Below are 142,483 nucleotides of genomic sequence, written 5' to 3' on the forward strand. Positions count from 1 at the left end.
TGCGAGTGCTGGTGAGGTGCCTGGGTCCATTTGGAGAGCTGCTGGGACACTGCACGAAGTCGCTGTGGCCCGTGTGCGTGCTGTTGATGAGCCTCTGGGACACCATGCGAGGTAAGTGGGCCCAGTGCGTGCGCTTTGGAGGTACCAGGGACCATTTGGAGAACCACTGGGACCACGTGCAGGGTCACTGGGCCCAATGCGCGTGATGGGGAGGTGCCAGGATCCATTTGGTAAGCTGCTGGGACCTGCGCGGGGTCGCTGGGACCCGTGCGCACGCTGGGGCGGGGCCAGAGTCCATTTAGCGTGCCGTAGGGACCCTACGTGAGGTCGCTGGGCCCCATGCGTGTGCTGGTGAGGTGCCAGGGACCATGTGCCGAGCTACTGGGTCCCCGCGCGTGCTGGGGAGGGGCAAGGGAGCATTTGCGAGCCGCTTGGACCCCATGCGGGGTTGCAGGGCCCCGTAATTGTGCAGGGGCGGTGCCAGGTACGATTTGGCGAGCCATTGGGAACCCTTGCGACGTTGCTGGCGCCCGTGCCCACTCTTGAGATGTACCAGGGACCATTTGCGAGCTACTGCGACCATGCTCGTGGTTCCTGGGCCCTGTGCGCGCACTGGGTAGGAGCCAGTGACTTTTTGCGAGATGCTGGGACCCCGCGCAAAGTCGCTGGGGCCCGTGCGTGCACTGGAGATGTGCCAGGGACCATTTGCGAGGTGCTGGGACCCCGCGCGCGGTTGCTGGGCCCTGTGCGCGCGCTGGGGAGGAGCCAGGCACCATTTGACGAGCCACTGTGACCCCGTGTTGGGTCTCTGAGCCCCATGCGTGCGCTGGGGAAGAGCCAGGCACCATTTGACGAGCCACTTGGACCCCACGTGGGATCGCTGGGACCAGTGCGTGCACTGGGAGGTTACCAGCGACCATTTGGCGAGCCGCTGGGACCCTGCTCGAAATCGCTGGGGCCCTTGAGCGTGCTGGGGATGTGCCAGGGACCATTTGGCGAGCCGCTGGAACAACGCGCTTTTTCGCTTGGCCGCGTGCGTGCACTGGGGAGTGGCCAGGGACCATTTGGTGAGCCGCTGGAAGCCCGCGCGGGGTCGCGGGGTCGCTGGGCCATGTGCGTGTGCTGGTGAGTCGCCAGGGTCCATTTGGTGAGCCGCTCCGAACAGACGCGGGGTCTCTGGGGCCGGTGTGTGCGGTGGGAGGTGCCAGGGATCATTTGGCGAACCGCAGGGACCCCTGCTCGGGGACATTGGGCCCCGTGCGCTCGCTGGGGAAGAGCCAGCCACCATTTGACGAGCCACTTGGACCCCACGCGGGATCGCTGGGACCAGTGCTGCACTGGGCAGGTACCAGGGACCATTTGGCGAGCCGCTGGGACACTGCACGAAGTCGCTGTGGCCTGTGCGCGTGCTGGATATGTGCCAGCGACCATTTGGTGAGCCTCTGGGACACCACGCGAGGTCACTGGGCCCAGTGCGTGCGCTTGGAAGGTACCAGGGACCATTTGGAGAACCGCTGGGACCACGTGCGGGGTCGCTGGGCCCAATGCGCGTGATGGGGAAGGTGCCAGGATCCATTTGGCATGCCGCTGGGACCTGCGCGGGGTCGCTGGGACCCGTGCGTGCGCTGGGGCGGGGCCAGGGACCATTTAGCGTGCCGTAGGGACCCCACGTGGGGTCGCTGGGCCCCGTGCGCTCGCTGGGGAAGTGACATGGACCATTTGGCGAGCAACTGGGACCCCGTGCGGGGTCGCTGGGTCCCATGCCCGCAATGGGGATGTGCCAGGGACAATTTGGCGAGCCGCTGGGACCCTGCTCGAAGTCGCTGGGGCCAGTCTGTGCACTGGGGATTTCCCAGGGTCCATTATGCGAGACTCTGGGTCACTGCGTGAGGTCGCTGGGCCTCATGCTCGCGCCTGAAATGTGTCAGGTACCATTTGGCGAGCCGCTGGGAAACATCACGAAGTCGCTGGGGCCCGTGCCTGCACTAGGGGTGTGCCAGAGACAATTTACGAGTCTCTGGGACAATGTGCGAGGTCACTGGGCCCAGTGCGTGTGCTTGGGAGATACCAGGGACCATTTGGTGAGCCGCTGGGACCCTGCTCGAAGTCGCTGGGGTCTTGCGCGTGCTGGGGATGTGCCCGGGATCATTTGGCGAGCCTCTGCGACCCTGTGCGAGGTCGCTGGGGCATGTGTGACCTGGGGAGGGGGCAAGTACCATTTAGCGAGCCGCTGGGACCCCGCTCGGGGTTGATGTGGCCTGTGCGCATGTTGGTTAGGGGCCATGGACCATTTGTGATCAGCTGGGACCCCGCGCGTGGTTGCTGGGCCCTGTGCATGCTCTGGGTAAGAGCCAGGGACCATTCTGGGATCCGCTGTGACCCGCACGAGGTCGCTGGTGCCTGTGCGAGTGCTGGTGAGGTGCCTGGGACCATTTGGAGAGTAGCCGGGACCCCGCGCGGGGTCGCTAGGCCCAATGAGCTCACTGGTGAGGTGCCAGGGACCATTCGGCGAGCCTCTGGGACCTCGCGCGAGGTCTCTGTGCCCATTGTGCGCGCATGGGAGGAGCCAGGTACCATTTGGCAAGCTGCTGGGACCCTGCACGAAGTCGCTGTGCCCCGTGCGCATGCTGTGGACGTGCCAGGGACTTTTTCGCTTGGCCACGTGCGTGCGCTGGGGAGTGGCCAGGGAAAATTTGGTGAGTCGCTGGGACCCCGCGCGAAGTTGCTGGGGCTCTTGCGTGCACTGGGGATGTGCTAGTGACTATTTGCGAGGTGCTGGGACCCCGCGCGCGGTTGCTGGGCCCTGTGCGCGCGCTGGGGAGGAGCCAGGCACCATTTGACGAGCCACTGTGACACCGTGTTGGGTCTCTGAGCCCCATGCGTGCACTGGGGAGGAGCCAGGCACCATTTGATGAGCCATTTGGACCCCACGAGGGATCGCTGGGACCAGTGCATGCACCGGGCAGGTGCCAGGGATCATTTGGCAAGCCGGTGGGACCCCTGCTCGGTGTCACTGGGCCCCGTGCGCCCGCTGGGGAGGTGACATGGACCATTCGGCAAGCCACTGGGACCCCTCGCAAAGTTGCTGGGGCCCGTGCCCGCGCTGGGGAGGGTCAAGGGACTATTTAGCGAGCCGCTGGGACCCCGCTCGGGGTTGAAGTGGCCAGTGAGTGTGCTGCTAAGGTGCCACGGACCAGCGCAGGCAAGTGGACCAGCGATCCCACGCGGGATTCCAACGGCTCAACAAATGGTCCCAGCGCTCGCACGCGGCCAAGCGAAAAACCGCGGGGTTCCAGCGGCTCGCCAAATGGTCCCTGGCACGTCCACAGCACGCACACGGGCCACAGCGACTTCGTGCAGGGTCCCAGCAGCTCGCCAAATGGTACCTGGCTCCTCCCCTGCGCGCACACTGGGCACAGCGACACCGCGCGGGGTCCCAGAGGCTCGCCGAATGGTCCCTGGCCTTTCCCCAATGCGCGTATTGGGCCCAGCGACCCCGCACGTGGTCCCACCTGCTCTCCAAATTGTCCCAGGAACCTCACCAGCACTCGCACAGGCACCAGCGACCTTGTGCGGGATCCCAGCGGCTCCCCAAATGGTCCCTGGCTCTTACCCAGAGCATGCACAGGGCCCAGCAACCACGCGCGGGGTCCCAGCGGATGACAAATGGTCCCTGGCCCCTCCCCAACGTGCGCACTGGGCCCAGCGACTCCGCGCGGGGTCCCAGCAGCTCGCCAAATGGTCCCTGGCACCTTACCAGCGCACGCACAGGCCACATCAACCCCGAGCGGGGTCCCAGCGGCTTGCTAAATAGGACCTTGACCGTCCCCAGCGCGGGCACGGGCCCCAGCAACTTAGCGAGGGGTCCCAGCGGCTTGCCAAATGGTCCCTGGTATCTCCTAAGCACACGCACTGGGCCCAGTGACCTGGCACATTGTCCCAGAGACTCGTAAATGGTCCCTGGCACATCCCTAGTGCAGGCACGGACCCCAGCGACTTCGTGATGTTTCCCAGCGGCTCACCAAATGGTACCTGACACCTCTCAGGCGCGAGCATGAGGCCCAGCGACCTCACGCAGTGTCCAAGAGTCTCGCATAATGGTCCCTGGGAAATCCCCAGTGCACGGACTGGCCCCAGCGACTTCGAGCGGGGTCCCAGCGGCTCGTGAAATAGTACCTGCCTCCTCCCCAGAAACACGTGCCCCAGCGACCTCGCACAGGGTCCCAGAGGCTCCCCAAATTGTCCATGGTACCTGCCCAGCGCACACACTCGGCCCAGCGACCACGCGCGGTATCCCAGAGGCTCGTTAAATGGTCCCTGGCACCTCCCCAGCGCGTGCACGGGCCCCAGCGATCACGTGCAGGTTCCCAGCGTCTCGACAAATGGTCCCTGGCACATGCCCAGCGAGCACACAGGCACCAGCGACCTCGTGCGGGGTCCCAGCAGCTCCCCAAATGGTCCCTGGCTCTTACCCAGCGCACGCACAGGGCCCAGCAACTACGCGCGGGGTCCCAGCGGTGTGGAGTAGTGGTTAGGGCTCTGGACTCTTGACCGGAGGGTCGTGGGTTCAATCCCTGATAGGGGACACTGCTGCTGTACCCTTGAGCAAGGTACTTTACCTAGATTGCTCCAGTAAAAACCCAACTGTATAAATGGGTAATTGTATGTAAAAATAATGTGATATCTTGTAACCATGTAAGTCGCCCTGGATAAGGGCGTCTGCTAAGAAATAAATAATAATACTAATAATTATAAATGGTCCCTGGCCCCTCCCCAACACGCGCACTGGGCCCAGCGACTCCGCGCGGGGTCCCAGCAGCTCGCCAAATGGTCCCTGGCACATTATCAGTGCGCGCACTGGCCACATCAACCCTGAGCGGGGTCTCAGCGGCTCGCTAAATAGTCCCTTGACCCTCCCCAGTGCGGGCACGGGCCCCAGCAACTTTGCGATGTGTCCCAGCGTCTCGCCAAATGGTACCTGGCTCATCCCCAGCGCGGGCATGGGACCCAGCGACCCCGCACGGGGTCCCAGTGGCTCGCCGAATGGTCCATGGCACCTCTCCAGCGCGCGCATAGGGCCCAGCGACCCCGAGTGGGGACCCAGCAGCTCGCCAAATGGTCCCTGGTACCTCCCAAGCGCACGCACTGGTCCCAGCGACCTCACACAGTGTCCAAGAGGCTTGCTAAATGGTCCCTGGCACATACCCAGCAAACGCACAGGGCCCAGCGATCCCGCGCGGGGTCCCAGCGGCTCGCCAAATGTTCCCTGGCACCTCTCCAGCGCACGCATAGTGCCCAGCGACCCCGAGCGGGAACCCAGCGGCTCGTCAAATGGTCCTTGGTACCTCCCAAGCGCACGCAATGGCACCAGCGATTTCGCGCAGTGTTCAAGAGGCTCGCACATGGTCCCTGTCCTATCCCGAGCGCAGGCACGGACCCCAGCAACTTCGCAAGGGTTCCCAGCGGCTATCCAAATGGTACCTGACACATCTCAGGCGTGCGCATGAGGCCCAGCGACCCCACGCGTTGTCCCAGCAGCTCGCCAAATCGTCCCTAGCACCTCAACAGCGACTTCGAGCAGAATCCCAGCTGCTCGCCAAATGGTCCCTGATACCTGCCCAGTGCACGCACTGGTCCAAGCGATCCCGCGTGGGGTCCAAGTGGCTCGTCAAATGGTGCCTGGCTCTTCCCCAGCGCACGCATGGGGCTCAGAGACCCAACACGGGGTCACAGTGGCTCGTCAAATGGTGCCTGGCTCCTCCCCAGCGCGCGCACAGGGCCCAGCAACCGCGTGCGGGGTCCCAGCATCTCGCAAATAGTCACTAGCACATCCCCAGTGCACGCAAGAGGCCCAGCAACTTTGCGCGGGGTTCCAGCGGCTCGCCAAATGGTCCCTGGAACCTCCCAAACGCACTCACTGGGCCCATGTGACCTTGCGTGTTGTCCCAGAGGCTTGCCAAATGATCCCTGCCACATCCCCAGCACTCGCACAGGCTCCAGCGACTTCGAGCGGGTTCCCAGCAGCTCGCCAAATGGTCACTGGTACCTGCCCAGCGCACGCATTGGTCCCAGCGATCCCCTACGGGGTCCAAGTGGCTCGTCAAATGGTGCCTGGCTCCTCCCCAAGTAGTGCACAGGGCCCAACAACTGCTCGCGGGGTCCCAGCACCTCGCAAATAGTCCCTGGCACATCTCCAGTGCACGCACGGGCCCCAGCGACTTTACGCGGGGTCCCAGCATCTCGCAAAAAGTCACTGGCACATCCCCAGTGTGTGCACGAGCCCCAGCAACTTCGTGCTGGGTCCCAGCAGCTTTCCAAATGAACCCTGCCCACTCCCCACTGCACGCATAAGGCCTGGCGACCCCGCGACCCCGCGACCCCGTGCGGGGTCCCAGAGGTTCGCCAAATGGTCCCTGGCCACTCCCCAGCGCAGGCACGTGACCCAGCGATCCCACACGGGGTCCCAGCGGTTCTCCAAATGGTCCCTGGTACCTCCCAAGCGCACGCACTGGGCCCACTTACCTCGCATGGTGTCCCAGAGGCTCATCAACAGCACGTGCACGGGCCACAGCGACTTCGTGCAGTGTCCCAGCAGCTCGCCAAATGGTACCTGGCTCCTCCCCAGCGCTCACACTGGGCACAACGACCCCGCACATGGTCACAGCTGCTCTCCAAATGGATCCAGGCACCTCACCAGCACTCGCACAGGCACCAGCGACCTCGTGCGGGGTCACAGCAGATCCCAGAATGGTCCCTGGCTCTTACCCAGACCATGCACAGGGCCCAGCAACTGCGCGCGGGGTCCCAGCACCTCGCAAATGGTGCCTGCCTCCTCCCCAGCGCATGCACAGGGCCCAGCAACTGCGCCCGGGGTCCCAGCACCTCGCAAATGGTCCCTGGCACATCTCCAGTGCACGCACGGGCCCCAGCAACTTTTCGCGGGGTCCCAGCATCTCGCAAATAGTCACTAGCACATCCCCAGTGCGCGCCAGAGCCCCAGCAACTTCGCGCGGTGTCCCAGCAGCTTTCCAAATGAACCCTGGCCACTCCCCAGCTCACGCACAGGGCCCAGAGACCCCGCGACCCCACGCAGGATTCCAGCGGCTCACCAAATGGTCCCTGGCCACTCCCCAGCACACGCACGCGGCCAAGCGAAAAAGCGCGGGGTTCCAGCGGCTCGCCAAATGGTACCTGGCACGTCCCCAGCACGCGCATGGGCCACTGCGACTTCGTGCAGGGTCCCAGCAGCTCCCCAATGGTACCTGGCTCTTCCCCTGCGTGCACACTGGGCACAGCGACCCCGCGCGGGGTCCCAGAGGCTCGCCGAATGGTCCCTGGCCCCTCCCCAACGCGCGCATTGGGCCCAGCGACCCTGCACGTGGTCCCAGCGGTTCTCCAAATGGTCCCTGGTACCTCCCAAACGCACGCACTGGGCCCAGTGACCTTGCATGGGGTCCCAGAGGCTCGCTGAATGGTCCCTGGCACCTCCCCAGTGAGCTCATTGGGCCTAGCGACCCCGCACGGGGTCCCAGCTGCTCTCCAAATGGTCCCAGGAACTTCACCAGCACTCGCACAGGCACCAGCGACCTCGTGCGGGATCCCAGCGGCTCCCCAAATGGTCCCTGGCTCTTACCCAGAGCATGCACAGGGCCCAGCAACCACGCGCGGGGTCCCAGCGGATGACAAATGGTCCCTGGCCCCTCCCCAACGTGCGCACTGGGCCCAGCGACTCCGTGCGGGGTCCCAGCAGCTCGCCAAATGGTCCTTGGCACCTTACCAGCGCGCGCACATGCCACATCAACCCCGAGCGGGGTCCCAGCGGCTTGCTAAATAGGACCTTGACCGTCCCCAGCGCGGGCACGGGCCCCAGCAACTTAGCGAGGGGTCCCAGCGGCTTGCCAAATGGTCCCTGGTATCTCCGAAGCACACGCACTGGGCCCAGTGACCTCGCACATTGTCCCAGAGACTCGTAAATGGTCCCTGGCACATCCCTAGTGCAGGCACGGGCCCCAGCGACTTCGTGATGTTTCCCAGCGGCTCACCAAATGGTACGAGACACATCTCAGGCGCGAGCATGATGCCCAGCGACCTCACGCAGTGTCCAAGAGGCTCGCTAAATGGTCCCTGGCACATACCCAGCAAACGCACAGGGCCCAACGATCCCGCGCGGGGTCCCAGCGGCTTGCCAAATGGTCCCTGGCACCTCTCCAGTGCACGCATAGTGGCCAGCGACCCCGAGCGGGGACCCAGCGGCTCGTCAAAAGGTCCCTGGTACCTCCCAAGCGCACGCACTGGCCCCAGCGATCTCGCGCAGTGTTCAAGAGGCTAGCACATGGTCCCTGTCCTATCCCCAGCGCAGGCACGGGCACCAGCAACTTCGCGAGGATTCCCAGCGGCTAGCCAAATGGTACCTGACACCTCTCAGGCGTGCGCATGAGGCCCAGCGACCCCACTCGGTGTCCCAGCAGCTCGCCAAATCGTCCCTAGCACCTCAACAGCGACTTCGAGCAAGATCCCAGCGGCTCGCCAAATGGTCCCTGATACCTGCCCAGTGCACGCACTGGTCCCAGCAATCCCGCGCGGGGTCCAAGTGGCTCGTCAAATGGTGCCTGGCTCCTCCCCAGCGCACGCATGGGGCTCAGAGACCCAACACGGGGTCACAGTGGCTCGTCAAATGGTGCCTGGCTCCTCCCCAGTGCGAGCACAGGGCCCAGCAACCGCGTGCGGGGTCCCAGCATCTCGCAAATAGTCACTAGCACATCCCCAGTGCACGCAAGAGCCCCAGCAACTTCGCAAGGTTTCCCAGCGGCTGGCCAAATGGTACCTAGCACCGCCCTTGTGCAAGTACAGGGCCCTGCGACCCCGCATGGGGTCCAAACGGCTCGCAAATGGTCCCTTGCCCCTCCCCAGCGCGCGCACGGGTCCCAGGGGCTTGCCAAATGGATCCTGGCACCTCCCCATCACGCGCATTGGGCCTAGCGACCCCGCACATAGTCCTAGCGGTTCTCCAAATGGTCCCTGGTACCTCCCAAGAGCACGCACTGGGCCCAGTGACCTCGCGTGGTGTCCCAGAGGCTTCCCAAATGGTGCCTGGCTCCTCCCCAGCGCACGCATGGGGCTCAGAGACCCAACACGGGGTCACAGTTGCTCGTCAAATGGTGCCTGGCTTCTCCCCAGCGTGCGCACAGGGCCCAGCAACCGCGCGCGGGGTCCCAGCATCTCGCAAATGGTCCCTGGCACATCTCCAGCACACGCACGGGCCACAGCGACTTCGTGCAGGGTCCCAGCAGCTCGCCAAATGGTTCCTGGCTCCTCCGCTACACGCACACTGGGCAAAGCGACCCCGCGCGGGGTCCCAGAGGCTCGCCGAATGGTCCCTGGCACCTCCCCTGTGAGCTCATTGGGCCCAGTGACCTCGCGTGGTGTCCCAGAGGCTTGCCAAATGATCCCTGCCACATCCACAGCACTCGCACAGGCTCCAGCGACTTCAAGCGGGTTCCCAGCAGCTCGCCAAATTGTCCCTGGATACCTGCCCAGCGCACGCATTGGTCCCAGCGATCCCGCACGGGGTCCAAGTGGCTCGTCAAATGGTGCCTGGCTACTCCCCAACTCGCGCACAGGACCCAACAACTGCGCGCGGGGTCCCAGCACCTCACAAATGGTCCCTGGCACATCTCCAGTGCACGCACGGGCCCCAGCGACTTTGCGCAGGGTCCCAGCATCTCGCAAATAGTCACTGGCACATCCCCAATGTGTGCACGAGCCCCAGCAACTTCGCAGGGGTCCCAGCAGCTTCCCAAATGAACCCTGTCCACTCCCCACTGCACGCACAAGGCCCAGCGACCCCGCGCGGGGTCACAGAGGCTCTCCAAATGGTCCCTGGCACATCCCCAGCACGCTCAAGGGCCCCAGCGACTTCGAGAAGGGTCCCAGCGGCTCGCCAAATGGTCCCTGGCTCCTACCCATCGCACGCACAGGGCCCAGCAACCACGAGCATGGTCCCAGCAGCTCGCAAATGGTCCCTGGTACATCTCAAGAGTGGGTACGGGTGCCAACAACCTTCGCAAGGGTTCCCAATGGCTCGCCAAATGTTCCCTGGCACATCCCCAGCATGCGCAAGGGCCGCAGCGACTTCGAGCAGGGTCCAAGCGGCTCGCTAAATGGTCCCTTGTACCTACCCAGTGCACGCACTGGTCCCAGCGATCCCGCGTGGGGTCCAAGTGGCTCGTCAAATGGTGGCTGGCTCTTCCCCAGCGAGCGCACGGGGCCCAGAGACCCCGCGCGGGGTTCCAGCGGCTCGCCAAATGGTCCCTGGCTCCTACCCAGCGCGCACACAGGGCCCAGGAACCACGAGCATGGTCCCAGCAGTTCGCAAATGGTCCCTGGTACATCTCAAGAGTGGGCACGGGCGCCAGCAACTTCACAAGGGTTCCCAGCGGCTCGCCAAATGGTACCTGGCACCGCCCCTGCACAAGTACGGGGCCCTGCGACCCCGCATGGGGTCCAAGCGGCTCTCAAATGCTCCCTTGCTCCTCCCCAGCGCGCGCGCGGGGTCCCAGTAGCTCGGCACATGGTCCCTGGCACCTCACCAGCACACGCATGGGGCCCAGCAACCTCACGTAGGGTCCCTACGGCACGCTAAATGGTCCCTGGCCCCGCCCCAGCGTGCGCACGGGTCCCAGCGACCCCGCGCAGGTCCCAGCGGCTTGCCAAATGGATCCTGGCACCTCCCCATCACGCGCATTGGGCCCAGTGACCCTGCACGTGGTCCCAGCGGTTCTCCAAATGGTCCCTGGTACCTCCCAAGTGCACGCACTGGGCCCACTGACCTCGCGTGGTGTCCAAGAGGCTCACCAAATGGTCCCTGGCACATCCACAGCACGCTCACGGGCCACAGCGACTTCGTGCAGTGTCCCAGCAGGTCGCCAAATGGTACCTGGCTCCTCCCCAGCACTCACACAGGCACCAGCGACCTCGTGCGGGGTCACAGCGGATCCCAGAATGGTCCCTGGCTCTTACCCAGAGCATGCACAGGGCCCATCAACCACGCGCGGGGTCCCAGCGGATCACAAATGGTCCCTGGCCCCTCCCCAACGTGCGCACAGGCCACATCAACCCCGAGCGGGGTCCCAGCAGCTCGCAAAATGGTACCTGCCCCCTCCACAGATCACACGTGCCCCAGCGACCTCACACAGGGTCCCAGAGGCTCGCCAAATGATCCTGGGCACATCCCCAGCATGCGCAAGACCCCAGCGACTTTGATCAGGGTCCCAGCGGCTCGCCAAATGGTCCCTGGTACCTGCCCGGTGCACGCACTGGTCCCAGCGATCCCGCGTGGGGTCACAGTGGCTCGTCAAATGGTGCCTGGCTCCTCCCCAGCGCGCGCACAGGGCCCAGCAACCGCGCGCGGGGTCCCAGCACCTCGCAAATGGTCCCTAGCACATCTCCAGTGCACGCACGGGCCCCAGCAACTTTGCGCGGGGTCCCAGCATCTCGCAAATAGTCACTAGCACATTCCCAGTGCGCGCAAGAGCCCCAGCAACTTCGCGCGGGGTCCCAGCAGCTTTCCAAATGAACCCTGGCCACTCCCCAGTGCACGCACAGGGCCCAGCCACCCCACGACCCCACGCGGGGTTCCAGCGGCTCACCAAATGGTCCCTGGCCACTCCCCAGCGCATGAACGCGGCCAAGCAAAAAAGCGCGGGGTTCCAGCGGCTCGCCAAATGGTCCTTGGCACGTCCACAGCATGCGCACGGGCCCCAGTGACTTTGTGATGTTTCCCAGCGGCTCGCCAAATGGTACCTGGCTCATCCCCAGCGAGGGCATGGGACCCAGCGACCCCGCACGGGGTCCCAGTGGATCGCCGAATGGTCCCTGGCTCCTACCCAGCACGCGCACAGGGCCCAGCAACCACGAGCATGGTCCCAGCAGCTCGCAAATGGTCCCTGGCACATCTCAAGAGTGGGCCCGGGCGCCAGCAACTTCGCAAGGATTCCCAGTGGCTCGCCAAATGGTACCTGGCACCGCCCCTGCACAAGTACGGGGACCTGCGACCCCGCATGGGGTCCAAGCGGCTCGCAAATGCTCCCTTGCCCCTCCCCAGCGCGCGCATGGGACCCAGCGACCCCGCACGGGGTCCCAGTGGCTCGCCGAATGGTCCATGTCACCTCCCCAGCGAGCGCACGGGGCCCAGCGACACTGCGCGAGGTTCCAGCGGCTCTCCAAATGGTCCTTGGCACCTCCCCAGCGCGCGCATGGGCCCCAGTTACCAGGCGTATAGTCCCAGGGCTCCCCAAAAGGTCCCTAGCACATCACGAGCACACGCACGACGCCCAGAGACCCAACGCAGTGTCCCAGTGGTTTGCCAAATGGTCCCTGGCCACTCCCCAGCGCACGCACACGGCCCAGCGATCCCGCGCGAGGTCCCAGCGGCTCGCCAAATGGTCCCTGGCTCCTACCCAGCGCGCGCACAGGGCCCAGCAACCACAAGCATGGTCCCAGTTGCGCGTGATCCCTGCTAACTTAGCACGCAGAGTGGGCCCAGCGACCCCGCGCGGGGACCCAGCGGCTCGCCATATCATCCATGGCCCCTTCCCAGCGAGCGCACGGGCCCCAGAGACCACTCGCAGGATCCCAGCGGCTCGCCAAATGATCCCTGGCAACTCCCCAGCGCTCGCACGGCCCCACAGACCCCACGCAGGGTCCGAGCGGCTCGCCAAATGGTCCCTGGCACCTCCGCAGCAAGCGCAGGGGCCGCAGCACCTCCGCGCGGGATCCCAACTGCTCGCCAAATGGTCCCTGGCACATCCCGAGCATGCGCACGGGTCCCAGCGAGTCGCCAAACGATCGCTGCAACCTCCCCAGCACGCGCAGTGGGCCCAGCAACCCCGCACGGCTCGCAAATGGTCCTTAGCACCTCCGCAGCAAGCGCAGGGGCAGCAGCATCTTTGTGCCGGATCCCAACAGCTCACCAAATGGTCCCTGGCCCCTCCCCCAGCGCACGCATGGGTCCCAGTGACCCCGCGCGGGTTCCGGGTGGCCCGCCAAAAGGTCCCTGGTGCCTCTACAGCACGCGCACGGGCCCCATCGACCACGCGCTTGATCCGAACGGCACAACAAACGGTCTCTGGCACCTACGCAGCACGTGCACGGGGCCCAGCGACTTCGCCCGGGGTCCCAGCAGCTCGCCAAATGGTCCCTGGCCCCTCCCCTAACGCACACATGGGCCCAGTGACCTTGCGCGGGGTCTGGGCGGCCCCCCAAATGGTCCCTGGCACCTCCGCAGCACATGCACGGGCCGCGGCGACTTCACCCGGAGTCCCGGCACCTCCCCAGCACAAGCACGGGCCCCAGCGACCCCCTGTCGGGACCGAGCGGCTCACAAATGGTCCCTGGGACATCCCCAGTGTGCGCATGGGCCCCAGCAACTTCGCACGGAGTCCCAGCGGCTCGCAAAATGGTCCCTGGCAACGCCCCAGTATGCGCACGGGCCCCCATCGACCACAAGCTCGATCCGAGCGGCACACCAAACGGGCTCTGGCACCTATGCAGCACGTGCACGGGGCCCAGCGACTTCTCCCGTGGTCCCAACGGCTCGCCAAATGGTCCCTGGCCCCTCCCCAGCATGCGAACAGGGCACCGCGACCCCGCGGGGGTTCTCAGCGGCTCTGCAAACGGTCCCTGGCACCTCCCCAGCACGCACACTGGGCCCAGCGACCCAGCGCGGGGACCTAGCGGCTCGCATATGGTCCCTGGGACATGCCCAGCGTGCGCATTGGCCCCAGCTACTTCCCACGGGGTCCCAGCGGCTCACCATATGGTCCATGGCCCCTCCCCAGTGAGCGCACGGGCCCCAGAGACCCTGAGCGGGGTCCGAGCGGCTCGCCAAATGGTCCCTGGCATCTCCGCAGCATGCTTACAGGCCAGAGCTAATCGTGGGGGGTCCCAGCGGCTCGCCAAATTATCCCTGGCACCTCCCCAGCGCGCGCAGGGGCCCCTGCTCCCCCGCGCGCGGGGTCCCAACATCACGCCCAATGGTCCCTGCTACCTCCGCAGCACGCACAGTGGGCCCAGTGACCACGCGCGGGGACCCAGCGGCTCGCATATGGTCCCTATTACGTACCTGGCACATCCCTAGTGCAGGCACGGGCCACAGCGACTTCGTGATGTTTCCCAGCGGCTCGCCAAAAGGTACCTGACACCTCTCAGGCGCGAGCATGAGGCCCAACGACCTCACGCAGTGACTCAGAGTCTCGCATAATGGTCCCTGGGAAATCCCCAGTGCACGGACTGGCGCCAAATGGTACCTGACACCTCTCAGGCGCGAGCATAAGGCCCAGCGACCTCATGCAGTGACCCAGAGTCTCGCCAAATTGTCCCTGGCACATCCCCAGCAAGCGCAAGGGCCCCAGCGACTTCGAGCAGGGTCCCAGCGGCTCGCCAAATGGTCGCTGGTACCTGCCCATTGCACGCACTGGTCCCAGCGATCCCACGTGGGGTCCAAGTGGCTCGTCAAATGGTGCCTGGCTCTTCCCCAGCGCACGCATGGGGCTCAGAGACCCAACACGGGGTCACAGTGGCTCATCAAATGGTCCGTGGCTCCTCCCCATCGCGCGCACAGGGCCCAGCAACCGCGCGCAGGGTCCCAGCACCTCGCAAATGGTCCCTGGCACATCTCCAGTGCACGCACGGGCCCCAGCGACTTTGCGTGGGGTTCCAGCGGCTCACCAAATGGTCCCTGGCCACTACCCAGCGTACGTACGCGGCCAAGCAAAAAAGCGCGATGTTCCAGCTGCTCGCCATATGGTCCCTGGCACGTCCCCAGCATGCGCACAGGCCACAGCGACTTCGTGCAGGGTCCCAGCAGCTCGCCAAATGGTACCTGGCTCCTCCCCTGCACATGCTCGGGGCCCAACAACCCTGCACGGGGTCCCAGCGGCTCACAAAACGGTCACTTGCACCTCCCCAGCATGCGCACGGGCCCCAGCAACCTCTGGCAGGGTCGAGGCGGCTCGCCAAACGGTCCCTGGGGCCTCCGCAGCACGCGCACGGGCAGCAGTGACTTCGCGTGCGGTCCCAGCGGCACCTCAAATGGTCCCTGGCACTTCCCCAGCACGCACGTTCACCAGCGACACTGCACGGGGTCCCAGTGGCTCACAAAACGGTCACTGGCACCTCCCCAGCATGCGCACGGGCCACAGCGACCCAGTGCGGGGTTCCTGCTGATCGTCAAATGGTCCCTGGCACATCCCCAGCGGAAGCACAGGCCACAGAGACCCTGCGCGGGATCTGAACGGCTCGCCAAATGGTCCCTGGCACCTCCGCAGCAAGCGCAGGGGCCGCAGCACCTCCGCGCGGGATCCCAACTGCTCGCCAAATGGTCCCTGGCACATCCTGAGCATGCGCACGGGTCCCAGCGAGTCGCCAAACGATCGCTGCAACCTCCCCAGCACGCGCAGTGGGCCCAGCAACCCCGCACGGCTCGCAAATGGTCCCTGGCACCTCCGCAGCAAGCGCAGGGGCAGCAGCATCCCTGCGCCGGATCCCAACAGCTCACCAAATGGTCCCTGGCCCCTCCCCCAGCGCACGCATGGGTCCCAGTGACCCCGCGCTGGTTCCGGGTGGCCCGCCAAAAGGTCCCTGGTGCCTCCGCACCACGCACACGGGCCCCAGCGATCCAGTGCGGGGTACCTGCGGATCCCTAAATGATCCCTGGCACATGCCCAGCGGAAGCACAGGCCACAGAGACCCTACGCGGGATCCGAGCGGCTCGCCAAATGGTCCCTGGCACCTCCCCAGCAAGCGCAGGGGCCGTAGCACCCCCGCGCTGGATCCCAACGGCTCGCCAAACTGTCCCTGGCACATCTCCAACATGCGCACGGGGCCCAGCGACCCCGCACAGGGACACAGCGGCTCACATATGGTCCCTGGGACATCCCAAGCACGCGCATGGGCCACAGCAACTTCGCACGGGGTCCCAGCAGCTCGCCATATGGTCCATGGCCCCTCCCCAGCATGCGCACGGGCCACACGGACCCCGCGCAGGGTCCGAGTGGCTCACTGAATGGTCCCTGGCACCTCCCCACCACACGTACGGGGCCCAGCGACCCAGCGCGGGGTCCAAGCGGCTCGCCAAATGTTCCCTGGCCCCTCCCCAGCACGTGCACGGGCCCCAGAGACCCTCCGTGGAGTCCGAGCGGCTCGCAAAATGGTCCCTGGCCCCTACCCCAGCGCACGTATGGGCCCTAGTGACCCTGCGTGGGTTCTGGGCGGCCCACCAAACTGTCCCTGGCACCTCCCAGGCATGTGCACGGGGCCCAGCAACCCCGCGTCAGGTCCCAGCAGCTTGCCAAACAGTCCCTGGCACCTCCCCAGCGCGCATGTTCACCAGCGACACTGCACAGGGTCCCAGTGGCTCACAAAACGGTCACTGGCACCTCCCCAGCATGCGCACGGGCCCCAGCGACCCAGTGCGGGGTACCTGCTGATCGTCAAATGGTCCCTGGCACGTCCCCAGCATGCGCACAGGCCACAGCGACTTCGTGCAGGGTCCCAGCAGCTCGCCAAATGGTACCTGGCTCCTCCCCTGCACGCACACTGGGCACAGCAACCCTGCGCGGGGTCCCAGAGGCTCGCCGAATGGTCCCTGGCACCTCCCCAGTGAGCTCATTGGGCGTAGCGACCCCGCGCGGGGTCCCAGCTGTTCTCCAAATGGTCCCAGGAACCTCACCAGCACTCGCACAGGCACCAGTGACCTTGTGCGGGGTCCCAGCGGCTCCCCAAATGGTCCCTGGCTCCTACCCAGAGCATGCACAGTGCCCAGCAACTATGCGCGGGGTCCCAGCGGATCACAAATGGTCCCTGGCCCCTCCCCTATGCACGCACTGGGCCCAGCGACTCCGCGCGGGTTCCGGGCAGCTCGCCAAATGGTCCCTGGCACCTTACCAGCACGCGCACAGGCCACATCAACCCCGAGCGGGGTCTAAGCGGCTCGCTAAATAGTCCCTTGACCGTCCCCAGCGCAGGCACGGGCCCCAGCAACTTTGCGAGGGGTCCCAGCGTCTCGACAAATGGTCCCCAGCACCTCCCCAGCAGGCGCATGGATCCCAGCGACCCTGAGTGGGTACCCAGCGTCTCGCCAAATGGTCCCTGGTATCTCCCAAGCACACGCACTGGGCCCAGTGACCTCGCACATTGTCCCAGAGACTCGTAAATGGTCCCTGGCACATCCCTAGTGCAGGCACGGGCCACAGCGACTTTGTGATGTTTCCCAGCGACTCGCCAAATGGTACCTGAAACATCTCAGGCGCGAGCATGAGGCCCAGCGACCTCACGCAGTGACCCAGAGTCTCGCATAATGGTACCTGGGAAATCCCCAGTGCACGGACTGGCCCCAGAGACTTCGAGCGGGGTCCCAGCGGCTCGTGAAATAGTACCTGCCCCCTCCCCAGATCACACGTGCCCCAGAGACCTCGCACAGGGTCCCAGAGGCTCGCCAAATTGTCCCTGGCACATTCCCAGCACGCGCAGGGGCCCCAGCGACTTCAAGCAGGGTCCCAGCGGCTTGCCAAATGGTCCCTGGTACCTGCCCAGTGCACGCAGTGGTCCCAGTGATCCCACGTAGGGTCCAAGTGGCTCGTCAAATGGTCCCTGGCTCCTAACCATCGCGCGCACAGGGCCCAGCAACCACGAGCATGGTCCCAGCAGCTCGCAAATGGTCCCTGGTACCTGCCCAGTGCACGCACTGGTCCCAGCGATCCCGCGTGGGGTCCAAGTGGCTCATCAAATGGTGGCTGGCTCTTCCCCAGCGAGCGCACGGGGCCCAGAGACCCCGCGTCTGGTTGGAGCGGCTCACCAAATGGACCCTGGCCACTCCCCAGCAAACGCACAGGGCCCAGCGACCCCGCGACCCCGCGCAGGGTTTCAGCGGCTCGCCAAATGGTCCCTGGCACCTCTGCAGCACACGCATGGGGCCCAGAAACCCAACGCGGGGTCCCAGTGGCTCGCCAAATGGTCCCTGGCCACTCCCCAGCGCACACACGCGGCCCAGCGACACTGCGCGAGGTTCCAGCAGCTCTCCAAATGGTCCTTGGCACCTCCCCAGTGCGCGCATTGCACCCCAGTTACTAGGGGACATTCCAGGGACCATTTGTGAGCCGCTAGACCCCACTTGAAGTCGCTGGGGCCCGTGCGTGCGCTGGTGATGTGCCAGGGAGCATTTGCAAGCCTGTAGGTCCCCGCTTGAAGTTGTTGGGGCTCGTGCGCTTGCTGGGGATGTGCCTAGGATCATTTGGCGAGCTGGTGGGACCCCGCGCGAAGTCAATGGGGCCCATGCACGCGCTGGGGATGTGCCAGGGTCCATTTGGCGTGCCTCTGAGACCTCGCGAGTGGTCACTGGGCCCCGTGCGCACGCTGGGGAGATATCAAGGACCTTTTGGCAAGCCACTTGGACTGCACACGGGGTCGCTTGGGCCCGTGCACATGCTGGGTATGTGCCAGGGACCATTTGGCGTTCCTCTGGGACCACTACCAAAGTCGCTGGGGTTCGTGCACGTGCTGAGGAGGTTCCAGGGAACATTTGGTGTGACGCTGGGTCCTCGCGAGTGGTCACTGGGCCCCGTGTGCATGCTGGGGAGGTATCAAGGACCTTTTGGTAAGCCACTTGGACTGCACACGGGGTCGCTGGGGCCCATGCGCGTGCTGGTGAGGTGCCAGGTACCATTTGGCGAGCCGCTGGGACACCACGTGATGTCGCTGGGTTCCCTGTGCATGCTGGTGAGGTGCCAGGGACAGTTTGGCAAGCCGCTTGGAGGACGCGCAAAGTCACTGGGGTTCGTGCGCGTGCTGGGGAGGTGCCAGGGACCATTTGGTGTGACGCTGGGGCCCGGCACAGGGACGCTGGGGCGCGTGTGCACGCTGGTGAGGTGCCAGGGACCATTTGGCAAGCCGCTGGGACTCCACACGGGGTCGCTGGGCGGTGTGCGCACGCTGGGGATGTGCCAGGGACGATTTGCGAGCCGCTAGGACTTCGCTTGAAGTCGCTGGGGCCCGTGCGTCCGCTGGTGATGTGCCAGGGACCATTTGCGAGCCGCTAGGACCCCTCTTGAAGTTGTTGGGGCTCGTGTGCTTGCTGGGGGAGTTGCCAGGGACCATTTGTGAGCCACTAGGACCCCGCTTGAAGTTGTTGGGGCCCGTGCACGTGCTGAGGAGGTGCCAGGGAACATTTGGTGTGATGCTGGGACCCGGCATGGGGTCGCTGGGGCGCATGCGCACGCTGGTGAGGTACCAGGGACCATTTGGCAAGCTGCTGGGACTCCACGCGGGGTCTCTGGGGCCCGTGAGCACGCTGGTGATGTGCCAGGGACCATTTGGCGAGCCACTCGGACCACGCCTGGGGTCTCTGGGGCCTGTGCGCGTGCTGGGGAGGGGCCACGGACCATTTGGGAAGCCGCTGTTACCTCGCGGGAAGTCGCTGGGGCGCGTGCGCACGCTGGTGAGGTGCCAGGGACCATTTGGCGAGCCACTCGGACCACGTCTGGGGTCTCTGGGGCCTGTGTGCATGCTGGGGATGTGCCAGGGATCATTTGGCGAGCCGCTGGGATCCCGCGCGAAGTCGCCTGTCCCCATGCGTGCACTGGTGAGGTGCCAGGGACCATTTGGCGAGCCGCTGGGACCCCGTGTGAAGTCGCTGGGGCCCATGCGCGCTAGGGATGTGCCAGGGAACATTTGGCGAGCTCTCTGGGACCCCACGCGAAGTCGCTGGGGCCTGTGCATGTGCTGGGGAGGTGCCAGGGACATAAGAACATAAGAACATAAGAACATAAGAAAGTTTACAAATGAGAGGAGGCCATTCAGCCCATCTTGCTCGTTTGATTGTTAGTAGCTTATTGATCCCAGAATCTCATCAAGCAGCTTCTTGAAGGATCCCAGGGTGTCAGCTTCAATAACATTACTGGGAAGTTGGTTCCAGACCCTCAAAATTCTCTGTGTAAAAATGTGTCTCCTATTTTCTGTTCTGAATGCCCCTTTATCCAATCTCCATTTATGACCCCTGGTACTTTTTTCTTTTTTCAAGTCAAAGAAGTCCCCCGGGTTGACATTATCTATACCTTTTAGGATTTTGAATGTGGGACCGTTTGGCGAGGCGCACAAATCCCGCGCAGAGTCTCTGAAGCCAGTGCGTGCGCTGGGGAGGGGCCACAGACCATTTGGCGAGCCGCTGGGACCCCGTGTGAAGTTTCTGGGGTCCGTGCGTGTGCTGGTGAGGAGCTAAGGACAGTTTGGCATGCAGCTGGGCCCCGCGCAGGGTCGCTGGTCCCAGTGCGCGTGCTGGGGAGGTGCCAGGGACCATTTGACGAGCAGCTGGGACGCCGTGCGGGGTAGCTGTGTCCCGTGCGCATGCTGGGGAGGCGCCATGGACGGTTTGGCGAGCCTTTGGGACCCCGTGTGGGGTAGCTGGTGCACGTGCACGCACTTGGGAGTTACCAGGGACCATTTGGCGAGCAGCTTGGACACCGCGTGGGGTCGCGGGGTTGCTGGGCCCCGTGCGTTTGATGGGGAGGTGCCATGGACCATTTGGCGTGCAGCTGGTACCCCGCGTGGGGTAGCAGGTGTTCGTGCGCGTGCTGGGGAGGTGCCAGGGATGATTTGGCGAGCAGCTGGGACGCCGCACGTGGTCGCTGGGTCCCGTGCGCGTGCTTAGGACCCCATGCAAAGCCACTGGGGCCCCTGCACGCAGTGGGGATGTGCCAGGGATTATTTGCGAGCCGCTGGCCTCCGTGGGCGCGCTAGGGAGGGGCCAGGGACAATCTGGCAAGCCGCTGGGACCTCGCACGGGATCTCTGTGCCCCATGCGCGCTCTGGGGAGGTGCCAGGGACCATTTGAGAGTCGCTGGGACCCCGCACGTGGGGTCGTTGGGCCCCTTGCGCACACTGGGGAGGAGCCAGGTACCATTTGGCGAGCCGCTGGGACCCCGCACAAAGTAGCTGGTGCACGTGCGCGCGATGGGGATGTGCCAGGGTCCATTTGGTGAGCCTCTGGGACCCTGCGCGTGGTTGCTGGGCAGTGTGCGCGTGCTGGGTAGGCGCCAGGGACCATTTGGCGACCTGCTGGAACACCGCTCGAAGTCGCTGGTACCCGTTCGCGCGCTGGGGAGTGGCCAGGGACCATTTGGTGATCCGCTGGGTCCCCGCGCGGGGTCGTTGGGCCCTGTGAGCACTCTGGGGAGTGGCCAGGTAACATTTGGCGTGCCGCTCGGACCGCGTGCAAAGTCACTAGGCTCCGTACGCGTGCTAGGGAGGGGCCTGGGACCATTTGGCAAGCCTCTGGGACACCGCACGAAGTCGGTGAGGCCCGTGCACGCGCTGAGGATGTGCCAGGGACCATTTGCGAGCCGCTGGGATGCCGCGTGAACTCGCTGGGGTCCGTGTGCGAGCTGGGGATGTGCCAGGGACCATTTGCGAGCTAATGGGACCCCACGCGTGGTTGCTGGGCCCTGTGCGCGCGCTGGGAACTAGCCAGGGACCATTTGGCGAGCCTCTGGGACACTGCGAGGTCGCTGGGCATGTGCACATGCTGGGGAGGTGCCAGGGACCATTTGGTGAGTCGCTTGAACCCAGTACGGGGTCACTGCGTCCCGTGCGTGCACTGGGGAGGGGCCAGGGACCATTTGGCGAGCCGCTGGGACACCGTGCGGGGTCGTTGGGCCCTGTGCGCATGCTAGGGATGTGCCAGGGACCATTTGCGAGCTGCTGGGACCCTGCTCGAAGTCCCTGGGGCACGTGTGAGCGCGGGGGATGTGCCGGGGACCATTTGCGATCCGTTGGGACCCCGCACATGGTTGCTGGGCCCAGTGCGCGCGCTGAGTAGAAGCCAGGTACCATTTGGCGAGCCGCTGGGACCCCGGCTGAAGTCGCTGGAGCCCATGCGCGCACTGCGGAGATGCCAGGGACCATTTGGCAATCCGCTGGGACCCCGCGCGGGGTCACTGGGCCCCATGCGCACACTGGGGAGGTGCCAGGGACATTTCACAAGCCGCTGGGACCACGTGTTGGACTGCTGGGCCCAGTGCGTGGGCTAGGGAGGGGCCAGGGACCATTTGCGAGATGCTGGGACCCTGCGCGTGGTTGCTGGGCCCTGTGCACGCGCTGGGTAGGAGCCAGGGAACCTTTGGCAATCCGCTGTGTCCCCGCACGGGGTCGATGGGACCTGTGTGCACGCTGGTGAGGTGCCAGGGACCATTTGACCAGCTGCTTGGACCCTGTGCGGGGTCGCTGTATAGGAAAGACAGGCAGGACAGAAGAGGCGGAGGGGTAGCGCTATACATAAGAAATAGTCCTGAAGCCCAAGTGTAAAATCAGGACAAAAAAACAATGCAGAATCAATATGGGTCAGTATAATGGACACGAATTCAAAGGGCATAATAATAGGAACATGCAGTAGACTGCCAAATTCAGACGCTGAGCAAAATAATCTGTTGTACAATGACATTCGAAATGCGTGTAGCAAAGGAGAAGCCATACTAATGGGGGATATATAAAATGGGAAAACCCGATGGGGCGGCACGACGGACAAAATTGAAATGGTGGAAATGACAAATGACTGCTTCCTAACGCAATTTGTCAAGGCACCGACTAGAGGGGAGGCATGCCTTGATTTAGTCTTTCAAATAATGAAGACAGAAATGTCTTTCTCTAGACAATGTGGGGAAGCTATAAAAAAGGCCAACAAGATGCTCGGATATATTGTGAGTAGTGTTGAATTTAAATCAAGGGAAGTAATGTTAAAACTTTACAATGCATTAGTATTACCTCACCTAGAATATTGTGTTCAGTTCTGGTCACCTCGTTACAAAAAGGATATTGCACTCTAGAAAGAGTGCAAAGAAGAGAAACCAGAATTATCCCGGGTTTAAAAGGTATGTCGTATGCATACAGGCTAAACGAATTGAATCTATTCAGTCTTGAACAAAGAAGACTACACGGCGATCTGATTCAAACATTCAAAATCCTAAAAGGTATAGACAATGTCGAGCCAGGGGACTTCTTTGACCTGAAAAAAGAAACAAGGACCAGGGGTCATAAATGGAGATTAGATAAAGGGGCATTCAGAACAGAAAATAGGAGGCACTTTTTTACACAGAGAATTGTGAGGGTCTGGAACCAACTCCCCAGTAATGTTGTTGAGGCTGACACCCTGGGATCCTTCAAGAAGCTGCTTGATGAGATTCTGGGATCAATAAGCTACTAACAACCAAACGAGCAAGATGGGCTGAATGGCCTCCTCTCGTTTGTAAACTTTCTTATGTTCTTATGTTCTTATGTTCTTATGTGTATGTGCTCTTATTGTATTACTTGTATTGTGACGCTTGAAATGCTTTTGCTTACGATTGTAAGTCACCCTGGATAAGGGCGTCTGCTAAGAAATAAATAATAATAATAATAATAATAATAATAATAATAATGTGCACCAGTGACCCCACGCTGGGTCCCAATGGCTCGCCAAACTATCCCTGGCACCGCCAAAGCGCATGCACAGGCCCCAGCGACCTCGCGCAGGGTCCCCGCGGCTCGCTAAATGGTTCCTGGCATCTCTCCAGCGCGCGCACTGGGCCCAGCGACCACGCAGGTTCCAAGCGGTTCGTCAAATAATCCCTGGCAAATCCCCATCGCGCAAACAGGCCACAGCGACTCTGCGTGTCATCCCAGCGGCTCGCCAAAATGTCCCTGGCACCTCCCCAGTGACCACACGCGGGGTACAAGCGACTAGGCAAATCGTCCCTGGCACCTCTCCATCACGCGCACAGGGCCCAGCCACCCCCGCGGGGTCCCAGCGGCGCGCCAATTGGTCCCTGGCACCTCACCAGCGAGCACAGGGCCCCAGCGACCTCGCACAGGGTCCCAGCGGCTCGCAAAAACGGTCCCTGGCAGCTCCTCAGTGCGCGCACGGACACTAGCGACCCCACGCGGGGTCCAAGCAGCTTGTCAAATGTTCCCTGGCACCTCCCCAGCGAGCGCACGGGGCCCAGCGACCAAGTGCGGGGTTCGGGCGAGTCTCCAAATGGCACCTGGCACCTCCCAGGCGTGGTCCGAACGGCTCGCCAAATGGTCCCTGGCACCTCACCAGCGTGCGCAAGCCCCCAGCGACCCCGTGCCGGGTCCCAGCGTCACACCAAATAATCCCTGGCACCTCCCCAGCACGCGCACGAACCCCCGCGACTACGCGCGTCCTCCAAGCAGCTTGCCAAACTGTCCCTGGCACCTATCCAGCACGCGCACAGGGCCCAGCAACCACACGTGGGGTCCTAGCAGCTCGCAAATGGTTCCTGGCACATCCCCAGCACTCACACGGGCCCCAGCGACTATGCGCCGGGTCCCAGCGGCTTCCCAAATGGTCCCTAGCCACCCCCCCAACGCGCGCGCGGGCCCAAGCGACTTTCCAAGTAGTCCCAGTGGCTCGCCAAAAGGTCCCTTGCACCTCCGCAGCGTGTGTACGGGGCCCAGCGACCGCGCACAAGGTCCAAGTGTCACACCAAATGGTCCCTGGCACCTACCCAGGGTGCGCACAAACCCCAGAGACTTCGCCCGTGGTCCAAGCGGCTTGCCAAACTGTCCCTGGCACCTCAGCAGCACGCGCAAGCGCCCCAGCGACATCGCCTGGTGCCCCAGCGGCTCGCTAAATGATCCCTGGCACCTCCCCAGCATGCACACGGGCCTCAGAGACCCCGAGCGGGGTCCCAACGGCTTCCCAAATGGTCCATGGCACATCCCCAGCGCGCGCATGGTCCCCAGTGACTTCGCGCGGGGTATAAGCGGCTCGCCAAATAGTACCTGGCTCCTCCCCAGTTCACGCACGGGGCCCAGTGACCTCGCGCAAGGTCCCAGCGGCTCGTCGAATGGTCCCTGGCTACTCACCAACACGCGCAAGGGCCCCAGCGACCCCGCGTGGGTTCTGAGCGGCTTACCAAATGGTCCCTGGCACCTCCCCCGGCACGTACACGGGCCCCAGCGACTTCGCATTGGGTCACAGCGGCTCGCTAAACAGTCCCTGGCACACCCCAGCGCGCGTATGGACACAAACTATCCCACGCGTCGTCCCAGCGGCTCGCCAATCCGTCCCTGACACATCCCCAGCATGCTCATGGGACCCAGAGACACTGCACAGGGTCCCAGCTGCTCGCCAAACTGTCCCTGGCACCTCCCCAGCGCACGCTCTTGGACAAGTGACAGCACAGTGGTACGAGCGGCTCACCAAATACTACCTAGCACCTCCCCAGCACGCGCACGTGCACCAGAGACCCCGCGTGGGGTCAGAGCGGATAGCCAAATTGTCACTAGCCCCTCCCCAGCTCACGCACAGGCCCCAGCGGCTCTGCTCGGGGTCCCAGCAGCATGCCAAATGGTCCCTGGCACCTCCCCAGCACAAGCACAGGGCCCAAAGACCGCACGCAAGGTCCCAGCAGCTCGCCAAATGGTCCCTGGCAACTGGCCAGCGCGAGCACGGGTCCCTGAGACCCCGCGCGGGGTCCCAGCGGCTCGCCAAATGGTCCATGGCACCTCCCCAGTGCGCACACATTCCCCAGAGACCCCGTGTGGGGTCCCAGCCGCTCGCCGAAATGTCCCTGGCACCTCCCCAGCGCGTGCATGGGTCCCAGCAACTTTGCCCAGGGTCCATGGACTCGCCAAATGGTCTCTGGCCCCTCCCAAGCGGGCGCAGGGGGCCAAGCGACCCCAGGCGGGGTCCCAGTGGCTCGCCAAGTTGTCCCTGGCACCTCCCCAGCACGTGCACGGCCCCAGCGACCCCGTGTAGGGGCCAAGCGGCTTGCCAAATGGTCCCTGGCACTTCCACAGCGTGCTCAAGGGGCCCAGCGACCCCGCGCGAAGTCCCAGCGGCTCACCAAACGGTCCCTGGCACCTCCCCAGTGCGTGCATTGACACTAGTGACCCCACACGGGGTCTCATTGGCTCTCCAATCCGTCCCTGGTGCCTCCCCAGTACGTGCATTCACACTAGCGACCCCACACGGGGTCCCATCGGCTCGCCAAACTGTCTCTGGCACCTCCGCAACACGCACACTGGTCACTGCGACACAATGCGGTGACCAAGAGGCTCGCCAAATGGTCCCTAGCACATCCACAGCGTGCTCAAGGTGCCCAGCGACAACGCGCGGGATCCCGGTGCCTTGCGAAATGGTCCCTAGCACCTCAACAGCACACACACGTGTACCAGCGACCCCACGCGGGGTTCCAAAGCTCGCTAAACCATCCCTGGCACTTCACCGACACGCGTACGGGCCCCAGCGACCCCGCGCAGTCCCCCAGCGGCATGCCAAGCGGTCCCTGGCACCTCCCCAGCAAGTGCACGGGCACCAGCGACTTCGCGCGGGGTCCCAGTGGATCGCCAAATGGTCCCTGGCACCACCCCAGCACGCGCACGGGCCCCAGCGACATCGTGTTGGGTCCCAGCCGCTCGGCAAACAGTCCCTGGCACCTCCCCAGCACGCGCACTGGGCCAAGCGACCCCGTTAGGGGTCCCAGCAGGATGCCAAACGGTCCCTGGCACATCCCCAGAACACGCACGGGGCACAGCGACCCCACTCGGGCTCCCAGCGGCTCAACAAATGGTCCCTGGCCCCTCCCCAGTGCTCAAACAAGCCCCAGCGACCCCACGTGGTATCCCAGCGGCTCGCCAAAATGTCCCTTGCACCTCCCCAGTGCGTGCACAGGGCCCAGTGACCCCGCGTGGAGTCCCAGCAGCTCGCCAAAAGGTCCCTGGCACCTCCGCAGCGTGCGTACGGGGCCCAGTGACTTCGCGCGTGGTCTGATTGGCTGGCCAGATGGTCCCTGGCACCTCCAGGCGACCAGGCATGGAGTACCAGCGGCCTGCCTAAAGGTCCCTGACACCTCCCAAGCGATCGCACAGGCCTCAATGAATTCACATGGGGTCCTAGCAACTCGCAAATGGTCCCTGGCACATCCCCAGCACGCGCACGGACCCCAGCGACCAGGCGTGGAGTCCCAGCGGCCTGCAAAACTGTCACTGGCACTTCACCAGCACACGCAGGGGCCCCAGCAACATTCCGTGGTGTCCCAGCAGCTCGTAAATGGTCCCTGGCACATCCCCAGCGCGCGCACGGATCTCAGCGACCAGGTGTTGTGTCCCAGCGGATCGCCAAATGGTCCCTGGCACGGCACCAACACGGGCATGCGCCCCAGCGAACCCGCGTGGAGTCCCAGCTGCTCGCCAAATGGTCCCTGGCACCTCCCCAGTGAGCGCAGGGGCTCCAGCGACATCGCGCGGGGTCCCAGCGGCTCGCAAATGGTCCCTGGCACATCCCCAGTGTGTGCACGAGCCACAGAGACCGCGCTCGGGGTCCCAGCGGCTTGCAAATGGTACCTGGCACCTCACCAGCACACACACAGTCCCCAGCGACTTCAAGTGGTGTCCTAGAGGCTCGCAAATGGTCCCTAGCACATCCCCAGCACTCACAAGGGCCCCAGCGTCTTTCCGCGGTGTCCCAGCAGCTTCCCAAATGGTCTCTGGCTCCTACACAGCACACGCACAGAGCCCAGCAACGATGCGCGGGGTCCTAGTAGGTCGCAAATGGTCCCTGGCACCTCCCCAGCATGCGCACGGGTCCCAGCGACATTCCGTGGTGTCTTCCAGCGGCTCGCCAAATGGTCCTTGGCACCTCCCAAGCGCACGAACGGGACCCAGCGACCCACGCGGGGTCCCAGAGGCTCACCAAATGGTCCCTTGCACCTCCCCAGCGCGTGCACAGGGCCCAGCGATCCCACGTGGAGTCCCAGCGGCTCGCCAAAAGGTTCCTGGCACCTCCGCAGCGTGCGTACGGGACCCAGTGACTCCACGCATGGTCCGATTGGCTGGCCAGATGGTCCCTGGCACCTCCCCAGCACGTGCATGGACCCCAGAAACTTCAAGCGGGGTCCTAGGAGCTCGCAAGTGGTCCCAGGCACATCCCCAGTGGACGCATGGGCCACAGCGACTTCGTGCGGGGTCCCAGCGGCTCTCAAACGGTGCCTAACACATCCCCAGCGCCCGCACGGGCCCCAGCGACCAGGCGTGGAGTCCCAGTGGCTCGCCAAAAGGTCCCTGGAACATCCCCAGCGCCCGCACAGGCCCCAGTGTCTTCACGCGGGGTCCAAGCAGCTCGTAAATGGTCCCTGGCACATCCCCAGCGCACGCACGGATCTCAGATACCAGGTGTTGAGTCCCAGCCGCTCGCCAAAAGGTCACTGGCACCTCCCCAGCGTGCGCATGGGGCCCAGCGACCAAGCGCGGTGTTCGAGCGTCACACCAAATGGTCCCTGGCACCTCCCCAGCACACGCACGAACCCCAGCGCGTGCTCCAAGCGGATTCCCAAATTGTACCTGGCACCTCACCAGCGTGCGCACGGGGCCCAGCAACCCCGAGCGAGGTCCCAGCATCACACCAAATGGTCCCTGGAACCTCCCCAGCTCGCGCATGAACCCCAGCGACGTCGCGCGTGGTCCAAGCGGCTTGCCAAACTATCCCTAGCACCTCTCCAGCAAACGCAGGGGCCCCAGCGACAGCGCGTGGTGTCCCAGTGGCTCACCAAATGGTCCCTGGCACCTCCCCTGTGAGCGCAGGGGCTCCAGCGACCTCGCGCTGGGACCCAGACGCTCGCCAAAGGGTCCCTGGCACATCCCAAGTGCGCGCACAGGCACCAGCGACATCGCGCGGGGTCCCAACGGCTTGCAAATGGTACCTGGCACATCCCTAGCGCGCACGGTCCCCGGCGACTTCGCGCAGGGTCCCACCGGCTCGCCAAATGATCCCTGGCACCTCCCCAGCACACACACGGGCCCCAGAGACCACGCGCATGGTCCCATTGGCTGGCCAGATGGTCCCTGGCACCTCCAGGCGACCAGGCGTGGAGTCCCAGCGGCCTGCCTAAAGGTCCCTGACACAGCACCAGCGTGCGCACAGGGCCTAGCGACCTCGCACGTGGTCCAGGCGGCTTGCCAAACTGTCCCTGGCACCTCCCCAGCATGCAAAGAGGCCCCAGGGACATCCTGTGGTGTCCCAGCGGCTCGCCAAATGGTCCCTGGCCCCTCCCCAGCAAGGCAGGGGATCCAGCGACCAAACACGTGGTCCAGGCGGCTTGCCAAACTGTCCCTGGCACCTTACCAGCACGCGCAGGGGCGCCAGCGACATCGCGTGGTATCCCAGCGGCTCGCCAAATGGTCTCTGACACCTCCCCAGCGAGCGCAGGTGCTCCAGCGACCTAGCGCAAGGTCCCAGAGGCTCGTTGAATAGTCCCTAGCACCTCACCAGCACATGCACGGTCCCCAGCGACCCCGTGCGGGGTCCCAGCGGCTCACCAAATGGTCCTTGGCTCCTACCCAGCAAGTGCACAGAGCACAGCAACCACGCGCGGGGTCCTAGCAGCTCGTAAATGGTCCCTGGCACCTCCCCAGCAAGTGCACGGGCCCCAGCGACTTCAAGTGGTGTCCTAGCGGTTCGCAAATGGTCCCTGGCACATCCCCAGCACTCACAAGGGCCCCAGCGACTTTCCGCGGGGTCCCAGCGGCTTCCCAAATGGTCCCTGGCTCCTACACAGCACGCGCACAGAGCCCAGCAACCACGCGCGGGGTCCTAGTAGCTCGCAAATGGTCCCTGGCACCTCCCCAGCACGCGCACGGGTCCCAGCGACTTCGTGTGGGGTTCCAGCGTCTCGTCAAATGGTCCCTGGCTCCTCCCAAGCGATCGCACAGGCCCCAGTGACTTCGATCGGGGTCCCAGCGGCTTGCCAAATGGTCCCTGGTTCCCCAGCACACGCACGAACCCCAGCGCGTGCTCCAACCGGCTTCCTAAATTGTACCTTGCACCTCCCCAGCGCGTGCACAGGGCCCAGCGATCCCACGTGGAGTCCCAGCGGCTCGCCAAAAGGTTCCTGGCACCTCCGCAGCGTGCGTACGGGACCCAGTGACTCCACGCATGGTCCGATTGGCTGGCCAGATGGTCCCTGGCACCTCCCCAGCACGTGCATGGACCCCAGAAACTTCAAGCGGGGTCCTAGGAGCTCGCAAGTGGTCCCAGGCACATCCCCAGTGGACGCATGGGCCACAGTGTCTTCACGCGGGGTCCAAGCAGCTCGTAAATGGTCCCTGGCACATCCCCAGCGCACGCACGGATCTCAGATACCAGGTGTTGAGTCCCAGCCGCTCGCCAAAAGGTCACTGGCACCTCCCCAGCGTGCGCATGGGGCCCAGCGACCAAGCGCGGTGTTCGAGCGTCACACCAAATGGTCCCTGGCACCTCCCCAGCACACGCACGAACCCCAGCGCGTGCTCCAAGCGGATTCCCAAATTGTACCTGGCACCTCACCAGCGTGCGCACGGGGCCCAGCAACCCCGAGCGAGGTCCCAGCATCACACCAAATGGTCCCTGGAACCTCCCCAGCTCGCGCATGAACCCCAGCGACGTCGCGCGTGGTCCAAGCGGCTTGCCAAACTATCCCTAGCACCTCTCCAGCAAACGCAGGGGCCCCAGCGACAGCGCGTGGTGTCCCAGTGGCTCGCCAAATGGTCCCTGGCACCTCCCCTGTGAGCGCAGGGGCTCCAGCGACCTCGCGCTGGGACCCAGACGCTCGCCAAAGGGTCCCTGGCACATCCCAAGTGCGCGCACAGGCACAAGCGACATCGCGCGGGGTCCCAACGGCTTGCAAATGGTACCTGGCACATCCCTAGCGCGCACGGTCCCCGGCGACTTCGCGCAGGGTCCCACCGGCTCGCCAAATGATCCCTGGCACCTCCCCAGCACACACACGGGCCCCAGAGACCACGCGCATGGTCCCATTGGCTGGCCAGATGGTCCCTGGCACCTCCAGGCGACCAGGCGTGGAGTCCCAGCGGCCTGCCTAAAGGTCCCTGACACAGCACCAGCGTGCGCACAGGGCCTAGCGACCCCGCACGTGGTCCAGGCGGCTTGCCAAACTGTCCCTGGCACCTCCCCAGCATGCAAAGAGGCCCCAGGGACATCCTGTGGTGTCCCAGCGGCTCGCCAAATGGTCCCTGGCCCCTCCCCAGCAAGGCAGGGGATCAAGCGACCAAACACGTGGTCCAGGCGGCTTGCCAAACTGTCCCTGGCACCTTACCAGCACGCGCAGGGGCGCCAGCGACATCGCGTGGTATCCCAGCGGCTCGCCAAATGGTCTCTGACACCTCCCCAGCGAGCGCAGGTGCTCCAGCGACCTAGCGCAAGGTCCCAGAGGCTCGTTGAATAGTCCCAGCATCACACCAAATGGTACCTGGCACCTCACCAGCACACGCACAGTCCCCAGCGACTTCAGGTGGTGTCCTAGAGGCTCGCAAATGGTCCCTAGCACATTCCCAGCACTCACAAGGGCCCCAGCGACATTCCGCGGGGTCCCAGCGGCTTCCCAAATGGTCCCTGGCTCCTACACAGCACGCGCACAGAGCCCAGCAACCATGTGCGGGGTCCTATTAGGTCGCAAATGGTCCCTGGCACCTCCCCAGCACGCGCACGGGCCCCAGTGACGTCGCGCCGGTTCCCAGCCTCTCGTCGAATACTCCCTGGCATCTCACCAGCACGCGCACAGGACCCAGCGACCCCATGCGAGGTCCCAGTGGATCGCCAAATGGTCCCTGGCAACTCCCCAGCACGCACACGGGCCCCAGCGACATCGTGTTGGGTTCCAGCGGCTCGCCAAACTGTCCCTGGCACCTGCCAAGAGCGCGAACGGGCCACAGTGACTTCGATCGGGGTCCCAGCGGCTTGCCAAATGGTCCCTGGCCCTTCCCAAGCGCGCGAACGGGAACCAGCGACCCCACGTGGGGTCCCAGAGGCTCACCAAATGGTCCCTTGCACCTCCCCAGCGCGTGCACAGGGACCAGCGACCCCACGTGGAGTCCCAGCGGCTCGCCAAATGGTACCTGGCATCTCCGCAGCGTGCGTACGGGGCCCAGTGACTTCGCGCGTGGTCCGATTGGCTGGCCAGATGGTCCCTGGCACCTCCAGGCGACCAGGCATGGAGTACCAGCGGCCTGTCTGAAGGTCCCTGACACATCACCATCGTGCGCACGGGGCCTAGCGACCCTGCGCGTGGTCCAGGCGGCTTGCCAAACTGTCCCTGGCACCCCCCCAGCAAGGCAGGGGCTCCAGCGACCTTGCGCGTCGTCCAGGCGAATTGCCAAACTGTCCCTGGCACCTCACCAGCACGCGCAGGGGCCCCAGCGACATCGCGTGGTATCCCAGCGGCTCGGCAAATGGTCCTTGGCACCTCCCCAGCGAGCGTAGGTGATCAAGCAACCTCGCGCAACGTCCCAGAGGATCGTGGAATAGTCCCTGCCACCTCACCAGCACCCGCACGGGCCCCAGTGACTTCACGCGGAGTCCCAGCAGCTCGTAAATGGTCCCTGGCACATCCCCAGAGCGCGCACGGATCTCAGCGACCAGGTGTTGAGTCCCAGCGGATCGCCAAATGGTCCCTGGCACGGCACCAACACGGGCATGCGCCCCAGCGAACCCGCGAGGAGTCCCAGTGGCTCGCCAAAAGGTCGTTGGCACCTCCCCAGCGTGCGCACGAGCCACAGAGACCGCGCGCGGGGTCCCAGCGGCTTGCAAATGGTACCTGGCACCTCACCAGCACACGCACAGTCCCCAGCGACTTCAAGTGGTGTCCTAGAGGCTCGCAAATGGTCCCTAGCACATCCCCAGCACTCACAAGGGCCCCAGCGACTTTTCGCGGGGTCCAAGCGGATTCCCAAATGGTCCCTGGCTCCTACACAGCACGCGCACAGAGCCCAGCAAACATGCACGGGGTCCTAGTAGGTCGCAAATGGTCCCTGGCACCTCCCCAGCACGCGCACGGGCCCCAGCAACATCGTGTTGGGTTCCAGCGGCTCACCAAACTGTCCCTGGCACCTCCCAAGCGCGCGAACGGGCCCCAGTGACTTCGATAGGGGTCCCAGCGGCTTGCCAAATGGTCCCTGGCCCCTCCCAAGCGCGCGAACGGGAACCAGCGACCCCACGTGGGGTCCCAGAGGCTCACCAAATGGTCCCTTGCACCTCCCCAGCGCGTGCACAGGGCCCAGCGACCCCACGTGGAGTCCCAGCGGCTCGCCAAAAGGTCCATGGCACCTCCGCAGCGTGCGTACGGGGCCCAGTGACTCCGCGCGTGGTCCGATTGGCTGGCCAGATGGTCCCTGGCACCTCCAGGCGACCAGGCGTGGAGTACCAGTGGCCTGCCTAAAGGTCCCTGACACCTCACCATCGTGCGCACGGGGCCTAGCGACCCTGCGCGTGGTCCAGGCGGCTTGCCAAACTATCCCTGGCACCTCCCCAGCAAGGCAGGGGCTCCAGCGACCTTGCGCGTCGTCCAGGCGAATTGCCAAACTGTCCCTGGTACCTCACCAGAACATGCAGGGGCCCCAGCGACATCGTGTGGTATGCCAGCGGCACGCCAAATGGTCCCTGGCACCTCCCCAGCATGTGCACGGGCTCCAGCGACTTCAAGCGGTGTCCTAGCGGCTTGCAAATGGTCCCTGGCACATCCCAAGCGCTCACAAGGGCCCCAGCGACTTTCCGTGGGGTTCCAGCGGCTTCCCAAATGGTCCCTGGCCCATCCCAAGTGTGAGCACGGCGCTCAGCGACTTCGCCCGGGGTCCCAGAGGCTCGCCAAATGTTCCCTGGCACCTCCCCAGCAAGCGCACTGGTCCCAGAGACTTCAAGCGGGGTCCTAGCGGCTTGCAAATGGTCCCTGGCACATCCCCAGCAATCACACGGGCCCCAGCGACTTTCCGCAGGGTCCCAGCCACTTCCCAAATGGTCCCTGGCCCCTCCCAAGCATGCACACGGAGCCCAGCGACTTCGCAGGGGTTCCCAGCGGCTCGCCAAACAGTCCCTGGCACATTCACAGCACGCGCACGGGCCACAGAGACTTCGATCGGCTTGCCAAATGTTCCCTGGCCCCTCCCCAGCGCGTGAACAGGGCCCAGCGACTCCACGTGGGGTCCTAGAGGCTCACCAAATGGTCCCTGGCACCTCCGCAGCGTGCGTACGGGGCCCAGTGACTCCGCGCGTGGTCTGATTGGCTGGCCAGATGGTCCCTGGCACCTCCCCAGCACGCGCACGGGCCCCAGAGACTTCAAGTGGGGTCCTAGCGGCTCTCAAATGGTCCCAGGCACATCCCCAGCGGACGCATGGGCCACAGCGACTTCGCGCGGAGTCCCAGCGGCTCGCAAATGGTGCCTATCACGTCCCCAGCGCCCACACGGGCCCCGGCAACCAGGCGTGGAGTCCCAGCGGCCTTCCTAAATGTCCCTGACACCTCACCAGTGTGCGCACGGGGCCTGGTGAACCCACGCGTGCTCCAGGTGGCTTGCCAAACTGTCCCTGGCACTTCACCAGCACACGCAGGGGCCCCAGCAACATCCCGTGGAGTCCCAGTGGCTCGCCAAATGGTCCCTGGCACCTCCCCAGCAAGACAGAGGCTCCAGCGACCACACACATGGTCCAGACAGCTTGACAAACTATCCCTGGCTCCTCACCAGCACGCGCAGGGGCCCCAGCGACATGCGTGGTATCCCAGCGGCTCGCCAAATGGTCCCTGGCACCTCCCCAGCACGCGCACGGGTCCCAGCGACTTCGTGTTGGGTTCCAGCGGCTCGCCAAACTGTCCCTGGCACTCCCAAGCGCGCGAACGGGAACCAGCGACCCCACGTGGTGTCCCAGAGGCTCACCAAATGGTCCCTTGCACCTCCCCAGCGCGTGCACAGGGCCCAGCGACCCCGCGTGGAGTCCCAGCGGCTCGCCAAAAGGTCCTGGCACCTCCGCAGCGTGCGTACGGGGCCCAGTGACTCCACGCGTGGTTCGATTGGCAGGCCAGATGGTCCCTGGCACCTCCCCAGCACGCGCATGGGCCACAGCGACTTCGTGCAGGGTCCCAGCAGCTCGCAAACGGTGCCTAACACATCCCCAGCGCCCGCACGGGCCCCAGCGACCAGGCGTGGAGTCCCAGCGGCTCGCCAAAAGGTCCCTGGAACATCCCCAGCGCCCGCACAGGCCCCAGTGTCTTCACGCGGGGTCCAAGCAGCTCGTAAATGGTCCCTGGCACATCCCCAGCGCGCGCACGGATCTCAGCGACCAGGTGTTGAGTCCCAGCCGCTCGCCAAAAGGTCACTGGCACCTCCCCAGCGTGCGCATGGGGCCCAGCGACCAAGCGCGGTGTTCGAGCGTCACATCAAATGGTCCCTCACCTCCCCAGCACACGCACGAACCCCAGCGTGTGCTCCAAGCGGCTTCCCAAATTGTACCTGGCACCTCACCAGCGTGCGCACGGGGCCCAGCAACACCGCGCGAGGTCCCAGCATCACACCAAATGGTCCCTGGAACCTCCCCAGCGCGCGCATGAACCCCAGCGACGTCGCGCGTGACCCAAGCGGCTTGCCAAACTATCCCTAGCACCTCTCCAGCACACGCAGGGGCCCCAGCGACAGCGCGTGGTGTCCCAGCGGTTCGCCAAATGGTCCCTGGCACCTCCCCAGTGAGCGCAGGGGATCCAGCGACCTCGCACTGGGACCCAGACGCTCGCCAAATGGTCCCTGGCACATCCCAAGTGCGCGCACAGGCACTAGCGACATCGCGTGGGGTCCCAGCGGCTCGCAAATGGTCCCTGGCACATCCCCAGTGTGTGCACGAGCCACAGAGACCGCGCGCGGGGTCCCAACGGCTTGCAAATGGTACCTGACACATCCCTAGCACGCACGGTCCCCAGCGACTTCGCGCAGGGTCCCACCGGCTCGCCAAATGATCCCTGGCACCTCCACAGCACACACACGGGCCCCAGAGACCCCGCGCATGGTCGCATTGGCTGGCCAGATGGTCCCTGGCACCTCCAGGTGACCAGGCGTGGAGTCCCAGCGGCCTGCCTAAAGCTCCCTGACACCGCACCAGCGTGCGCACAGGGCCTAGCGACCCCGCGCGTGGTCCAGGCGGCTTGCCAAACTGTCCCTGGCACTTCACCAGCATGCACAGGGGCCCCAGGGTCATCCTGTGGTGTCCCAGCGGCTCGCCAAATGGTCCCTGGCCCCTCCCCAGCAAGGCAGGGGATCCAGCGACCAAACACGTGGTCCAGGCGGCTTGCCAAACTGTCCCTGGCACCTTACCAGCACGCGCGGGGTCCCAGCGGCTCGCAAATGGTCCCTGGCACATCCCCAGTGTGTGCACAAGCCACAGAGACCGCGCGCGGGGTCCCAACGGCTTGCAAATGGTACCTGACACATCCCTAGCACGCACGGTCCCCAGCGACTTCGCGCATGGTCGCATTGGCTGGCCAGATGGTCCCTGGCACCTCTAGGTGACCAGGCGTGGAGTCCCAGCGGCCTGCCTAAAGCTCCCTGACACCGCACCAGCGTGCGCACAGGGCCTAGCGACCCCGCGCGTGGTCCAGGCGGCTTGCCAAACTGTCCCTGGCACTTCACCAGCATGCACAGGGGCCCCAGGGTCATCCTGTGGTGTCCCAGCGGCTCGCCAAATGGTCCCTGGCCCCTCCCCAGCAAGGCAGGGGATCCAGCGACCAAACACGTGGTCCAGGCGGCTTGCCAAACTGTCCCTGGCACCTTACCAGCACGCTCAGGGGCACCAGCGACATCGCGTGGTATCCTAGCGGCTCGCCAAATGGTCTCTGAAACCTCCCCAGCGAGCGCAGGTGCTCCAGCGACCTCGCGCAAGGTCCCAGAGGCTCGTTGAATAGTCCCTGGCACCTCACCAGCACACTAACAGTCCCCAGCGACCCCATGCGGGGTCCCAGCGGCTCGCCAAATGGTCCCTGGCTCCTACCCAGCAAGTGCACAGAGCACCTCAGCCACGCGCGGGGTCCTAGCAGCTCGTAAATGGTCCCTGGCACCTCCCCAGCACGTGCACGGGCCCCAGCGACTTCAAGTGGTGTCCTAGCGGTTTGCAAATGGGCCCTGGCACATCCCCAGCACTCACAAGGGCCCCAGCGACTGTCCGCGGGGTCCCAGCAGCTTCCCAAATGGTCCCTGGCTCCTACACAGCACACGCACACAGCCCAGCAACCACGCACGGGGTCCTTGTAGCTCGCAAATGGTCCCTGGCACCACCCCAGCACGCGCACGGGTCCCAGCGACTTTGTGTGGGGTTCCAGCGTCTCGCCAAATGGTCCCTTGCACCTCCCAAGCGATCGCACAGGCCCCAGTGACGTCCCTGGCATATCTCCAGCGCGCGCATGGGCCCCTGCGACTTCGCGTGGGGTCCCAGAGCCTCGCCAAATGGTCCCTGGCACATCCTCAGAGTGCGTATGGTGCCCAGCGACCCCACGCGGGGTCCGATTGGCTTGCTAAACTGTCCCTGGCACCTCCCAAGCGATCGCACAGGCCCCTGTGACCTCGTGCCGGGTCCCAGCCGCTCGCCACATGGTCCCTGACTCCTTCCCAGCAAGCGCACAGAGCCCAGCAACCAGGCGCAGGGTCCCAGCGGATCACAAATGGTGCCTGGCACATCCCCAGCACTCGCACGGGCCCCAGTGAATTCACACGGGGTCACAGCAACTCGCAAATTGTCCCTGGCACATCCCCAGCGCGCGCACGGAACCCAGCGACCAGGCGTGGAGTCCCAGCGGCCTGCCTAAAGGTCCCTGACCCCTCACCAGCGTGCGCACGGGGCATAGCGACCCCGCGCGTGGTCCAGGCGGCTTGCCAAACTGTCCCTGGCACCTCCCCAGCATGCACAGGGGCCCCAGGGACATCCTGTGGTGTCCCAGCAGCTCGCCAAATGGTCCCTGGCACCTCCCCAGCAAGGCAGGGGCTCCAGCGACCTCGCGCGTGGTTCCAGCGGCTCATTGAATAGTCTCTGTCACCTCACCAGCATGCGCAAGGGCCCTAGCGACCCCGTGCGGGGTCCCAGCGGCTCGCCAAATGGTCCCTGGCTCCTACGCAGCACGCGCACAGAGCCCAGCAGCCACGTGTGGGATCCTAGCAGCTCGCAAATGGTCCCTGGCACCTCCCCAGCACGCGCACGGGCTCCAGCGACTTCGCGTGGGGTTCCAGCGGCCCGCCAAATGGTTCCTGCCCAGCGATCGCACAAGCCCCAATGACCTCGCGCACGGTCCCAGATGTTCGCCAAATGATCTGTGGCACATCCCCAGCACGCATAGGGGCCCCAGAGACAGCGCGGTGTGTCCCAACAGCTCGCAAATGGTCCCTGGCACACATGCGCGGGGTAAAAGCGGCTTGCCAAATGGTCTCTGGCACATCCCCAGCGCACGCACGGGGCTCAGCGACCCCACGAGGGGTCCCAGCGGCTCGCCAAACTGTCCCTGGCACTTCCCCAGCGCACGCATGGGGCCCAGCGACCCCGCGTGGGGTCAAAGCAGCTCGCCGAATGTTCCCTGTCACCTCCCCAGCACGCGCACGGGCCCCAGCGACTTTGTGTGGGGTTCCAGCGGCTCGCCAAGGTCCCTCGCACCTCCCCAGCACACGAATGGAGCCCAGCCACCCCGAGCAGGGTCACGACGGCTCATCAAATGGTCCCTGGCACATCACAAGCATGCGCACGGGCCCCAGCGACCAGGCACGGGATGCCAGCGGCTCGTCACACGGGCCCCAGAGACCCCGTACGGGGCAAGAGCGGTTTGCGAAATGGTCCCTGGAACCTACCAAGCACACGCTCAGGCCCCAGCGACTTCGCGTGGGGTTCCAGCGGCCCGCTAAATGGTCCCTGGAACATCCCCAGCAGGCACACGGGCACCAGCGACATCGCGTGTGGTCCCAACTGCTCGCAAATGGTCCCTGACACCTCCACAGCTCACGCACGAGCCCCAGCGACCTCACGCAGGGTCCCAGAGGCTCACCAAATGGTCCCTGGAACATCCCCAGCAGGCACACGGGCCCCAGCGACATCGCGTGTGGTCCCAACTGCTCGCAATTGGTCCCTGACACCTCCACAGCTCGCGCACGGTGCCCAGGGACCTAGCGCAGGGTGCCAGCAGCTCGCCAAATGATCCCTGGCACCTCCCCAGCGCTTGCACGGGGCCCAGAGACCCCCCGCGGGGACGGAGCGGCTCGCAAAATGGTCCCTGGCACCACCCCAGCACACGCACTGGACCCAGCGACTTCGTGTGGAGTTCCAGCGGCTCACCAAACGGTCCCTGTTCATCTCCCCAGCGATCACACAAGCCCCAGCGACCTCGGGCAGGGTCCCAGCGGCTCGCCAAATGGTCCCTGGCACCTCCCCAGCACGTGCACGGGCCCAGCGACTTTGCATTGGGCCCAGGCGGCTCGCCAAATGTTCCCTGGCACCTCCCCAACACGCGCACAGGCCCCAGCGATTTCGTGCGGGATCCCAGCGGCTTCCCAAATGGTTCCTGACACCTCCCCAGCGATCGCACGAGCCCCAATGACCTCTTGCAGGGTCCCAGAGGCTCGCCAAATGGTCCCTGCTCCCTCCCCAGCGCAAGCACTGGGCCCCAGCGACATCGCGCGGGGTCCTAACTGCTCACAAATTGTCCCTGGCACGTCCACAGTGCACACACGGGCCCCAGCAACTTTGCGCTGGGTCCCAGTGGCTCGCAAATGATCCCTGACACATCCCCAGCGTGTTTACCGACCCCCGTGAATTTGCGCAGGGTCCCGGCATCTTCCCAAATGGTCCCTGGCCCTTCCCCAGCGCGCGCCCTGGTCCCAGGGACTTCACGCGGGGTCCCAGCTGCTCGCCAAATGATCCCTTGCAACTCCCCAGCGAGTGCACGGGGCCCAGCGACCCCGCGCGGGGTCCCAGCGGCTCATCAAATGGTCCCTGGCACCTCACCAGCATGCTCACGGGGCCCCAGCGACCAGGCGCGGGATGCCAGCGGCTCGTCACACGGGCCCCAGAGACCCCGTACGGGGCAAGAGCGGTTTGCGAAATGGTCCCTGGAACCTACCAAGCACACGCTCAGGCCCCAGCGACTTCGCATGGGGTTCCAGCGGCCCGCTAAATGGTCCCTGGAACATCCCCAGCAGGCACACGGGCACCAGCGACATCGCGTGTGGTCCCAACTGCTCGCAAATGGTCCCTGACACCTCCACAGCTCGCGCACAAGCCCCAGCGACCTCACGCAGGGTCCCAGAGGCTCGCCAAATGGTCCCTGGAACATCCCCAGCAGGCACACGGGCCCCAGCGACATCGCGTGTGGTCCCAACTGCTCGCAAATGGTCCCTGACACCTCCACAGCTCGCGCACGGTGCCCAGGGACCCAGCGCAGGGTGCCAGCAGCTCGCCAAAAGAACCCTGGCACCTCCCCAGCACGTGCACGGGCCCCAGCGACCCAGCGCAGGGTGCCAGCGTCTCGCCAAATGATCCCTGGCACCTCCCCAGCGCGTGCACGGGGCCCAGAGACCCCCCGCGGGGACAGAGCGGCTCGCAAAATGGTCCCTGGCACCACCCCAGCACACGCACGGGACCCAGCGACTTCGTGTGGAGTTCCAGCGGCTCACCAAACGGTCCCTGACATCTCCCCAGCGATCACACAAGCCCCAGCGACCTCGGGCAGGGTCCCAGAGGCTCGCCAAATGGTCCCTGGTCCCCCCCCAGCGCAAGCACGGGTTCCCAGTGACAACTCACGGGGGCCCCAACGGCTCGCAAATGGTCCGTGACACATGCCCAGCGCAGGCACGGACCCCCGTGACTTCGCGTGGGGTCAAAGTGGCTTGCCAAATGGTCCCTGGCAACACCCCAGCGCGTGCACGGGCCCCAGCGACTTCGCATGGGGTTCCCGCGGCCCACCAAACGGTCCCAGACACCCCCCAGCGATCGCACGAGCCGCAGCAACCTCACGCAAAGTCCCAGAGGTTCACCAAATGATCCCTGGCACATCCCCAGCATGCACACAGTCCCCAGCGACATCGCGCGGTGTCCCAACAGATCGCAAATGGTCCCTGGCACATCCACAGCGCACGCACGGGCCCCAGCGACATCGCGCAGGGTCAAAGCGGCTTGCCAAATGGTCCCTGCCATCACCCCAGCGCGCGCACGGGGCCCAGCGACTCGTCAAATGGTCCCTGGCACCTCTCCAGCACGCACATGGGCCCCAGCGACTTCATGTGGGGTTTCCAGCGGCTCGCCAAACTGTCCCTTGCACTTCCCCGTTCGCCGTTCAAAACTGCATTTTAACATTTATATGCGCAAAATGATACCAAAAATGAATGGCCTGCGCAATCCTGAACACAGCTGCGCATGCGCAGCAACTCGGCTAAAACTACACAGCTGCGCATGCACAGAAACTCGGCTAAAACTACCTAGCTGTGCATGCGTATGCGTTCGCCATTCAAAACTGCATTTTACCTTTCATATGCGCAAAACGTCACCAAATATGAAAGGTCTGCGCAGTCTTGAACGCAGCTGCGCATGCGCAGCACCTCGGTTAAGACTACGCAGCTGCGTATGCGCAGCACCTCTGCTAAAACTACGCAGCTGCGCATGCATATGCGTTCGCCGTTCAAAACTGCATTTTAACATTTATATGCGCAAAACAACACCAAAAATGAATGGCCTGCGTAATCCTGAACGCAGCTGCGCATGAGCAACAATTCGGCTAAAACTACGCAGCTGTGCATGCGTATGCGTTCGCCGTTCAAAACTGCATTTTACCATTCATATGCGCAAAACGTCACCAAATATAAAAGGGCTGCGCAGTCCTGAACGCAGCTGCGCACGCACTGGGGAGGTGCCAGGGACAATTGGGCGAGCCGCTAGGACCACGCACAGGGTCGCTGGGGCCACGTGCACGCGCTGGGTATGGGCCAGGGACCATCTGGTGAGCCGCTGGGACTCCGAGTGGGGTCACTGGGACGCGTGCGCGTGCTGGGGAGGGGCCAGTGACCATTTGGCTAGCCGCTCTGACCCCGCACGGGGCCTCTGGGGCACATGGACATGCTGGGGAGGTGCCAGGGAGTATTTGGCGAGCCACTGGGACGCCGTGCGATGTCGCTGTGCCCAGTTTGTTCGTTGGGGAGGTGCCAGGGACCATCTGGCGAGCCACTGGGTCCCCGCGCAAGGTCGCTGGGTCCAGGGCGCTCGCTGGGTAGGTGCCAGGGACCGTTTTTTTGTGCCGCTGGGACCCCGAGTGTGGTTGCTATGCCCCGTGCGCGTGCTGGTGAGGTCCGTTTGGCGAGCCGCTGGGATCCACCGCGAAGTCGCTGTGGCCCGTGCGCGCTGGGGAGGTGCGAGGAACCATTTGGCAAGCCTCTGGGATCCCGTGGAGGGTCGCTGGGGCCCGTGCGCCCTGGGGAGGCGCCAGGGACCGTTTGGCGAGCCACTGGGACCCCAAGCTGGGTCGCTGGGCCCTGTGCACCCGCTGGGGAGGTTCCAGGGACCATTTGGCGAGCCGCAGAGACCCCGGGCTGGGTCGCTGGGACCCGTGCGCGTGCTGTGAAGATGCCAGTGACTGTTTGGCGTGCCTCTGGGACCCCACCCGCAGTCACTGGGCCCCGTGCGTGTGCTAGAGATGGGCCAGGGACAATTTGGTGAGCCCCTGGGACCCCGAATGAAGTCGTTGTTGCCCGTCTGCGTGCTGGGGAGGTGACAGGGACCATTTGGCGAGCTGCTGGGACCCCGCGCAGTGACGCTGGGCCCGGTGTGCGTGCTGGGGAGGTGCCAGGGTCCGTTTGGAATGCTACTGGGACCCCGTGCGGGGACGCTGGGCTCTGTGTGCGTGCTGGGGCAGGGCCAGGGACCATTTGGTGAGCCACTCAGACCCCTTGCGGAGTAGCTGGGCCCTGTGCGCGTGCCGGGTAGGGGCCTGGGACCGTTTGGCATGTCGCTGGTACCGCACGCGGGGTCACTAGGCCCTGTGCTCATGCTGGGGAGGTGCCAGGGACCATTTGGCGATCAACTGGGACCACGTGCGGGGTCGCTGAGCCCAGTGCGTGTGTTGGGGAGGTGCCAGGGACCATTTGGCGAACCATTGGGATCCTGTGCGATGTCGCTGGGTCCCGTTCGCGTGCTGGGGAGGTGCCAGGGACCGTTTGGAGTGCGGCTGGAACCCCGCGCGGGGTCGCTGGGCCCCATGCGTGTGCTGGGGAGGTGCCAGGGACCATTTCCCAAGCCTCTGGACCCCACGTGGGGTCGCTGGGCCCAGTGTGTGCGCTGGGGAGGTACTAGGGATGATTTGGCGAGCCGCTGAGACCCAGCGCAAAGTCGCTGCCCAGAGCGCGCGCTGAGGAGATGCCAGGGGAGCCGCTGGGACTCCACGTCTGGTAGCTGGGGCCTGTGTGCAAGCTGCAGGGGGTACCAGGGACCATTTGGGGGCTGTTGGGACCCTGCGTGGGTTCGCTGGGCCCTGTGCGCGCCCTGGGGAGGTGCCAGGGACCATTTCGCGTGCCGCTGGGACCCCATGCAAAGTGACTGTGCCTTTTGCGCGCTCTGGGAAGGGGCCAGGGAGTATTTGCCGAGCCACTGGGACCCCGCTTAAAGTCGCTGGGGCCCGTGCGCGCGCTGAAGAAGTGCCAGGGACCATTTGGCGAGCCTCTGTGACCCTGCGCGAGGTCACTGGTGTCCGTGCGATCGCTGGGGAGGTGCCAGGAACTGTTTTGCAAGCCGCTGGGACTCCGTGTGGGGTTACTGGGCCCAGTGCGTGCTCTGGGGAGGTACCAGGGACCATTTGGCGAGTCTCTGGGACACCGCACGGGGTCGCTGGAATCCGTGCGCGCTGGGGAGGGGCCAGGTATCATTTCGCGAGCCGCTAGGACCCCGTGCGAAGTCACTGGGGCCCGTGCGCGCTAGGGATGTGCCATTGAACATTTGGCGAGCTCGCTGGGACCGTTTGGCGAGCCGTTAGGACCCAGTGTGGTGTAGCTGGGGCCCTTGCACGTGCTTGGGAGGTGCCAGGGAATGCTTGGCCAGCCTCAGGGATCCCCAAATGGGGTCGTTGGGGCCAGTGAGCGTGCTGTGGAGGTGCCAGGGACCATTTCGCGAGTCGCTGGGACCCCGCACAAAGTCACTGGGCCTTTTGCGCGCACTGGGAAGGTGCCAGGGACCATTTGCCGAGACGCTTGGACCCCGCGCAAAGTCGCTGGGCCCCTTGCTCGCACTGGGGAGGTGCCAGGGACCATTTGACGAGTAGGTGGGACCCCGCACTGGGTCGATCTGCCCCGTTCGCGCGCTGGGGAGATGCCAAGGACCATTTGGCGAGCCGCTTGGACCCCGTGTGCGGTCGCTCCGCCCAGTGCGCGCTCTGGGGAGGTGCCTGGGACATTTTGGTGAGCCGCTGGGACCCCACACGAAGTCGTTGAGGCACATGCGTGTGCTGGAGAGGTGCCTTTGATATTTTGGCGAGCTGCTGGGACACCAAGCGGGGTCGCTGGGGCATGTGTGCGCATTGTGGAGGTGCCAAGGTACATTTGGCGAGCTGATTGGACATTGCGTGAGGTCGCTGGTGCCCCTGCGCTTGCTTGGGAGGTGCCAGGGACCATTTGGAGAGCCGCTGGGACCCCACGAGAAGTCGCTGGGGTCCATGCTCACGCTGGGGAGGTGCCAGGGACCATTTGGCGAGTCGATGGGACCCCGTGCAGGGATGCTGGGCCCCGTGCGAGTGCTGGGGAGATGCCAGGGACCGTTTGGTTAGCCGCTGGGACCCTGCTCGAGGTCTCTGGTGCCCCTGCACTCTCTGGGAATGTGCCAGGGACCGTTTCGTGAGCCGCTGGGAACCCGCAAGAAGTCGCTGGGGCCCGTGCTCGCGCTGGGGAGGTGCCAGGGACCCTTTCGCGAATCAATGGGACCCCGAGCGGGGACGCTGGGCCCCGTGCGCACGCTGGGGAGATGCCAAGGACCGTTTGGCAAGTCGCTGGGACCCTGCATGCGGTCGCTTCGTCCAGTGCGCTCTCTGCGGAGGTGCCAGGGACATTTTGGTGAGGCGCTGGGACCCCACGTGAAGTCGTTGAGGCACGTGCTCGTGCTGGGGAGGTGCCTTTGACATTTTGGAGAGCCGCTGGGACCGCGCAAGAAGTCACTGGGGCCCGTGCTCGTGCTGTGGAGGTGCCAGGAATATTTTGACGAGCCAGGGACCATTTGGTGAGCTGTTGGGATCCCACGTGGGGTAGCTGTGGCCCGTGCGCATGCTGGGGAGGCGCCACGGACGGTTTGGGGAGCCTTTGGGACCCCGCGTGGGGTAGCTGGTGCACGTGCGCGCGCTTGGGAGTTACCAGGGACGGTTTGGCGAGCAGCTTGGACACGGCGTGGGGTCACGGGGTTGCTGGGTCCCGTGCGCATGCTGGGGAGGTGGTAGAGACCGTTTGGTGAGCCGCTGGAACCGCGCGCAGGGTCGCTGGGTCCCGTGCGTGTGCTGGGTAGGCGTCAGGGACCGTTTGGCGTGCCGCTGGGAACCCACGCGGGGTCGCTAGGCCCCGTGCGCGTGCTGGGGATGTACCAGGGAACATTTGGTGAGCCACTGGGACCCAACACGAAGTCGCTGGGTCCCGTGCGTGTGCTGGGGAGGTGCCAGGGACCATTTGGCGAACGATTGGGACCCCGCATGGGGTAGCTGTGGTCCATGCTCGTACTGGGGAGGTCCCAGCGACCATTTAGTGAGCCACTGTGGCCCCAGTGCGGGTACGCTGGGCCCAGTGTGCGTGCTGGGGAGGTGGTAGGGACCATTTGGCGAGCCGCTGGGACCCCGCACAAGGTCGTTGGGCCCCGTGTGCGCACTGGGGAGATGTCAGGGACCATTTCCTGAGCCGCTGGACCCCACGTGGGGTCGCTGGGCCCAGTGTGTGCGCTGGGGAGGTACTAGGGATGATTTGGCGAGCCGCTGAGACCCAGTGCGAAGTCGTTGCCCAGAGCGCGCGCTGAGGAGATGCCAGGGACCTTTTGGGGAGCCGCTGGGACTCCACGTCTGGTAGCTGGGGCCTGTGTGCAAGCTGCAGAGGGTACCAGGGACCATTTGGGGGGCTGTTGGGACCCCGCGTGGGTTCGCTGGGCCCTGTGCGTGCCCTGGGGAGGTGCCAGGGACCATTTCACGAGCCGCTGGGACCCCACGCAAAGTCACTGGGCCTTTTGCGCCCACACCGCCCAGCGACCCCGTGTGGAGTCCCAGCGGCTTGCCAAATGGTCCCTGGCACCTCACCAGCGTGCGCACGCGCCCCAGCGTCCCTGTGCCGGGTCCCAGCGTCACACCAAATGGTCCCTGGCACCTCCCCAGCACGCGCACGAACCCCAGCGACTTTGCGCGTCCTCCAAGTGGCTTGCCAAACTGTCCCTGGCACCTCACCAGAATGCACAGGGAACCCAGCGACATCACGTGGTGTCCCAGCGGTTCGCTAAATGGTACCTGGCACCTCACCAGCACGCGCATGGGCCCCAGCTATTCCGTGTGCAGTCCAAGTGGCTTACCAAAAGGTCCTTGATACCTCCCCAGCGTGCACACGGGGCCCAGTGACCACTCGCGAGGACCCAGCGTCACACCAAATGTTCCCTGGAACCTCCCCAGCACGTGCACGAACCCCAGCAACTTCGGTAGTGGTCCCAGAGGAACACCAAATGGTCCCTGGCACATACCCAGCATGTGCACGGGCCCAAGCGACCCCGTGTGCAGTCCAAGTGGCTTGCCAAAAGGTCCTTGATATCTCCCCAGCATGCGCACGGGGCCCAGTGACCACTCGCGAGGTCCCAGAGGCACGCCAAATAGTTCCTGGCACATCCCCAGCATGGGCACGGGCCCCAACAACTTCAAGCGGGGTCCTAGCGGCTCACAAATGGACCCTGGCACATCCCCAGCGCGTGCATGGGCCCCATTGACTTCGCGCGGGGTCCCACCAGCTCGCCAAATGATCCTTGGCACATCCCCAGCAAGCGCACGAGCCCCAACAACTTCAAAGCGGGGACCTAGAGGCTTGCAAATGGTCCCTGGCACATCACCAGCGCATGCATGGGCCCCAGCGACTTCAAGCGGGGTCCTAGCGGCTCGCAAATGGTCCCTGGCACATCCCCAGCGCGCGCACGGGCACCAACGACATTGCACGGGTCGCAGCAGCTCGCAAATGGTCCCTGGCACATCCACAGCGCACGCACGGGCACCAGCGACCCCACGTGGGTTCCCAGCGGCTCACCAAATGGTCCCTGGAACGTCCCCAGTGCGTGCACAGCACCCAGCGACCCCGCGTGGAGTCCCAGTTGCTTGCCAAATGGTCCCGGGCACCTCACCAGCGTGCGAACGCACCCCAGCGACCCCGCCCGAGGTCCCAGCCTCACACCAAATGATCCCTGGCACCTCCCCAGCACGCACACAGGGCTCAGAGACCCCGTGCAGTGTCCCTGGGGATCGCCAAATGGTCCCTGGTACCTCCCCAGCGCGCGCCCAGTCCCTAGCGACCCCGCGCATCCCTGACTCCTACCCAGCACGCACACAGAGCCCAGCAACCACAGGCGGGGTCATAGCAGCTCGCAAATGGTCCCTGGCACCTCCCCAGCACGTGCACGGGCCCCTGTGACTTTGCACGGGGTCCCAGCGGCTTCCCATATGGTCCCAGGCCCCTCCCAAGCGCGCAAAAGGGGCCCAGCGACTTTGCCCGGGGTCCCAGCGGCTCGCCAAATGTTCCCTGGCACCTCCCCGCACGCGCACGGGTCCCAGTGACTTCGCGTGGAGTCCCAGTGGCTCGCCAAAAGGTCCCTGGCAACTCCACAGCATGCGTACGCGGCCCAGCGACCAAGCGCGTGGTCCAAGCTTCACACCAAATGGTCCCAGGGCGTGCACAAACCCCAGCAACTTCGCCCGTGGTCCAAGCGGCTTGCCAAACTGTCCCTGGCACCTCAGCAGCACGCGCAAGCGCCCCAGCGACATCGCCTGGTGCCCCAGGGACATCGCCTGGTGCCCCAGCGGCTCGCCAAATGGTCACTGGCACCTCCCCAGGGCGCACACGTCTCACAGCTGCCCCGCGCGTGGTCCCAGCGGCATCCCAAATGGTCCATGGCACTTCCCCAGCGCACGCACAGGGCCCAGCAACCACGCGTGGGGTCCCAGCGGATCACAAATGGTCCCTGTCACATCCCCAGCGCGCGCACGGACCCCAGTGAAATCACGCAGGGACCCTGGGGCTCACCAAATGGTCCCTGGTACCTCACCAGCACGCGCACTGGCCTCAGCGACCCCGTGTGGGGTCCCAGTGGCTCGACAAATTATCCCTGGCGCCTGACCAGCGTGCACTCGGGCTCCAGCGACCCCACACGGGGTCCCATCTGCTCTCCAAATGGTCCCTGGCAGCAACCCAGCACGCGCACAAGCCTTAGTGAGCCTGCGCTGGGCCCCAGCGGATCGCCAAACGGTCCCTGGCACCTCCCCAGCACGCGCTCTGGGCCCAGCGACCCCACTCGAGATCCCAGCGGCATACCAAACAGTCCCACACGGGGACTCCCAGGGACACACGGGGTTCCAAAGCTCGCTAAACCGTCCCTGGCACTTCACAGACACGTGTACGGGCACCAGCGACTTCGTGCGGGGTCCCAGCGGCTCGCCAAATGGTCCCTGGTCCCTCCCCAGCATGTGCACGGGGCACAGTGACAACATGCGGGGTCCCAGCCGCTCGGCAAACAGTCCCTGGCACCTCCCCAGCACGCGCACTGGGCCAAGCGACCCTGCTAGGGGTCCCATCAGGACGCCAAACGGTCCCTGGCACATCCCCAGAACGCGCATGGGGCGCAGCAACCCCAATCGGGGTCCCAGCGGCTCAACAAATGGTCCCTGGCCCCTCCCCAGCGCACGCACAGGGCCCAGCGACCCCGCGCGGGGCCCAGCGACCCCGCGCGGGGTCCCAGCGGCTCGCCAAAATGTCCCAGGCACCTCCCCAGCACGCGCACTGGGCCCAGTGACCACATGTGGGGTACGAGTGGCTCACCAAATACTCCCTGGCACCTCACCAGCGTGCGCATGTGCCCCAGAGAACCCGCACGGGGTCAGAGCAGCTAGCCAAATGGTCACTGGCCCCTCCACAGCGCGCACAGGGCCAGCTACCCGAGCGGGGTCCCAGCGGCTCGGTAAACGGTCCCTGGCACCTCCCAATCATACGCACAGGCATCAGGAAGCCTGTGCGGGGCCCCAGCGGCTCGTCAAACCGTCCCTTGTGCCTCCCCAGCGCGCGCACATGCACCAGAGACCCAGCGTGGGGTCAGAGCAGCTCGCCAACTGATCCCTGGCACAACCCCAGCGCGAGCACAAGCCCCAGCGACACCACGTGGGATCCCAGCAGCTCGCCAAATGGTCCCTGGCACCTAGCCAGCGTGAGCACGGGCCCCTGAGACCCCGCGCGGGTTCCCAGCGGCTCGCCAAACGGTCCCTGGTGCCTCCACAGCACGCGAACGGGCCGCAGCGTCTTTGCCGGGGTCCCAACGTCTCGCCAAGTGGTCCCTGGCACCTCCCCAGCGCGCACATTCCCCAGCGACCCCGTGTGGGGTCCCAGCGGCTCGCCAAACGGTCCCTGGCGCCTCCGCAGCACGCGAAAGAGCTGCAGCGACTACGCCTGGGGTCCCAGTGGCTCGCCAAAATGTCCCTGGCACCTCCCCTGCGCGCGCATGGGACCAGTGGCTTTGCCTGGGGTCCAAGCGGCTCGCCAAACGGTCTCTGGCCCCTCCCAAGCGGGCGCAGGGGGCCAAGCGACCCAAGGCGGGTTCCCAGTGGCTCACCAAGTTGTCCCTGGCACCTCCCCAGCACGTGCATGGGCCCCAGTGACCCCGTGCAGGGGCCAGGCGGCTCACCAAATGGTCCCTGGCACTTCCACAGCGTGCTCAAGGGGCCCAGCGACCCCGTGCAGGGGACAAGCGGCTCACCAAACGGTCCCTGGCACCTCCCCAGTGCGTGCACTGACACTAGCGACCCCACATGGGCTCCCAGCGGCTCTCCAATCCGTCCCTGGCGCCTCCCCAGCACGCACGGGCCCCAGCGACCCTGCGCGGGGTCCCAGCAGCTCGCCAAACTGTCTCTGGCACCTCCCCAACACGCACACTGGTCCCTGTGACCCAATGCGGTTACCAAGAGGCTCGCCAAATGGTCCCTAGCGTGCTCAAGGGGCCCAGCGACCCCGTGCGTGGTCCCAGCGCCTCGCAAAATGGTTCCTGGCACCTCAACAGCGCGCACACGTGTACCAGCGACCCCACACGGTGTGCCAAAGCTCGCTAAACTGTCTCTGGCACTTCACCGACACGTGTACGGGCCCCAGCGACCTCGCGCAGGGCCCCAGCGGTACGCCAAACGGTCCCTGGCACTTCCACAGCAAGCGCACAGTCACCAGCGACTTCGCGCGGGGTCCCAGTGGCACGCCAAACGGTACCTGGCACCTCCCTAGCGCGAGCACGGGCCCCAGCGACCCCGCACGGGGTCCCAGCAGCTCGCCAAATGGTCCATGGCACCTCCCCAGCACGTGCACTGGGCCCAGTGACTCCGCACCGGGTACAAGCGACACTCCAAACTGTCCCTGGCACCTCCCCAGCAGCGTACGAGCACCAGCAACCATGCACTGGGTCCCAGCGGCTAGCCAAATGGTCCCTGGCACCTCACCAGCACACGCACGGGCCGCAGCGACACCGCGCGGGGTCCCAGCGGGTAGCAAAACGAACCCTGGTACCTCCCCAGCACAGGCACTGGGACCAGCTAACCAGCGCGGGGTCCCAGTGGCACGCCAAACGGTACCTGGCACCTCCCTAGCGCGAGCACGGGCCCCATTGACCCCGCACGGGGTCCCAGGAGCTCGCCAAATGGTCCCTGGCACCTTCCCAGTGCGCACACAGGACCCAGAGACCCCGCGTGGGGTCCCAGCGGCTCACCAAAGTGTCCCTGGCACCTCCCCAGCACGCGCATGGGTCCCAGCGACTTCGCCCGGGATCCCAGTGGCTTGCCAAATGATCCTTGGCACCTCCCCAGCACGCGCACGGGCCCCAGCGACCTCATGCGGGGTCCCAGTGTCTCGCACAAATGGTCCCTGGCACCTCCACAGCACGGGCACTGGGCCCAGCTAACGCACGCGGGGTCCCAGCGGCACGCCAAATGGTCCCTGTCACCTCCCCAGCACGTGCACAGGCCCCAGCGACCCCACGTGGGATCCCAGCTGCTCGCCAAATGGTCCCTGGCACCCCACAAGCTCAAGCATGGGTCCCAGCGACTTCGCCCAGGGTCCCAGCGGCTCGCCAAATGGTCCCTGGCCCCTACCCAGCGAGCGAAGGGGGCCCATCGACCCCGTGCGGGGTCCCTGGGGTTCGCCAAATGGTCCCTGGAACCTCCCAAGCGCACGCACAAACGCCAGCGACTCCGCGTGGGGTAACAGCGGCTCGCCTAAATGTCCTTGGCACCTCCCCAGCATGCGCACTGGGCCCAGCGACCACACGCGGGGTTCGAACGGCTCGCCAAATAGTCCCTGGCACATCCGCAGCGCGCACGGGCCCCAGCAACTTCGCACAGGGTCCCAGCAGCTCGCCATATGGTCAATGGCCACTGCCCAGCGTGCGCACGGGGCCCAGCGACCGCAGGCGGGGTCCAGCGGTTCGCCTAATGGTAACTGGCACCTCCCCAGCGCAAGAAAGAGCCCCAGAAACTTGCGCGGGGTCCGAGCGGCTAGACAAATGGTCCCTGGCACCTCCAAAGCACATGCACTGGGCCCAGCTAACCCGCGTGGGGTCCCAGCGGCACGCCAAATGGTCCCTGGCACCGCCCCAGCAAGCGCACGGGCACCAGCGACTTCGCGCAGAGTCCGAGCGTCTCGCCAAATGGTCCTTGGCACCTCCCCAGCACGAGCACGGGCCCCAGAGACCCCGTGTGGCGTCCCATCTGCTCGACAAATGGTCCCTGGCACCTCCCCAGCACGCGCTCTGGGCCCAGCGACCCCACTCGAGATCCCAGCGGCATACCAAACAGTCCCTGGCATCTCCCCAGCTAGCGCACTGGGCCCAGCGACCCCGCGCGGGGTCCCAGCAGCTCGCAAATGGTCTCTGGCACATCCCCAGCGTGAGCCCGTGCTCCAGCAACTTCGCGCGGGGTCCCAGCGGCTCGCCAAATGGTCCCTGGCCCCTCCCCAGCGCATGCACTTGGCCCAGTGACCACACGCGGGGTATGAGTGGCTCGCCAAATACTCCCAGGCACTTCACCAGCGCATGCATTTGCCCCAGATACCCCGCACAGGGTCAGAGCGGCTAGACAAATAGTCACTGGCCCCTCCACAGCGCGCACAGCTGGGTCCCAGCGGCTCGGTAAACGGTCCCTGGCACCTCCCAATCACGCGCACAGGCATTAGCAAGCCTGCGTGGGGCCCCAGCGGCTCGTCAAACCCTCGTCCCTTGTGCCTCCCCAGCACTCGCATTTGGCCCAGTGACCCCGCTAAGGGTCCCAGTGGCTCGCCAAATGGTCCCTGGGACCTCCCCAGCGCACGCACATTCCCCAGAGACCCCGTGTGGGGTCCCAGCCACTCGACAAAATGTCCCTGGCACCTCCCCAGCGCGCGCATGGGTCCCAGCGACTTTGCCCGGGGTCCAAGCGGCTCACGAAATGGTCCCTGGCACCTCACCAGTGCGCGCATGTGCCCCAGAGACCCCGCACGGGGTTCCAAAGCTCGCTAAACCGTCCCTGGCACTTCACCGACACGTGTACGGGCCCCAGCGACCTCGCGCAGGGCCCCAGCGGTATGCCAAACGGTCCCTGGCACCTCCCCAGCAAGCGCACGGGCACCAGCGACTTCGTGCGGGGTCCCAGTGTCTCGCACAAATGATCCCTGTCAAACCCCAGCACGGGCACTGGGCCCAGCTAACGTGCGCGGGGTCCCTGCGGCTCGCCAAATGGTCCCTGGCACCTCATCAGCGCGCGTATGGGCCCCAGCGACCCCATGCAGGGTCCCAGCGGCTCGCCAAATGATCCCTGGCACCTCCCCAGCATGCGTACAGGGAACAGCAACTTCATGCGGGGACCAAGCAGCTCGCAAATGGTCCCTTGCAAATCAGCAGCGCGCGCACGGGGCCCAGCGACTTCGCGCGGCGTCCCAGCAGCTAGCATATAGTCCCTGGCACATCCCCAGTGCGCGCACGTGTCCCAGCGACTTCACGCGGGGTCCCAACGGCTCGCATAATGGTCCCAGACCCCTCCCTAGCACACGCACAGGGCCTAGTGACTTCGCGCGCAGTCCCAGCGGCTCGCCAAATGGTCCCTGGCTCCTACCCAGTGCGCGCACAGGGCCCAGCAACCACGCGCGGGGTCCCAGCGGCTCACCAAATAATCCCTGGCACCTCCCCAGCGCGTGTACGGCCCCCAGCGACTTTGCACGGGGTCCCAGCAGCTCTTAAAATGTTACCTTTCTCCTCCCCAGCGCACGCAAGGGGCCCAACGACCCCGCGCCGGGTCCCAGCGGCTCGCCGAATGCTATCTGGCACCCCTGCAGCGTGCGCACAAGGCCCAACGACCCCGCGCGGGGTCCCAGTGGCTCGCCAAATGATCCCTGGCACCTCCCCAGCATGCGCAAGGGGCCCAGCGACCTCACACAGGGTCCCAGAGGCTCGCCAAATCGTCCCTGGCACATCCCCAGCGCGTGCACGGGCCCTAGCGACTTTGCACGGGGTCCCAGCAGCTCGTAAAATGTTACCTGGCTCCTCCCCAGCGCACACAAGGGGCCCAACGACCCCGCGCCGGGTCACAGCGGCTCGCCGAATTGTCTCTGGCACCTCCCCAGCACGCGCACAGGGCCCAGCAACCACACGCGGGGTCCCTGCAGCTCGCAAATGGTCCCTGGCACATCCACAGAGTGCGCACGGGCCACAATGACTTCGCGCGGGGTCCTAGCAGCTCGCAAAATGGTCTGTGGCCCCTCCCCAGCGTGTGCACGGTGCCCAGCGACCCCGCGTGGGGTCCCAGCGTCCTGCCATATGATCCCTGACACATCCCCAGCATGCACACTTGCCCCAGAGACACCACGCGGGGTCCGAGCGGCATGCCAAATGGTCCCTGGCCTCTCATCAGCACGTGCACGTGGCCCAGTGACCCCGCATGGGGTCCCAGCGGCTCGCCAAATGGTCCCTGGCACCTCCACAGCGTGCTCACAGGGTCCAGCTAATCCGCGCGGGATCCCAGCATCTCACCAAATGATCCCTGGCACCTCCCCAGCACGCACACAGGCCCCAGAGACGCTGCACAAGGTCCGATTGGCTGGCCAGATGGTCCCTGGCACTTATGCAGGCGCCAGCTACTTCAAGCGGGGTCCTAGCGGCTCGCAAATGGACCCTGGAAAATCCCTAGCATGCACACTTGCCCCAGCGACTTCGAGCGGGGTCCCAGCGGCATCCCAAATGGTCCCTGACACCTCCCCAGCGCGCGCACGGGCCCCCGCAACTTAGCGCAGGGTCCCAGCGGCTCACCAAATGGTCCCTGGCCCCTCCCCAGCGCGCAAAGGGGGCCCATCAACCTCAGGCGGGGTCCCAGCGGCTCGCCAAATGGTCCCTGGCACCTCCCTACCGATGGCACGGACCCCAGCGATATCGCGTGGGGTCCCAGTGGCTTGCCAATTGATCCCTGGCACCTCCTTAGCACGACAACGGGCCCCAGTGACTCTGTGTGGGGTCCCAGCATCACACCAAATGGTCCCTGGCACCTCCCCATCGCACGCACGAACCCCAGCGACCTTGCGCGTGGTCCAAGCGGCTTGCCAAACTGTCCCTGGCAAATCTCCAGCATGCGCAGGTGCCCCAGCGACATCGTGTGGTGTCCCAGCGGCTCGTCAAATGGTCCCTGGCACATCCCCAGCACGCGCACGGGCCCCAGTGACTTCGCGCGGGGTCCCAGCGGCTTGCAAAATGGTCCCTGGCCCCTCCCCAGTGTGTGCAAGGGGCCCAAGACCCAGCGCGGGGTCCCAGCGGCTCGACAAATGGTCCCTGGCACCTCCCCAGCGTACGCACAGAGCCCAGCTAATTCGCGCGGGATCCCAGCGGCTCACAAAATGATCCCTGGCACCTCCCCAGCACGCACACAGGCCCCAGAGACGCAGCACAAGGTCCGATTGGCTGGCCAGATGGTCCCTGGCAGGCGTACAGGCCCCAGCGACTTCATGCGGGGTCCTAGCGGCTCGCAAATGGTCCCTGGAAAATCCCCAGCACGCACACGTGCCACAGCGACTTTGAGCAGGGTCCCAGCGGCATACCAATGGTCCCTGACACCTCCCCAGCGTGTGCACGGGCCCCAGCAACTTAGCGCAGGGTCCCAGCCGCTCGCCAAATGGTCCCTGGCACCTCCCCACCGATGGCACGTACCCCAGCGATATCGCGTGGGGTCCCAGTGGCTTGCCAATTGATCCCTGGCACCTTCTTAGCACGACAACGGGCCCCAGTGACTCCGTGTGGGGTCCCAGCATCACACCAAATGATCACTGGCACCTCCCCATCGCACGCACGAACCCCAGCGACCTTGCGCGTGGTCCAAGCGGCTTGCCAAACTGTCCCTGGCAAATCACCAGCATGCGCAGGTGCCCCAGCGACATCGTGTGGTGTCCCAGCGGCTCGTCAAATGGTCCCTGGCACATCCCCAGCACGCGCACGGGCCCCAGCGACTTCGCATGGGGTCCCAGCGGCTTGCAAAATGGTCTCTGGCCCCTCCCCAGCGCATGCAAGGGGCCCAAGACCCAGCGCGGGGTCCAGCAGCTCGACAAATGGTCAGTGGCCCCTCCCTAGCGTGTGCACAGTGCCCAGCGACCCCGCGTGGGGTCCCAGCGTCCTGCCATATGATCCCTGACACATCCCCAGCATGCACACTTGCCCCAGAGACACTGCGTGGGGTCCAAGCGTCTCGCCAAATGATCCCTGGCACCTCCCCAGCACACACACGGGCCCCAGTGACACCGCACAAGGTCCGATTGGCTGGCCAGATGGTCCCTGGCACGTGTACAGGCCCCAGCGACTTCACGCAGGGTCGTAGCGGCTCGCAAATGGACCCTGGAAAATAGCCAGCATGCACACGTGCCCCTGCGACTTAGCGCAGGGTCCCAGCGGCTCGCCAAATGGTCCCTGGCACCTCCCCAGCGCGCGAAGGGGGCCCATCAACCTCAGACGGGGTTCCAGCTGGTCCCCAAACGGTCCCTGGCACCTCCCAAGCGATCGCACGGGCCCCAGTGACCTCATGCAGGGTCCCAGCAGCTTGTCGAATGGTCCCTGGCACCTCCTCAGCATGTGCACAGACCACAGCGACCCTGTGCTGGGTCGTAGCAGCTCGCAAATGGTCCATGGCACATCCCCAGCGATCGCACAGGCCCCAGCGGCATCGCGCAGGGTCCCAGAGCCTCACCAAATGGTCCCTGGCACATCCCCAGCGCTCGCACGTGCCCCAGCGACATTGTGCAGGGTCCGAGCGGCTCGCCAGATGGTCCTTGGCACCTCCCCAGCACGAGCACAGGCCCCAGCGACTTTAAGCGGGGTCCCAGCGGGTTCCCAAATGGTCCCTGGCCCTTCCCTAGTGTGCGCACGGTGCCCAGCGACTTCGCGCTGGGTCCTACCGGCTCGCCAAATGTTCCGTGGCACCTCCCCAGCGGGCGCACAGGGCCCAGCGACTTCGCACGGGGTCCGATTGGCTGACCAAATGGTCCCTGCCAACTCCCCAGCACGCGCACGGGCCCCAGCGACTTCGTGCGGGGTCCCAGCGGCTTGCCAAATGGTCCCTGGCACCTCCCCAGCGCGAGCACCGGGATCAGCGACTTCGCGCGGGGACCCAGAGGCTCACAAATGGTCCATGGCACATAACCAGCGCGCGCACGGGCCACAGCGACCCCACGCAGGGTCCCAGCGGCTTGCCAGATGGTCCCTGGCACATCCCCAGCACGCGCACGGACATCAGCGACTTCGTGTGGGGTTCCAGCGGTTCGTCAAATGGTCCCTGGCACCTCCCAACTGATCGCAAGGGCACCAGTGACCTCGCACAGGGTCCCAGCAGCTTGCCAAATGATCCATGGCACATCCCCAGCTCACGCATGTGGCCCAGCGACCCTGCGCGGGGTCACAGCGACTCGCCGAATTGTCTCTGGCACCTCCCTAGCACGCGCACAGGGCCCAGCAACCACACGCAGGGTCCCTGCGGCTCGCAAATGGTCCCTGGCACATCCACAGAGTGCGCACGGGCCACAATGACTTCGCGCGGGGTCCTAGCAGCTCGCAAAATGGTCCCTGGCCCCTCCCCAACGCATGCAAGGGACCCTAGACCCAGCGCGGGGTCCCAGCGGCTCGACAAATGGTCTGTGGCCCCTCCCCAGCGTGTGCACGGTGCCCAGCGACCCCGCGTGGGGTCCCAGCGTCCTGCCATATGATCCCTGACACATCCCCAGCATGCACACTTGCCCCAGAGACACCGCGCGGAGTCCGAGCGGCATGCCAAATGGTCCCTGGCCTCTCCCCAGCACGCGCACATGGCCCAGTAACCCCGCATGGGTTCCCAGTGGCTCGCCAAATGGTTCCTGGCACCTCCCCAGCGTGCTCACAGGGCCCAACTAATCCGCGCGGGATCCCAGCGTCTCACCAAATGATCCCTGGAACCTCCCCAACACACACACGGGCACCAGCGACTTCGCGTGGGGTCCCAGCAGCTCGACAAATCATCCCTGGCACCTCTCCAGCACGCACACGGGCCCCAGAGACTTCGCTCGGTGTCCTAGCGGCGCGCAAATGATCCATGGCACATCCCCAGTGATCGCACAGGCCCCAGCGACATTGTGCAGGGTCCCAGAGCCTCGCCAAATGGTCCCTGGCACATCCCCAGCGTTCGCAAGCGCCCCAGCGACATTGCGCAGGGTCCCAGCAGCTCGCAAATGGTCCCTGGCACCTCTCTAGCACGCACAGGTGCCCCAGCGACATCGCGCAGGGTCACAGAGCCTCGCCAAATGGTCCCTGGCACATCCCCAGCGCTCACACGCGCCCCAGTGACATTGCGCAGGGTCCCAGCAGCTCGCAAATGGTCCCTGGCACCTCTCCAGCACGCACAGGTGCCCCAGCGACATCGCGCAGGGTCCCAGAGCCTCGCCAAATGGTCCCTGGCACATCCCCAGCGCTCGCACGCGCCCCAGCGACATTGCGCAGGGTCCGAGCGGCTCGCCGGATGGTCCCTGGCACCTCCCCAGCACGAGCACAGGCCCCAGCGACTTTAAGCGGGGTCCCAGAGGGTTCCCAAATGGTCCCTGGCCCTTCCCTAGCGTGCGCACGGTGCCCAACGACTTCGCGCGGTTTCCAACCGGCTCGCCAAATGTTCTGTGGCACCTCCCCAGCGGACGCACAGGGCCCAGCGACTTCGCACGGGGTCCGATTGGCTGACTAGATGGTTCCTGCCAACTCCCCAGCACGCGCACGGGCCCCAGCGACTTCGTGCGGGGTCCCAGCGGCTTCCCAAATGATCCCTGGCACCTCCCCAGCATGCACACGGGCCCCAGAGACCCCGCGCGGGGTCCGATCGGCTGGCCAGATGGTCCCTTGCACCTCCCCAGAACGCGCACCTGCCCCATCGACTTCGTGCGGGGTCCCAGCGGCTTCCCAAATGATCCCTGGCACCTCCCCAGCATGCACACGGGCCCCAGCGGCCCCGTGCGGGCTCCCAACGGCTCGCCAAATTGATCCCAGCTCCTACCCAGCACGCGCACAGAGCCCAGCAATCATGCCACAGCGACCCCATGCAGGGTCCCAGCGGCTCGCCAGATGGTCCCTGGCACATCCCCAGCACGCGCACGGACACCAGCGACTTCGTGTGGGGTTCCAGCGGTTCGTCAAATGGTCCCTGGCACCTCCCAACTGATCGCAAGGGCACCAGTGACCTCGCACAGGGTCCCAGTGGCTTGCCAAATGATCCATGGCACATCCCCAGCTCACGCATGTGGCCCAGCGACCCTGCGCGGGGTCACAGAGGCTCGCAAATGGTCCCTGGCACATCCCCAGCATGCACACTTGCCCCAGAGACACCGCGCGGGGTCCGAGCGGCATGCCAAATGGTCCCTGGCCTCTCCCCAGCACGCGCACGTGGCCCAGTGACCCCGCATGGGGTCCCAGCGGCTCGCCAAATGGTCCCTGGCACCTCCCCAGCGTGCTCACAGGGCCCAGCTAATCCGCGCGGGATCCCAGCATCTCACCAAATGATCCCTGGCACCTCCCCAGCACGCACACAGGCCCCAGAGACGCTGCACAAGGTCCGATTGGCTGGCCAGATGGTCCCTGGCACGTGTGCAGGCCCCAGCAACTTCACGCGGGGTCCTAGCGGCTCGCAAATGGACCCTGGCACATCCACGAGTGCGCACGGGCCACAATGACTTCGCGCGGGGTCCTAGCAGCTCGCAAAATGGTCCCTGGCCCCTCCCCAACGCATGCAAGGGGCCCTAGACCCAGCGCGGGGTCCCAGCGGCTCGACAAATGGTCTGTGGCCCCTCCCCAGCGTGTGCACGGTGCCCAGCGACCCCGCGTGGTGTCCCAGCATCCTGCCTTATGATCCCTGACACATCCCCAGCATGCACACTTGCCCCAGAGACACCACGCGGAGTCCGAGCGGCATGCCAAATGGTCCCTGACCTCTCCCCAGCACGCGCACGTGGCCCAGTGACCCCGCATGGGGTCCCAGTGGCTCGCCAAATGGTCCCTGGCACCTCATCAGCACGCAAACGGGCCCCAGCGACTTCGTGTGTGGTTCCAGCTGGTCCCCAAACGGTCCCTGGCACCTCCCAAGCGATCGCACGGGCCCCAGTGACAACGCGCAGGGTCCCAGAGCCTCGCCAAATGGTCCCTGGCACATATCCAGTGTGTACACTGGCCCCAGAGACCCCGTGCGGGGTCCGAGCGGCTCGCCAGATGGTCCCTGGCACCCCCCCAGCATGCACAAGGGCCCAGCGACTCCGTGTGGGGTTCCAGCTGGTCCCCAAACGGTCCCTGGCACCTCCCAAGCGATCGCACGGGCTCCAGTGACCTCATGCAGGGTCCCAGCAGCTTGTCGAATGGTCCCTGGCACCTCCTCAGCATGCGCACGGGCCCCAGCGACCCTGTGCTGGGTTGTAGCGCCTCGCAAATGGTCCATGGCACATCCCCAGCGATCGCACAGGCCCCAGCGACATCGCGCAGGGTCACAGAGCCTCGAAAATGGTCCCTGGCACATCCCCAGCGCTCGCACGCACCCCAGCGACATTGCGCAGGGTCACATCAGCTCGCAAATGGTCCCTGACACCTCCCCAGCACGCGCACGGGCCCAAGCAACTTTGTGTGGGTTTCCACCGGCTCACCAAATGATCCCTGGAACCTCTCCAGCACGCACACGGGCACAAGCGACTTCGCGTGGGGTCCCAGCAGCTCGACAAATCATCCCTGGCACCTCTACAGCACGCACATGGGCACCAGAGACTTCACACGGTGTCCTAGCGGCACGCAAATGATCCATGGCACATCCCCAGTGATCGCACAGGCCCCAGCGACATCGTGCAGGGTCACAGAGTCTCACCAAATGGTCCCTGGCACATCCCCAGGGCTCGGACACACCCCAACGACATTGCGCAGGGTCCCAGCAGCTCACAAATGGTCCCTGGCACCTCCCCAGCACGCGCACGAGCCCAAGCAACTTCGTGTGGGTTTCCACCGTCTCGCCAAAAGATCCCTGGAACCTCCCCAGCACGCAAGCGGGCACCAGCGACTTCTCGCGGGGTCCCAACGGTTCGCCAAATGATCCCTAGAACCTCCCCAGGATGCACACGGGCACCAGCAACTTCGCGTGGGGTCCCAGCAGCTCAACAAATCATCCCTGGCACCTCTCCAGCACGCACACAGGCCCCAGTGACTTTGCACGGTGTCCTAGTGGCTCGCAAATGGTCCATGGCACATCCCCTGCGATCGCACAGGCCCCAGTGACATTGCGCAGGGTCCCAGCAGCTCGCAAATGGTCCCTGGCACCTCTCTACCTCGCACAGGTGCCCCAGCGACATAGCGCAGGGTCCCAGAGCCTCGCCAAATGGTCCCTGGCACATCCCCAGCGCTCGCACGCGCCCCAACGACATTGCGCAGGGTCCGAGCGGCTCGCCAGATGGTCCCTGGCACCTCCCCAGCACGAGCACAGGCCCCAGCGACTTTAAGCGGGGTCCCAGCGGGTTCCCAAATGGTTCCTGGCCCTTCCCTAGCGTGCGCACGGTGCCCAGCGACTTCGCGCGGGGTCCCACCGGCTCGCCAAATGTTCCGTGTCACCTCCCCAGCGGGCGCACAGGGCCCAGCGACTTCGCACGGGGTCCGATTGGCTGACCAGATGGTCCCTGCCAACTCCCCAGCACGCGCACGGGCCCCAGCGACTTCGTGCAGGGTCCCAGCGGCTTCCAAAATGATCCCTGGCACCTCCCCAGCATGCACATGGGCCCCAGAGACCCCGCGCGGGGTCCGATCGGCTGGCCAGATGGTCCCTTGCACCTCCCCAGAACGCACACCTGCCCCAGCGACTTCGTACGGGGTCCCAGCGGCTCGCCAGATTGTCCCTGGCACATCCCCAGCACGCACACGGACACCAGCGACTTCGTGTGGGGTTCCAGCGGTTCGTCAAATGGTCCCTGGCACCTCCCAACTGATCGCAAGGGCACCAGTGACCTCGCACAGGGTCCCAGCGGCTTGCCAAATGATCCATGGCACATCCCCAGCTCACGCATGTGGCCCAGCGACCCTGCGCGGGGTCCCTGTGGCTCGCAAATGGTCCCTGGCACATCCACAGAGTGCGCACGAGCCACAACGACTTCGCGCGGGGTCCTAATAGCTCGCAAAATGGTCCCTGGCCCCTCCCCAGCACATGCAAGGGGCCCAAGACCCAGCGCGGGGTCCCAGCGGCTCGACAAATGGTCTTTGGCACATCCCCAGCGTGTGCACGGTGCCCAGCGACCCCGCATGGGGTCCCAGCGTCCTGCCATATGATCCCTGACACATCCCCAGCATGCACACGGGCCCCAGAGACACCGCGCGGGGTCCGAGCGGCTCGACAAATGGTCCCTGGCACCTCCCCAGCGCGCGAAGGGGGCCCATCATCCTCAGGCGGGGTCTCAGCGGTTCGCCAAATTGTGCCTGACACCTCCCCACCGATGGCACGGACCCCAGCGATATCGTGCGGGGTCCCAGTGGCTCGCCAATTGATCCCTGGCACCTCCTTAGCACGAAAACGGGCCCCAGTGACTCCGCGTGGGGACCGAGCGTCTCGCCAGATGGTCCCTGGCACCTCCTCAGCACGCAAACGGACCCCAGCGACCCTGTGCTGGGTCGTAGCGGCTCGCAAATGGTCCATGGCACATCCCCAGCGCTCGCACGCACCCCAGCGACATTGCGCAGGGTCACATCAGCTCACAAATGGTCCCTGACACCTCCCCAGCACGCGCACGGGCCCAAGCAACTTTGTGTGGGTTTCCACCGGCTCACCAAATGATCCCTGGAACCTCCCAAGCACGCACACGGGCACCAGCGACTTCGCGTGGGGTCCCAGCAGCTCGACAAATCATCCCTGGCACCTCTCCAGCATGCACACGGGCCCCAGCGACTTCACACGGTGTCCTAGCGGCATGCCAAATGGTCCCTGGCCTCTCCCCAGCACACGCACGTTGCCCAGCGACCCCGCATGGGGTCCCAGTGGCTCGACAAATGGTCCCTTGCCCCTCCCCAGCGCATGCAAGGGGCCCAAGACCCAGCGCGGGGTCCCAGCGGCTCGACAAATGGTCTGTGGCCCATTCCCCAGCGTGTGCACGGTGCCCAGCGACCCCGCGTGGGGTCCCAGCGTCCTGCAATATGATCCCTGGCACCTCTCCAGCATGCACACGGGCCCCAGAGACTTCGCACGGTGTCCTAGCGGCGCGCAAATGATCCATGGCACATCCCCACTGATCGCACAGGCACCAGCGACATCGTGTAGGGTCACAGAGCCTCGCCAAATGGTCCCTGGCACATCCCCAGCGCTCGGACGCACCCCAACGACATTGCGCAGGGTCCCAGCAGCTCACAAATGGTCCCTGACACCTCCCCAGCACGCTCACGGGCCCAAGCAACTTCGTGTGGGTTTCCACCGTCTCGCCAAAAGATCCCTGGAACCTCGCCAGCATGCACGCGGGCACCAGCGACTTCACGTGGGGTCCCAGCAGCTCGACAAATTATCCCTGGCACCTCTCCAGCAGGCACACGGGCCCCAGCGACTTCACACGGTGTCCTAGAGGCGCGCAAATGGTCCATGGCACATCCCCAGCGATCGCACAGGCCCCAGCGACATCGCGCAGGGTCCCAGAGCCTCACCAAATGGTCCCTGGCAGATCCCCAGCGCTTGCACACGCCCCAGTGACATTGCGCAGGGTCCCAGCAGCTCGCAAATGGTCCCTGGCACCTCTCTAGCACGCACAGGTGCCCCAGCGACATCGCGCAGGGTCCCAGAGCATCGCCAAATGGTCCCTGGCACAACCCCAGCGCTCGCACGCGCCCCAGCAACATTGCGCAGGGTCCGAGCTGCTCACCAGATGGTCCCTGGCACCTCCCCAGCACGAGCACAGGCCCCAGCGACTTTAAGCGGGGTCCCAGCAGGTTCCCAAATGGTCCCTGGCCCTTCCCTAGTGTGCGCACGGTGCCCAGCGACTTCGCGCGGGGTCCCACCGGCTCGCCAAATGTTCCGTGGCACCTCCCCAGCGGGCGCACAGGGCCCAGCGACTTCGCACGGGGTCCGATTGGCTGACTAGATGGTCCCTGCCAACTCCCCAGCACGCGCACGGGCCCCAGCGACTTCGTGCGGGGTCCCAGCGGCTTCCCAAATGATCCCTGGCACCTCCCCAGCATGCACACGGGCCCCAGAGACCCCGCGCGGGGTCCGATCGGCTGGCCAGATGGTCCCTTGCACCTCTCCAGAACGCGCACCTGCCCCAGCAACTTCATGCGGGGTCCCAGCGGCTTCCCAAATGCTCCCTTGCACCTCCCCAGCGCGTGCACAGGGCCCAGCGACCCCGCGTGGGGTCCCAGCGGCTTCCCAAATGATCCCTGGCAACTCCCCAGCATGCACACGGGCCCCAGCGGAACCGTGCGGTCTCCCAACGGCTCGCCAAATTGATCCCAGCTCCTACCCAGCACGCGCACAGAGCCCAGCAATCATGCCAAAGAGACCCCACGCAGGGTCCCAGCGGCTCGCCAGATGGTCCCTGGCACATCCCCAGCACGCGCACGGACACCAGCGACTTCGTGTGGGGTTCCAGCGGTTCGTCAAATGGTCCCTGGCACCTCCCAACTGATCGCAAGGGCACCAGTGACCTCGCACAGGGTCCCAGAGGCTTGCCAAATGATCCATGGCACATCCCCAGCTCACGCATGTGGCCCAGCGACCCTGCGCGGGGTCCCTGCGGCTCGCAAATGGTCCCTGGCACATCCACAGAGTGCGCACGGGCCACAACGACTTCGCGCGGGGTCCTAATAGCTCGCAAAATGGTCCCTGGCCCCTCCCCAGCACATGCAAGGGGCCCAAGACCCAGCGTGGGGTCCCAGTGGCGCGACAAATGGTCTTTGGCACATCCCCAGCATGTGCACGGTGCCCAGCGACCCCGCGTGGGGTCCCAGCGTCCTGCCATATGATCCCTGACACATCCCCAGCATGCACACGGGCCCCAGAGACACCGCGCGGGGTCCGAGCGGCATGCCAAATGGTCCCTGGCCTCTCCCCAGCATGCGCACGTGGCCCAGCAACCCCGCATGGGGTCCCAGCAGCTCGCCAAATGGTCCCTGGCACCTCCCCAGTGTGCTCACAGGGCCCAACTAATCCGCGCGGGATCCCAGCATCTCACCAAATGATCCCTGGCACCTCCCCAGCACGCACACAGGCCCCAGAGACGCTGCACAAGGTCCGATTGGCTGGCCAGATAGTCCCTGGCACGTGTGCAGGCCCCAGCGACTTCACGCGGGGTCCTAGCGGCTCGCAAATGGACCCTGGAAAATCCCCAGCATGCACACGTGCCCCAGCGACTTCGAGCGGGGTCCCAGCGGCATCCCAAATGGTCCCTGACACCTCCCCAGCGCGCGAAGGCGGCCCATCAACCTCAGGCGGGGTCCCAGCGGCTCGCCAAATGGTGCCTGGCACCTCCCCACCGATGGCACGGACCCCAGAGACCGCGTGGGGTCCAAGCGTCTCGCCAAATGGTGCCTGGCACCTCCCCAGCAGGCGCAGGTGATCCAGCTAACTCACGCAAGGTCCCAGCGGCCCCGTGCGGTGTCCCAGCGGCTCACCAAATGGTCCCTGGCTCCTACCCAGCACGCGCACAGAGTCCAGCAACCACGCGCGGGGTCCTAGCAGCTCGCAAATGGTCCCTGGCACCTCCCCAGCATGTGCACGGGCTCCAGCGACTTCAAGCGGTGTCCTAGCGGCTTGCAAATGGTCCCTGGCACATCCCAAGCGCTCACAAGGGCCCCAGCGACTTTCCGTGGGGTTCCAGCGGCTTCCCAAATGGTCCCTGGCCCATCCCAAGTGTGAGCACGGGGCCCAGCGACTTCGCCCGGGGTCCCAGAGGCTCGCCAAATGTTCCCTGGCACCTCCCCAGCACGCGCACTGGTCCCAGAGACTTCAAGCGGGGTCCTAGCGGCTTGCAAATGGTCCCTGGCACATCCCCAGCGCTCACACGGGCCCCAGCGACTTTCAGCAGGGTCCCAGCCACTTCCCAAATGGTCCCTGGCCCCTCCCAAGCATGCACACGGAGCCCAGCGACTTCGCAGGGGTTCCCAGCGGTTCGCCAAACAGTCCCTGGCACATCCCCAGCACGCGCAGGGTCCCACCGGCTCGCCAAATGATCCCTGGCACCTCCCCAGCACACACACGGGCCCCAGAGACCCCGCGCATGGTCGCATTGGCTGGCCAGATGGTCCCTGGCACCTCCAGGTGACCAGGCGTGGAGTCCCAGCGGCCTGCCTAAAGCTCCCTGACACCGCACCAGCGTGCGCACAGGGCCTAGCGACCCCGCGCGTGGTCCAGGCGGCTTGCCAAACTGTCCCTGGCACTCCCAAGCGCGCGAACAGGCCCCAGTGACTTCGATCGGGGTCCCAGCGGCTTGCCAAATGGTCCCTGGCCTCTCCCAAGCGCGCGAACGGGAACCAGCGACCCCACGTGGGGTCCCAGAGGCTCACCAAATGGTCCCTTGCACCTCCCCAGCGCGTGCACAGGGCCCAGCGACCCCGTGTGGAGTCCCAGTGGCCTGCCTAAAGGTCCCTGACACCTCACCATCGTGCGCACGGGGCGTGGTCCAGGGACATCGTGTGGTATGCCAGCGGCTCGCTGGTATGCCAGCGGCTCGCGCACGGGGCCTAGCAACCCTGCGCGTGATCCAGGGACATCGTGTGGTATGCCAGCGGCTCGCCAAATGGTCCCTGGCACCTCCCCAGCGGGCGCAGGTGATCCAGCTACCTCGCGCAAGGTCCCAGCGGCTCATTGAAAAGTCCCTGTCACCTCACCAGCACGCGCAAAGGCCCCAGCGACCCCGTGCGGTGTCCCAGCGGCTCGCCAAATGGTCCCTGGCCCCTCCCAAGCATGCACACGGGGCCCAGCGACTTCGCAGGGGTTCCAGCGGCTCGCCAAATGGTCCCTGGCACCTCCCAAGCGATCGCACGGGCCCCAGTGACGTCGCGCCGGTTCCCAGCCGCTCGTCGAATACTCCCTAGCACCTCACCAGCACGTGCACAGGATCGCCAAATGGTCCCTGGCACCTCCCCAGCACGCGCACGGGCCCCAGCGACATCGTGTTGGGTCCCAGCGGGTCGCCAAAAGGTCCCTGGCACCTCCGCAGCGTGCGTACGGGGCCCAGTGACTCCGCGCGTGGTCCGATTGGCTGGCCAGATGGTCCCTGCCACCTCCAGGCCACCAGGCGTGGAGTACCAGCGGCCTGCCTAAAGGTCCCTGACACCTCACCATCGTGCGCACGGGGCCTAGCGACCCTGCGCGTGGTCCAGGCGGCTTGCCAAACTGTCCCTGGCACCTCCCCAGCAAGGCAGGCGCTCCAGCGACCTTGCGCGTCGTCCAGGCGAATTGCCAAACTGTCCCTGGTACCTCACCAGAACATGCAGGGACCCCAGCGACATCGTGTGGTATGCCAGCGGCTCGCCAAATGGTGCCTGGCACCTCCCCAGCAGGCGCAGGTGATCCAGCTACCTCACGCAAGGTCCCAGCGGCCCCGTGCGGTGTCCCAGCGGCTCACCAAATGGTCCCTGGCTCCTACCCAGCACGCGCACAGAGTCCAGCAATCACGCGCGGGGTCCTAGCAGCTCGCAAATGGTCCCTGGCACCTCCCCAGCATGTGCACGGGCTCCAGCGACTTCAAGCGGTGTCCTAGCGGCTTGCAAATGGTCCCTGGCACATCCCAAGCGCTCACAAGGGCCCCAGCGACTTTCCGTGGGGTTCCAGCGGCATCCCAAATGGTCCCTGGCCCATCCCAAGTGTGAGCACGGGGCCCAGCGACTTCGCCCGGGGTCCCAGAGGCTCGCCAAATGTTCCCTGGCACCTCCCCAGCACGCGCACTGGTCCCAGAGACTTCAAGCGGGGTCCTAGCGGCTTGCAAATGGTCCCTGGCACATCCCCAGCGCTCACACGGGCCCCAGCGACTTTCAGCAGGGTCCCAGCCACTTCCCAAATGGTCCCTGGCCCCTCCCAAGCATGCACACGGAGCCCAGCGACTTCGCAGGGGTTCCCAGCGGCTCGCCAAACAGTCCCTGGCACATCCCCAGCACGCGCATGGGCCCCTGCGACTTTGCGTGGGGTCCCAGAGCCTCGCCAAATGGTCCCTGGCACATTCACAGCACGCGCACGGGCCACAGTGACTTCGATCGGCTTGCCAAATGTTCCCTGGCCCCTCCCCAGCGCGTGAACAGGGCCCAGCGACTCCACGTGGGGTCCCAGAGGCTCACCAAATGGTCCCTGGATCCTACCCAGCGGGTGCACGGGCCCCAGCGACTTCCCGCGGGGTAACAGCAGCTTCCCAAATGATCCCTGGCCCCTCCCCAGCGCGCGCATGGGGACCAGCGACTTCGCGCAGGGTCCCAGCCGCTCGCCAAATAATCCCTGTAACATCCCCAGCACGCACACGGGCCCCAGAGACCCCTGGCGTAGTCCGAGTGGCTCGCCAAATGGTCCCTGGCACCTCACCAGCGTTGCCACGCGCCCCAGCGTCCCTGTGCCGGGTCCCAGCGTCACACCAAATGGTCCCTGGCACCTCCCCAGCACGCGCACGAACCCCAGCGACTTTGCGCGTCCTCCAAGCGGCTTGCCAAACTGTCCCTGGCACCTCACCAGAATGCACAGGGAACCCAGCGACATCACCTGGTGTCCCAGTGGCTCGCCAAATGGTACCTGGCACCTCACCAGCACGCGCATGGGCCCCAGCTATTCCGTGTGCAGTCCAAGTGGCTTACCAAAAGGTCCTTGATACCTCCCCAGCGTGCACACGGGGCCCAGTGACCACTCGCGAGGACCCAGCGTCACACCAAATGTTCCCTGGAACCTCCCCAGCACGTGCACGAACCCCAGCAACTTCGGTAGTGGTCCCAGAGGAACGCCAAATGGTCCCTGGCACATACCCAGCATGTGCACGGGCCCAAGCGACCCCGTGTGCAGTCCAAGTGGCTTGCCAAAAGGTCCTTGATATCTCCCCAGCGTGCGCACGGGGCCCAGTGACCACTTGCGAGGTCCCAGAGGCACGCCAAATGGTTCCTGGCACATCCCCAGCATGGGCACGGGCCCCAACAACTTCAAGCGGGGTCCTAGCGGCTCACAAATGGACCCTGGCACATCCCCAGCGCGTGCATGGGCCCCATTGACTTCGCGCGGGGTCCCACCAGCTCGCCAAATGATCCTTGGCACATCCCCAGCAAGCGCACGAGCCCCAACAACTTCAAGCGGGGACCTAGAGGCTCGCAAATGGTCCCTGGCACATCACCAGCGCATGCATGGGCCCCAGCGACTTCAAGCGGGGTCCTAGCGGCTCGCAAATGGCCCCTGGCACATCCCCAGCGCGCGCACGGGCACCAACGACATCGCACGGGTCGCAGCAGCTCGCAAATGGTCCCTGGCACATCCACAGTGCACGCACGGGCACCAGCGACCCCACGTGGGTTCCCAGCGGCTCACCAAATGGTGCCTGGAACGTCCCCAGTGCGTGCACAGCACCCAGCGACCCCGCGTGGAGTCCCAGTTGCTTGCCAAATGGTCCCGGGCACCTCACCAGCGTGCGCACGCACCCCAGCGACCCCGCCCGAGGTCCCAGCCTCACACCAAATGATCCCTGGCACCTCCCCAGCACGCACACAGGGCTCAGATACCCCGTGCAGGGTCCCTGGCTATCGCCAAATGGTCCCTGGTACCTCCCCAGCGCGCGCCCAGTCCCTAGCGACCCCGCGTGTCCCTGACTCCTACCCAGCACGCACACAGAGCCCAGCAACCACAGGCGGGGTCATAGCAGCTCGCAAATGGTCCCTGGCACCTCCCCAGCACGTGCACGGGCCCCTGTGACTTTGCGCGGGATCCCAGCGGCTTCCCATATGGTCCCAGGCCCCTCCCAAGCGCGCAAAAGGGGCCCAGCGACTTTGCCCGGGGTCCCAGCGGCTCGCCAAATGTTCCCTGGCACCTCCCCGCACGCGCACGGTTCCCAGTGACTTCGCGTGGAGTCCCAGTGGCTCTCCAAATGGTCCCTGGCAACTCCACAGCATGCGTACGGGGCCCACTGACCAAGCGCGTGGTCCAAGCTTCACACCAAATGGTCCCAGGGCGTGCACAAACCCCAGCAACTTCGCCCGTGGTCCAAGCGGCTTGCCAAACTGTCCCTGGCACCTCAGCAGCACGCTCAAGCGCCCCAGCGACACCGTGTGGAGTCCCAGTGGCTCGACAAATTATCCCTGGCGCCTGACCAGCGTGCGCTCGGGCCCCAGCGACCCCACATGGGGTCCCATCTGCTCTCCAAATGGTCCCTGGCACCTCCCCACCACGTGCCCAGTCCCCAGCGACCCCACGTGGTGTCCCAGCCGCCAGGCAAATGGTCCCTGGCAGCAACCCAGCACGCGCACAAGCCTTAGTGAGCCTGCGCTGGGCCCCAGCGGATCGCCAAACGGTCCCTGGCACCTCCCCAGCACGCGCTCTGGGCCCAGCGACCCCACTCGAGATCCCAGCGGCATACCAAACAGTCCCACACGGGGACTCCCAGGGACACACGGGGTTCCAAAGCTCGCTAAACCGTCCCTGGCACTTCACAGACACGTGTACGGGCACCAGCGACTTCGCGCGGGGTCCCAGCGGCTCGCCAAATGGTCCCTGGTCCCTCCCCAGCATGTGCACGGGGCACAGTGACAACATGCGGGGTCCCAGCCGCTCGGCAAACAGTCCCTGGCACCTCCCCAGCACGCGCACTGGGCCAAGCGACCCTGCTAGGGGTCCCATCAGGACGCCAAACGGTCCCTGGCACATCCCCAGAACGCGCATGGGGTGCAGCAACCCCACTCGGGGTCCCAGCGGCTCAACAAATGGTCCCTGGCCCCTCCCCAGCACACGCACGGGGCCCAGCGACCCCGCGCGGGGTCCCAGCGGCTCGCCAAAATGTCCCAGGCACCTCCCCAGCACGCGCACTGGGCCCAGTGACCACATGCGGGGTACGAGCGGCTCACCAAATACTCCCTGGCACCTCACCAGCGTGCGCATGTGCCCCAGAGGACCCGCACGGGGTCAGAGCGGCTAGCCAAATGGTCACTGGCCCCTCCACAGCGCGCACAGGGCCAGCTACCCGAGCGGGGTCCCAACGGCTCGGTAAACGGTCCCTGGCACCTCCCAATCATACGCACAGGCATCAGGAAGCCTGTACGGGGCCCCAGCGGCTCGTCAAACCGTCCCTTGTGCCTCCCCCGCGCGTGCACATGCACCAGAGACCCAGCGTGGGGTCAGAGCAGCTCGCCAACTGATCCCTGGCACAACCCCAGCGCGAGCACAAGCCCCAGCGACACCACGTGGGATCCCAGCGGCTCGCCAAAATGTCCCTGGCACCTCCCCAGCACAAGCACAGTGCCCAAAGACAGTACGCGAGGTCCCAGCGGGTCGCCAAATGCGCCCCTGCAATGGCACGGGCCCCTGAGACCCCGCGTGGGGTTCCAGTGGCTCGCCAAACAGTCCCTGGTGCCTCCACAGCACGCGAACGGGCCGCAGCGTCTTTGCCGGGGTCCCAACGTCTCGCCAAATGGTCCCTGGCACCTCCCCAGCGCGCACATTCCCCAGCGACCCCGTGTGGGGTCCCAGCGGCTCGCCAAATGGTCCCTGGCACCTTCCCAGTGCGCGCACAGGACCCAGAGATCCCGCGTGGGGTCCCAGCGGCTCACCAAAGTGTCCCTGGCACCTCCCCAGCACGCGCATGGGTCCCAGCGACTTCGCCAGGGATCCCATTGGCTTGCCAAATTATCCTTGGCACCTCCCCAGCACGCGCACGGGCCCCAGCGACCTCATGCGGGGTCCCAGTGTCTCGCACAAATGGTCCCTGGCACCTCCACAGCACGGGCACTGGGCCCAGCTAACACGCGCGGGGTCCCAGCGGCATGCCAAATGGTCCCTGTCACCTCCCCAGCACGTGCACAGGCCCCAGCGACCCCACGTGGGATCCCAGCTGCTCGCCAAATGGTCCCTGGCACCCCACAAGCTCATGCATGGGTCCCAGCGACTTCGCCCAGGGTTCCAGCGGCTCGCCAAATGGTCCCTGGCCCCTACCCAGCGAGCGAAGGGGGCCCATCGACCCCGTGCGGGGTCCCTGGGGTTCGCCAAATGGTCCCTGGAACCTCCCAAGCGCACGCACAAACGCCAGCGACTCCGCGTGAGGTAACAGCGGCTCGCCGAAATGTCCTTGGCACCTCCCCAGCATGCGCACTGGGCCCAGCGACCACACGCGGGGTTCGAACGGCTCGCCAAATAGTCCCTGGCACATCCGCAGCGCGCACGGGCCCCAGCAACTTCGCACAGGGTCCCAGCAGCTCGCCATATGGTCAATGGCCACTGCCCAGCGTGCGCACGGGGCCCAGCGACCCCAGGCGGGGTCCAGCGGTTCGCCTAATGGTAACTGGCACCTCCCCAGCGCAAGAAAGAGCCCCAGAAACTTGCGCGGGGTCCGAGCGGCTAGACAAATGGTCCCTGGCACCTCCAAAGCACACGCACTGGGCCCAGCTAACCCGCGTGGGGTCCCAGCGGCACGCCAAATGGTCCCTGGCACCTCCCCAGCACGAGCACGGGCCCCAGAGACCCCACATGGGGTCCCATCTGCTCTCCAAATGGTCCCTGGCACCTCCCCACCACGTGCCCAGTCCCCAGCGACCCCACGTGGTGTCCCAGCCGCCAGGCAAATGGTCCCTGGCAGCAACCCAGCACGCGCACAAGCCTTAGTGAGCCTGCGCTGGGCCCCAGCGGATCGCCAAACGGTCCCTGGCACCTCCCCAGCACGCGCTCTGGGCCCAGCGACCCCACTCGAGATCCCAGCGGCATACCAAACAGTCCCACACGGGGACTCCCAGGGACACACGGGGTTCCAAAGCTCGCTAAACCGTCCCTGGCACTTCACAGACACGTGTACGGGCACCAGCGACTTCGCGCGGGGTCCCAGCGGCTCGCCAAATGGTCCCTGGTCCCTCCCCAGCATGTGCACGGGGCACAGTGACAACATGCGGGGTCCCAGCCGCTCGGCAAACAGTCCCTGGCACCTCCCCAGCACGCGCACTGGGCCAAGCGACCCTGCTAGGGGTCCCATCAGGACGCCAAACGGTCCCTGGCACATCCCCAGAACGCGCATGGGGTGCAGCAACCCCACTCGGGGTGCCAGCGGCTCAACAAATGGTCCCTGGCCCCTCCCCAGCACACGCACGGGGCCCAGCGACCCCGCACGGGGCCCAGCGACCCCGCGCGGGGTCCCAGCGGCTCGCCAAAATGTCCCAGGCACCTCCCCAGCACGCGCACTGGGCCCAGTGACCACATGCGGGGTACGAGCGGCTCACCAAATACTCCCTGGCACCTCACCAGCGTGCGCATGTGCCCCAGAGGACCCGCACGGGGTCAGAGCGGCTAGCCAAATGGTCACTGGCCCCTCCACAGCGCGCACAGGGCCAGCTACCCGAGCGGGGTCCCAACGGCTCGGTAAACGGTCCCTGGCACCTCCCAATCATACGCACAGGCATCAGGAAGCCTGTGCGGGGCCCCAGCGGCTCGTCAAACCGTCCCTTGTGCCTCCCCCGCGCGTGCACATGCACCAGAGACCCAGCGTGGGGTCAGAGCAGCTCGCCAACTGATCCCTGGCACAACCCCAGCGCGAGCACAAGCCCCAGCGACACCACGTGGGATCCCAGCGGCTCGCCAAAATGTCCCTGGCACCTCCCCAGCACAAGCACAGTGCCCAAAGACAGTACGCGAGGTCCCAGCGGGTCGCCAAATGCGCCCCTGCAATGGCACGGGCCCCTGAGACCCCGCGTGGGGTTCCAGTGGCTCGCCAAACAGTCCCTGGTGCCTCCACAGCACGCGAACGGGCCGCAGCGTCTTTGCCGGGGTCCCAACGTCTCGCCAAATGGTCCCTGGCACCTCCCCAGCGCGCACATTCCCCAGCGACCCCGTGTGGGGTCCCAGCGGCTCGCCAAATGGTCCCTGGCACCTTCCCAGTGCGCGCACAGGACCCAGAGATCCCGCGTGGGGTCCCAGCGGCTCACCAAAGTGTCCCTGGCACCTCCCCAGCACGCGCATGGGTCCCAGCGACTTCGCCAGGGATCCCATTGGCTTGCCAAATTATCCTTGGCACCTCCCCAGCACGCGCACGGGCCCCAGCGACCTCATGCGGGGTCCCAGTGTCTCGCACAAATGGTCCCTGGCACCTCCACAGCACGGGCACTGGGCCCAGCTAACACGCGCGGGGTCCCAGCGGCATGCCAAATGGTCCCTGTCACCTCCCCAGCACGTGCACAGGCCCCAGCGACCCCACGTGGGATCCCAGCTGCTCGCCAAATGGTCCCTGGCACCCCACAAGCTCATGCATGGGTCCCAGCGACTTCGCCCAGGGTTCCAGCGGCTCGCCAAATGGTCCCTGGCCCCTACCCAGCGAGCGAAGGGGGCCCATCGACCCTGTGCGGGGTCCCTGGGGTTCGCCAAATGGTCCCTGGAACCTCCCAAGCGCACGCACAAACGCCAGCGACTCCGCGTGAGGTAACAGCGGCTCGCCGAAATGTCCTTGGCACCTCCCCAGCATGCGCACTGGGCCCAGCGACCACACGCGGGGTTCGAACGGCTCGCCAAATAGTCCCTGGCACATCCGCAGCGCGCACGGGCCCCAGCAACTTCGCACAGGGTCCCAGCAGCTCGCCATATGGTCAATGGCCACTGCCCAGCGTGCGCACGGGGCCCAGCGACCCCAGGCGGGGTCCAGCGGTTCGCCTAATGGTAACTGGCACCTCCCCAGCGCAAGAAAGAGCCCCAGAAACTTGCGCGGGGTCCGAGCGGCTAGACAAATGGTCCCTGGCACCTCCAAAGCACACGCACTGGGCCCAGCTAACCCGCGTGGGGTCCCAGCGGCACGCCAAATGGTCCCTGGCACCTCCCCAGCACGAGCACGGGCCCCAGAGACCCCGTGTGGCATCCCAGCTGCTCGACAAATGGTTCCTGGCCCCTCCCCAGCGCGTGCACTGGGCCCAGTGACCACACGCGGGGTCCCAGTGTCTCGCACAAATGGTCCCTGGCACCTCCACAGGACGGGCAATGGGCCCAGCTAACGCGCGCGGGGTCCCAGCAGCTCGCAAATGGTCTCTGGCACATCCCCAGCGTGAGCCCGGGCCCCAGCAACTCCGCGCGGGGTCCCAGCGGCTCGCCAAATGGTCCCTGGCCCCTCCCCAGCGCGTGCACTGGGCCCAGTGACCACACGCGGGGTATGAGTGGCTCGCCAAATACTCCCAGGCACTTCACCAGCGCACGCATTTGCCCCAGAGACCCCGCACGGGGTTCCAAAGCTCGCTAAACCGTCCCTGGCACTTCACCGACACGTGTACGGGCCCCAGCGACCTCGCGCAGGGCCCCAGCGGTATGCCAAATGGTCCCTGGCACCTCCCCAGCAAGCGCACGGGCACCAGCGACTTCGTGCGGGGTCCCAGTGTCTCGCACAAATGATCCCTGTCACCTCCACAGCACAGGCACTGGGCCCAGCTAACGCGCGCGGGATCCCAGCGGCACGCCAAATGGTCCCTGTCACCTCCCCAGCACATGCACAGGCCCCAGCGACCCCGCATGGGATCCCAGCTGCTCGCCAAAGTGTCCCTGGCACCTCACAAGCTCATGCATGGGTCCCAGCGACTTCGCCCAGGGTCCCAGCGGCTCGCCAAATGGTCCCTGGAACCTCCCAAGCGCACACACAAACGCCAGCGACTCCGCGTGGGGTAACAGCGGCTCGCCAAAATGTCCTTGGCACCTCCCCAGCATGCGCACTGGGCCCAGCGACCACACGCGGGATTCGAACGGCTCGCCAAATAGTCCCTGGCACACCCGCAGAGCGCACGGGCCCCAGCAACTTCGCACGGGGTCCCAGCGGCTCGCCATATGGTCAATGGCCACTCCCCAGCGTGCGCACGGGGCCCAGCGACCCCAGGCGGGGTCCAGCGGTTCGCCTAATGGTAACTGGCACCTCCCCAGCGCAAGCAAGGGCCCCAGAAACTTGCACGGGTTCCGAGCGGCTAGACAAATGGTCCCTGGCACCTCCCAAGCGGGCACAGGGGGCCAAGCGACCCCAGGCGGGTTCCCAGTGGCTCACCAAGTTGTCCCTGGCACCTCCCCAGCACGTGCACGGCCCCCAGCGACCCCGTGCAGGGTCCCAGCGGCTCGCCAAATAGTCCCTGGCACTTTCCCAGTGCGCGCACAGGCCCCAGCAACCCCGCGTGGGGTCACAGCGGCTCGCCAAATGGTTTCTGGCACCTCACAAGCGCGCACATGGGTCCCAGCGACTTCGCAAAACGCTCCCTGGTGCCACCGCAGCACGCGCACGGATCGTAGCAGACGCACGGATCCCAGCGACTTCGCCCAGGGTCCCAGCGGCATGCCAAATTGTCCCTGGCCCCTCCACAGCGCACACTGTTGGCCCAGCGACCCCAGGCGAGGTCCCAGCAGCTCGCCAAATGGTCCCTGGCACATCCCCAGCGCGAGCATGGGCCCCAGAGACCCCGTGTGTTGTCCGAGCAGCTCGCGAAACGGTCCCTGGCCCCTCCCCAGCACGCGCAGGGGGCCCAGCAACCCCAGGCGGGGTCCTAGTGGCTCGCCAAATGGTCCCTGGAAGCACTCCAGCGCACGCACAAATGCCAGCGACTCCGCGTGGGGTACGAGCGGCTCGCCAAATAGTCCCTGGCAAATCCCTGTCGCGAGCACGGGCCCCAAAGACCTTGCGGGGTGTCCGAGCGTCTCGCGAAATGGTCTCTGGTGCCTCTGCAGCACGCGCATGTGCCACAGCATACGCACGGGCCGCAGCGACTTCGCGTGGGGTCCCAGCGGCTCGCAAACGGTGCCTAACACATCCCCAGCGCCCGCACGGGCCCCAGCGACCAGGCGTGGAGTCCCAGCGGCTCGCCAAAAGGTCCCTGGAACATCCCCAGCGCCCGCACAGGCCCCAGTGTCTTCACGCGGGGTCCAAGCAGCTCGTAAATGGTCCCTGGCACATCCCCAGCGCGCGCACGGATCTCAGCTACCAGGTGTTGAGTCCCAGCTGCTCGCCAAAGGGTCACTGGCACCTCCCCAGCTCGCGCATGAACACCAGCGACGTCGCGCGTGGTCCAAGTGGCTTGCCAAACTATCCCTAGCACCTCTCCAGCACACGCAGGGGCCCCAGCGACAGCGCGTGGTGTCCCAGTGGCTCGCCAAATGGTCCCTGGCACCTCCCCTGTGAGCGCAGGGGCTCCAGCGACCTCGCGCTGGGACCCAGACGCTCGCCAAAGGGTCCCTGGCACATCCCAAGTGCGCTCACAGGCACCAGTGACATTGCGAGGGGTCCCAACGGCTTGCAAATGGTACCTGGCACATCCCTAGCGTGCACGGTCCCCGGCGACTTCGCGCAGGGTCCCACCGGCTCGCCAAATGATCCCTGGCACCTCCCCAGCACACACACGGGCCCCAGAGACCACGCGCATGGTCCCATTGGCTGGCCAGATGGTCCCTGGCACCTCCAGGCGACCAGGCGTGGAGTCCCAGCGGCCTGCCTAAAGGTCCCTGGCACCTTACCAGCACGCGCAGGGGTGCCAGCGACATCGCGTGGTATCCCAGCGGCTCGCCAAATGGTCTCTGAAACCTCCCCAGCGAGCGCAGGTGCTCCAGCGACCTCGCGCAAGGTCCCAGAGGCTCGTTGAATAGTCCCTGGCACCTCACCAGCACACTAACAGTCCCCAGCGACCCCGTGCGGGGTCCCAGCTGTTCGCCAAATGGTCCCTGGCTCCTACCCAGCAAGTGCACAGAGCACAGCAACCACGCGCAGGGGTCCTAGCAGCTCGTAAATGGTCCCTGACACCTCTCCAGCAAGTGCACGGGCCCCAGCGACTTCAAGTGGTGTCCTAGCGGTTCGCAAATGGTCCCTGGCACATCCCCAGCACTCACAAGGGCCCCAGCGACTTTCCGCGGGGTCCCAGCGGCTTCCCAAATGGTCCCTGGCTCCTACACAGCACGCGCACAGAGCCCAGCAACCACGCGCGGGGTCCTAGTAGCTCGCAAATGGTCCCTGGCACCTCCCCAGCACGCGCACGGGTCCCAGCGACTTCGTGTGGGGTTTCAGCGTCTCGTCAAATGGTCCCTGGCTCCTCCCAAGCGATCGCACAGGCCCCAGTGACTTCGATCGGGGTCCCAGCGGCTTGCCAAATGGTCCCTGGCACTTCCCCAGCACACGCACGAACCCCCACGCGTGCTCCAACCGGCTTCCTAAATTGTACCTGGAACCTCACCAGCGTGCACACGGGGCCCAGCAACCCCGCGCGAGATCCCAGCATCACACCAAATGGTACCTGGCACCTCACCAGCACACACACAGTCCCCAGCGACTTCAGGTGGTGTCCTAGAGGCTCGCAAATGGTCCCTAGCACATTCCCAGCACTCACAAGGGCCCCAGCGACATTCCGCGGGGTCCCAGCGGCTATCCAAATGGTCCCTGGCTCCTACACAGCACGCGCACAGAGCCCAGCAACCATGCGCGGAGTCCTATTAGGTCGCAAATGGTCCCTGGCACCTCCCCAGCACGTGCACGGGCCCCAGTGACGTCGCGCCGGTTCCCAGCCGCTCGTCGAATACTCCCTGGCACCTCACCAGCACGCGCACAGGACCCAGCGACCCCATGCGAGGTCCCAGTAGATCGCCAAATGGTCCCTGGCAACTCCCCAGCACGCACACGGGCCCCAGCGACATCGTGTTGGGTTCCAGCAGCTCGCCAAACTGTCCCTGGCACCTGCCAAGCGCGCGAACGGGCCACAGTGACTTCGATCGGGGTCCCAGCGGCTTGCCAAATGGTCCCTGGCCCTTCCCAAGCGCGCGAACGGGAACCAGCGACCCCACGTGGGGTCCCAGAGGCTCACCAAATGGTCCCTTGCACCTCCCCAGCGCGTGCACAGGACCCAGCGATCCCGCGTGGAGTCCCAGCGGCTCGCCAAAAGGTAAATGGCACCTCCGCAGCATGCGTACGGGGCCCAGTGACTTCGCGCGTGGTCCGATTGGCTGGCCAGATGGTCCCTGGCACCTCCAGGCGACCAGGCATGGAGTACCAGCGGCCTGTCTGAAGGTCCCTGACACATCACCATCGTGCGCACGGGGCCTAGCGACCCTGCGCGTCGTCCAGGCGAATTGCCAAACTGTCCCTGGCACCTCACCAGCACGCGCAGGGGCCCCAGCGACATCGCGTGGTATCCCAGCGGCTCGGAAAATGGTCCTTGGCACCTCCCCAGCGAGCGTAGGTGATCAAGCAACCTCGCGCAACGTCCCAGAGGATCGTGGAATAGTCCCTGCCACCTCACCAGCACCCGCACGGGCCCCAGTGACTTCACGCGGAGTCCCAGCAGCTCGTAAACATAAGAACATAAGAACATAAGAAAGTTTACAAACGAGAGGAGGCCATTCAGCCCATCTTGCTCGTTTGGTTGTTAGTAGCTTATTGATCCCAGAATCTCATCAAGCAGCTCCTTGAAGGATCCCAGGGTGTCAGCCTCAACAACATTACTGGGGAGTTGGTTCCAGACCCTCACAATTCTCTGTGTAAAAAAGTGCCTCCTATTTTCTGTTCTGAATGCCCCTTTATCTAATCTCCATTTATGACCCCTGGTCCTTTTTTCTTTTTTCAAGTCAAAGAAGTCCCCCGGGTTGACATTGTCTATACCTTTTAGGATTTTGAATGTTTGAATCAGATCGCCGCGTAGTCTACTTTGTTCAAGACTGAATAGATTCAATTCTTTTAGCCTGTCTGCATACGACATGCCTTTTAAACCTGAGATAATTCTGGTTGCTCTTCTTTGCACTCTTTCTAGAGCAGCAATATCCTTTTTGTAACGAGGTGACCAGAACTGAACACAATATTCTAGGTGAGGTCTTACTAATGCATTGTAGAGTTTTAACATTACTTCCCTTGATTTAAATTCAACACTTCTCACAATATATCCAAGCATCTTGTTAGCCTTTTTTATAGCTTCCCCACGTTGTCTAGATGAAGACATTTCTGAGTCAACATAAACTCCTAGGTCTTTTTCATAGTTCCCTTCTTCAATTTCACTATCTCCCATATAATATTTATAATGCACATTTTTATTGCCCGCATGCAATACTTTACACTTTTCTCTATTAAATTTCATTTGCCATGTGTCTGCCCAATTTTGAATGCTGTCTAGATCATTTTGAATGACCTTTGCTGCTTCAACAGTGTCTGCCACTCCTCCTATTTTTCTGTCGTCTGCAAATTTAACGAGTTTGCTTACTATATCAGAGTCTAAATCATTAATGTAGATTAGGAATAGCAGAGGACCTAATACTGATCCCTGTGGTACACCACTGGTTACCTCACTCCATTTTGAGGTTTCTCCTCTAATCAGTACTTTCTGTTTTCTACCTGTTAACCAATCCCTAATCCATGTGCATGCATTTCCTTGAATCCCTACTGCGTTCAGTTTGAGAATTAATCTTTTATGCGGGACTTTGTCAAAAGCTTTCTGGAAATCTAAATAAACCATGTCGTATGCTTTGCAGTTATCCATTTTCAATGTTGCATCCTCAAAAAAGTCAAGCAGGTTAGTTAGACATGGTCTCCCTTTCCTAAAACCATGCTGGCTGTCTCCCAGGATATTGTTACCATATAAGTAATTTTCCATTTTGGATCTTATTATAGTTTCCATAAGTTTACATATAATAGAAGTCAGGCTTATTGTCTGTAGTTACCTGGTTCGGTTTTGTCTCCCTTTTTGTGGATTGGTATTACATTTGCTATTTTCCAGTCTGTTGGTACAACCCCTGTGTCAAGAGACTGTTGCATGATCTTGGTTAGCGGTTTGTAAATAACTTCTTTCATTTCTTTGAGTACTATTGGGAGGATCTCATCCGGCCCAGGGGACTTGTTTATTTTAAGAGCTCCTAGTCCCTTTAACACTTCTGCCTCTGTTATGCTAAAGTAATTTAAAATGGTCCCTGGCACATCCCCAGAGCGCGCACGGATCTTAGCGACCAGGTGTTGAGTCCCAGCGGATCGCCAAATGGTCCCTGGCACGGCACCAACATGGGCATGCGCCCCAGCGAACCCGTGTGGCGTCCCAGTGGCTCGCCAAAAGGTCGCTGGCACCTCCCCAGCGTGCGCATGGGGCCCAGCGACCCCGTGCGGTGTTCGAGCGTCACACCAAATGATCCCTGGCACTTCCCCAGCACACGCACGAACCCCAGCGCGTGCTGCAAGTGGCTTACCAAATTGTACCTGGCACCTCACCAGCGTGCGCACGGGGCCCAGCAACCCCGAGCGAGGTCCCAGCATCACACCAAATGGTCCCTGGAACCTCCCCAGTGCATGCATGAACCCCAGCGACTTCGCGCTTGGGCCAAGTGGCTTGCCAAACGATCCCTCGCACCTCTCCAGCACACGCAGGGGCCCCAGCGACAGAACGCGGTGTCCCAGCGGCTCGCCAAATGGTCCCTGGAACCTCCCCAGTGAGCGCAGGGGCTCCAGCGGCTCACAAATGGTCCGTGGCACATCCCCAGCGTGTGCACGAGCCACAGAGACCGCGCGCGGGGTCCCAGCGGCTTGCAAATGGTACCTGGTACCTGCCCAGTGCACGCACTGGTCCCAGCGATCCCGCGTGGGGTCCAAGTGGCTCGTCAAATGGTGGCTGGCTCTTCCCCAGCGAGCGCACGGGGCCCAATGTCCCCGAGCAGGAGTGCCTGCGGCTCACCAAATGATCCCTGGCACCACCCTCCGCGCGCACCGGCCCCAGAGACCCCGCGTCTGGTCAAAGCGGCTCACCAAATGGACCCTGGCGACTCCCCAGCACACGCACAGGGCCCAGCGACCCCGCGACACTGCGTGAGGTTCCAGCGGCTCTCCAAATGGTCCTTGGCACCTCCCCAGTGCGTGCATTGGGCCCCAGTTACCAGGCGTAGAGTCCCAGGGCTCCCCAAAAGGTCCATAGCACATCACGAGCACACGCACGAGGCCCAGAGACCCAATGCGGTGTCCCAGTGGCTTGCCAAATGGTCCCTGGCCACTCCCCAGCGCACGCACGTGGCCCAGCGATCCCACGCGGGGTCCCAATGGCTCGCCAAATTGTCCCTGGCTCCTACCCAGCACGCGCACAGGGCCCAGGAACCACGAGCATGGTCCGAGCAGCTCGCAAATGGTCCCTGGTACATCTCAAGAGTGGGCACGGGCGCCAGCAACTTCGCAAGGGTTCCCAATGGCTCGCCAAATGGTACCTGGCACCGCCCCTGCACAAGTACGGGGCCTTACGACCCCGCATGGCGTCCAAGCGGCTCGCAAATGCTCCCTTGACCCTCCCCAGCGCGCGCGCGGGGTCCCAGTAGCTCGGCACATGGTCCCTGGTACCTCACCAGCACACGCATGGGGCCCAGCGACCTCACGTAGGGTCCCTACGGCACGCTAAATGGTCCCTGGCCCTGCCCCAGCGTTCGCACGGGTCCCAGCGACCCCGCGCAGGTCCCAGCGGCTTACCAAATGGATCCTGGCACCTCCCCATCACGCACATTGGGCCCAGTGACCCTGCACGTGGTCACAGCGGTTCTCCAAATGGTCCCTGGTACCTCCCAAGCGCAATCACTGGGCCCACTGACCTCGTGTGGTGTCCCAGAGGCTCACCAAATGGTCCCTGGCACATCCACAGCACGCGCACGGGCCCAGCGACTTCGTGCAGTGTCCCAGCAGCTCGCCAAATGGTACCTGGCTCCTCCCCAGCACGCACACTGGGCACAACGACCCCGCACAGGGTCCCAGCTGCTCTCCAAATGGTCCCAGGCACCTCACCAGCACTATCACTGGCACCAGCAACCTCGTGCGGGGTCACAGCTTATCACAAATGGTCCCTGGCCCCTCCCCAACGTGCGCACAGGCCACATCAACCCCAAGCGGGGTCACAGTGGCTCGTCAAATGGTGCCTGGCTCCTCCCCAGCGCACGCACAGGGCCCAGCAACCGCGCACGGGGTCCAAGCACCTCGCAAATGGTCCCTGGCACATCTCCAGTGCACGCACGGGCCCCAGCAACTTTTCGCGGGGTCCCAGCATCTCGCAAATAGTCACTAGCACATCCCCAGTGCGCGCCAGAGACCCAGCAACTTCGCGCGGGGTCCCAGCAGCTTTCCAAATGAACCCTGGCCATTCCCCAGCTCACGCACAGGGCCCAGCAAACCCGCGACCCAACGCGGGATTACAGCGGCTCACCAAATGGTCCCTGGCCACTCCGCAGCGCACGCACGCGGCCAAGTGAAAAAGCGCGGGGTTCCAGCGGCTCGCCAATTGATCCCTAGCACGTCCACAGCACGCGCACGGGCCATAGTGACTTCGTGCAGGGTCCCAGCAGCTCGCCAAATGGTACCTGGCTCCTCCCCTGCGCGCACACTGGGCACAGCGACCCCGCGCGGGGTCCCAGAGGCTCGCCGAATGGTCCCTGGCCCCTCCCCACGCGCGCATTGGGCCCAGCGACCCCGCACGTGGTCCCAGCGGTTCTCCAAATGGTCCCTGGTACCTCCCAAACGCACGCACTGGGCCCAGTGACCTTGCGTGGTGTCCTAGAGGCTTGCCAAATGATCCCTGCCACATCCCCAGCACTCGCACAGGCTCCAGCGACTTCGAGCGGGTTCCCATCAGCTCGCCAAATGGTCACTGGTACCTGCCCAGCGCACGCATTGGTCCCAGCGATCCCCCACGGGGTCCAAGTGGCTCGTCGAATGGTGCCTGGCTCCTCCCCAAGTCGCGCACAGGGCCCATCAACTGCGCGTGGGGTCCCAGCACCTCGCAAATGGTCCCTGGCACATCTCCAGTGCACGCACGGGCCCCAGTGACTTTGCGCGGGGTCCCAGCATCTCGCAAATAGTCACTGGCACATCCCCAGTGCGTGCACGAGCCCCAGCAACTTCGCGCTGGGTCCCAGCAGCTTTCCAAATGAACTCTGTCCACTTCCCACTGCACGCACAAGGCCCAGCAACCCGCGACCCCGCGCGGGGTCCCAGAGGCTCGCCAAATGGTCCCTTGCACATCCCCAGCACGCTCAAGGGCCCCAGAGACCCAACGCGGGGTCCCAGTGGCTCGCCAAATGGACCCTGGCCACTCCCCAGCACACGCACAGGGCCCAGCGACCCAGCGACCACGCGACCCCGCGCGGGGTTCCAGCGGCTCGCCAAATGGTCCCTGGCACCTCCGCAGCACACGCATGGGACCCAGAGACCCAACGCGGGGTCCCAGTGGCTCGCCAAATGGTCCCTGGCCACTCCCCAGCGCACACACGCGGCCCAGTGACACTGTGCGAGGTTCCAGCGGCTCTCCAAATGGTCCTTAGCACCTCCCCAGCGCGTGCATTGGGTGCCAGTTACCAGGCGTAGAGTCCCAGGGCTCCCCAAAAGGTCCCTAGGACATCACGAGCACACGCACGAGGCCCAGTGACCCAAAGCGGTGTCCCAGTGGCTCGCCAAATGGTCCCTGGCTCCTACCCAGCGCGCGCACAGGGCCCAGGAACCATGAGCATGGTCCCAGCAGCTCGCAAATCATCCCCGGTACATCTCAAGAGTCAGCAACTTCGCAAGGGTTCCCAATGGCTCGCCAAATGGTACCTGGCACCGCCCCTGCACAAGTACGGGGCCCTGCGACCCCGCATGGGGTCCAAGCGGCTCGCAAATGCTCCCTTGCCCCTCCCCAGCACGCGCGCGGGGTCCCAGTAGCTCGGCACATGGTCCCTGGCACCTCTCCAGCACACGCATGGGGCCCATCGACCTCACGTAGGGTCCCTACGGCACGCTAAATGGTCCCTGGCCCCGCCCCAGCGTGCGCACGGGTCCCAGCGACCCCGCGCAGGTCCCAGCGGCTTGCCAAATGGATCCTGGCACCTCCCCATCACGCGCATTGGGCCCAGTGACCTTGCACGTGGTTCCAGCGGTTCTCCAAATGGTCCCTGGTACCTCCCAAGCGCACGCACTGGGCCCAGTGACCTCGCGTGGTGTCCCAGAGGCTCACCAAATGGTCCCTGGCACATCCACAGCACGCGCACGGGCCCAGCGACTTCGTGCAGTGTCCCAGCAGCTCGCCAAATGGTTCCTGGCTCCTCCCCATCGCGCACACTGGGCACAACGACCCCGCACAGGGTCCCAGCTGCTCTCCAAATGGTCGAAGGCACCTCACCAGCACTCGCACAGGCACCAGCGACCTCGTGCGGGGTCACAGCGGATCCCATTATTGTCCCTGGCTCTTACCCAGACCATGCACAGGGCCCAGCAACCACGCGCGGGGTCCCAGTGGATCACAAATGGTCCCTGGCCCCTCCCCAACGTGCGCTCAGGCCACATCAACCCCGAGCGGGGTCCCAGCGGCTCGCAAAATGGTACCTGCCCCCTCCCCAGATCACACGTGCCCCAGCCACCTCGCACAGGGTCGCAGAGACTCGCCAAATGATCCCGGGCACATCCTCAGCATGCGCAAGACCCCAGCGACTTCGAGCAGGGTCCCAGCGGCTCGCCAAATGCTCCCTGGTACCTGCCCGGTGCACGCACTGGTCCCAGTGATCCCGCGCGGGGTCCAAGTGGCTCGTCAAATGGTGCCTGGCTCCTCCCCAGCGCACGCATGGGGCTCAGAGACCCAACTCGGGGTCACAGTGGCTCCTCAAATGGTGCCTGGCTCCTCCCCAGCGTACGCACAGGGCCCAGCAACCGCACGCGGGGTCCCAGCACCTCGCAAATGGTCCCTGGCACATCTCCAGTGCACGCACAGGCCCCAACAACTTTTCGCAGGGTCCCAGCATCTCGCAAATAGTCACTAGCACATCCCCAGTGCGCGCCAGAGCCCCAGCAACTTCGCGCGGGGTCCCAGAAGCTTTCCAAATGAACCCTGGCCACTCCCCAGCTCACGCACAGGGCCCAGCGACCCCGCGACCCCACGCGGGGTTCCAGCGGCTCGCCAAATGGTCCCTGCCACATCCCCAGCACTCGCACAGGCTCCAGCAACTTCGAGCGGGTTCCCACCAGCTCGCCAAATGGTCACTGGTACCTGCCCAGCGCACACATTAGTCCCAGCGATCCCCCACGGGGTCCCAGCACCTCGCAAATGGTCCCTGGCACATCTCCAGTGCACGCACGGGACCCAGCGACTTTGCGTGGGGTCCCAGCATCTCGCAAATAGTCACTGGCATATCCCCAGTGTGTGCACGAGCCCCAGCAACTTCGCGCTGGGTCCCAGCAGCTTTCCAAATGAACCCTGTCCACTCCCCACTGCACGCACAAGGCCCAGTGACCCCGCCCGGGGTCCCAGAGGCTAGCCAAATGGTCCCTGACACATCCCCAGCACGCTCAAGGGCCCCAGCGACTTCGAGCAGGGTCCCAGCGGCTCTCCAATGGTCCCTGGTACCTGCCCAGCACACGCACAGGGCCCAGCGAACCCGCGACCCAACGCGGGATTCCAGCGGCTCACCAAATGGTCCCTGGCCACTCCCCAGCGCACGCACGCGGCCAAGCGATAAAGCGCGGGGTTCCAGCGGCTCGCCAAATGGTCCCTGGCACGTCCACAGCACGTACACGGGCCACAGCGACTTCGTGCAGGGTCCCAGCAGCTCACCAAATGGTACCTGGCTCCTCCCCTGCGTGCACACTGGGCCCAGCAACCTCGCACGTGGTCCCAGCGGTTCTCCAAATGGTCCCTGGTACCTCCCAAACGCACGCACTGGGCCCAGTGACCTTGCGTGGTCTCCCAGAGGCTTGCCAAATGATCCCTGCCACATCGTCCCAGCGATCCCCCTCGGGGTCCAAGTGGCTCGTCAAATGGTGCCTGGCTCCTCCCCAAGTCGCGCACAGGGCCCAACAACTGCGCGCAGGGTCCCAGCACCTCGCAAATGGTCCCTGGCACATCCCCAGCACGCTCAAGGGCCCCAGCGACTTCAAGCAGGGTCCCAGCGGCTCACCAAATGGTCCTTTGTACCTGCCCAGTGCAGGCACTGGTCCCAGCGATCCCGCGTGGGGTCCAAGTGGCTCGACAAATGGTGGCTGGCTCTTCCACAGCGAGCGCACGGGGCCCAATGTCCACGAGCAGGGGTCCCTGCGGCTCGCCAAATGGTCCCTGGCACCATACCAGCATGCGCACAGGCCACATCAACCCCGAGCGGGGTCCCAGCGGCTCGCTAAATAGTCCCTTGACCGTCCCCAGAGCGGGCACGGGCCCCAGCAACTTTGCGAGGGGTCCCAGCATCTCGCCAAATGGTCCCAGGTATCTCCCAAGCACACGCACTGGGCCCAGTGACCTCGCACATTGTCCCAGAGACTTGTAAATGATCCCTGGAACCTCCCACCGCGCGCATCGGCCCCAGAGACCCCGCGTCTGGTCAGAGCGGCTCACCAAATGGACCCTGGCGACTCCCTAGCACACGCACAGGGCCCAGCGACCCCGTGACCCCGCGACCCCGCGACCCCGCGACCCCGCGCGGGCTTCCAGCGGCTCGCCAAATGGTCCCTGGCACTTGCGCAGCACACGCATGGGGCCCAGAGACCCAACGCGGGGTCCCAGTGGCTCGCCAAATGGTCCCTGGCCACTCCCCAGCGCACACACGCGGCACCAGCGACACTGCGCGAGGTTCCAGCAGCTCTCCAAATGGTTCTTGGCACCTCCCCAGCACGTGCATTGGGCGCCAGTTACCAGGCGTAGAGTCCCAGGGCTCCCCAAAAGGTCCCTAGCACATCACTCGCACTCGCACGAGGCCCAGAGACCCAAAGCGGTGTCCCAGTGGCTTGCCAAATGGTCCCTGACCACTCCCCAGGACACGCACGTTCCCCAGCGATCCCACGCGGGGTCCCTCCGGATCGCCAAATGGTCCCTGGCTCCTACCCAGTGCGGGCACAGGGCCCAGGAACCACAAGCATTGTCCCAGCAGCTCGCAAATGGTCCCTGGTACATCTCAAGAGTGGGCACGGGCGCCAGCAACTTCGCAAGGGTTCCCAATGGCTTGCCAAATGGTACCTGGCACCGCCAATGCACAAGTACGGGGCCCTGCGACCCCGCATGGGGTCCAAGCAGCTCGCAAATGCTCCCTTGCCCCTCCCCAGCGTGCGCGCGGGGTCACAGCAGCTCGCCAAATGGTCCCTGGCACCTTACCAGCATGCGCACAGGCCACATCAACCCCGAGCGGGGTCCCAGCGGCTCGCTAAATAGTCCCTTGACCGTCCCCAGAGCGGGCACGGGCCCCAGCAACTTTGCGAGGGGTCCCAGCATCTCGCCAAATGGTCCCAGGTATCTCCCAAGCACACGCACTGGGCCCAGTGACCTCGCACATTGTCCCAGAGACTTGTAAATGGTCCCTGGCACATCCCTAGTGCAGGCACGGGCCCCAGCGACTCTCAGGCGCGAGCATGAGGCCCAGCGACCTCACACAGTGACTCAGAGTCTCGCATAATGGTCCCTGGGAAATCCCCAGTGCACGGACTAGCCCCAGTGACTTCGAGCGGGGTCCCAGCAGCTCGTGAAATAGTACCTGCCCCCTCCCAAGATCACACGTGCCCCAGCGACCTCGCACAGGGTCCCAGAGGCTCGCCAAATTGTCCCTGGCACATCCCCAGCACGCGCAAGGGCCCCAGCGACTTCGAGCAGGGTCCCAGCGGCTTGCCAAATGGTCGCTGGTACCTGCCCAGTGCACGCACTGGTCCCAGCGATCCCACGAGGGGTCCAAGTGGCTCGTCAAATGGTGCCTGGCTCCTCCCCAGCGCGCGCACGAGCCCCAGCAACTTCGCGCGGGGTCCCAGCAGCTTGCGAAATGGTCCCTGGCACATCCCCAGCGTGCGCGCGGGGTCCCAGCAGCTCGCCAAATGGTCCCTGGCACCTTACCAGCATGCGCACAGGCCACATCAACCCCGAGCGGGGTCCCAGCGGCTCGCTAAATAGTCCCTTGACCGTCCACAGAGCGGGCACGGGCCCCAGCAACTTTGCAAGGGGTCCCAGCATCTCGCCAAATGGTCCCAGGTATCTCCCAAGCACACGCACTGGGCCCAGTGACCTCGCACATTGTCCCAGAGACTTGTAAATGGTCCCTGGCACATCCCTAGTGCAGGCACGGGCCCCAGCGACTCTCAGGCGCGAGCATGAGGCCCAGCGACCTCACACAGTGACTCAGAGTCTCGCATAATGGTCCCTGGGAAATCCCCAGTGCACGGACTTGCCCCAGCGACTTCGAGCGGGGTCCCAGCAGCTCGTGAAATAGTACCTGCCCCCTCCCAAGATCACACGTGCCCCAGCGACCTCGCGCAGGGTCCCAGAGGCTCGCCAAATTGTCCCTGGCACATCCTCAGCACGCGCAAGGGCCCCAGCGACTTCGAGCAGGGTCCCAGCGGCTTGCCAAATGGTCGCTGGTACCTGCCCATTGCACGCACTGGTCCCAGCGATCCCACGTGGGGTCCAAGTGGCTCGTCAAATGGTGCCTGGCTCCTCCCCAGCGCGCGCACGAGCCCCAGCAACTTCGCGCGGGGTCCCAGCAGCTTGCCAAATGGTCCCTGGCACATCCCCAGCGCGCTCACTGGCCACATCAACCCCGAGAGGGGTCCCAGCGGCTCGCTAAATAATCCCTTGACCCTCCCCAGCGCGGGCACGGGCCCCAGCAACTTTGCGAGGGGTCCCAGAGTCTCGCCAAATGGTACCTGGCTCATCCCCAGCGCGGGCATGGGACCCAGCGACCCCGCACGGGGTCCCAGTGGCTCACCGAATGGTCCATGTCACCTCCCCAGCGAGCGCACGGGGCCCAGCGACACTGCACGAGGTTCCTGTGGCTCTACAAATGGTCCTTGGCACCTCCCCAGCACGCACATGGGCCCCAGTTACCAGGCGTAGAGTCCCAGGGCTCCCCAAAAGGTCCCTAGCAAATCACGAGCACACGCACGACGCCCAGAGACCCAACGCAGTGTCCCAGTGGCTTGCCAAATGGTCCCTGGCCACTCCCCAGCGCACGCACACGGCCCAGCAATACTGCGCGGGGTCCCAGCGGCTCGCCAAATGGTCCCTGGCTCCTACCCAGCGTGCGCACAGGGCCCAGCAACCACAGGCATGGTCCCAGTGGCGCGTGATCCCTGCTACCTTAGCACGCAGAGTGGGCCCAGCGACCACGCGCGGGGACACAGCGGCTCGCCATATCGTCCATGGCACATGCCCAACGGAAGCAGAGGCCCCAGAGACCACTCACAGGATCCCAGCGGCTCGCCAAATGATCCCTGGCACCTCCCCAGCGCTTGCACGGGCCCCACAGACCCCACGCAGGTTCCGAGCGGCTCACTGAATAGTCCCTGGCACCTCCCCAGCACATGCACGGGGCCCAGCAACCCTGCACGGGGTCCCAGCGGCTCACAAAACGGTCACTGGCACCTGCCCAGCACGCGCACGGGCCCCAGCAACCTCCGGCAGGGTCGAGGCGGCTCGCCAAACGGTCCCTGGCACCTCCGCAGCACGCGCACGGGCAGCAGTGACTTCGCGTGCGGTCCCAGCGGCACGTCAAATGGTTCCTGGCACTTCCCCAGCACGAACGTTCACCAGCGACACTGCACGGGGTCCCAGTGGCTCGCCAAACTGTCCCTACCACCTACCACGTATGCGTACGGCTCCCAGCAACCTCCGGCAGGGTCGAGGCGGCTCGTCAAACAGTCCCTGGCCCCTCCCCCAGTGCACGCATGGGCCCCAGTGACCCCGCGCGGGGTCCCAGCGGCACGCCAAACTGTTCCTGGCACCTCCCCAGCATGTGCACGGGGCCCAGCAACCCCGCGTCAGGTCCCAGCAGCTTGCCAAACAGTCCCTGGCACATCCCCAGCGCGCATGTTCACCAGCGACACTGCACGGGGTCCCAGTGGCTCACAAAACGGTCACTGGCACCTCCTCAGCATGCGCACGGGCCCCAGCGACCCAGTGCGGGGTACCTGCTGATCGTCAAATGGTCCCTGGCACATCCCCAGCAGAAGCACAGGCCACAGAGACCCTGCGCGGGATCCGAGCGGCTCGCCAAATGGTCGCTGGCACCTCCGCAGCAAGCGCAGGGGCTGCAGCACCTCCGCGCGGGATCCCAACTGCTCGCCAAATGGTCCCTGGCACATCCCCAGCACGCGCAGTGGGCCCAGCAACCCCGCACGGCTCGCAAATCGTCCCTGGCACCTCCGCAGCAAGCGCAGGGGCAGCAGCATCCCTGCGCCGGATCCCAACAGCTCACCAAATGGTCCCTGGCGCCTCCCCAGCAAGCGCAGGGGCCGTAGCACCCCCGCGCTGGATCCCAACGGCTCGCCAAACTGTCCCTGGCACCTCTCCAGCATGCGCACGGGGCCCAGCGACCCCGCACGGGGTCCGAGTGGCTCACTGAATGGTCCCTGGCACCTCCCCACCACACGTACGGGGCCCAGCGACCCTGCGCGGGTTCCAAGCGGCTCGCCAAATGTTCCCTGGCCCCTCCCCAGCACATGCACGGGCCCCAGAGACCCTCCGCGGAGTCTGAGCGGCTCGCCAAATGCCCCCTGGCCCCTACCCCAGCGCACGTATGGGCCCCAGTGACCCTGCGTGGGTTCTGGGCGGCCCACCAAATGGTCCCTGGTGCCTCTACAGCACGCGCACGGGCCCCATTGACCACGCGCTCGATCCGAGCGGCACACCAAACGGGCTCTGGCACCTATGCAGCACGTGCACGGGGCCCAGCGACTTCGCCCGTGGTCCCAACGGCTCGCCAAATGGTCCCTGGCCCCTCCCCAGCATGTGAACAGGGCACCGCGACCCCGCGGGGGTTCCCAGCGGCTCTGCAAACGGTCCCTGGCACCTACCTAGCACGCGCAAGGGCACCAGCAACCCCGGGCAGGGTCCCAGTGGCACGTGATCCCTGCTACCTCCCCAGCACGCATAGTGGGCCCAGCGACCCAGCGCGGGGACCTAGCGGCTCGCATATGGTCCCTGGGAAATCCCCAGTGCACGGACAGGCGAGCATGAGGCCCAAGGGACCACTCGCAGGATCCCAGCGGCACGCCAAATGATCCCTGGCACCTCCCCAGCGCTCGCACGGGCCCCAAAGACCCCACGCAGGGTCCGAGCGGCTCACTGAATGGTCCCTGGCACCTCCCCAGCACAGGCACGGGGCCCACCAACCCTGCACGGGGTCCCAGCAGCTCACAAAGCGGTCACTGGCACCTCCCCAGCACGCGCACGGGCCCCAGCAACCTCCGGCAGGGTCGAGGCGGCTCGCCAAACGGTCCCTGGCGCCTCCGCAGCACGCGCACGGGCAGCAGCACATCCACGTGGTATCCCAACTGCTCGCCAAACGGTCCCTGGCACATCCCGAGCATGCGCACGGGTCCCAGCGAGTCGCGAGTCGCGAGTCAAATGGTGCCTGGCTCCTCCCCAGCGCTCGCACGAGCCCCAGCAACTTTGCGCGGGGTCCCAGCAGCTTGCCAAATGGTCCCTGGCACATCCCCAGCGCGCTCACTGGCCACATCAACCCCGAGAGGGGTCCCAGCGGCTAGCTAAATAATCCCTTGACCCTCCCCAGCGCGGGCACGGGCCCCAGCAACTTTGCGAGGTGTCCCAGCGTCTCCCCAAAAGGTCCCTAGCACATCACGAGCACACGCACGACTCCCAGAGACCCAACGCAGTGTCTCAGTGGCTTGCCAAATGGTCCCTGGCCACTCCCCAGCGCACGCACACGTCCCAGCGATCCTGCGCGTGGTCCCAGCGGCTCGCCAAATGGTCCCTGGCTCCTACCCAGCGTGCGCACAGGCCACAGAGACCACTCACAGGATCCCAGCGGCTCGCCAAATGATCCCTGGCACCTCCGCAGCACACGCATGGGGCCCAGAGACCCAACGCGGGGTCCCAGTGGCTTGCCAAATGGTCCCTGGCCACTCCCCAACGCACACACGCGGCCCAGCGACACTGCGCGAGGTTCCAGCGGCTCTCCAAATGGTCCTTGGCACCTCCCCATTGCAAGCATTGGGCCCCAGTTACCAGGCGTAGAGTCCTAGGGCTCCCCAAAAGGTCCCTAGCACATCACGACCACACGCACGAGGCCCAGAGACCCAAAGCGGTGTCCCAGTGGCTTGCAAAATGGTCCCTGGCTCCTACCCAGCGTGCGCACAGGCCACAGAGACCACTCACAGGATCCCAGCGGCTCGCCAAATGATCCCTGGCACCTCCCCATCGCTTGCACGGGCCTCACAGACCCCACACAGGTTCCGAGCGGCTCACTGAATGGTCCCTGGCACCTCCCCAGCACATGCACGGGGCCCAGCAACCCTGCACGGGGTCCCAGCAGCTCACAAAAAGGTCACTGACACCTGCCCAGCACGCGCACGGGCCCCAGCAACCTCCGGCAGGGTCGAGGCGGCTCGCCAAACGGTCCCTGGCACCTCCGCAGCACGCACACGGGCAGCAGTGACCCAGTGCGGGGTACCTGCTGATCGTCAAATGGTCCCTGGCACATCCCCAGTGGAAGCACAGGCCACAGAGTCCCTGCGCGGGATCCGAGCGGCTCGCCAAATGGTCCCTGGCACCTCCGCAGCAAGCGCAGGGGCTGCAGCACCTCCGCGCGGGATCCCAACTGCTCGCCAAATGGTCCCTGGCACATCCCCAGCACGCGCAGTGGGCCCAGCAACCCCGCACGGCTCGCAAATGCTCCCTGGCACCTCCCCAGCAAGCGCAGGGGCCGTAGCACCCCCGCGCTGGATCCCAACGACTCGCCAAACTGTCCCTGTCACCTCCCCAGCATGCGCACGGGGCCCAGCGACCCCGCACGGGGACACAGCGGCTCACATATGGTCCCTGGGACATCCCCAGCACGCGCATGGGCCACAGCAACTTCGCACGGGGTCCCAGCAGCTCGCCATATGGTCCATGGCCCATCCCCAGCATGCGCACGGGCCCCACAGACCCAGCGCAGGGTCCAAGTGGCTCACTGAATGGTCCCTGGCACCTCCCCACTACACGTACGGGGCCCAGCGACCCCGCGCGGGGTCCAAGCGGCTTGCCAAATGTTCCCTGGCCCCTCCCCAGCACATGCACGGGCCCCAGAGACCCTCCGCGGGGTCCGAGCGGCTCGCCAAATGGTCCCTGGCCCCTACCCCAGCGCACGTATGGGCCCCAGTGACCCTGCGTGGGTTCTGGGCGGCCCACCAAATGGTCCCTGGTGCCTCTACAGCACGCGCACGGGCCCCATTGACCACGTGCTTGATCCGAGCGGCACAACAAACGGTCTCTGGCACCTACGCAGCACGTGCACGGGGCCCAGCGACTTCGCCCGGGGTCCCATCGACCACACGCTCGATCCGAGCGGCACACCAAACGGGCCCCGGCACCTATGCAGCACGTGCACGGGGCCCAGCGACTTCGCCCGTGGTCCCAAAGGCTCGCCAAATGGTCCCTGGCCCCTCCACAGCATGCGAACAGGGCACCACGACCCCGCGGGGGTTCCCAGCGGCTCTGCAAACGGTCCCTGGCACCTACCTAGCACGCGCAAGGGCACCAGCAACCCCGGGCAGGGTCCCAGTGGCACGTGATCCCTGCTACCTCCCCAGCATGCACAGTGGGCCCAGCGACCCAGCGCGGGGACCTAGCGGCTCGCATATGGTCCCTGGGACATCCCCAGCGTGCGCATTGGCCCCAGCAACTTCGCACGGGGTCCCAGCGGCTCGTGAAATAGTACCCGCCCTCTCCCCAGATCACACGTGCCCCAGCGACCTCGCGCAAGGTCCCAGAGGCTCGCCAAATTGTCCCTGGCACATCCCCAGCACATGCAAGGGCCCCAGAGACTTCGAGCAGGGTCCCAGCGGCTCGCCAAATGGTCGCTGGTAACCTCCCAGTGCACGCACTGGTCCCAGCGATCCCACGTGGGGTCCAAGTGGCTCGTCAAATGGTGCCTGGCACATCCCCGGCGTGCGCACAGGCCACATCAACCCCGAGAGGGGTCCCAGCGGCTCGCTAAATAATCCCTTGACCCTCCCCAGCGCGGGCATGGGCCCCTGCAACTTTGCGAGGTGTCCCAGCGTCTCGCCAAATGGTACCTGGCTCATCCCCAGCGCGGGCATGGGACCCAGCGACCCCGCACATGTTCCCAGTGGCTCGCCGAATGGTCCATGTCACCTCCCCAGCGATCGCACGGGGCCCAGCGACACTGCACGAGGTTCCAGCGGCTCTCCAAATGGTCCTTGGCACCTCCCCAGCGCGCGCATGGGCCCCAGTTACCAGGCATAGAGTCCCAGGGCTCCCCTAAAGGTCCCTAGCACATCACGAGCACACGCACGAGGCCCAGAGACCCAAAGCGGTGTCCCAGTGGCTTGCCAAATGGTCCCTGGCCACTCCCCAGCGCACGCATGCGGCCCAGCGATCCCGCGCGGAGTCCCAGCGGCTCGCCAAATGGTCCCTGGCTCCTCCCCAGCGCGTGCACAGGGCCCAGCAACCACAAGCATGGTCCCAGCGGCTCGCCAAATGGTACCTGAGACCACTCAGGCATGAGCATGAGGCCCAGCGACCTCACTCAGTGACCCAGAGTCTCGCATAATGGTCCCTGGGAAATCCCCAGTGCACGGACTAGCTCCAGCGACTTTGAGCGGGGTCCCAGCGGCTCGTGAAATAGTACCTGCCCCCTCCCAAGATCACACGTGCCCCAGCGACCTCACGCAGGGTCCCCGAGGCTCGCCAAATTGTCCCTGGCACATCCCCAGCACGCGCAAGGGCCCCAGCAACATCGAGCAGGGTCCCAGCGGTTCGCCAAATGGTCCCTGGTACCTGCCCAGTGCACGCACTGTTCCCAGCGATCTCACGTGGGGTCCAAGTGTCTCGTCAAATGGTGCCTGGCTCCTCCCCAGCACGCGCACAAGCCCCAGCAACTTCACGCGGGGTCCCAGCAGCTTGCCAAATGGTCCCTGGCACATCCCCGGCGCGCGCACTGGCCACATCAACCCCGAGAGGGGTCCCAGCGGCTCGCTAAATAATCCCTTGACCCTCCCCAGCGCGGGCACGGGCCCCAGCAACTTTGCGAGGGGTCCCAGCGTCTCGCCAAATGGTACCTGGCTCATCCCCAGCGCGGGCATGGGACCCAGCGACCCCGCACGGGGTCCCAGTGGCTCGCCGAATGGTCCATGTCACCTCCCCAGCGAGCACACGGGGCCCAGCGACACTGCACGAGGTTCCAATGGCTCTCCAAATGGTCCTTTGCACCTCCCCAGCGCGCGCATGGGCCCCAATTACCAGGCGTAGAGTCCCAGGGCTCCCCAAAAGGTCCCTAGCACATCACGAGCACACGCACGACACCCAGAGACCAAACGCGGTATCCCAGTGGCTTGCCAAATGGTCCCTGGCCACTCCCCAGCGCACGCACAGGGCCCAGCAACCGCGCGCGGGGTCCCAGCACCTCGCAAATGGTCCCTGGCACATCTTCAGAGCACGCACGGGCCCCAGCAACTTTGCGCGGGGTCCCAGCATCTCGCAAATAGTCACTAGCACATCCCCAGTGCGCGCAAGAGCCCCAGCAACTTCGCGCGGGGTCCCAGCAGCTTTCCAAATGAACCCTAGTCACTCCCCAGCGCACGCACAGGGCCCAGCGACCCCACGACCCCATGCGGGGTTCCAGCGACTCACCAAATTTTCCCTGGCCACACCCCAGCGCAGGCACGCGGCCAAGCGAAAAAGCGCGGGGTTCCAGCGGCTCGCCAAATGGTCCCTGGCACGTCCACAGCACGCGCACAGGCCACAGCGACTTCGTGCAGGGTCCCAGCAGCTCGCCAAATGGTACCTGGCTCCTCCCCTGCACGCACACTGGGCACAGCGACCTTGCGTGGTGTCCCAGAGGCTTGCCAAATGATCCCTGCCACATACCCAGCACTCACACAGGCTCCAGCGACTTCGAGCGGGTTCCCAGCAGCTCGCCAAATGGTCACTGGTACCTGCCCAGCGCACGCATTGGTCCCAGCGATCCCCCACGGGGTCCAAGTGGCTCGTCAAATCGTGGCTGGCCACTCCCCAGCGCACGCACGTGGCCCAGCGACCCCGCGACTCTGTGCGGGCTTCCAGCAGCTCGCCAAATGGTCACTGGTACCTGCCCAGCGCACGCATTGGTCCCAGCGATCCCCCACGGGGTCCAAGTGGCTCGCCAAATGGTCCCTGGCCACTCCCCAGCGCACACACGCGGCCCAGCGACACTGCGCGAGGTTCCAGCGGCTCTCCAAATGGTCCTTGGCACCTCCCCATTGCACGCATTGGGCCCCAGTTACCAGGCGTAGAGTCCTAGGGCTCCCCAAAAGGTCCTTAGCACATCACGAGCACACGCACGAGGCCCAGAGACCCAAAGCGGTGTCCCAGTGGCTTGCAAAATGGTCCCTGGCCACTCCCCAGCGCACGCACGTGGCCCAGCGATCCCGCGCGGGGTCCAAGTGGCTCGTCAAATGGTGCCTGGCTCCTCCCCAGCAAGCGCACGGGCCACAGCGACTTCGTGCAGGGTCCCAGCAGCTTGCCAGATGGTACCTGGCTCCTCCGCTGCACGCACACTGGGCACAGCGACCTTGTGTGGTGTCCAAGAGGCTTGCCAAATGATCCCTGCCACATACCCAGCACTCGCACAGGCTCCAGCGACTTCGAGCGGGTTCCCAGCAGCTCGCCAAATGGTCACTGGTACATGCCCAGCGCACGCATTGGTCCCAGCGATCCCCCATGGGGTCCAAGTGGCTAGTCAAATGGTGGCTGGCCACTCCCCAGCGCACGCACGTGGCCCAGCGACCCCGCGACTCTGCGCGGGCTTCCAGCGGCTCGCCAAATGGTCCTTGGCACCTCCCCATTGCAAGCATTGGGCCCCAGTTACCAGGCGTAGAGTCCTAGGGCTCCCCAAAAGGTCCCTAGCACATCACGACCACACGCACGAGGCCCAGAGACCCAAAGCGGTGTCTCAGTGGCTTGCAAAATGGTCCCTGGCCACTCCCCAGCGCACGCACGTGGCCCAGCGATCCCGCGCGGGGTCCCAGCGGCTCGCCAAATGGTCCCTGGCTCCTACCCATCGCGCGCACAGGGCCCAGCAACCACGAGCATGGTCCCAGCAGCTTGCAAATGGTCCCTGGTACATCTCAAAAGTGGGCACGGGTGCCAGCAACTTCGCAAGGGTTCCCAGCGGCTAGCCAAATTGTCCCTGGCACATCCCCAGTGCGCGCCAGAGCACCAGCAACTTCACGCGGGGTCCCAACAGCTTTCCAAATGAACCCTGGCCACTCCCCAGCTCACGCACAGGGCCCAGCGACCCCGCAACCCCAGGCGGGACTCCAGCGGCTCACCAAATGGTCCCTGGCCACTCCCCAGCATACGCACGCGGCCACAGCGACTTCGTGCAGGGTCCCAGCAGCTCGCCAAATGGTACCTGGCTCCTCCCCTGCGCGCACACTGGGCACAGCGACCCCGCGCGGGGTCCCAGAGGCTCGCCGAATGGTCCCTGGCCCCTCCCCAATGCGCGCATTGGGCCCAGCGACCCCGCACGTGGTCCCAGCGGTTCTCAAATTGGTCCCTGGTACCTCCCAAACGCACGCACTGGGCCCAGGGACCTTGCGTTGGGTCCCAGAGGCTCGCCGAATGGTCCCTGGTACCTCCCCAGTGAGCTCATTGGGCCTAGCGACCCCGCGCGGGGTCCCAGCTGCTCTCCAAATGGTCCCAGGAACCTCACCAGCACTCGCTCAGGCACCAGCGACCTCGTGCGGAATCCCACCGGCTCCCCAAATGGTCCCTGGCTCTTACCCAGAGCATGCACAGATCCCAGCAACCACGCGCGGGGTCCCAGCGGATCACAAATGGTCCCTGGCCCCTCCCCAACTTACGCACTGGGCCCAGCGACTCCGCGCGGGGTCCCAGCAGCTTGCCAAATGGTCCCTGGTACCTTACCAGCGCGCGCACAGGCCACATCAACCCCGAGCGGGGTCCCAGCGGCTCGCTAAATAGGACCTTGACCGTCCCCAGCGCGGGCACGGGCCCAAGCAACTTAGCGAGGGGTCCCAGCGGCTTGCCAAATGGTCCCTGGTATCTCCCAAGCACACGCACTGGGCCCAGTGACCTCGCACATTGTCCCAGAGACTCGTAAATGGTCCCTGGCACATCCCTATTGCAGGCACTTGCCCCATCGACTTCATGATGTTTCCCAGCGGCTCGCCAAATGGTACCTGACAAATCTCAGGCGCGAGCATGAGACCCAGCGACCTCACGCAGTGACCCAGAGTCTCGCATAATGGTCCCTGGGAAATCCCCAGTGCACGGACTGGCCCCAGCGACTTCGAGCAGGGTCCCAGCGGCTCGTGAAATAGTACCTGCCCCCTCCCCAGAACACACGTGCCCCAGCGACCTCGCGCAGGGTCCCAGAGGCTCCCCAAATTGTCCATGGTACCTGCCCAGCGCACACACTCGGCCCAGCGACCACGTGCGGTATCCCAGAGGCTCGCTAAATGGTCCCTGGCACCTCCCCAGCGCGTGCACGGGCCCCAGCGATCACGTGCAGGTTCCCAGAGGCTCGCCAAATGGTCCCTGGCACATCCCCAGTACACGCACAGGCCCCAGCGACTTTGCGCGGGGTCCCAGCGTCTCGACAAATGGTCCCTGGCACCTCCACAGCGCGTGCACAGGCCCAGCGATCACGTGCAGGTTCCCAGCATCTCGACAAATGGTCCCTGGCACATGCCCAGCGCGCGCACAGGCACCAGCGACCTCATGCGGGGTCCCAGCGGCTCCCCAAATGGTCCCTGGCTCTTATCCAGCGCACGCACAGGGCCCAGCAACTACGTGCGGCGTCCCAGCGGATTATAAATAGTCCCTGGCCCCTCCCCAACACGCGCACTGGGCCCAGCGACTCCGCGCGGGGTCCCAGCAGCTCGCCAAATGGTCCCTGGTACCTCCCAAGCGCACGCACTGGTCCCAGCAACCTCACGCAGTGTCCAAGAGGCTCGCTAAATGGTTCCTGGCACATACCCAGCAAACGCACAAGGGCCCAGCGATCCCGCGCGGGGTCCCAGCGGCTCACCAAATGGTCCCTGGCACCTCTCCAGCGCACGCATAGTGCCCAGCGACCCCGAGTGGGGACCCAGCATCTCGTCAAATGGTCCCTGGTACCTCCCAAGCGCACGCACTGGCCCCAGCGATCTCGCGCAGTGTTCAAGAGGCTCGCACATGGTCCCTGTCCTATCCCCAGCGCAGGCACGGGCCCCAGCAACTTCGCGAGTTTTCCCAGCGGCTAGCCAAATGGTACCTGACACCTCTCAGGCGTGCGCATGAGGCCCAGCGACCCCACGCGGTGTCCCAGCAGCTCGCCAAATCGTCCCTAGCACCTCAACAGCGACTTCGAGCAGGATCCCAGCAGCTCGCCAAATGGTCCCTGATACCTGCCCAGTGCACGCACTGGTCTCAGCGATCCCGCGCAGGGTCCAAGTGGCTCGTAAAATGGTGCCTGGCTCTTCCCCAGCGCACGCATGGGGCTAAGAGACCCAACACGGGGTCACAGTGGCTCGTCAAATGGTGCCTGGCTCCTCCCCATCGCGCGCACAGGGCCCAGCAACCGCGCGCAGGGTCCCAGCACCTCGCAAATGGTCCCTGGCACATCTCCAGTGCACGCACGGGCCCCAGCGACTGCGCGGGGTCCCAGCATCTCGCAAATAGTCACTAGCACATCCCCAGTGCACGCAAGAGCCCCAGCAACTTCACGCGGGGTTCCTGCGGCTCACCAAATGGTCCCTGGCCACTCCCCAGCGCACGTAAGCTGCCAAGCAAAAAAGCGCGAGGTTCCAGCGGCTCTCAAAATGGTCCTTGGCACCTCCCCAGCGCGCGCATTGGGCGCCAGTTACCAGGCGTAGAGTCAAAGGGCTCCCCAAAAGGTCCCTATCACATCACGAGCACACGCACGAGGCCCAGAGACGCAAAGCGGTGTCCCAGTGGCTTGCCAAATGGTCCCTGGCCACTCCCCAGCTCACGCACGTGGCCCAGGAACCACGAGCATGGTCCCAGCAGGTCGCAAATGGTCCCTGGTACATCTCAAGAGTGGGCACGGGCGCCAGCAACTTCGCAAGGGTTCCCAATGGCTCGCCAAATGGTACCTGGCACCGCCCCTGCACAAGTACGGGGCCCTGCGACCCCGCATGGGGTCCAAGCGACTCGCAAATGCTCCCTTGGCCCTCCCCAGCGCGCGCGCGGTGTCCCAGTAGCTCGGCACATGGTCCCTGGCACCTCACCAGCACACGCATGGGGCCCAGCGACCTCACGTAGGGTCCCTACGGCACGCTAAATGGTCCCTGGCCCCGCCCCAGCGTGCGCACGGGTCCCAGCGACCCTGCGCAGGTCCCAGCGGCTTGCCAAATGGATCCTGGCACCTCCCCATCACGCGCATTGGGCCCAGTGACCCTGCACGTGGTTCCAGCGGTTCTCCAAATGGTCCCTGGTACCTCCCAAGTGCACGCACTGGGCCCACTGACCTCGCGTGGTGTCCCAGAGGCTCACCAAATGGTCCCTGGCACATCCACAGCACGCACACTGGGCACAACGACCCCGCACAGGGTCCCAGCTGCTCTCCAAATGGTCCCAGGCACCTCACCAGCACTCGCACAGGCACCAGCGACCTCGTGCGGGGTCACAGCGGATCCCAGAATGGTCCCTGGCTGTTACCCTGACCATGCACAGGGCCCAGCAACCACACGCGGGGTCCCAGCGGATCACACATGGTCCCTGGCCCCTCCCCAACGTGCGCACAGGCCACATCAACCCCGAGTGGGGTCCCAGCGGCTCGCTAAATGGTACCTGTCCCCTCCCCAGATCACACGTGCCTCAGCGACCTCGCACAGGGTTGCAGAGGCTCGCCAAATGATCCCGGGCACATCCCCAGCACGCACAATTCCCCAGCGACTTCGAGCAGGGTCCCAGCGGCTCGCCAAATGGTCCCTGGTACCTGCATGGTGCATGCACTGGTCCCAGCGATCCCGCGTGGGGTCCAATTGGCTCATCAAATGGTGCCTGGCTCCTCCCCAGCGCACGCATGGGGCTCAGAGACCCAACACGGGGTCAAACTGGCTCGTCAAATGGTGCCTGGCTTCTCCCCAGCGCGCGCACAGGGCCCAGCAACCGCGCGCGGGGTCCCAGCACCTCGCAAATGGTCCCTGGCACATCTCCAGTGCACGCACGGGCCCCAGCGACTTTGCGCGGGGTCCCAGAATCTCGCAAATAGTCACTAGCACATCCCCAGTGCGCGCAAGAGCCCCAGCAACTTCGCGCGGGGTCCCAGCAGCTTTCCAAATGAACCCTGGCCAGTCCCCAGCGCACACACAGGGCCCAGCGACCCCGCGACCCCACGAGGTCTTCCAGCGGCTCACCAAATGGTCCCAGGCCACTCCCCAGCACGCGCACGGGCCACAGCAAAAAAGCGCGGGGTTCCAGCGGCTCGCCAAATGGTCCCTGGCACGTCCCCAGCACGCGCACGGGCCACAGCGACTTCGTGCAGGGTCCCAGCAGCTCGCCAAATGGTACCTGGCTCCTCCCCTGCGCGCACACTGGGCACAGCGACCCCACGCGGGGTCCCAGAGGCTCGCCGAATGGTCCCTGGCACCTCCCCAGTGAGCTCATTGGGCCTAGCGACCCCGTGCGGGGTCCCAGCTGCTCTCCAAATGGTCCCAGGCACCACAGCAGCACTCGCACAGGCACCAGCGACCTCTTGCGGGATCCCAGAGGCTCGCCGAATGGTCCCTGGCACCTCCCCAGTGAGCTCATTGGGCCCAGTGACCTCGCGTGGTGTCCCAGAGGCTTGCCAAATGATCCCTGCAACATCCCCAGCACTCGCACAGGCTCCAGCGACTTCGAGCGGGTTCCCAGCAGCTCGCCAAATTGTCCCTGGTACCTGCCCAGCACACGCATTGGTCCCAGCGATCCCACACGGGGTCCAAGTGGCTCGTCAAATGGTGCCTGGCTCCTCCCCAAGTCGCGCACAGGGCCCAACAACTGCGCGCGGGGTCCCAGCGTCTCGCAAATAGTCACTGTCACATCTCCAGTGCGTGCACGAGCCCCAGCAACTTTGCGCGGGGTCCCAGCAGCTTTCCAAATGAACCCTGGCCACTCCCCAGTGCACGCACAAGGCCCAGCGACCCCGTGACCCCACGCGGGGTCCTAGAGGTTCGCCAAATGGTCCCTGCCACATCCCCAGCACTCGCACAGGCTCCAGCGACTTCGAGCGGGTTCACAGCAGCTCGCCAAATTGTCCCTGGTACCTGCCCAGCGCACGCATTGGTCCCAGCGATCCCGCACGTGGTCCAAGTGGCTCGTCAAATGGTGCCTGGCTCCTCCCCAAGTCGCGCACAGGGCCCAACAACTGCGCGCGGGGTCCCAGCACCTCGCAAATGGTCTCAAGAGTGGGCACGGGCGCCAGCAACTTCGCAAGGGTTCCAAGCGGCTCGCCAAATGGTACCTGGCACCGCCCCTGCACAAGTTCGGGGCCCTGCGACCCCGCATGGGGTCCAAGCGGCTCCCTTGCTCTCTTGCCCCACCCCAGCGTGCGCGCGGGGTACCAGTAGCTCGACACATGGTCCCTGGCACCTCACCAGCACGCGTATGGGGCCCAGCGACATCACGTATGGTCCCTACGGCACTCTAAATGGTCCCTGGCCCCGCCCCAGCGCGCGCACAGGTCCCAGCGACCCCGCGCAGGTCCCAGCGGCTTGCCAAATGAATCCTGGCAACTCCCCATCACGCTCATTGGGCCCAGCGACCCTGCACGTGGTCCCAGCGGTTCTCCAAATGGTCCCTGGTACCTCCCAAGCGCACGCACTGGGCCCAGTGACCTCGCGTGGTTTCCCAGAGGCTCACCAAATGGTCCCTGGCACATCCCCAGCACATGCACAGGCCACAGCGACTTCGTGCAGTGTCTCAGCAGCTCGCCAAATGGTACCTGGCTCCTCCCCAGTGCGCACACTGGGCACAGCGACCCCGTGCGGGGTCCCAGCTGCTCTCCAAATGGTCCCAGGCACCTCACCAGCACTCGCACAGGCAACAGCGACCTCATGCGGGGTCACAGCGGATCCCAGAATGGTCCCTGGCTCTTACCCAGAGCATGCACAGGGCCCAGCAACCACGCGCTGGGTCCCAGCGGATCACAAATGGTCCCTGGCCCCTCCCCAACATGCGCACAGGCCACATCAACCCAGAGCGGGGTCCCAGCGGCTCGCTAAATGGTACCTGCCCCCTCCCCAGATCACACGTGCCCCTGCGACCTCGCACAGGGTCGCAGAGGCTCGCCAAATAATCCCAGGCACATCCCCAGCACGCGCAAGACCCCAGGGACTTCGAGCAGGGTCCCAGCGGCTCACCAAATGGTCCCTGGTATCTCCCAAGCACACACACTGGGCCCAGTGACCTCGCACATTGTCCCAGAGACTCGTAAATGGTCCCTGGCACATCCCTAGTGCAGGCACGGGCCCCAGCGACTACGTGATGTTTCCCAGCGGCTCGCCAAATGGTACCTGACACATCTCAGGCGCGAGCATGAGGCCCAGCGACCTCACGCAGTGACCCAGAGTCTCGCATAATGGTCCCTGGGAAATCCCCAGTGCACGGACTGGCCCCAGCAACTTTGAGTGGGGTCCCAGCGGCTCATGAAATAGTACCTGCCCCCTCCCCAGATCACATGAGCCCCAGCGGCCTTGGGCAGGGTCCCAGAGGCTCGCCAAATTGTCCCTGGCACATCCGCAGCATGCGCAAGGGCCCCAGCGACTTCGAGCAGGACCCCAGCGGCTCGCCAAATGGTCCCTGGTACCTTACCCAGTGCACGCACTGGTCCCAGCGATCCCAGGTGTGGTCCAATTGGCTCGTCATATGGTGCCTGGCTCCTCCCCAGCACGCGCACGAGCCCCAGCAACTTCGTGCAGGGTCCCAGCAGCTCGCCAAATGGTCCCTGGCACATCCCCGGCGCGCGCACTGGCCACATCAACCCCGAGAGGGGTCCCAGCGACTCGCTAAATAATCACTTGACCCTCCCCAGCGAGGGCACGGGCCCCAGCAACTTTGCGAGGGGTCCCAGCGTCTCGCCAAATGGTACCTGGCTCATCCCCAGCGCGGGCATGGGACCCAGCGACCCTGCACGGGGTCCCAGTTGCTCGCCGAATGGTCCATGTCACCTCCCCAGCGAGCGCACAGGCCCAGCGACACTGCGCGAGGTTCTAGCAGCTTTCCAAATGGTCCTTGGCACCTCCCCAGCGCGCGCATGGGCCCCAGTTACCAGGCGTAGAGTCCCAGGGCTCCCCAAAATGTCCCTAGCACATAACAAGCACACGCACGAGGCCCAGAGACCCAACGCGGTGTCCCAGTGGCTTTCCAAATGGTCCCTGGCCACTCCCCAGCGCACGCATGATGCTCAGAGACCCAACACAGGGTCACAGTGGCTCATCAAATGGTGCCTGGCTCCTCCCCAGCGCGCGCACAGGGCCCAGCGACCCCGCGACCCCACGCGGGATTCCAGCGGCTCACCAAATGGTCCCTGGCCACTCCCCAGCGCACGCACGCGGCCAAGCGAAAAAGCGCGTGGTTCCGGCTTCTCGCGAAATGGTCCCTGGCACGTCCACAGGACGCGCACGGGCCACAGCGACTTCGTGCAGGGTCCCAGAGCTCGCCAAATGGTACCTGGCTCCTCCCCTGCGTGCACACTGGGCACAGCGACCCCGCGCGGGGTCCCAGAGGCTCGCCGAATGGTCCCTGGCCCCTCCCCAACACGCGCATTGGGCCCAGCGACCCCGCACGTGGTCTCAGCGGTTCTCCAAATGGTCCCTGGTACCTCCCAAACGCACGCACTTGGCCCAGTGACCTTGCGTGGTGTCCCAGAGGCTTGCCAAATGACCCCTGCCACATCCCCAGCACTCGCACAGGCTCCAGCGACTTCGAGCGGGTTCCCAGCAGCTCGCCAAATGGTCACTGGTACCTGCCCAGCGCACGCATTGGTCCCAGCGATCCCCCACGGGGTCCAAGTGGCTCGTCAAATGGTGGCTTGCTCTTCCCCAGCGAGCGCACGGGGCCCAATGTCCCCGAGCAGGGGTCCCTGCGGCTCGCCAAATGATCCCTGGCACCACCCACCGCGTACACCGGCCCCAGAGACCACGCGTCTGGTCGGAGCGGCTCACCAAATGGACCCTGGCGACTCCCCAGCACACGCACAGGGCCCAGCGACCCCGCAACCCCGCACGGGCTTCCAGCGGCTCGCCAAATGGTCCCTGGCACCTCCGCAGCACACGCATGGGGCCCAGAGACCCAACGCGGGGTCCCAGTGGCTCGCCAAATGGTCCCTGGCACATCTCCAGTGCACGCACGGGCCCCAGCAACTTTTCGTGGGGTCCCAGCATCTCGCAAATAGTCACTAGCACATCCCCAGTGCGCGCCAGAGACCCAGCAACTTCGCGCGGGGTCCCAGCAGCTTTCCTAATGAACCCTGGCCACTCCCCAGCTCACGCTCAGGGCCCAGCGACTCCGCGACCCCACGCGGGATTCCAGCGGCTCACCAAATGGGCCCTGGCCACTCCCCAGCGCACGCACGCGGCCAAGCGAAAAAGCGCGGGGTTCCAGCGGTTAGCCAAATGGTCCCTGGCACGTCCACAGCACGCGCACGGGCCACAGCGACTTCGTGCAGGGTCCCAGCAGCTCACCAAATGGTACCTGGCTCCTCCCCTGCGCGCACACTGGGCACAGCGACCCCGCGCGGGTTCCCAGAGGCTCGCCGAATGGTCACTGGTACCTGCCCAGTGCACGCATTGGTCCCAGCGATCCCCCACGGGGTCCAAGTGGCTCGTCAAATGGTGGCTGGCTCTTCCCCGGCGAGCGCACGGGGCCCAATGTCCCCGAGCAGGGGCCCAATGTCCCCGAGCAGGGGTCCCTGCGGCTCGCCAAATGATCCCTGGCACTACCCACCGCGTACACCGGCCCCAGAGACCACGCGTCTGGTCGGAGCGGCTCACCAAATGGACCCTGGCGACTCCCCAGCACACGCACAGGGCCCAGCGACCCCGCAACCCCGCGCGGGCGTCCAGCAGCTCGCCAAATGGTCCCTGGCACCTCCGCAGCACACGCATGGGGCCCAGAGACCCAACGCGGGGTCCCAGTGGCTCGCCAAATGGTCCCTGGCCACTCCCCATCGCACACACGCGGCCCAGCGACACTGCGCGAGGTTCCAGCAGCTCTCCAAATGGTCCTTGGCACCTCCCCAGCGCGCGCATTGGGCGCCAGTTACCAGGCGTAGAGTCCCAGGGCTCCCCAAAAGGTCCCTAGCACATCACGAGCACACGCACGAGGCCCAGAGACGCAAAGCGGTGTCCCAGTGACTTGCCAAATGGTCCCTGGCCACTCCCCAGCGCACGCACGTGGCCCAGCGATCCCGCGCGTGGTCCCAGCGGCTCGCCAAATGGTCCCTGGTTCATACCCATCGCGCGCACAAGGCCCAGCAACCACGAGCATGCTCCCAGCAGCTCGCAAATGGTCCCTGGTACATCTCAAGAGTGGGCACGGGTGCCAACAACTTCGCAAGTGTTCCCTGCGGCTCGCCAAATGATCCCTGGCACCTCCCACCGCGCGCACCGGCCCCAGAGACCCCGCGTCTGTTTGGAGCGGCTCACCAAATGGACCCTGGCCACTCCCCAGCACACGCACAGGGCCCAGCGACCCAGCGACCCCGCGACCCCGCGACCCCGCGCGGGGTTCCAGCGGCTCGCCAAATGGTCCCTGGCACCTCCGCAGCACACGCATGGGACCCAGAGACCCAACGCGGGGTCCCAGTGGCTCGCCAAATGGTCCCTGGCCACTCCCCAGCGCACACACGCGGCCCAGCGACACTGTGCGAGGTTCCAGCGGCTCTCCAAATGGTCCTTAGCACCTCCCCAGCGCGTGCATTGGGTGCCAGTTACCAGGCGTAGAGTCCCAGGGCTCCCCAAAAGGTCCCTAGCACATCACGAGCACACGCACGAGGCCCAGAGACCCAAAGCGGTGTCCCAGTGGCTCGCCAAATGGTCCCTGGCTCCTACCCAGCGCGCGCACAGGGCCCAGGAACCATGAGCATGGTCCCAGCAGCTCGCAAATGGTCCCCGGTACATCTCAAGAGTCAGCAACTTCGCAAGGGTTCCCAATGGCTCGCCAAATGGTACCTGGCACCGCCCCTGCACAAGTACGGGGCCCTGCGACCCCGCATGGGGTCCAAGAGGCTCGCAAATGCTCCCTTGCCCCTCCCCAGCACGCGCGCGGGGTCCCAGTAGCTCGGCACATGGTCCCTGGCACCTCACCAGCACACGCATGGGGCCCATCGACCTTACGTAGGGTCCCTACGGCACGCTAAATGGTCCCTGGCCCCGCCCCAGCGTGCGCACGGGTCCCAGTGACCTTGCACGTGGTTCCAGCGGTTCTCCAAATGGTCCCTGGTACCTCCCAAGCGCACGCACTGGGCCCAGTGACCTCGCGTGGTGTCCCAGAGGCTCACCAAATGGTCCCTGGCACATCCACAGCACGCGCACGGGCCCAGCGACTTCGTGCAGTGTCCCAGCAGCTTGCCAAATGGTTCCTGGCTCCTCCCCAGCGCACACTGGGCACAACGACCCCGCACAGGGTCCCAGCTGCTCTCCAAATGGTCCCAGGCACCTCACCAGCACTCGCACAGGCACCAGCGACCTCGTGCGGGGTCACAGCGGATCCCATTATGGTCCCTGGCTCTTACCCAGACCATGCACAGGGCACAGCAACCACGCGCGGGGTCCCAGTGGATCACAAATGGTCCCTGGCCCCTCCCCAACGTGCGCTCAGGCCACATCAACCCCGAGCGGGGTCCCAGCGGCTCGCAAAATGGTACCTGCCCCCTCCCCAGATCACACGTGCCCCAGCGACCTCGCACAGGGTCGCAGAGGCACGCCAAATGATCCCGGGCACATCCCCAGCATGCGCAAGACCCCAGCGACTTCGAGCAGGGTCCCAGCGGCTCGCCAAATGCTCCCTGGTACCTGCCCGGTGCACGCACTGGACCCAGCGATCCCGCGTGGGGTCCAAGTGGCTCGTCAAATGGTCCCTGGCTCCTCCCCAGCGCACGCATGGGGCTCAGAGACCCAACACGGGGTCACAGTGGCTCCTCAAATGGTGCCTGGCTCCTCCCCAGCGTACACACAGGGCCCAGCAACCGCGCGCGGGGTCCCAGCACCTCGCAAATGGTCCCTGGCACATCTCCAGTGCACGCACGGGCCCCAGCAACTTTTCGCAGGGTCCCAGCATCTCGCAAATAGTCACTAGCACATCCCCAGAGAGCGCCAGAGCCCCAGCAACTTCGCGCGGGGTCCCAGTAGCTTCCAAATGAACCCTGGCCACTCCCCAGCTCACGCACAGGGCCCAGCGACCCCGCGACCCCACGCGGGGTTCCAGCGGCTCGCCAAATGGTCCCTGCCACATCCCCAGCACTCGCACAGGCTCCAGCAACTTCGAGCGGGTTCCCAGCAGCTCGCCAAATGGTCACTGGTACCTGCCCAGCGCACGCATTGGTCCCAGCGATCCCCCACGGGGTCCAATTGGCTCGTCAAATGGTGCCTGGCTCCTCCCCAAGTCGCTCACAGGGCCCATCAACTGCGTGCTGTGTCCCAGCACCTCGCAAATGGTCCATGGCACATCTCCAGTGCACGCACGGGACCCAGCGACTTTGCGTGGGGTCCCAGCATCTCGCAAATAGTCACTGGCATATCCCCAGTGTGTGCACGAGCCCCAGCAACTTCGCGCTGGGTCCCAGCAGCTTTCCAAATGAACCTTGTCCACTCCCCACTGCACGCACAAGGCCCAGTGACCTCGCCCGGGGTCCAAGAGGCTCGCCAAATGGTCCCTGACACATCCCCAGCATGCTCAAGGGCCCCAGCGACTTCGAGCAGGGTCCCAGCGGCTCGCCAAATGGTCCCTGGTACCTGCCCAGCACACGCACAGGGCCCAGCGAACCCGCGACCCAACGCGGGATTCCAGCGGCTCACCAAATGGTCCCTGGCCACTCAACAGCGCACGCACGCGGCCAAGCGAAAAAACGCGGGGTTCCAGCGGCTTGCCAAATGGTCCCTGGCACGTCCACAGCACATACACGGGTCACAGCGACTTCGTGCAGGGTCCCAGCAGCTCACCAAATGGTACCTGGCTCCTCCCCTGCGTGCACACTGGGCCCAGCGACCCCGCACGTGGTCCCAGCGGTTCTCCAAATGGTCCCTGGTACCTCCCAAACGCACGCACTGGGCCCAGTGACCTTGCGTGGTCTCCCAGAGGCTTGCCAAATGATCCCTGTCACATCCCAAGCACTCGCACAGGCTCCAGCGACTTTGAGCGGGTTCCCAGCAGCTCGCCAAATGGTCACTAGTACCTACCCAGCGCACGCATTGGTCCCTGCACAAGTACGGGGCCTTGCGACCCCGCATGGGGTCCAAGCTGCTCGCAAATGCTCCCTTGCCCCTCCCCAGCGTGCGCGCGGGGTCCCAGCAGCTCGCCAAATGGTCCCTGCCACCTTACCAGCACGCGCACAGGCCACATCAACCCCGAGCGGGGTCCCAGCGGCTCGCTAAATAGACCCTTGACCGTCCCCAGCGCGGGCACGGGGCCCAGCAACTTTGCGAGGGGTCCCAGCATCTCGCCAAATGGTCCCTGGTATCTCCCAAGCACACGCACTGGGCCCAGTGACCTCGCACATTGTCCCAGAGACTTGTAAATGGTCCCTGGCACATCCCTAGTGCAGGCACGGGCCCCAGCGACTTCGTGATGTTTCCCAGCGGCTCACCAAATGGTACCTGACACCTCTCAGGCGCGAGAATGAGGCCCAGCGACCTCACACAGTGACACAGAGTCTCGCATAATGGTCCCTGGGAAATCCCCAGTGCACGGACTAGCCCCAGCGACTTCGAGCGGGGTCCCAGCAGCTCGTGAAATAGTACCTGCCCCCTCCCAAGATCACACGTGCCCCAGCGACCTCGCGCAGGGTCCCAGAGGCTCGCCAAATTGTCCCTGGCACATCCCCAGCACGCGCAAGGGCCCCAGCGACTTCGAGCAGGGTCCCAGCGGCTTGCCAAATGGTCGGTGGTACCTGCCCAGTGCACGCACTGGTCCCAGCGATCCCACGTGGGGTCCAAGTGGCTCGTCAAATGGTGCCTGGCTCCTCCCCAGCGCGCGCACGAGCCTCAGCAACTTCGCGCGGGGTCCCAGCAGCTTGCGAAATGGTCCCTGGCACATCCCCAGCGTGCGCGCCGGGTCCCAGCAGCTCGCCAAATGGTCCCTGGCACCTTACCAGCATGCACACAGGCCACATCAACCCCGAGCGGGGTCCCAGCGGCTCGCTAAATAATCCCTTGACCCTCCCCAGCGCGGGCACGGGCCCCAGCAACTTTGCGAGGGGTCCCAGCGTCTCGCCTAATGGTACCTGGCTCATCCCCAGCGCGGGCACGGGACCCAGCGACCCCGCACGAGGTTCCAGTGGCTCTCCAAATGGTCCTTGGCACCTCCGCAGCGCGCGCATGGGCCCCAGTTACCAGGCGTAGAGTCCCAGGGCTCCCCAAAAGGTCCCTAGCACATCACGAGCACACGCATGACGCCCAGAGACCCAACGCAGTGTCCCAGTGGCTTGCCAAATGGTCCCTGGCCACTCCCCAGAGCAAGCACTCAGCCCAGCGATCCCGCGCGGGGTCCCAGCGGCTGGCCAAATGGTCCCTGGCTCCTACCCAGCGCACGCACAGGGCCCAGCAACCACGAGCATGGTCCCAATGGCGCGTGATCCCTGCAACCTCAGCACGCAGAGTGGGCCCAGCGACCCCGCGCAGGGACCCAGCGGCTCGCCATATCGTCCATGGCCCCTCCCCAGCGAGCGCACGGGCCCCAGAGACCCTGCGCGGGGTCCGAGCGGATCGCCAAATGGTCCCTGGCACCTCCCCAGCACACGCATCTGCCCAAGGGACCACTCGCAGGATCCCAGCGGCACGCCAAATGATCTCTGGCACCTCCCCAGCGCTCGCACGGGCCCCAAAGACCCCACGCAGGGTCCGAGCGGCTCACTGAATGGTCCCTGGCACCTCCCCAGCACATGCACGGGGCCCAGCAACCCTGCACGGGGTCCCAGCGGCTCACAAAACGGTCACTGGCACCTGCCCAGCACGCGCACGGGCCCTAGCGATCCGACGTGGGGTCCAAGTGGCTCGTCAAATGGTGCCTGGCACATCCCCGGTGCGCGCACAGGCCACATCAACCCCGAGAGGGGTCCCAGCGGCTCGCTAAATAATCCCTTGACCCTCCCCAGCGCGGGCATGGGCCCCTGCAACTTTGCGAGGTGTCCCAGCGTCTCGCCAAATGGTACCTGGCTCATCCCCAGCGCGGGCATGGGACCCAGCGACCCCGCACGTGGTCCCAGTGGCTCGCCGAATGGTCCATGTCACCTCCCCAGCGACCCTGCACGAGGTTCCAGCGGCTCTCCAAATTATCCTTTGCACCTCCCCAGCGCGCGCATGGTCCCCAGTTACCAGGCGTAGAGTCCCAGGGCTCCCCAAAAGGTCCCTAGCACATCACGAGCACACGCACGAGGCCCAGAGACCCAAAGCGGTGTCCCAGAGGTTCGCCAAATGGTCCCTGGCTCCTACCCATCGCGCGCACAGGGCCCAGCAACCACGAGCATGGTCCCAGCAGCTCGCAAATGGTCCCTGGTACATCTCAAGAGTGGGCACGGGTGCCAGCAACTCCGCAAGGTTTCCCAGCAGCTAGCCAAATTGTCCCTGGCACATCCCCAGTGCGCGCCAGAGCCCCAGCAACTTTGCGCGGGGTCACAACAGCTTTCCAAATGAACGCTGGCCACTCCCCAGCTCACGCACAGGGCCCAGCGACCCCGCGACCCCACGCGGGATTCCAGTGGCTCACCAAATGGTCCCTGGCCACTCCCCAGCGTACGCACGCGGCCAAGCGAAAAAGCGCGGGGTTCCAGAGGCTCGCCAAATGGTCCCTGGCACGTCCACAGCACGCGCACGGGCCACAGCGACTTCGTGCAGGGTCCCAGCAGCTCGCCAAATGGTACCTGGCTCCTCCCCTGCACGCACACTGGGCACAGCGACCCCGCGCGGGGTCCCAGAGGCTCGCCGAATGGTCCCTGGCCCCTCCCCAATGCGCGCATTGGGCCCAGCGACCCCGCACGTGGTCCCAGCGGTTCTCAAATTGGTCCCTGGTACCTCCCAAACGCACGCACTGGGCCCAGGGACCTTGCGTTGGGTCCCAGAGGCTCGCCGAATGGTCCCTGGAACCTCACCAGCACTCGCACAGGCACCAGCGACCTCGTGAGGAATCCCAGCGGCTCCCCAAATGGTCCCTGGCTCTTACCCAGAGCATGCACAGGTCCCAGCAACCACGCACGGGGTCCCAGCGGATCACAAATGGTCCCTGGCCCGTCCCCAACGTGCGCACTGGGCCCAGCGACCCCGCGCAGGTCCCAGCGGTTTGCCAAATGGTTCCTGGCTCCTCCCCAGCGCACGCACGTGGCCCAGCGATCCCATGTGGGGTCCCACCGGCTCGCCAAATGATCCCTGGCAGCTCCCACCGCGCGCACCGGCCCCAGAGACCCCGCATCTGGTCGGAGCGGCTCACAAAATGGACCCTGCCGACACCCCAGCACACGCACAGGGCCGAATGATCCCGCGCGGGGTCCCAGCGGCTCGCCAAATCGTCCCTGGCTCCTACCCATCGCGCGCACAGGGCCCAGCAACCACGAGCATGGTCCCAGCAGCTCGCAAATGGTCCCTGGTACATCTCAAGAGTGGACACGGGTGCCAGCAACTTCGCAAGGGTTCCCAGCGGCTAGCCAAATTGTCCCTGGCACATCCCCAGCACGCGCAAGGGCCCCAGCGACTTCGAGCAGGGTCCCAGCGGCTCGCTAAATGGTCCCTTGTACCTGCCCAGTGCACGCACTGGTCCCAGCGATCCCGCGTGGGGTCCAAGTGGCTCGTCAAATGGTGGCTGGCTCTTCCCCAGCGAGCGCACGGGGCCCAGAGACCCCGCGTCGGGTTGGAGCGGCTAACCAAATGGACCCTGGCCACTCCCCAGCAAGCGCAGGGGCCGCAGCACCTTCGCGCGGGATCCCAACTGCTCGCCAAATGGTCCCTGGCACATCCCGAGCATGCGCACGGGTCCCAGCGAGTCGCCAAACGATCCCTGCAACCTCCCCAGCGGGCGCAGTGGGCCCAGCAACCCCGAACGGCTCGCAAATGGTCCTTGGCACCTCCGCAGCAAGCGCAGGGGCAGCAGCATCCCTGCGCCGGATCCCAACAGCTCACCAAATGGTCCCTGGCCCCTCGCGCAGCGCACGCATGGGCCCCAGTGACCCCGCGCGGGTTCCGGGTGGCCCGCCAAAAGGTCCCTGGTGCCTCCGCACCACGCACACGGGCCCCAGCGATCCAGTGCAGTGGTACCTGCGGATCCCTAAATGGTCCCTGGCACATGCCCAGCGGAAGCACAGGCCACAGAGACCCTACGCGGGATCCGAGCGGCTCGCCAAATGCTCCCTGGCACCTCCCCAGCAAGCGCAGGGGCCGTAGCACCCCCGCGCTGGATCCCAACGACTCGCCAAACTGTCCCTGTCACCTCCCCAGCATGCGCACGGGGCCCAGCGACCCCGCACGGGGACACAGCGACTCACATATGGTCCCTGGGACATCCCCAGCACACGCATGGGCCACAGCAACTTCGCACGGGGTCCCAGCAGCTCGCCATATGGTCCATGGCCCCTCCCCAGCATGCGCCCGGGCCCCACAGACCCCGCGCAGGGTCCGAGTGGCTCACTGAATGGTCCCTGGCACCTCCCCACCACACGTACGGGGCCCAGCGACCCAGCGCGGGGTCCAAGCGGCTCGCAAATCGTCCCTGGCACCTCCGCAGCAAGCGCAGGGGCAGCAGCATCCCTGCGCCGGATCCCAACAGCACACCAAATGGTCCCTGGCGCCTCCGCACCACGCACAAGGGCCCCAGCGATCCAGTGCGGGGTACCTGCGGATCCGTAAATGGTCCCTGGCACATGCCCAGCGGAAGCATAGGCCACAGAGACCCTACGCGGGATCCGAGCGGCTCGCCAAATGGTCCCTGGCACCTCCCCAGCAAGCGCAGGGGCCGTAGCACCCCCGCGCTGGATCCCAACGGCTCGCCAAACTGTCCCTGGCACCTCCCCAGCATGCGCACAGGGCCCAGCGACCCCGCACGGGGTCCGAGTGGCTCACTGAATGGTCCCTGGCACCTCCCCACCACACGTACGGGGCCCAGCGACCCCGCGCGGGTTCCAAGCGGCTCGCCAAATGCTCCCTGGCCCCTACCCCAGTGCACGTATGGGCCCCAGTGACCCTGCGTGGGTTCTGGGCGGCCCACCAAATGGTCCCTGGTGCCTCTACAGCACGCGCACGGGCCGCGGCGACTTCGCCCGGGGTCCCGGCACCTCCCCAGCACAAGCACGGGCCCCAGCGACCCCCTGTCGGGACCGAGCGGCTCACAAATGGTCCCTGGGACATCCCCAGCGTGTGCATGGGCCCCAGCAAATTCGCAGGGAGTCCCAGCGGATCGCTTAATGGTCCCTGGCATGTCCGCAGCGCAAGCACGGGCCCCAGAGACCCCGCGCTGGGTCCGAGCGGCTCGCCAAATGGTCCCTGGCACCTCCCCAGTATGCGCACGGGCCCCATCGACCACAAGCTCGATCCGAGTGGCACACCAAACGGGCTCTGGCACCTTACCAGCACGCGCACAGGCCACATCAACCCCGAGCAGGGTCCCAGCGGCTTGCTAAATAGTCCCTTGACCGTCCCCAGCGTGGGCACGGGCCCCAGCAACTTTGCGAGGGGTCCCAGCATCTCGCCAAATGGTCCCTGGCATCTCCCAAGCACACGCACTGGGCCCAGTGACCTCGCACATTGTCCCAGAGACTCGTAAATGGTCCCTGGCACATCCCTAGTGCAGGCACGGGCCCCAGCGACTTCGTGATGTTTCCCAGCGGCTCGCATAATGGTCCCTGGGAAATCCCCAGTGCACGGACTGGCCCCAGCGACTTCGAGCAGGGTCCCAGCGGCTCGTGAAATAGTACCTGCCCCCTCCCCAGAACACACGTGCCCCAGCGACCTCGCGCAAGGTCCCAGAGGCTCGCCAAATTGTCCATGGTACCTGCCCAGCGCACACACTCGGCCCAGCGACCACGTGCGGTATCCCAGAGGCTCGCTAAATGGTCCCTGGCACCTCCCCAGCGCGCGCATGGGCCCCAGCGATCACGTGCAGCTTCCCAGAGGCTCGCCAAATGGTCCCTGTCACATCCCCAGCACACGCACGGGCCCCAGCGACTTTGCGCGGGGTCCCAGCGTCTCGACAAATGGTCCCTGGCACCTCCACAGTGCGTGAACAGGCCCAGCGATCACGTGCAGGTTCCCAGAGGCTCGCTAAATAGTCCCTTGACCCTCCCCAGCGCGTGCACGGGCCCCAGCGATCACGTGAAGGTTCCCAGCATCTCGACAAATGGTCCCTGGCACATGCCCAGCACGCGCACAGGCACCAGCAACCTCGTGCGGGGTCCCAGCGGCTCCCCAAATGGTCCCTGGCTCTTACCCAGCGCACGCACAGGGCCCAGCAACTACGCGCGGGGTCCCAGCAGATTATAAATGGTCCTGGCCCCTCCCCAACACGCGCACTGGGCCCAGCGACTCCGTGCGGGGTCCCAGCAGCTCGCCAAATGGTCCCTGGCACATTATCAGCGCGCGCACTGGCCACATCAACCCTGAGCGGGGTCCCAGCGGCTCGCTAAATAGTCCCTTGACCCTCCCAAGCGCGGGCACGGGCCCCAGTAACTTTGCGAGGTGTCCCAGCGTCTCCCCAAATGGTACCTGGCTCATCCCCAGCGCGGGCATGGGACCCAGCAACCCCGCACGTGGTCCCAGTGGCTCGCCGAATGGTCCATGACACCTCCCCAGCGACCCTGCACGAGGTTCCAGAAGCTCTCCAAATTGTCCTTTGCACCTCCCCAGCACGCGCATGGTCCCCAGTTACCAGGCGTAGAGTCCCAGGGCTCCCCAAAAGGTCCCTAGCACATCACGAGCACACGCACGACGCCCAGAGACCCAACGCGGTGTCCCAGTGGCTTGCCAAATTTTCCCTGGCCACTCCCCAGCGCACGCACGCGGCCAAGCGAAAAAGCGCGGGGTTCCAGCGGCTCGCCAAATGGTCCCTGGCACGTCCAAAGCACACGCACGGGCCACAGCGACTACGTGCAGGGTCCCAGCTGCTCACCAAATGGTACCTGGCTCCTCCCCTGCGCGCACACTGGGCACAGCGACCTTGCGTGGTGTCCCAGAGGCTTGCCAAATGATCCCTGCCACATCCCCAGCACTCGCACAGGCTCCAGCGACTTCGAGCAGGTTCCCAGCAGCTCGCCAAATGGTCACTGGTACCTGCCAAGCGCACGCATTGGTCCCAGCGATCCCCCACGGGGTCCAAGTGGCTCGTCAAATGGTGGCTGGCCACTCCCCAGCGACACTGCGCGAGGTTCCAGCGGCTCTCCAAATGGTCCTTGGCACCTCCCCATTGCACGCATTGGGCCCCAGTTACCAGGCGTAGAGTCCCAGGGCTCCCCAAAAGGTCCCTAGCACATCACGAGCACACACACGAGGCCCAGAGACCCAAAGCGGTGTCCCAGAGGTTCGCCAAATGGTCCCTGGCTCCTACCCATCGCGCGCACAGGGCCCAGCAACCACGAGCATGGTCCCAGCAGCTCGCAAATGGTCCCTGGTACATCTCAAGAGTGGGCACGGGTGCCAGCAACTCCGCAAGGTTTCCCAGCAGCTAGCCAAATTGTCCCTGGCACATCCCCAGTGCGCGCCAGAGCCCCAGCAACTTTGCGCGGGGTCACAACAGCTTTCCAAATGAACGCTGGCCACTCCCCAGCTCACGCACATGCCCAGCGGAAGCACAGGCCACAGAGACCCTACGCGGGATCCGAGCGGCTCGCCAAATGCTCCCTGGCACCTCCCCAGCAAGCGCAGGGGCCGTAGCACCCCCGCGCTGGATCCCAACGACTCGCCAAACTGTCCCTGTCACCTCCCCAGCATGCGCACGGGGCCCAGCGACCCCGCACGGGGACACAGCGACTCACATATGGTCCCTGGGACATCCCCAGCACACGCATGAGCCACAGCAACTTCGCACGGGGTCCCAGCAGCTCGCCATATGGTCCATGGCCCCTCCCCAGCATGCGCCCGGGCCCCACAGACCCCGCGCAGGGTCCGAGTGGCTCACTGAATGGTCCCTGGCACCTCCCCACCACACGTACGGGGCCCAGCGACCCAGCGCGGGGTCCAAGCGGCTCGCCAAATGTTCCCTGGCCCCTCCCCAGCACGTGCACGGGCCCCAGCGACTTCGCCCGTGGTCCCAACGGCTCGCCAAATGGTCCCTGGCCCCTCCCCAGCATGCGAACAGGGCACCACGATCCCGCGGGGGTTCCCAGCGGCTCTGCAAACGGTCCCTGGCACCTACCTAGCACGCGCAAGGGCGCCAGCAACCCCGGGCAGGGTCCCAGTGGCACGTGATCCCTGCTACCTCCCCAGCACGAACAGTGGGCCCAGCGACCCAGCGCGGGGACCTAGCGGCTCGCATATGGTCCCTGGGACATCCCCAGCGTGCGCATTGGCCCCAGCAACTTCGCACGGGGAACGAGCGGCTCGCCAAATGGTCCCTGGCATCTCCGCAGCACGCTTACAGGCCAGAGCTAATCGTGTGGGGTCCCAGCGGCTCGCCAAATGATCCCTGGCACCTCCCCAGCACGCGCAGGGGCCCCTGCACCCCCGCGCGCGGGGTCCCAACATATCGCCCAATGGTCCCTGCTACCTCCCCAGCACGCACAGTGGGCCCAGCGACCACGCGCGGGGACCCAGCGGCTCGCATATGGTCCCTATTACAAAATCGCCAAATGGTACCTGGCTCCTCACCAGCACGCGCACACTGGGCACAACGACAGAGGCTCGCCAAATGATCCCGAGCACATCCCCAGCATGCACAAGGCCCCAGCGACTTCGAGCAGGGTCCCAGCGGCTCGCCAAATGGTCCCTGGCCACTCCCCAGCGCAGGCAAGTGGCCCAGCGATCCCACGCGGGGTCCCACCGGCTCGCCAAATGGTCCCTGGCTCCTACCCATCGCGCGCACAGGGCCCAGCAACCACGAGCATTGTCCCAGCAGCTCGCAAATGGTCCCTGGTACATCTCAAGAGTGGGCACGGGCACCAGCAACTTCGCAAGGGTTCCCAATGGCTCGCCAAATGGTACCTGGCACCACCTCTCTAGCGCACGCATAGTGCCCAGCGACCCCGAGCGGGGACCCAGCGGCTCGTCAAATGGTCCCTGGTACCTCCCAAGCGCAAGCACTGGCCCCAGCGATCTTGCGTAGTGTTCAAGTGGCTCGCACATGGTCCCTGTCCTATCCCCAGCGCAGGCACGGGCCCCAGCAACTTCGCGAGGGTTCCCAGCGGCTAGCCAAATGGTGCCTGACACCTCTCAGGCGTGCGCATGAGGCCCAGCGACCCCACGTGGTGTCCCAGCAGCTCGCCAAATCGTCCCTAGCACCTCAACAGAGACTTCGAGCAGGATCCCAGCAGCTCGCCAAATGGTCCCTGATACCTGCCCAGTGCACGCACTAGTCCCAGCGATCCCACGCGGTGTCCCAGCGGCTCGCCAAATGGTCCCTGGCCACTCCCCAGCGCATGCATGTGGCCCAGCGATCCCACGCGGGGTCCCTCCGGCTCGCCAAATGGTCCCTGGCACATCTCCAGTGCACGCACGGGCCCCAGCGACTTTGCGCGGGGTCCCAGCATCTCGCAAATAGTCACTAGCACATCCCCAGTGCACACAAGAGCCCCAGCAACTGCGCGCGGGGTCCCAGCACCTCGCAAATGGTCCCTGGCACATCCCCAGTGCATTCACTGGGCCCAGAGACCTTGCGTGGTGTCCCAGAGGCTTGCCAAATGATCCCTGCCACATCCCCAGCACTCGCACAGGCTCCAGCAACTTCGCACTGGGTCCCAGCAGCTTTCCAAATGAACCCTGTCCACTCCCCACTGCACGCACAAGGCCCAGCGACCCCGCGACCCCGCGCGGGGTCCCAGAGGCTCGCCAAATGGTCCTTGGTACCTGCCCAGTGCACGCACTGGTCCCAGCGATCCCGCGTGGGGTCCAAGTGGCTCGTCAAATGATGGCTGGCTCTTCCCCAGCGAGCGCACGGGGCCCAATGTCCCCGAGCAGGGGTCCCTGCAGCTCGCCAAATGATCCCTGGCACCTCCCACCACGCGCACCGGCCCCAGAGACCCCGCGTCTGGTCGGAGCGGCTCAACAAATGGACCCTGGCGACTCCCCAGCACACGCACAGGGCCCAGCAACCCCGCGACCCCGGGTGGGCTTCCAGCGGCTCGCCAAATTGTCCCTGGCACCTCCGCAGCACACGCATGGGGCCCAGAGACCCAACGCGAGGTTCCAGCGGCTCTCCAAATGGTCCTTGACACCTCCCAAGTGCGCGCATTGGGCCCCAGTTGCTAGGCGTAGAGTCCCAGGGCTCCCCAAAAGGTCCCTAGCACATCAACAGCACACGCACGAGGCCCAGAGACCCAAAGCGGTGTCCCAGTGGCTTGCCAAATGGTCCCTGGCCACTCCCCAGCGCACGCACGTGGCCCAGCGACCCCACGCGGGGTCCCACCGGCTCGCCAAATGGTCCCTGGCTCCTACCCAGCGCGTGCACAGGGCCCAGGAACCATGAGCATGGTCCCAGCAGCTCGCAAATGGTCCCTGGTACATCTCAAGAGTGGGCACGGGTGCCAGCAACTTTGCAAGGGTTCCCAATGGCTCGCCAAATGGTACCTGGCACCTCCCCTGCACAAGTACGGGGCCCTGCGACCCCGCATGGGGTCCAAGCGACTCGCAAATGCTCCCTTGCCCCTCCCCAGCGCGCGCGTGGGGTCCCAGTAGCTCGGCACATGGTCCCTGGCACCTCACCAGCACACGCATGGGGCCCAGCGACCTCACGTAGGGTCCCTACGGCACGCTAAATGGTCCCTGGCCCCGCCCCAGCATGCACACGGGTCCCAGCGACCCCGCGCAGGTCCCAGAGGCTTGCCAAATGGATCCTGGCACCTCCCCATCACACGCATTGGGCCCAGTGACCCTGCACGTGATCCCAGCGGTTCTCCAAATGGTCCCTGGTACCTCCCAAGCGCACGCACTGGGCCCACTGACCTCGCGTGGTGTCCCAGAGGCTCACCAAATGGTCCCTGGCACAACCACAGCACGCGCACGGGCCCAGCGACTTCGTGCAGTGTCCCAGCAGCTCGCCAAATGGTACCTGGCTCCTCCCCAGCACGCACACTGGCACAACGACCCCGCACAGGGTCACAGCTGCTCTCCAAATGGTCCCAGGCACCTCACCAGCACTCGCACAGGCACCAGCGACCTCGTGCGGGGTCACAGCGGATCCCAGAATGGTCCCTGGCTCTTACCGAGAGCATGCACAGGGCCCAGCAACCCCGAGCGGGGTCCCAGCGGCTCGCCAAATGGTCCCTGGCCACTCCCCAGCGCACACACGCGGCCCAGCGACACTGCGCGATGTTCCAGCGGCTCTCCAAATGGTCCTTGGCACCTCCCCAGTGCGCGCATTGGGCCCCAGTTACCAGGCGTAGAGTCCCAGGGCTCCCCAAAAGGTCCCTAGCACATCACGAGCACACGCACGAGGCCCAGAGACCCAAAGCGGTGTCCCAGTGGCTTGCCAAATGGTCCCTGGCCACTCCCCAGCGCACGCACGTGGCCCAGCGATCCCGCGCGGGGTCCCAGCGGCTCGCCAAATGATCCCTGGCTCCTACCCATCGCGCGCACAGGGCCCAGCAACCACGAGCATGGTCCCAGCAGCTCGCAAATGGTCCCTGGTACATCTCAAGAGTGGGCACGGGTGCCAACAACTTCGCAAGGGTTCCCAGCGGCTAGCCAAATTGTCCCTGGCACATCCCCAGCACGCGCAAGGGCCCCAGCGACTTCAAGCAGGGTCCCAGCGGCTCGCTAAATGGTCCCTTGTACCTGCCCAGTGCACGCACTGGTCCCAGCGATCCCGCGTGGGGTCCAAGTGGCTCATCAAATGGTGGCTGGCTCTTCCCCAGCGAGCGCACGGGGCCCAGAGACCCCGCGTCTGGTTGGAGCGGCTCACCAAATGGACCCTGGCCACTCCCCAGCACACGCACAGGGCCCAGCGACTCCGCGACCCCGCGCGGGGTTCCAGCGGCTCGCCAAATGGTCCCTGGCACCTCCACAGCACACGCATGGGGCCCAGAGACCCAACGCGGGGTCCCAGTGGCTCGCCAAATGGTCCCTGGCCACTCCCCAGCGCACACACGCGGCCCAGTGACACTGCGCGAGGTTCCAGCAGCTCTCCAAATGGTCCTTGGCACCTCCCCAGTGCGCGCATTGGGCCCCAGTTACTAGGGGACATTCCAGGGACCATTTGCGAGCCGCTAGACCCCACTTGAAGTCGCTGGGGCCCGTGCGTGCGCTGGTGATGTGCCAGGGAGCATTTGCGAGCCTCTATGTCCCCGCTTGAAGTTGTTGGGGCTTGTGCGCTTGCTGGGGATGTGCCTAGGATCATTTGGCGAGCTGGTGGGACCCCACGCGAAGTCAATGGGGCCCATGCACGCTCTGGGGATGTGCCAGGGTCCATTTGTGAGCCGCTAGGACCCCGCTTGAAGTTGTTGGGGCCCGTGCCCGTGCTGGGGATGTGCCAGGGACCATTTGGCGTGCCTCTGGGACCTCGCGAGTGGTCACTGGGCCCCGTGCGCACGCTGGGGAGATATCAAGGACCTTTTGGCAAGCCACTTGGACTGCACACGGGGTCGCTTGGGCCCGTGCACATGCTGGGTATGTGCCAGGGACCATTTGGCGTTCCTGTGGGACCACTACCGAAGTCGCTGGGGTTCGTTCACCTGCTGAGGAGGTTCCAGGGAACATTTGGTGTGACGCTGCATCCTCGCGAGTGGTCACTGGGCCCCGTGTGCACGCTGGGGAGGTATCAAGGACCTTTTGGTAAGCCACTTGGACTGCACACGGGGTCGCTGGGGCCCATGCGCGTGCTGGTGAGGTGCCAGGTACCATTTGGCGAGCCGCTGGGACACCACGTGATGTCGCTGGGTTCCCTGTGCATGCTGGTGAGGTGCCAGGGACAGTTTGGCAAGCCGCTTGGAGGACGCGCAAAGTCACTGGGGTTCGTGCTCGTGCTGGGGAGGTGCCAGGGACCATTTGGTGTGACGCTGGGACCCGGCACAGGGACGCTGGGGCGCGTGCACACGCTGGTGAGGTGCCAGGGACCATTTGGCAAGCCGCTGGGACTCCACACGGGGTCGCGGGGCGGTGTGCGCACGCTGGTGAGGTGCCAGGGACCATTTGGCGAGCCACTCAGACCATGCCTGGGGTCGCTGGGGCCCGAGCGTCCGCTGGTGATGTGCCAGGGTCCATTAGCGAGCCGCTAGGACCCCGCTTGAAGTTGTTGGGGCCCGTGCACGTGCTGAGGAGGTGCCAGGGAACATTTGGTGTGATGCTGGGACCCGGCATGGGGTCGCTGGGGCGCATTCGCACGCTGGTGAGGTACCAGGGACCATTTTGCAAGCTGCTGGGACTCCACGCGGGGTCTCTGGGGCCCGTGCGCACGCTGGTGAGGTGCCAGGGACCATTTGGCGAGCCACTCGGACCACGCCTGGGGTCTCTGGGGCCTGTGCGCGCGCTGGGGAGGGGCCAGGGACCATTTGGGAAGCCGCTGTTACCCCGCGGGAAGTCGCTGGGGCGCGTGCGCACGCTGGTGAGGTGCCAGGGACCATTTGGCGAGCCACTCGGACCACGTCTGGGGTCTCTGGGGCCTGTGTGCATGCTGGGGATGTGCCAGGGATCATTTGGCGAGCCGCTGGGATCCCGCACGAAGTCGCCTGTCCCCATGCGTGCGCTGGTGAGGTGCCAGGGACCATTTGGCGAGCCGCTGGGACTCCGTGCGAAGTCGCTGGGGCCCATGCGCGCTAGGGATGTGCCAGGGAACATTTGGCGAGCTCTCTGGGACCCCACGCGAATTCGCTGGGGCCCGTGCATGTGCTGGGGAGGTGCCAGGGACATAAGAACATAAGAACATAAGAACATAAGAACATAAGAACATAAGAACATAAGAACGTTTACAAATGAGAGGAGGCCATTCAGCCCATCTTGCTCGTTTGGTTGTTAGTAGCTTATTGATCCCAGAATCTCATCAAGCAGCTTCTTGAATGATCCCAGGGTGTCAGCTTCAATAACATTACTGGGAAGTTGGTTCCAGACCCTCAAAATTCTCCTATTTTCTGTTCTGAATGCCCCTTTATCTAATCTCCATTTATGACCCCTGGTCCTTTTTTCTTTTTTCAAGTCAAAGAAGTCCCCCGGGTTGACATTATCTATACCTTTTAGGATTTTGAATGTGGGACCGTTTGGCGAGGCGCACAAATCCCGCGCAGAGTCTCTGAAGCCAGTGCGTGCGCTGGGGAGGGGCCACAGACCATTTGGCGAGCCGCTGAGACCCCGTGTGAAGTTGCTGGGGTCCGTGCGTGTGCTGGTGAGGAGCTAAGGACAGTTTGGCATGCAGCTGGGACCCCGCGCAGGGTCGCTGGTCCCAGTGCGCGTGCTGGGGAGGTGCCAGGGACCATTTGACGAGCAGCTGGGACGCCGTGCGGGGTAGCTGTGTCCCGTGCGCATGCTGGGGAGGCGCCATGGACGGTTTGGCGAGCCTTTGGGACCCCGTGTGGGGTAGCTGGTGCACGTGCACGCACTTGGGAGTTACCAGGGACCATTTGGCGAGCAGCTTGGACACCGCGTGGGGTCGCGGGGTTGCTGGGCCCCGTGCGCATGCTGGGGAGGCGCCAGGGACCGCTTGGCGTGCTGCTGGGAACCCGCGCGGTGTCGCTAGGCCCCGTGCGCGTGCTGGGGATGTACCAGGGAACATTTGGTGAGCTGCTGGGACCCTGCATGGGGTAGCTGGTGTTCGTGCGCGTGCTGGGGAGGTGCCAGGGATGATTTGGCGAGCAGCTGGGACGCCGCACGTGGTCGCTGGGTCCCGTGCGCGTGCTGGGGACCCCATGCAAAGCCACTGGGGCCCCTGCACGCAGTGGGGATGTGCCAGGGATTATTTGCGAGCCGCTGGCCTCCGTGGGCGCGCTAGGGAGGGGCCAGGGACAATCTGGCAATCCGCTGGGACCTCGCACGGGAACTCTGTGCCCCATGCGCGCTCTGGGGAGGTGCCAGGGACCATTTGAGAGTCGCTGGGACCCCGCACGTGGGGTCGTTGGGCCCCTTGCGCACACTGGGGAGGAGCCAGGTACCATTTGGCGAGCCGCTGGGACCCCGCACAAAGTAGCTGGTGCATGTGCGTGCGATGGGGATGTGCCAGGGTCCATTTGGTGAGCCTCTGGGACCCTGCGCGTGGTTGCTGGGCAGTGTGCGCTTGCTGGGTAGGCGCCAGGGACCATGTGGCGAGCTGCTGGGACCCTACGCGAAGTCGTTGGGCCTGGTGCGCGCGCTAGGGAGGGGCCAGGGACCATTTGGCGACCTGCTGGAACACCGCTCGAAGTCGCTGGTACCCGTTCGCGCGCTGGGGAGTGGCCAGGGACCATTTGGTGAGCCGCTGGGTCCCCGCGCGGGGTCGTTGGGCCCTGTGAGCACTCTGGGGAGTGGCCAGGGAACATTTGGCGTGCCGCTCGGACCGCGTGCAAAGTCACTAGGCTCTGTGCACGCGCTGAGGATGTGCCAGGGACCATTTGCGAGCCGCTGGGATGCCGCGTGAACTCGCTGGGGTCCGTGTGCGTGTGCGAGACCATTTGCGAGCTAATGGGACCCCACGCGTGGTTGCTGGGCCCTGTGCACGCGCTGGGAAGGAGCCAGGGACCATTTGGCGAGCCTCTGGGACATTGCGAGGTCGCTGGGCATGTGCACATGCTGGGGAGGTGCCAGGGACCATTTGGCGAGTCGCTTGAACCCAGTACGGGGTCACTGCGTCCCATGCGTGCACTGGGGAGGGGCCAGGGACCATTTGGCGAGCCGCTGGGACACCGTGCGGGGTCGTTGGGCCATGTGCGCATGCTAGGGATGTGCCAGGGACCATTTGCGAGCTGCTGGGACCCTGCTCGAAGTCCCTGGGGCACGTGTGAGCGCGGGGGATGTGCCGGGGACCATTTGCGATCCGTTGGGACCCCGCACATGGTTGCTGGGCCCTGTGCGCGCGCTGAGTAGAAGCCAGGTACCATTTGGCGAGCCGCTGGGACCCCGGCTGAAGTCGCTGGAGCCCATGCGCGCGCTGCGGAGATGCCAGGGACCATTTGGCAAGCCGCTGGGACCCCGCGCGGGGTCACTGGGCCCCATGCGCACACTGGGGAGGTGCCAGGGACCATTTCACAAGCCGCTGGGACCCCGTGTGGGACTGCTGGGCCCAGTGCGTGGGCTAGGGAGGGGCCAGGGACCATTTGCGAGATGCTGGGACCCTGCGCGTGGTTGCTGGGCCCTGTGCACGCGCTGGGTAGGAGCCAGGGAACCTTTGGCAATCCGCTGTGTCCCCGCACGGGGTCGATGGGACCTGTGTGCACGCTGGTGAGGTGCCAGGGACCATTTGACCAGCTGCTTGGACCCTGTGCGGGGTCGCTGTATAGGAAAGACAGGCAGGACAGAAGAGGCGGAGGGGTAGCGCTATACATAAGAAATAGTCCTGAAGCCCAAGTGTAAAATCAGGACAAAAAAACAATGCAGAATCAATATGGGTCAGTATAATGGACACGAATTCAAAGGGCATAATAATAGGAACATGCTGTAGACTGCCAAATTCAGACGCTGAGCAAAATAATCTGTTGTACAATGACATTCGAAATGCGTGTAGCAAAGGAGAAGCCATACTAATGGGGGATATATAAAATGGGAAAACCCGATGGGGCGGCACGACGGACGAAATTGAAATGGTGGAAATGACAAATGACTGCTTCCTAACGCAATTTGTCAAGGCACCGACTAGAGGGGAGGCATGCCTTGATTTAGTCTTTCAAATAATGAAGACAGAAATGTCTTTCTCTAGACAATGTGGGGAAGCTATAAAAAAGGCCAACAAGATGCTCGGATATATTGTGAGTAGTGTTGAATTTAAATCAAGGGAAGTAATGTTAAAACTTTACAATGCATTAGTATTACCTCACCTAGAATATTGTGTTCAGTTCTGGTCACCTCGTTACAAAAAGGATATTGCACTCTAGAAAGAGTGCAAAGAAGAGAAACCAGAATTATCCCGGGTTTAAAAGGTATGTCGTATGCATACAGGCTAAACGAATTGAATCTATTCAGTCTTGAACAAAGACGACTACACGGCGATCTGATTCAAACATTCAAAATCCTAAAAGGTATAGACAATGTCGAGCCAGGGGACTTCTTTGACCTGAAAAAAGAAACAAGGACCAGGGGTCATAAATGGAGATTAGATAAAGGGGCATTCAGAACAGAAAATAGGAGGCACTTTTTTACACAGAGAATTGTGAGGGTCTGGAACCCAGTTGTTGAGGCTGACACCCTGGGATCCTTCAAGAAGCTGCTTGATGAGATTCTGGGATCAATAAGCTACTAACAACCAAACGAGCAAGATGGGCTGAATGGCCTCCTCTCGTTTGTAAACTTTCTTATGTTCTTATGTTCTTATGTTCTTATGTGTATGTGCTCTTATTGTATTACTTGTATTGTAACGCTTGAAATGCTTTTGCTTACGATTGTAAGTCGCCCTGGATAAGGGCGTCTGCTAAGAAATAAATAATAATAATAATAATAATAATAATAATAATAATGTGCACCAGTGACCCCACGCTGGGTCCCAATGGCTCGCAGCTTGTCAAATGTTCCCTGGCTCCTCCCCAGCGAGCGCTCGGGGCCCAGCGACCAAGTGCGGGGTTCGAGCGAGTCTCCAAATGGCACCTGGCACCTCCCAGGCGTGGTCCGAACGGCTCGCCAAATGGTCCCTGGCACCTCACCAGCGTGCGCAAGCCCCCAGCGACCCCGTGCCGGGTCCCAGCGTCACACCAAATAATCCCTGGCACCTCCCCAGCACGCGCACGAACCCCCGCGACTACGCGCGTCCTCCAAGCAGCTTGCCAAACTGTCCCTGGCACCTATCCAGCACGCGCACAGGGCCCAGCAACCACACGTGGGGTCCTAGCAGCTCGCAAATGGTTCCTGGCACATCCCCAGCACTCACACGGGCCACAGCGACTATGCGCCGGGTCCCAGCGGCTTCCCAAATGGTCCCTAGCCACCCCCCCAACGCGCGCGCGGGCCCAAGCGACTTTCCATGTAGTCCCAGTGGCTCGCCAAAAGGTCCCTTGCACCTCCGCAGCGTGTGTACGGGGCCCAGCGACCGCGCACAAGGTCCAAGTGTCACACCAAATGGTCCCTGGCACCTACCCAGGGTGCGCACAAACCCCAGAGACTTCGCCCGTGGTCCAAGCGGCTTGCCAAACTGTCCCTGGCACCTCAGCAGCACGCGCAAGCACCCCAGCGACATCGCCTGGTGCCCCAGCGGCTCGCCAAATGATCCCTGGCACCTCCCCAGCATGCACACGGGCCTCAGAGACCCCGAGCGGGGTCCCAACGGCTTCCCAAATGGTCCATGGCACATCCCCAGCGCGCGCATGGTCCCCAGTGACTTCGCGCGGGGTATAAGCGGCTCGCCAAATAGTACCTGGCTCCTCCCCAGTTCACGCACGGGGCCCAGCGACCCCACGGGGGGTCCCAACGTCGCACCAAATGGTCCCTGGCATCTCCCCAGCGCGTGCACGAACTCCAGCGACTTCGCATGTGGTCCAAGCGGCTTGCCAAACTGTCTCTGGCATCTCTCCAGCACGCGCAGGTGCCCCAGCGACATAGCTTGGTGTCCCAGCGGCTCGCCATATGATTCCTGGCACATCCCCAGTGAGTACAAGGGCTCCAGCAACCTCACGCGGGGTCCGAGCGGCTCGCCAGATGGTCCCTGGCACCTCCCCAGCACGCACACGGGCCCCAGCGACTTTGTGTGGGGTACCAGTGGCTTGCCAAACGGTCCCTGGCACCTCCCAAGCGATCGCACGGGCCCCAGTGACCTCGCGCAAGGTCCCAGCGGCTCGTCGAATGGTCCCTGGCACCTCACCAACACGCGCAAGTGCCCCAGCGACCCCGCTTCGGTTCCGAGCGGCTTACCAAATGGTCCCTGGCACCTCCCCCGGCACGTACACGGGCCCCAGCGACTTCGCATTGGGTCACAGCGGCTCGCTAAACAGTCCCTGGCACACCCCAGCACGCGTATGGACACAAACTATCCAACGCGTCGTCCCAGCGGCTCGCCAATCCGTCCCTGACACATCCCCAGCATGCTCATGGGACCCAGAGACACTGCACAGGGTCCCAGCTGCTCGCCAAATGGTCACTGGCACCTCCCCAGCACGCGCACAGGCCCCAGCGACTTCACGCGGGGTCCAAGCAGCTCGCCAAACTGTCCCTGGCACCTCCCCAGCGAACGCTTTGGTCCCTGGCACATCCCCAGCACGCGCACGGACCCCAGCGACCAGGTGTTGAGTCCCAGCGGATCGCCAAATGGTCCCTGGCACGGCACCAACACGGGCATGCGCCCCAGCGAACCCGCGTGGAGTCCCAGCGGCTCGCCAAAATGTCCCTGGCACCTCCCCAGCGCGTGCACAGGGCCCAGCAACCCCGAGCGAGGTCCCAGCATCACACCAAATGGTCCCTGGAACCTCCCCAGCGCATGCATGAACCCCAGCGACTTCGCGCGGGGTCCCAGCGGCTCGCAACTGGTGCCTATCACATCCCCAGCGCCCGCACGGGCCTCAGCAACCAGGCGTGGAGTCCCTAAAGGTCCCTGACACCTCACCAGTGTGCGCACGGGGCCTGGTGAACACACGCGTGCTCCAGGTGGCTTGCCAAACTGTCCCTGGCACTTCACCAGCACACTCAGGGGCCCCAGCAACATCCCGTGAAGTCCCAGTGGCTCGCCAAATGGTCTCTGGCACCTCCCCAGCAAGGCAGAGGCTCCAGCGACCACGCGCATGGTCCAGACAGCTTGACAAACTATCCCTGGCTCCTCACCAGCACGCGCAGGGGCCCCAGCGACATCGCGTGGTATCCCAGCGGCTCGCCAAATGGTCCCTGGCTCATACCCAGCACGCGCACAGAGCCCAGCAACCACACGCGGGGTCCTACTAGCTCACAAATGGTCCCTGGCACCTCCCCAGCACGCGCACGGGTCCCAGCGACTTCGTGTTGGGTTCTAGCGGCTCGCCAAACTGTCCCTGGCAATCCCAAGCGCGCGAAAGGGCCACAGTCACTTCGATCGGGGTCCCAGCGGCTTGCCAAATGGTCCCTGGCCCCTCCCAAGCGCGCAAACGGGAACTAGCAACCCCACGTGGGTCCCAGAGGCTCACCAAATGGTCCCTTGCACCTCCCCAGCGCGTGCACAGGGCCCAGCGACCCCGCAAGGAGTCCCACCAGCTCGCCAAAAGCTCCCTGGCACCTCCGCAGCGTGCGTACGGGGCCCAGTGACTCCGCGCGTGGTCCGATTGGCTGGCCAGATGGTCCCTGGCACCTCCAGGCGACCAGGCATGGAGTACCAGCGGCCTGCTTGAAGGTCCCTGACACCTCACCATCGTGCGCACTGGGCCTAGCGACCCTGCGCGTGGTCAAGGCGGCTTGCCAAACTGTCCCTGGCACCTCCCCAGCAAGGCAGGGGCTCCAGCGACCTTGCGTGTCGTCCAGGCGAATTGCCAAACTGTCCCTGGCACCTCACCAGCACACGCAGGGGCCCCAGCGACATCGCGTGGTAACCCAGCGGCTCGCCAGCGAGCGTAGGTGATCAAGCGACCTCGCACAACGTCCCAGAGGATCGTCGAATAGTCCCTGCCACCTCACCAGCACCCGCACGGGCCCCAGTGACTTCATGCGGAGTCCCAGCAGCTCGTAAATGGTCCCTGGCACATCCCCAGAGCGCGCACGGATCTCAGCGACCAGGTGTTGAGTCCCAGCGGATCGCCAAATGGTCCCTGGCACGGCACCAACACGGGCATGCGCCCCAGCGAACCCGCGTGGAGTCCCAGTGGCTCGCCAAAAGGTCGTTGGCACCTCCCCAGCGTGCGCACGGGGCCCAGCGACCCCGCGCGGTGTTCGAGCGTCACACCAAATGATCCCTGGCACCTCCCCAGCACACGCACGAACCCCAGCGCGTGCTCCAAGCGGCTTCCCAAATTGTACCTGGCACCTCACCAGCGTGCGCACGGGGCCCAGCAACCCGGCGCCCAGCAACCCGGCGCCAGGTCCCAGCATCACACCAAATGGTCCCTGGAACCTCCCCAGCGCGTGCATGAACCCCAGCGACTTCAAGTGGTGTCCTAGAGGCTCTCAAATGGTCCCTAGCACATCCCCAGCACTCACAAGGGCCCCAGCGACTTTCCGCGGGGTCCCAGCGGCTTCCCAAATGGTCCCTGGCTCCTACACAGCACGCGCACAGAGCCCAGCAACCATGCGCGGGGTCCTACACTACTAAAAGTGATTTCTTGAGATTCTTAAAAGAAGAAGAATTCTCTTGTAACAAGAAGAAATGCTGAGTTATACCAGCTGCAGCTGATCCAGCTACCTCGCGCAAGGTCCCAGCGGCTCATTGAAAAGTCCCTGTCACCTCACCAGCACGCGCAAAGGCTCCAGCGACCCCGTGCGGTGTCCCAGCGGCTCGCCAAATGGTCCCTGGCTCCTACCCAGCACGCGCACAGAGTCCAGCAACCGCGCGCGGGGTCCTAGCAGCTCGCAAATGGTCCCTGGCACCTCCCCAGCACGTGCACGGTCTCCAGCGACTTCAAGCGGTGTCCTAGCGGCTTGCAAATGGTCCCTGGCACATCCCAAGCGCTCACAAGGGCCCCAGCGACTTTCCGTGGGGTTCCAGCGGCTTCCCAAATTGTCCCTGGCCCATCCCAAGCGTGAGCACGGGGCCCAGCGACTTCACCCGGGGTCCCAGAGGCTCGCCAAATGTTCCCTGGCACCTTCCCAGCACGCGCACTGCCCCCAGAGACTTCAAGCGGGGTCCTAGTGGCTTGCAAATGGTCCCTGGCACATCCCCAGCGCTCACACGGGCCCCAGCGACTTTCCGCGGGGTCCCAGCCACTTCCCAAATGGTCCCTGGCCCCTCCCAAGCGTGCACACGGGGCCCAGCGACTTCGCAGGGGTTCCCAGCGGCTCGCCAAACAGTCCCTGGCACATCCCCAGCACGCGCATGGGCCCCTGCGGCTTTGCGTGGGGTCCCAGAGCCTCGCCAAATGGTCCCTGGCACATTCACAGCACGCGCACGGGCCACAGTGACTTCGATCGGGGTCCCAGCAGCTTGCCAAATATTCCCTGGCCCCTCCCCAGCGTGTGAACAGGGCCCAGCGACTCCACGTGTGGTCCCAGAGGCTCACCAAATGGTCCCTGGCACCTCCGCAGCGTGCGTACGGGGCCCAGTGACTCCGCGCGTGGTCTGATTGCCTGGCCAGATGGTCCCTGGCACCTCCCCAGCACGCGCACGGGCCCCAGAGACTTCAAGTGGGGTCCTAGCGGCTCGCAAATGGTGCCTATCACATCCCCAGCGCCCGCACGGGCCCCGGCAACCAGGCGTGGAGTCCCAGCGGCCTGCCTAAAGGTCCCTGACATCTCACCAGTGTGCGCACGGGGCCTGGTGAACCCACGCGTGCTCCAGGTGGCTTGCCAAACTGTCCCTGGCACTTCACCAGCACACGCAGGGGCCCCAGCAACATCCCGTGGTGTCCCAGTGGCTCGCCAAATGGTCCATGGCACCTCCCCAGCAAGACAGAGGCTCCAGCGACCACACTCATGGTCCAGACAGCTTGACAAACTATCCCTGGCTCCTCACCAGCACGCGCAGGGGCCCCAGCGACATCGCGTGATATCCCAGCGGCTCGCCAAATGGTCCCTGGCTCATACCCAGCACACGCCCAGAGCCTAGCCACCATGCGCGGGGTCCTAGTAGCTCGCAAATGGTCCCTGGCACCTCCCCAGCACGCGCACTGGTCCCAGCGACTTTGTGTGGGGTTCCAGCGGCTCGCCAAATAGTCCCTGGCACCTCCCAACCGTGCGAACGGGCCCCAGTGACTTCGATCGGGGTCCCAGGGCATGCCAAATGTTCCCTGGCCTCTCCCAAGCGCACGAACAGGACCCAGCGACCCACGCGGGGTCCCAGAGGCTCACCAAATGGTCCCTTGCACCTCCCCAGCGCGTGCACAGGGCCCAGCGACCCCACGTGGAGTCCCAGCGGCTTGCCAAAAGGTCCCAGGCACCTCCGCAGCGTGCGTACGGGGCCCAGTGACTCCGAGCGTGGTCTGATTGGCTGGCCAGATGGTCCCTGGCACCTTCCCAGCACGCACACGGGCCCCAGAGACTTCAAGTGGGGTCCTAGCGGCTCGCAAATGGTCCCAGGCACATCCCCAGCACGCACACTGGGCACAGCGACCCCGCACAGGGTCCCAGCTGCTCTCCAAATGGTCCCAGGCACCTCACCAGCACTCGCACAGGCACCAGCGACCTCGTGTGGGGTCACAGCGGATCCCAGAATTGTCCCTGGCTCTTACCCAGACCATGCACAGGGCCCAGCAACTACGCGCGGGGTCCCAGCGGATCACAAATGGTCCCTGGCCCATCCCCAGATCACACGTGACCGAGCGACCTCGCACAGGGTCGCAGAGGCTCGCCAAATGATCCCGGGCACATCCCCAGCATGCGCAAGACCCCAGCGACTTCGAGCAGGGTCCCAGCGGCTCGCCAAATGGTCCCTGGTACCTGCCCGGTGCACTCACTGGTCCCAGCGATCCCGCGTGGGGTCCAAGTGGCTCGTCAAATGGTGCCTGGCTCCTCCCCAGCGCACGCATGGGGCTCAGAGACCCAACACGGGTTCACATTGACTCGTCAAATGGTGCCTGGCTCCTCCCCAGCGCATGCACAGGGCCTAGCAACCGCGCACGGGGTCCCAGCAGCTCGCAAATGGTCCCTGGCACATCTCCAGTGCACACACGGGCCCCAGCAACTTTTCTCAGGGTCCCAGCATCTCGCAAATAGTCACTAGCACATCCCCATTGCGCGCCAGAGCCACAGCAACTTCGCCCGGGGTCCAAGCAGCTTTCCAAATGAACCCTGGCCACTCCCCAGCTCACACACAGGGCCCAGCTACCCCGCGACCCCACGCGGGATTCCAGCGGCTCACCAAATGGTCCCTGGCCACTCCCCAGTGCACGCACGCGGGCAAGCGAAAAAGCGCGGGGTTCCAGCGGCTCGCCAAATGGTCCCTGGCACGTCCACAGCTCGCTCATTGGCCACAGCGACTTCGTGCAGGGTCCCAGCAGCTCGCCAAGTGGTACCTGGCTTCTCCCCTGCGCGCACACTGGGCACAGCGACCCCGCACAGGGTCCCAGCTGCTCTCCAAATGGTCCCAGGCACCTCACCAGCACTCGCAGAGGCACCAGCGACCTCGTGTGGGGTCACAGCGGATCCCAGAATGGTCCCTGGCTCTTACCCAGACCATGCACAGGGCCCAGCAACCACGCGCGGGAACCCAGAGGATCATAAATGGTCCCTGGCCCCTGCCCAACGTGCACACAGGCCACATCAACCCCGAGCGGGGTCCCAGCGGCTCGCTAAATGGTACCTGCCCCCTCCCCAGATCACACGTGCCCCAGTGACCTCGCACAGGGTCGCAGAGGCTCGCCAAATGATCCCTGCCACATCCCCAGCATGCGCAAGACCCCAGCGACTTCGAGCAGGGTCCCAGCGGCTCGCCAAATGGTCCCTGGTACCTGCCCGGTGCACTCACTGGTCCCAGCGATCCCGCGTGGGGTCCAAGTGGCTCGTCAAATGGTGCCTGGCTCCTCCCCAGCGCATGCACAGGGCCCAGCAACCGCGCTCGGGGTCCCAGCACCTCGCAAATGGTCCCTGGCACATCTCCAGTGCACGCACAGGCCCCAGCAACTTTTCGCGGGGTCCCAGCATCTCGCAAATAGTCACTAGCACATCCCCAGTGCGCGCCAGAGCCCCAGCAACATCGCGCGGGGTCCCAGCAGCTTTCCAAATGAACCCTGGCTACTCCCCAGCTCACGCACAGGGCCCAGCTAACCCGCGACCCCACGCGGGATTACAGCAGCTCACCAAATGGTCCCAGGCCACTCCCCAGCGCACGGACGCGGCCAAGCGAAAAAGCGCGGGGTTCCAGCCGCTCGCCAAATGGTCCCTGGCAAGTCCACAGCACGAGCACGGGCCACAGCGACTTCGTGCAAGGTCCCAGCAGCTCACCAAATGGTAGCTGGCTCCTCCCCTGCGCGCACACTGGGCACAGCGTCCCTGCGCGGGGTCCCAGAGGTTCGCCGAATGGTCCCTGGGACCTCCCAAACGCACGCACTGGGCCCAGTGACCTTGCGTGGTGTCCCAGAGGCTTGCTAAATGATCCCTGCCACATCCCCAGCACTCGCACAGGCTCCAGCGACTTCGAGCGGGTTCCCAGCAGCTCGCCAAATGGTCACTGGTACCTGCCCAGCGCACGCATTGGTCCCAGCGATCCCCCACGGGGTCCAAGTGGCTCGTCAAATGGTGCCTGGCTCCTCCCCAAGTCGCGCACAGGGCCCAACAACTGCGCGCGGGGCCCCAGCACCTCGCAAATGGTCCCTGGCACAACTCCAGTGCACGCACGGGCCCCAGCGACTTTGCACGGGTTCCCAGCATCTCGCAAATAGTCACTGGCACATCCCCAGTGTGTGCACGAGCCCAAGCAACTTCGCGCTGGGTCCCAGCAGCTTTCCAAATGAACCCTGTCCACTCCCCACTGCACGCACAAGGCCCAGCGACCCCACGACCCCACGCAGGGTCCCAGAGGCTCGCCAAATGGTCCCTGGTACCTGCCCAGTGCACGCACTGGTCCCAGGGATCCCGCGTGGAGTCCAAGTGGCTCATCAAATGGTGGCTGGCTCTTCCCCAGCGAGCGCACGGGGCCCATTGTCCCCGAGCAGGGGTCCCTGCGGCTCGCCAAATGATCCCTGGCACCTCCCACCGCGCGCACCGGCCCCAGAGATCCCGCGTCTGGTCGGAGCGGCTCACCAAATGGACCCTGGCGACTCCCCAGCACACGCACAGGACCCAACGACCCCGCGACCCCGCGCGGGCTTCCAGCGGGTCGCCAAATGGTCCCTGGCACCTCCGCAGCACACGCATAGGGCCCAGAGACCCAACGCGGGGTCCCAGTGGCTCGCCAAATGGTCCCTGGCCACTCCCCAGCGCACACACGCGGCCCAGCGACACTGCGCGAGGTTCCAGCGGCTCTCCAAATGGTCCTTGGCTCCTACCCATCGCGCGCACAGGGCCCAGCAACCACGAGCATGGTCCCAGCGGCTAGCCAAATTGTCCCTGGCACATCCCCAGCACGCGCAAGGGCCCCAGCGACTTCGAGCAGGGTCCCAGCGGCTCGCTAAATGGTCCCTTGTACCTGCCCAGTGCACGCACTGGTCCCAGCAATCCCGCGTGAGGTCCAAGTGGCTCGTCAAATGGTGCCGGGCTCCTCTCCAGCGCACGCATGGGGCTCAGAGACCCAACACGGGGTCACAGTGGCTCATCAAATGGTCCCTGACACATCTCCAGTGCACGCACGGGCCCCAGCAACTTTTCGCGGGGTCCCAGCATCTCGCAAATAGTCACTAGCACATCCCCAGTGCGCGCCAGAGCCCCAGCAACTTCGCACGGGGTCCCAGCAGCTTTCCAAATGAACCCTGGCCACTCCCCAGCTCACACACAGGGCCCAGCGACCCCGCGACCCCACGCAGGATTCCATCGGCTCACCAAATGGTCCCTGGCCACTCCCCAGCGCACGCACATGGCCAAGCGAAAAAGCGCGGGGTTCCAGCGGCTCGCCAAATGGTCCCTGGTACGTCCACAGCACGCGCACGGGCTACAGCGACTTCGTGCAGGGTCCCAGCAGCTCGCCAAATGGTACCTGGCTCCTCCCCTGCGCGCACACTGGGTACAGCGACCCTAGTCGGGGTCCCAGCGGTTCTCCAAATGGTCCCTGGTACCTCCCAAACGCACGCACTGGGCCCAGTGACCTTGCGTGGTGTCCCAGAGGCTTGCCAAATGATCCCTGCCACGTCCCCAGCACTCGCACAGGCTAAAGCGACTTCGAGCGGGTTCCCAGCAGCTCGCCAAATGGTCACTGGTACCTGCCCAGCGCACGCATTGGTCCCAGCGATCCACCACGGGGTCCAAGTGGCTCGTCAAATGGTGCCTGGCTCCTCCCCAAGTCGCGCACAGGGCCCAACAACTGCGCGCGGGGTCCCAGCACCTCGCAAATGGTCCCTGGCGACTCCCCAGCACACGCACAGGGCCCAACGACCCTGCAACACCGCGCGGGCTTCCAGCGGATCGCCAAATGGACCCTGGCACCTCCGCAGCACACGCATGGGGCCCAGAGACCCAACGCGGGGTCCCAGTGGCTCGCCAAATGGTCTCTGGCCACTCCCCAGCGCACACACGCGGCCCAGCGACACTGCGCGAGGTTCCAGCGGCTCTCCAAATGGTCCTTGGCTCCTACCCATCGCGCGCACAGGGCCCAGGAACCACGAGCATGGTCCCAGCAGCTCGCAAATGGTCCCTGGTACATCTCAAGAGTGGGCACGGGTGCCAGCAACTTTGCAAGGGTTCCCAGCGGCTAGCCAAATTGTCCCTGGCACATCCCCAGCACGCGCAAGGGCCCCAGCGACTTCGAGCAGGGTCCCAGCGGCTCGCTAAATGGTCCCTTGTACCTGCCCAGTGCATGCACTGGTCCCAGCGATCCCGCGTGGGGTCCAAGTGGCTCGTCAAATGGTGGCTGGCTCTTCCCCAGCGAGCGCACGGGGCCCAGAGACCCCGCGTCTGGTTGGAGCGGCTCACCAAATGGACCCTGGCCACTCCCCAGCACACGCACAGGGCCCAGCGACCCTGCGACCCCGCGCGGGCTTCCAGCGGCTCGCCAAATGGTCCCTGGCACCTCCGCAGCACACGCATGGGACCCAGAGACCTAACGCGGGGTCCCAGTGGCTCGCCAAATGGTCCCTGGCCACTCCCCAGCGCACACACGTGGCCCAGCGACACTGCACGAGGTTCCAGCAGCTCTCAAAATGGTCCTTGGCACCTCCGCAGCACGCGCATTGGGCGCCAGTTACCAGGCGTAGAGTCAAAGGGCTCCCCAAAAGGTCCCTTGCACATTACGAGCACACGCACGAGGCCCAGAGACGCAAAGATGTGTCCCAGTGGCTTGCCAAATGGTCCCTGGCCACTCCCCAGCGCACGCACGTGGCCCAGGAACCACGAGCATGGTCCCAGCAGCTCGCAAATGGTCCCTGGTACATCTCAAGAGTGGGCACGGGCGCCAGCAACTTCGCAAGGGTTCCCAATGGCTCGCCAAATGGTACCTGGCACCGCCCCTGCACAAGTACGGGGCCCTGCGACCCCGCATGGGGTCCAAGCGGCTCGCAAATGCTCCCTTGCCCCTCCCCAGCGCGCGCCAGGGGTCCCAGTAGCTCGGCACATGGTCCCTGGCACCTCACCAGCACACGCATGGGGCCCAGCGACCTCACGTAGGGTCCCTACGGCACGCTAAATGGTCCCTGGCCCCGCCCCAGCGTGCGCACGGGTCCCAGCGACCCCGCGCAGGTCCCAGCGGCTTGCCAAATGGATCCTGGCACCTCCCCATCACGTGCATTCGGCCCAGTGACCCTGCACGTGGTCCCAGCGGTTCTCCAAATGGTCCCTGGTACCTCCCAAGTGCACGCACTGGGCCCACTGACATCGCATGGTGTCCAATAGGCTCCCCAAATGGTACCTGGCTCCTCCCCAGTGCGCACACTGGGCACAACGACCCCGCACACGGTCCCAGCTGCTCCCTAAATGGTCCCAGGCACCTCACCAGCACTCGCACAGGCACCAGCTACCTCGTGCGGGGTCACAGCGGATCCCAGAATGGTCCCTGGCTCTTACCCAGACCATGCACAGGGCCCAGCAACCACGCGCGGGGTCCCAGCAGATCACAAATGGTCCCTGGCCCCTCCCCAACGTGCGCACAGGCCACATCAACCTCGAGCGGGGTCCCAGCGGCTCGCTAAATGGTACCTGCCCCCTCCCCAGATCACACGTGCCCCAGCGACCTCGCACAGGGTCGCAGAGGCTCGCCAAATGATCCCGGGCACATCCCCAGCATGCGCAAGACCCCAGCGACTTCGAGCAGGGTCCCAGCGGCTCGCCAAATGGTCCCTGGTACCTGCCCGGTGCACGCACTGGTCCCAGCGATCCCGCGTGGGGTCCAAGTGGCTCGTCAAATGGTGCCGGGCTCCTCCCCAGCGCACGCATGGGGCTCAGAGACCCAACACGGGGTCACAGTGGCTCATCAAATGGTCCCTGACACATCTCCAGTGCACGCACGGGCCCCAGCAACTTTTCGCGGGGTCCCAGCATCTCGCAAATAGTCACTAGCACATCCCCAGTGCGCGCCAGAGCCCCAGAAACTTCGCGCGGGGTCCCAGCAGCTTTCCAAATGAACCCTGGCCACTCCCCAGCTCACACACAGGGCCCAGCGACCCCGCGACCCCACGCAGGATTCCATCGGCTCACCAAATGGTCCCTGGCCACTCCCCAGCGCACGCACATGGCCAAGCGAAAAAGCGCGGGGTTCCAGCGGCTCGCCTAATGGTCCCTGGTACGTCCACAGCACGCGCACGGGCTACAGCAACTTCGTGCAGGGTCCCAGCAGCTCGCCAAATGGTACCTGGCTCCTCCCCTGCGCACACACTGGGTACAGCGACCCTAGTCGGGGTCCCAGAGGCTCGCCGAATGGTCCCTGGCCCCTCCCCAACACGCGCATTGAGCCCAGCGACCCCGCACGTGGTCCCAGCGGTTCTCCAAATGGTCCCTGGTACCTCCCAAACGCACGCACTGGGCCCAGTGACCTTGCGTGGTGTCCCAAAGGCTTGCCAAATGATCCCTGCCACATCCCCAACACTCGCACAGGCTCCAGCAACATCGAGCGGGTTCCCAGCAGCTCGCCAAATGGTCACTGGTACCTGCCCAGCGCACGCATTGGTCCCAGCGATCCCCCACGGGGTCCAAGTGGCTCGTCAAATGGTGCCTGGCTCCTCCCCAAGTCGCGCACAGGGCCCAACAACTGCGCGCGGGGTCCCAGCACCTCGCAAATGGTCCCTGGCACATCTCCAGTGCATGCACGGGCTCCAGCGACTTTGCGCGGGTTCCCAGCATCTCGCAAATAGTCACTGGCACATCCCCAGTGAGTGCACGAGCCCCAGCAACTTCGTGCTGGGTCCCAGCAGCTTTCCAAATGAAACCTGTCCACTCCCCACTGCACGCACAAGGCCCAGCGACCCCGCGACCCCAAGCAGGGTCCCAGAGGCTCGCCAAATGGTCCCTGGCCACTCCCCAGCGCACACACGCGGCCCAGCGACTTCGAGCAGGGTCCCAGCGGCACGCAAATGCTCCCTTGCCCCTCCCCAGCGCGCGCGTGGGGTCCCAGTAGCTCGGCACATGGTCCCTGGCACCTCACCAGCACACGCATGGGGCCCAGCGACCTCACGTAGGGTCCCTACGGCACGCTAAATGGTCCCTGGCCCCGGCCCAGCGTGCGCACGGGTCCCAGCGACCCCGCGCAGGTCCCAGCGGCTTGCCAAATGGATCCTGGCACCTCCCCATCACGCGCATTGGGCCCAGTGACCCTGCACGTGGTCCCAGCGGTTCTCCAAATGGTCCCTGGTACCTCCCAAGCGCACGCACTGGGCACACTGACCTCGCGTGGTGTCCCAGAGGCTCACCAAATGGTCCCTGGCACATCCACAGCATGCGCACGGGCCACAGCGACTTCGTGCAGTGTCCCAGCAGCTCGCCAAATGGTACCTGGCTCCTCACCAGCACTCGCACAGGCACCAGCGACCTCGTGCGGGGTCACAGCGGATCCCAGAATGGTCCCTGGCTCTTAACCAGAGCATGCACAGGGCCCAGCAACCCCGAGCGGGGTCCCAGCGGCTCGCCAAATGGTCCCTGGCCACTTCCCAGTCACACACGCGGCCCAGTGACACTGCGCGATGTTCCAGCGGCTCTCCAAATGGTCCTTGGCACCTCCCCAGTGCGCGCATTGGGCCCAAGTTACCAGGCGTAGAGTCCCAGGGCTCCCCAAAAGGTCCCTAGCACATCACGAGCACACGCACGAGAACCAGAGACCCAAAGCGGTGTCCCAGCGGCTCGCCAAACGGTCCCTGGCACCTCCCCAGCGCGAGCACGGACCCCAGAGACCCCGCGTGGGGTCCCAGCGGCTCACCAAAGTGTCCCTGGCACTTCCACAGCGTGCTCAGCGGCTTGCCAAAATGTCCTTGGTACCTCCCCAGCATGCGCACTGGGCCCAGCGACCACACGCGGGGTACGAGCGGCTCGCCAAATGGTCCCTGGCACTTCCACAGCGTGCTCAAGGGGCTCAGCGACCCCGCGCGAAGTCCCAGCTGCTCACCAAACGGTCCCTGGCACTTCCCCAGTGCGTGCATTGACACTAGTGACCCCACACGGGGTCTCATCGGCTCTCCAATCCGTCCCTGGTGCCTCCCCAGTACGTGCATTCACACTAGCGACCCCACACGGGGTCCCAGCGGCTCGCCAAACTGTCTCTGGCACCTCCGCAACACGCACACTGGTCACTGCGACACAATGCGGTGACCAAGAGGCTCGCCAAATGGTCCCTAGCACTTCCACAGCGTGCTCAACGTGCCCAGCGACAACGCGTGGGATCCCGGTGCCTTGCGAAATGGTCCCTGGCACCTCAACAGCACACACACGTGTACCAGCGACCCCACGCGGGGTTCCAAAGCTCGCTAAACCGTCCCTGGCACTTCATCGACACGCGTACGGGCCCCAGTGTCCCAGTGGATCGCCAAATGGTCCCTGGCACCTCCCCAGCACGCGCACGGGCCCCAGCGACATCGTGTTGGGTCCCAGCCGCTCGGCAAACAGTCCCTGGCACCACCCTAGCACGCGCACTGGGCCAAGCGACCCCGTTAGGTGTCCCAGCAGGATGCCAAACGGTCCCTGGCACATCCCCAGAACACGCACGGGGCACAGCAACCCCACTCGGGCTCCCAGCGGCTCAACAAATGGTCCCTGGCCCCTCCCCAGTGCTCAAACAAGCCCCAGCGACCCCACGTGGTATCCCAGCGGCTCGCCAAAATGTCCCTTGAACCTCCCCAGCGCGTGCACAGGGCCCAGCGACCCCGCGTGGAGTCCCAGCAGCTCGCCAAAAGGTCCCTGGCACCTCCGCAGCGTGCGTACGGGGCCCAGTGACTTCGCGCGTGGTCTGATTGGCTGGCCAGATGGTCCCTGGCACCTCCAGGCGACCAGGCATGGAGTACCAGCGGCCTGCCTAAAGGTCCCTGACACCTCCCAAGCGATCGCACGGGCCTCAATGAATTCACATGGGGTCCTGGCAACTCGCAAATGGTCCCTGGCACATCCCCAGCACGCGCACGGACCCCAGCGACCAGGCGTGGAGTCCCAGCGGCCTGCCAAACTGTCACTGGCACTTCACCAGCACGCGCAGGGGCCCCAGCGACATTCCGTGGTGTCCCAGCAGCTCGTAAATGGTCCCTGGCACATCCCCAGCGCGCGCACGGATCTCAGCGACCAGGTGTTGAGTCCCAGCGGATCGCCAAATGGTCCC

Source organism: Acipenser ruthenus, chromosome 56, assembly GCF_902713425.1.
Source record: "Acipenser ruthenus chromosome 56, fAciRut3.2 maternal haplotype, whole genome shotgun sequence".
In the NCBI taxonomy this organism is placed as follows: domain Eukaryota; kingdom Metazoa; phylum Chordata; class Actinopteri; order Acipenseriformes; family Acipenseridae; genus Acipenser; species Acipenser ruthenus.